The 107,356-nt window shown below is 42.5% G+C and overlaps 3 protein-coding genes across 10 annotated transcripts; 1 reads left to right on the top strand and 2 right to left on the bottom strand.

The window, feature by feature from the left end:
* Positions 1 to 5,524: 5,524 nt before the first annotated feature.
* Positions 5,525 to 43,448, bottom strand: ATPAF1 (ATP synthase mitochondrial F1 complex assembly factor 1). 4 transcript variants are annotated; one of them, XM_033416502.2, is made up of 10 exons: positions 42,998 to 43,448; positions 38,105 to 38,213; positions 34,954 to 35,004; positions 34,141 to 34,203; positions 31,142 to 31,192; positions 29,901 to 29,948; positions 26,038 to 26,133; positions 24,240 to 24,347; positions 18,217 to 18,290; positions 5,525 to 10,225 (listed from the first exon to the last, which is right to left on the bottom strand). In XM_033416502.2, exons 1-10 carry the CDS (start codon positions 43,327 to 43,329, stop codon positions 10,012 to 10,014), a joined length of 1,146 nt encoding a protein of 381 aa, XP_033272393.1. In that variant the 5' UTR covers positions 43,330 to 43,448; the 3' UTR covers positions 5,525 to 10,011. The 4 variants fall into 4 exon arrangements, with proteins under 4 accessions (XP_033272393.1, XP_049558442.1, XP_033272396.1 ...); XM_049702485.1 differs by lacking the exon at positions 5,525 to 10,225 and adding an exon at positions 11,754 to 13,181 and having other exon boundaries at positions 42,998 to 43,443; XM_033416505.2 differs by lacking the exon at positions 5,525 to 10,225 and adding an exon at positions 16,047 to 17,184 and having other exon boundaries at positions 42,998 to 43,443.
* Positions 43,449 to 47,006: 3,558 nt separating this feature from the next.
* TEX38 (testis expressed 38) lies at positions 47,007 to 48,532 on the top strand. Of its 3 annotated transcripts, none has more exons than XM_049702489.1 (2): positions 47,007 to 47,116; positions 47,833 to 48,528. In XM_049702489.1, exon 2 carries the CDS (start codon positions 47,870 to 47,872, stop codon positions 48,359 to 48,361), a length of 492 nt encoding a protein of 163 aa, XP_049558446.1. In that variant the 5' UTR covers positions 47,007 to 47,116; positions 47,833 to 47,869; the 3' UTR covers positions 48,362 to 48,528. The 3 variants fall into 3 exon arrangements, with proteins under 3 accessions (XP_049558446.1, XP_049558447.1, XP_004285824.1); XM_049702490.1 differs by having other exon boundaries at positions 47,034 to 47,116; positions 47,905 to 48,532; XM_004285776.2 differs by having other exon boundaries at positions 47,065 to 47,116; positions 47,754 to 48,530.
* A 1,633-nt stretch (positions 48,533 to 50,165) lies between these two features.
* EFCAB14 (EF-hand calcium binding domain 14) lies at positions 50,166 to 87,752 on the bottom strand. 3 transcript variants are annotated; one of them, XM_004285777.3, is made up of 11 exons: positions 86,556 to 87,752; positions 84,839 to 84,987; positions 78,741 to 78,886; positions 68,575 to 68,673; positions 65,216 to 65,326; positions 62,781 to 62,885; positions 61,549 to 61,740; positions 59,800 to 59,886; positions 57,265 to 57,376; positions 56,088 to 56,213; positions 50,166 to 53,625 (listed from the first exon to the last, which is right to left on the bottom strand). In XM_004285777.3, exons 1-11 carry the CDS (start codon positions 86,735 to 86,737, stop codon positions 53,450 to 53,452), a joined length of 1,485 nt encoding a protein of 494 aa, XP_004285825.1. In that variant the 5' UTR covers positions 86,738 to 87,752; the 3' UTR covers positions 50,166 to 53,449. The 3 variants fall into 3 exon arrangements, with proteins under 3 accessions (XP_004285825.1, XP_033272392.1, XP_004285826.1); XM_033416501.2 differs by lacking the exon at positions 65,216 to 65,326; XM_004285778.3 differs by lacking the exon at positions 61,549 to 61,740 and having other exon boundaries at positions 86,556 to 87,749.
* Positions 87,753 to 107,356: the final 19,604 nt, after the last annotated feature.

The raw sequence follows: 107,356 nt of genomic DNA, 5'->3' as shown, positions 1-107,356 counted from the left end.
CCCCTGAGGGCAGACAAATATTCTGCAGCAGCACAAAATGCACACGGTGCGCCCCAGGCCCAGGGACCAGTTGGCTGGCTCTGCCCTAGGGTGGTAGGGAAGGTTCGAGGCCTTCTAGGGTGGGAGAGCCAAGGCAGACAGATGGGCTACAGAAGTCACCTTGGAGGGGTATGAGAGGTGAGCAGGCAGGGATAAGGGAGAGCTCGAGGCAGGAGATGGGCATTTACATGGCACAGAAGCCCCTCTGGGCTCCCCTTGTGTCTGGATCTTCTGCTTGCTGGATGGCATGAGAACACACTGGATCCTTAAAAATCTTAGCTCATAGAACTGAAGATTCTTTCTTTTGTTGAATACCTATTTTTATCCCAGTCTAAAGCTCTCTTTTTTTTTTGGTGTCTGAGTCTTAACTCAGCCCCAGATCCTCTATAGGCCAACATTTGCATGCTCTAGTGTATGCAGAAGGAATTCAAACCTAGTCCTTCATTTATTTGATATCGTAATTAATACCCTTTATTGAGCATGGCTGTGCACTGAGAGCAGGGGATCAGGTGACGGAGCTGACCCAGTTGCTGGCCTCAGGTGCTGACAGGTCAGCTGGGGGGTCAACACCCAGAGATAACACAAGGTCCGAGCTTAGTCATCCAGTTGTGAGAACACGGTTATGGACTGACAGCGAGCACTTGGTAAGTGTGGAGTTATCGGCGTGAAACACATGGAATACCCAAAGTGGGTGCTTTGAGGAGAGTTTAAAGAAAGCAGTGTTTAGAAGTATAGTCAGGGTGTAAGGAAACCACAGGGATAGCATATCACCAAAGGACTAGTAGCCCTTTGCTGTCTATCCTGAGCTGGAGGGAGGGGTAAAAGTGGGAGCCATGAGGATGGCATTACTGACCAGAGCTGTGGCCCGAGCTTGAGGGATATACCCAGCCCACAGCAATCATACTGCAAAAGACTGGGGGTAAAAGGGGCCCCACTTCCCTCCCTCTGATTTCTGGCAAGATTTCCCCATTGGCCAAATCCTACCAGAAGCCAAGGGCAAGGGAACCAGTTGATGCAGCCCATAGAGGTCAGCCTCCTGGGACCTAGAGCTTGGAGGAGGAGGTTGGAGTGCATCTGGAGGGGCAGCGGAAGATACTCAGCACGTGGGCCCAGGGACTTTGACTTCACAAAGGAAGTAGAAACTGCTTGTGCTTTCCTTATCATTCAGTTCTAAATATTTCATAATTTCATTGTCATTTCCTCTTTAACCCATGGATGATCTAGAAGTGTGTTTTTTAGTTTCTCAACCTATGGGAGGTTTATATTTCTTGTTGACTTCTAATTGTATTTCATTGTGGTCAGAGATCATGGACTGTAAGATTCTTTGGAATGTGATGTGACTCCCTCTGTGGCTTTGTACATGGTCATTTGCTGTACCTCTGAGCTGGGTTTTATAAGATAGGCAGGAGTTTGCTTGCTGAAGAGTGAAAAGCATGGAATCTTACACTGTGGGAAATTTAGATGATCCATTTTGAAGAAACTTCAGAAGTTCCCAGCTTATCAACAGAGCCCCTGGGTGTCTGCCTCAATACAAGCTGACAGGCTGGCATGTGGGATGGGAGGCAGGTGGAAGGGTTGGGAGAAGCCAGAGATAGCCCAGATCCCACAAACATCCTGTACCCCCTTCCTGTGACTCTCAGTCTGGGCTAGAGAGACTGTGTTCTTCCAGGAGGCTCTGTTGGGGCTGAGAAGACCCAGACCTTGGAGAACAAGGTCCAGGCTTTACCATGTATTAGCTGTGTGTCCTTGGGTTACTCCTACCCTCTCTGATGGCATGCTGTAATACCACAGCACTGCCTACCTACACAGGACAGGCACTGTTCCCTGACACTGCGTCCTGAGTATGATAAGTGCTCACATAAGGCCATCTCTGAAGCTTGGCAGGAGTCGTCAAGGACCTAGTTGAAGATGTACCCTCTCCCACTGCACAGCCCAGGCTCCTTGATGGGAGAGCCAAGTGGCAGTGGAGTGGTGTCCAGACCTGGGCTCCTGCCCTGCTCTGTGTCTCTGGGAAAGCCTCTGCCCCTCTCTGGGCCTCACTTTCCCCCATCTGTACCACAAAAGCATCTTCCAGCCATACCATTCCAAGTGCCTTATCAAGACCAGCTTCCTGCTCCTGCCTCTGTGGGCCTGTACCCAGTGACTCCACTGATACAGAGTGACCTCTCCCTGCGAACTCCCTAGCCCCTCCCATGCCAGGAAAGGCCCCCCAATCCCAAACTTCTCCCAGAATGAGCAACAGTAGTCCCAGCTCACCCCACCAGACTACAGGCTTCTCCTGTAGTCTGATGGGGCCCACCTTCTCCTCACTCTCCTAAGAAAAGGTTTCTATTTCAGTTTCTGCCCCTCCCTGCCCAGAAGGTAGGATCTCCTATCCTGGGTCTTCCATCCTGGCACACTGAGGAAAAGCAAAGGACACCCTCATGGCAGTAAGAGGAATTAAGGTTGGACTTCCTTTAGCTTGAAGAAGACAGGTTTCAAGAGAATGTGACAGGGGAAGACAAGGTTGAGAAGTATGTACATCAAAATTCTGTGGGACCTCTCTGAGCCTATTTCCGCTTCTGTAATACAGAAACAACAACAACTGGGACTTCCCTGGGGGTCTATTGGTTAAGACTCCATGTGTCCACTGCAGGGGGCATGGGTTCGATCCCTGGTCGGGGAACTAAGATCCCACATGCCGAGTGGCATGGCAAAACAAAACAAAGAAACAACAACAACAATAGTAATAATAAGCCTCCCATGGAAGAGCTGTGAGGGTCAGATGTGCTAGTCCTCATAAGCAGCAGAAGTCTGCAGCCAGTCTTTCTAGGGGTACTGCCTTCAAGCACCCTGCAGGCTTTTGTGTAGAAGAGGGACTGCACTTATTTCTCTGGTCCTGGAGGGCACAGGGCAGAGACCAGGATAACACGAGGAGACACTTGGCACATCGGAGCTCTCCAACCATGCAGCCTGGATGGCTACACTCACTTCTCCGGAGGGAAGTGTGCAAGCGAAAATGGCACAGCCCCCCTGTGACATGGACTTCAGAGGGTTTCAGTCCCTCTGAAGAGCAGGAGTGCCCTCTTGACCTTGAGAACCTTGCCCATGCTCCAAGGTCCTCCTCCCTCTCAGCTCCCCATCCACCTCTCGAGTTGGAGGCAAGGAGACCTCTAGAGGCTGTGGTGGAAGCCTGGGGTGCATAAGGGCCTTAGGACAATTTCACAGCCCCCCGACCTGACCCCCAACATGGCCCTGCTAGGCACTGCCCCCTCCCCCAGGTGCACGCCCTCCAATCACTTGGGTTTGTTCTCAGCTCAGAAGTGTCCCAGGAGTGGAGGTGATAGTCGGGTGGGGGGAGGTTCACCAGTGTCCCAGGCTCAGACTTCCATAGAACCCACCATGAAGCCTGCACAGGATGTTCTGTCCAACCCTAACCCCTCCTCTGCCACAGTGGTGCCTCACATTCAGCCTCTGAAGCTGCCTGCCTGGAGCAGCACCCCAGTTCATAGCCCTTCTCCTACAGGCAAGCCTCTTCAGACTGCTCCAGTCCCTATGGCATTTTCTTCCTTCCTCCGCAGTATCCTTTCTCCAAGTGTGTTCAGTAACATGTGCCTCAGAGTTGCCAGTGGGGATGGAGGTTCCTTACAGAGAACCATCTGATTCTGACTAGGCCTGGAAATCTAACTATCAGTTATATGAAGGACTGGGAATAGAGGAACAAGTGAAATGACACTGGGGATGAAATCAGCAAAATCCAGAATGAGGAAAATTCTGTAGGTTAGATTCTCAATAAATAAATAGCAAGAAAACAAAAGAGATGAGGGGACACCTATTAGTTAAAAGTGACCATATGGAATATTACTCAGCAATAAAAACAAATCAACTATTGATATTTGTAACAACTTGGATGGTTTCTAGGGCATTATGCTGAGTGAAAAAATTCAACCTTAAAAGGTAATATACTATATGATTTCATTTATATAAATTCTCAAAATAACAAAATGATAGTGATGGAGAGCAGATCAGTGGTTGCCAGAAGGTAGAGTTGGCAAGGTGCATGCAACTATAAAGACATAGCACATAAACCATAATGGAAAAGACTATGAAAAAGAACATATATACATATATATATATGTGTGTATATATATATGTGGATCACTTTGCTGTACAGTAGAAATTAACACAACATTGTAAATCAACTATACTTCAATAAAATAAATTTTAAAAAAAAGATCGCACAGAGGACTTTGTGGGTGACAGTTCTGTATCCTGACAGTTCTGTATCCTGACAAACCTATGCATGTGATAAAATTTCATAGACTTATATACAAAAGGAGAAAAATGAAAAATGAGTACATACAAAAACTGGTAAAATCCAAATAAAGTCTGTAGTTTTAATAGTATTGTACTGGGCTTCCCTGGTGGCGCAGTGGTTGAGAATCCACCTGCCAATGCAGGGGACATGGGTTCGAGCCCTGGTCCGAGAGGATCCCACATGCCGCGGAGCAACTGGGCCCGTGAGCCACAACTACTAAGCCTGTGCGTCTAGAGCCTGTGCTCTAGAGAGGCCGCGACAGTGAGAGGCCCGTGCACTGCGATGAAGAGCGGCCCCCCCTCGCCGCAACTAGAGAAAGCCCTCGCACAGAAATGAAGACCCAACACAGCCAAAAATAAAGAAAGAAAGAAAGAAATAAAAAGAGTGCCTCGTGAATAAGGCAAGTCAGAGAAGCCTAAGGAAATTGAGCAGAGGTCACTCACTAGTGAGGCGATAAATTCAAAAAAAAAAATAGTATTGTACTGATGCCAATTTCCTGGTTTTGATAATTCCACTATGGTTATGTAAGGCTACCATTGGAGGAGGCTGGGTAAAGGGTACACAGGAATTCTGTATCATTTTTGCAACTTTTATGTGAGTCTAAAATTGTTAAAAAATGAATTTTAAAAAACTGACTTAAAAGACTATCCAGTTGCAAGGTATGGATCTTATTTGGATCCTGATTTGAACAAACCAACTGTAAAAAGAAAAGTTATAGGACTAACAGATACACACTACTATATGTAAAATAGATAAACAGCAAGGACCTACTGTATAGCACAGGGAACTATATTCAATATCTTCTAATAACCTCTAATGGAAAAGAAACTGAAAAAAATACATACATATATATATATATATATATATATATATATATCTCAATCATTTTGCTGTACATCAGAAACTAGCACAGCATGGTAAATCAACTATACTTAAATTTTTTTTAAAAACCACCAAAAATTAGGAACACTATTAATAAAATTCATCATTAATAGATCTAGGGTGAAAATCAAATTATCATCTCCATATGTACTGGAAAAACATTTGACAAAATCAACACTTGATTTTTAAAAGTAACTCTATAAGATAGAAATCAAGGGCATTTTTCCTAATGTGATAAAATATATGTTTTTCAGAGCCAAATGGAGTAGTTATGGTACTACTGGTAGTTAATATGGTAGTTAATATTTATTTTTTTAAGAACTGCTAATTGTTAAGCGGTAATTCAAGAATCATTTCTACTAAAGTCACAAACAAGATGAGGATGCCCACGTCTATTATTTAACATTATATTGGAGGTAATAGCCAATGCAATTAGGTAAGAGAAAGACATCAGAAGTGTAAAAATGGAAAAGAAGGAAAATGCTATTATTTGCAGACAGTACGGTTGTCTCCCTAGAAAACACAGGAAGTCAACTAAAAATTTACTATAAACAATAAGAGAACTCAGTAAGGTAGCAGAGTACAAAAATATACATAAATTAATAGCTTTCATATATTCAAACTACAGCTAGCTAGAAAATATAATGGAAAAAGAAAGTCCCACTTACAATGGCAACAAAAAATGATAAAATAACTAATAATAAATCTAACAAGAGATGCACACCTATGAAAAAACTTTAACACTGATGGATACAAAATAAGCTGAGCAAATGGAAAGATACGCATTCTCAGATAGAAACACTGTCCTTATTAAAGATGTTGGGACTTCCCTTGTGGCGCAGTAAAGAGGCCGCCTGCCAATTCAGGGGGCACTGGTTCGAGCCCTGGTCCAGGAAGATCCCACATGCTGCGAGCAACTCAGCCTGTGCGCCACAACTATGGAGCCTGCACTCTAGAGCCCAAGCTCCACAACTACTGAAGTCCACGTGCCTAGAGCCTGTGCTCTGCAACAAGAGAAGCCACCGCAATGAGAAACCCGCGCACTGCAAGGAAGAGTAGCTCCCGCTCGCAACTAGAGAAAGCCCGCTCACAGCAACGAAGACCCAACACGGCCAAAAAAATTAATTAATTAAAAAAAAGATGTTGATTTTCCCCTAAATTAATGAATAAATTTAATCTGATTTCAATAAAAATTCCTATCATGTTAAAAAAAAGTTATGAGACAATTGGGGAAATTTGAATATGACTGCACTTTTGATAGTATTAAGGAATTATTGTTATTTATTTTAGGAATTTTAAAAAAGTACTTGTCTTTTAGAAATATAAATGGAAGTATATATGGATGAAACAATATGATATCCAGGATTTGGAGGAAAAGTGGGTGGGGATATAAATGAAACCAGATTGTCATGTGTTGAAATTTTTAAATGTTGGATCGTAGGGACCTGGTTTCATGCTATTATTGGCTCAATGTTTGAACATTTCAACAATAAAATGTTTAAAAAAGGAACTACACTAAGGGCAGATTTCTGGGCCTCTTCTCATAAAGATTTTGTTTCAGTGTCTCTGGGGTGAGCCCATGAATCTGCCATTTAGCAAGCTCCCCAGTGGTGTTTATATAGAAGACTAAGGTTTGAGAACCTCTATTATGGACTGAATGCTTGTGTCCCCCCAGATTCATATGTTGAAACCTAACCCCCACTGTGATGGTATTTGGAGATGAAGCCTTTGGGAGGTGATCAGGCTATGAGGGTAGGGCCCTCAGGAATGGGATTAGTGCCCATATAAAAGAGACTGGGAATTCCCTTCCCCCTTCCACCATGTGAGGACACAGTGAGATGACAGCTGTTTATGAACCAGGAGGGAGGTCCTCACCAGACACTGAATCTGTGGATGCCTTCATCTTGGACTCCCCAGCCTCCAGAACTATGAAAAATAAATTTCTGTTGTTTATAAGCCACCACATCTATGGTATTCTGTTATAGCAGCCTGATGGACTAAGATAACCTCTTCCCGTTCCCCATATACTATTGGTACTTGTGGGGTGGGGTAAAAATGGGAGACTTCCAAGAGGGCTAGGGTGATGTCTTCTAATAATAAAAGTGGTAAGTTAGTATAGTTTTAACATCTTACAGAGGCAGCATGGTGGGGTGGAAACAGTATATCTATTTCATTCATTTGTTCATTCATTCATTTATTCCATAAGTATTTACTGAGGGCTCATTAGATGGCAGGCACTGTTCTGGGGCCAGGTGCAGATATTGCCCTTGCTTTGTAGGTGATGACAAAGCCTCAGTCTTCTGAGGAACTTTCTCTAGGCCCAGGTGTCCCACTTCATAGCTCATAAGACTGAGGCTGCAGAAGATGCTAAGTAAGCAGCAGGTCAGAGAGGGGGTGGTTCTTAAAGGGGAAGGGTCCTTGGCTATCACTCAGTCTAATCTCAACAGAGTATATGAGAAAACTGAGGAGCAGGGAGCAAAAGGGATCAGCCCACAGATAAATACTGATGATGACAGACATTCTCTGAACCGTCTCTACACATGTGCTGGAGATGCATTTTGTCTTTTCTTCCTCTCATCAACTCTGGGAAGGAGGGAGATTTGTCTTTCTGTAGCTGTTAAGTTGTCCTTCCCTCCAGAGGGAGGGATGGAGGGGCATGAAAGAGAGAAAGACAATCCCCTTAAGGGGGAAGAACTCCTTGGACATGTTAGGATGACACCCCAAACTCTGCCCTGCAGTTCTCTTTGGGAGAACCCCTAGGTGCCATTGTGGCTTCATTTCCTGGAAATGGGAAAACTGTGTCCCCCACATCCAGGAAGCAGCAATTCAGGCAGTGGGCAGGAACTACTTCTTGGTGGAGACCCACACTGCACTCCATGGAGTCTGGATTCCATGGCAAGTACAGCCTGTGACTTCCTGAAGTTGTTATCCAGCTGGTCATGGGCTGCATTTGGGCCTTTTTCAAGAAGCATCTGTAGGAGCACAGCATTGCCCGAGGCTAAGAGAACTAAGGGCGTGTGCTTTTCTCTTCCAGGAAGTCTTCCTGCCTTATGCCAGCTGCCTGGAACCAACCCTCCTCAGGGGGGAGCCCTTGGCACAGAAAGTTCTTAGTGCTTTGCAGAAATGCTCCTTGCTTAAGCCCATGAGATTATTGTCTTCCCTTTGGATTGTAAACCCTTAAAAGTGGGTTCTTATTTCTTTTACCTTCTCCCCTGGAACACTGTAGCAATAACTAACTGTTGTATGGGATTTTCTCGTTCACAAAGTGCTTTCATCACTCCAGACGTTTTTCGAGTCCTGCAACAACCACGGGAGGTGAGTATTGGCAGCAAAAGGTGAAATGACTTGGCCAAGGGGTACAGCCTGAAAGTGGCAGAGCTGGGACTCAAACCCACGCCTCCCAACTCCATTCATGGTCCACCCCCTTGCCCAACATTGCCTGAGCGCTTAGCAGATGTAGTCACATGACCCACCCTGTAGGTTAGGGAAAGGAGAACAAATTTGAAAGGGGGTAGGCACTTTTCTAAAAGTGTTCTGGGAAAGTAGATGAATGCAGACATTTGTACCTGGATCCGTGTTAATGCAATTAACAGCATTAGGATCATCAACTATCCTCAGTAACCTTGACACCACCTTAGATTTCTTGTTTACTCTTTGATACCCTGGCGAAATCTGCTGGGACAGGTCATACTCCATACAGGTAGCACCCAAGAAAGTACGTCACTTAGTGTGAGCCGAGGGTAGAAAAGGAGAAGGAGATAGGGAGGAGACCAAGTACAGAGAGAACGGGTTCAGGAAACAGAAGGCTACTGGAGGGTCACTTGGCTTCTAGGGTGGAGGGTCACCTGCCTCTGGGAATAAGGCACGTGGTAGATCACCTCTGAGATACCCAGAGCTTCCCTGACCGTGAGAGCAATTCCTTCTCCACCGGGGCACCCAGAGGACACAGTGCAGGCTGCTGTCTCTGAGAAAAAGTGAGAAGGGCGAGAAAGTTCCAGCCAATCAATCCCAGCTCCAGTGGGGTGTGAGTCTCCCAGCTGAGCTTTGTAGCTGAGTTTCCATCCATTCTCCATCACTGCTGCCTGCCCAGCTCTCCGTACATCATCCGCCTCTGCTCCCTCACCACAGGCGAGAGCAAATGCACATACGACGGATGGAGAGCTTCAGCCTACACAGGCAACACGCAATTCTCCATGCAGCTACAGGGGCCAGGCACAGTAACCCAGTGCAACAGATAATCCAGCATTGGGCTCCAGGGGTCATGGGCCTGGGGAATTCTCAGCTCTCACAACTGAACGAGGAAGCTATCTGGACTTCAAGGGTCAGAAGGCCTCTGCTTTCCTCTGTCGTCCCTCAAGGTCCTCACCCAAGACATGCTAGGAACAACTAGCATCTCCCCAGAAATTGTCCCTAGAAGCAGACAATAATCAAATCCTTATTTTTCAGATATCTTCACTTGTGTTGCCTGGGATGAAAGTGCAGAGAAAATTTGCAACAAAAGGATGGAAGGAATGTTGCTACCAATACCCTGTGTGATGTAGGGGAAGTCATTTCACCTGGTTTGGGGTCTTTTTCCTCAGCTATAAAATCACTAATTTTTGCAGGGGTTCCAAAACCAGGCTGAGCCTCAGAATTACCTAGAGATTTTTTAAAAAATTGTTTTCCAGACCAAAAGAATCCATATTTCAGTGGTGGGGCCCAAGAATCAACATCTTTGGCAAGTTCTTCAGGTGTTTCTGATGCCCAACCAGGTGGGTAAATTACAGGCTTTGGTCTCTTTAAGCTGTAAACTGTTATGTGCGGTGAGTCGACAAGGAATTAAGTAAGTAGCGGTCTGTAATCAGGGGTAACTTGGTCTGATAAGCCAAATAATCTGGCAGGCCCTGCACCTTGGCCTGGAACTTCAAGTGCCACCTGGCTCCTGACCCAGATGTCAGCTCCTGGGCTCTGAGTCCTGCATCCACGCCTCCCTTTCTTTGTCCAGGTATGGGCACTGGGTCCAGCCAGCTGGTGGTTAAGGAGAGAGAAATAGTGGTCACTCCAACCTGTATGCTCTGGTCTGGGCTTAACCCAGCCTTCCCCTCCTTGCTCCTGCCCGCCAGCTTGTGAATCCCGCCTTGAGATTCCCCAATTCCTAATGTCATGCTCTCTGGCATGATTACTATTGCTCAAGCCTCTTTAAATTCTTGGAAGAGAATTTCTGAAAATGGCAAATACAGTGCAGGAAAAATAGCACAACAGAAACTTGTGTTCTAGAAGTAGAAGATCTATGTTCCAGAAGCAGAAGTTCCCACCTCGTCTATATAGGAGACGTGTGCCTTGAAAAGGTAAAGAACTTAATCTAACAGCTACTACTCTGTACTTGTATTATGTGTGAAGTATAGAGCTAAGTACTCTACATGTATCATTTAATTATTTTCTTAACTTTTGAGATAGGAACATTAATTTTTAAATTTACAGGTGAGAATACAAAGGCTCAGAGAAGACTTCCCTGGTGGCGCAGTGGTTAAGAATCCGCCTGCCAATGCAGGGGACATGGGTTTGAGCCCTGGTCCGGGAAGATCCCACATGCCTCAGAGCAACTAAGCCCGTGCGCCACAACTGCTGAGCCTGCACTCTAGAGCCCGTGTGCCACAACTACTGAAGCCCATGCGCCTAGAGCCCATGCTCTGCAACAAGAGAAGCCACCGCAATGAGAAGCCCCTGCATTGCAACAAAGAGTAGTCCCCGCTCTCCACAACTAGAGAAAGCCCGCATGCAGCAATGAAGACCAAACACAGACAATTAATTAATTAATTAATTTAAAAAAAAAAGGCTCAGAGAGATTGAGTAATTTGTCCAAAGGCAGAGCTGAGATTCTAATTTAGTCCTTACTCTTAACATCTACGATGCTGTCTCCCCAGTGTCCTCATTTGTAAGATGGGAGTAATGTTATCCTCATAGTATTGTTGAAAAACATCAAATGGAAGAAACTTAGGTGGTGGAAGCAAATATCTCAGTCTGTTGGAAATCATACACCAAGTGAGACTCAGGAAAACACCTCTGTGCTTCCTCTTTTCCCCTGCGAAATCAGTGTCAAAATATAAGATCTGTCAGCTTCTTCCCACCTGACCAGAGGCAGAGCCAAAATGCGAAAATAAATGTAGATTGAAGAAATAAGAATGCAAGGTGAGGATTCATGCCAAATCATGAATGTCGGAACAATAACAACAAAAGTGATCTGGGGGGCTTCCCTGGTGGCGCAGTGGTTGAGAGTCTGCCTGCCGGTGCAGGGGACACGGGTTCGTGCCCAGGTCCGGGAAGATCCCACATGCCACGGAGCGGCTGGGCCCGTGAGCCACGGCCGCTGAGCCTGCGCGTCCGGAGCCTGTGCTCCGCAACGGGAGAGGCCACAACAGTGAGAGGCCCGTGTACCGCCAAAAAAAAAAAAAAAAAAAAAGTGATCTGGGGATCACAATGGACCAAAAGTCAAACATGACCCAGTAGTGATGCTTCAAACCAAGGCAAGGATTTTTGTGTGTGTGTGTGTGTGTGTGGGAGGGGGTGGAGTAAGTGAAACACTTGAGGGGACACCTCTGATTACCTCTGATTACTGCCATGGCAGGTGTAGAAGAGCACCAAGGAAAAGCGAGTATCACATCTGTAGGGAGGGACACGGGTTCCCGGCAACAGGCAAGGTTCAAGTCAAGATGTGATGGGAATGCTGGGCTGAAACCAGTCAGATGAAATGATATAGGGATAAGTGTAGAGACCCAAAAGTCAAGAGTTCCAGGTAGGAAAAGCCATGTTTGACAGCAGATCCTGGGAAGACAGCTCAGGGTGGAAGTGGGGACGAGGTTGAGGGGAGGGCACGGTGGAGAGGCAAAGTGGAGAGGTGACTTCAGAGTGGGCCAGGCCAACTTCCAAAGGACTTCCATCCTAAATCCACTCTGGTCACCCCACAAGATTATCTTTGGCTTAACTCCAGGCCCCAACGGTGAAGCAGACTCTGGTGAGTTTGTCCAGAAGCATGGGCTGGGGTTCTGGGTCATATAAGGAAAGACAGAAGGTTGCTCCATTTGCTGAAAAGACTCCAAGGCAACTTGAGAGCTATCTTCACACATCAGCAGGAGGCGCTGTGGGGTAGAAAAGCCAACAGACTTTTCTGGGAGGCTCCAGTTATGTGGGGCAGAACAAAGCCCAGTGAGGGGAGGGAGAGATGGTTAGATTTCAGTGCATGGTGGGGACAAACTCGCAATCACTCAGAGCTATCTCTGCAGGGCCCAGGTCAGCTAGCAGGGTAGAGAGCTTGCAGTCCCTGGAAGTTTTCGAACAGTTGCCCAATGGCTTGGAGATGCTGTAGGCAGGGCTGCTGTGGTGGGTGGGAGGTTAAACTTGACCAGGTTTTCTTCGGTCTTTCTTGGAAACGGTTTCTTCAAATGACAGCTTATGGGAAGCCCAGTAAAAAAACAAAAACAAAAACAAAAACAAAAACCTTGCTTCTCTCTGGTTGAGTTGGGGATAAGGACCAGGCTACCAGGATCCCCACCTCTAGGAACTGTTGGGATGTTCTTGAAGTACAGTTGAAAACTAGTTACTAGATAGCGTATGAGATCTTTTTAATGCTAAGCCCTGGTAAGCCAAGACAGGAGCTTGAACGTGCCAGGCTGGTAAAAATAATTGTTTTGCTCCCCAAGTTTGCTCGCTGTCTCAGTTCCTTTTGCTTACAAACCCTGGACCAGCTGCCTCCTCTGATGGCTCCTTGGCTTTGTTTTCACATGCAGCCTCTGCAGTAAGAACAAGCGAAATGGCCACTGCCTGGGGCTGGCCTGGGGCATAATCGCGATGGGTTTGCCAAGGCTGGGTCTCATTGTACGAGGGATGTTTGCGGACACAGGTGGTCTGAGCTGAGCAGTCATCCAAGAGGAATTTATTCAACAGTCACTGGTATCTTCTCTCTCTGTGCTGGGCTTCATGCTGGACCCTGGGAATACAATGTCCAGTAAGATATGATCTGTGTCTCTGAGGAGTGTCCAGTCTCTGGGAGAGACAGCCTTGTAAAGGCAGAGCACAAAATGCTGGGGAAGCTCAGGGGAGTACCCACCAGGTGGGGACAGCGTAGAGGGGGTTAAGTGCCAGGGAAGGCTCTGGTAGAGATGTTTCAGTGGAGCTTTGAAAGACAAATAAGAATTAACTTGATGAAGGGGGAAAAGCTGGCAAAGTCTATGCTAAGATCAGAGCAGAGGGAAGAACAGCACAGTGTATTTGGGGAACTGCCGGTCATCCGGACTGGCTGGAGCTAAGGGAGTCAGAGAGGCCTAGCAATAGATGCGCCTGGAGAAGTCACCAGAGACCAGTTCTTAAAGCTCTTGTGAGCTGATCCAAAGGGACTTTGTTCTGAAAGCTCTAGGCAGCTTGGGAGGATTCGTAAGTTGTATGAACTGACTTTTGTTGTGGCTCTTCCAGTTCCCGAGGCCCAGAGGGCTCAGCAGTAGCCCTGTGAATCTGAGGGATGAGCCTGCTCAGTGGGCGTTACCAATGATACCATTAAGTCTGGAGCACGGCCTTCTATTCCTGGCTTGGTTCCTGATGCAGCGACCTTCAAGTCATCTCTTGCCTTTTCGTGCACCAAGTCCCTCCTTTAGCAGAATAGGGATAAAAACGCTGCCACCACCCTGCCACATTAAGAGAATTGCCAAGACCAAAATGTTCCACGTGGTATGAAACAGAGCACAAAAAGGTCCTCCTTTAGGTAGAACATGATGGCTCTTGAAAGAAAGTTTGGATGAATCACAAATGTATAATGAGTGCATTCTGTTCTTAAGTTGTTGGCAGGATAACTGGCACACCTGTTTCTCAGGGCGAGGGCTTGTTCAAGAGACACCCATGACTTCTTAAGGCCTGAGCTGGCTATTGGAACGGGTTTGGGGTGATTGGGAAGCTGCCCTCTTTTCTGAGCTGGAGGTGGGGGAAGGCAGGGGGTGCAAGGAGAGCAGCAGCACATCCCACCAACCAGCAGGTTTCTGCTGATCTCATTGGGTTGTTAGAAGGACTGAGACGATCCGAGTAAAGGGCTCAGCGCCATGCCTGGCTCATGGTAAGCCCCCAGTAATAGATGTTAGTGGTATTGTTAACGTGTATATATTTTGAGACCAACTCTGAACTCAGAGCGCCTCCTGTCTCTTGGATGGAATATATATTCTTTGAGATTTTAATATCATCTACCCTTTATTCCCTGTTAAGCCATGGGTGCTTCAGGGCAGGTACCATGGTCTAGCAAGACGTGCATTCCCCACAGCACCCAGTAGTGTTCTCTAACCCTCCTTGCCCCTCTTCTGAGATGGCACTGGTCAGTTTGCCTTGTATTGTAGTTAGTATTCATGTCAGTGTCTTGCCTCACTGAACTCTGAGCTCATCAACGCTGGACTGAACCTTTAAATCTGTGCCCAGAGACAAGCATGCTTAGCTTGGCCCTGCTTCAAGGCCTCAGCACTTGCTGATCTCCTTACCTGGTACTTTCCCCAGCTCCAGCATCAGCTGTCACCTCTGCAGAGATGGTGCTCCTGACCATTAAGTTATTGCCTTCACTCCACGTTCTATCGTATTTTAAAATTTTCAGTATTTGAAATAATCTTGTTGGTTTATTCATTTGTCTTCTCCACAAGAATATAAGCTCCATGAGAACAGGGGCCTTAGTTGTCCCTTCATTGCTGTATTCCCCAGTTTCCTATAATTGTGCTTGGCATATAATAAGTGCTCCATAAATATTAATGAATGCTGAATTGATTCTAAATTAAATGGCTGGGGGAGTGGGCCTTTGTACCTCTTCTCCAAGACTGAACAACAGGTCAGTATTGCAGAGATTGCAAAAACCAGAGCATGTGGCTCCTGCTTCCCAACTGCTTGGGGAAGAAAGAAACAGCAGTATAAACATCATCAGAACAAGACAAGGCAAACTCTTACCAGGCGCTAGATGTGAGGCACAGAATCAGAGGCAAGAGACACAGGTGGTGGCTGGAACACAGCTTGAGTGCAGGGACCATCGTACTCACTCCACTATGTCAGCACCTAACTCAGAGGTTGTAGAGGAAGTGCTCTGTGAGCGACTATTGAATTGCACTGAGCAGACAGCCCACCAAAGAAGTGCAGGAGGTTAGCTGAGATACAGAGAATCTGTGTTTAACTTGCTATCTTCCTACTCAGTTAAGTTTTCGACCTGTGTGTGTCAAGAGAGCCTCTTAATTTCAAACTATTTAAATATAAGCATATACAGAACAAGATAATGTTTTGGCTAAAATCTATGTCATTTATTTATTTAACAAAAACCTGAGTATCTTCTCTGTTCCAGACCATGTCCTTGGTGCTGAGAATGGAGATAAACCCTGGCCCTCAAGGAGCTCACATCTGGGGGAAAGATACGTACATGAGTAAATATAATGTAGCGTATGCCGAGGGGGCCCCTACAGGAGGCAAAGAGCAGAGGGACCGGATTCTACGGTTCATGTCCACAGGAACGAGAGACCTGGCTAACGGGTATTTTTTGTGAAGAACAGATAAGGTAGTGGTCCTCAGAGTGTGGCTGGCTAATTATCGACATCAGAATCATCTGGAGCACATATTAAAATGCAGATTCCCAGCACTTCAGCAGGTTGGGCTTTGGGACCTGGGAGTCTGCATTCTAAAGTGCTCTAGGTAATTCCACTGCAAATTAAAGTTTGAGAACCCGTTTGCTTATAAAACTGGAATGAAGAATGATCTGCACATCTGAAATGCTCATTTGTGTTGGCCTTTGGTGAGAGGCAGGGCAAGAAGGGAGGAAGAGGGGAGATGACATTTATTAAGCTCTATATAGTCTCTATATAAGTTAATTTAATTCTCACAATAATCCTGTGAGGTAGATATTATTACTCTCATTTTACAGATAAAGAAACAGAATTAGAGAGCTTAAATAATTTGTTCAACATTTGGAGCTAATGAATCCCAACACTGAACCTAGATTCACTTAACTGTAAAGTCTGTCCACTTTCTGTAACACCATGCTGTACCAGGGGACTGATTAATGTAACAATTTTCTTTTAGTTCTTTGCCAGATCTTGCTAGGTAAATATAAAGAACAGCCAGATGGTACTCTGATCATGTCCGAAGTAACTGGCCATGGATACATACTTCTCTGGCGAGTGGGGGACTCAGGGCAAAGCTGGGAGGAACAATAAAATGAGCAGCCAGTTCTGGCTTCTTTCCCCATCATTTTCTCACCTTCTGGTGGAGGTGTTATGAAAGGTACTATGGCTAAAGCCTGGGTCCATCTGGAGGGAAAAGGAAACATATCCATGAAAGTAACTCCACCTGATATCAGAGATTCCTGGGACTCCAAACATCCAGACTCAAGCTTCTCAAAAAAGTTAACTGTCAGGAACAGAGGCCTGAACTTGCATTAGGAAACAGCTCAACCTTAAGAGAAACTGTGAAAGACCAGCAACTTTTCCAGGTTAAACAAACACTATCTCTTTCTACACACAGACTCAGAAGTACAGCAAAATAAACACAGCTCAGAAAATAATGGGAAGTCCAACCCCATTTAAAGGACTTGGGGACAAGCCCAACTTATAAAAAGTCTCCTGTAATAGAGAAAACACACACACAAACTGCAAATCCTGGTTACATTCCCCCTCACTCTATTGTGTCATTCGCCAGACCACAGGCAGGAGCAGCGAAGTGGAGCATGTTAGATGAAGAAAAGGAAAGGTGTTATAATAGAGGCAGCTGACAACAGTACTGGGGGCGGGGACACGCTCCGGGGCCTCGAGTTCAGAAGGCAGGTGTGTAACCGCCACCGGCTTCTACCGCTGAGCGTGGAGCCACAACAGTGGCACTACTAACCAAACCTGAGTTTCCTGTGCTGGAGAGCTTCTTTCTTATTTCTGGCATTTCAAGCAACTGCTGAGTCCAAAGATGAGTTTTGATGAAATCAGCCCACAGTACTGACGCTATGGATAGAACACAGCTTAGATTTCACTATTTAGTGTAACAAAGATTATAAGCCAGACTTTATTTTATTGCTACATTTTCTCCACACCCATTATGGGTACATTTGCTTCCACCTACCTTTTCTATAATACTGGCATGGTTTAGAGTTGTTAAAAAAAAAAAAGAAAAGCCAGTCTGGATTCATCCTCTCTTTACAAAAGTGTTGATTTATTTATACTGCACTTGATTCAGCCCCTCCAAATACACAGCTTCCAACAGGCAGAGTTAGAGAAGCAGGCACCACAAACCATAGTTTAAAAATATGCAGGCAGCAGGCACTGTACCCGTTTAACTATAACGGGTAATCTGCTGATACTTCAAACCAGCTACACTAAAGCCATCTCTGGGGGCATCTAGACGGAGTCTTAATCCTGATGGCAATATCTGGTTGTTCTAGAGTCTAACAGGATACCTGGGTTATGCCTTTGGCCAGCCAAGTGGGAAGAGTATGTAGAGCCCACATCTAACTACAGCAGGTCTTCAAGCTTGTTATCCTGTCACAGTTTATAAAGATGAGGAACTAATCATTTGGGAGCTGTGCAGTCAAAATGTCCAGAAAACAAATATACTATTACAGTGTGTAAAATCAAGTCAACCATCGTGTGGATCCTTGGCTGTCTCTGGTTATGACCTCAAACACTTAAAAAGGAAACCTCAAGTATGCTGGGAGATAATGATCAGAATGCTTGGGTACCTTGGTTCCTGACTATCAAGTAACAGGGCTCACCGCCATGTTACTTCTTGCAACAAGCATACAGGGCAACTCCTTAGAGACTGCTCATTATCGAGGCTAAGCTCCTGAGAGGTCAGGGGGTGGGCAGGCTCAGGACCATCCAGGGCTGAGCAAACTCTGTAAACCAGCCTTACAGCTCTAAGTCTTATCCTGGTTCTGAGAACATTTCAGTTCTGCTCCAAGTCCGCTTTGTTCCAATTCAGCGATGACAGACATATATTTGAACTCATTTGGTCTGAAGTTAAAGGTCTCCACTAACCCGTAGGTCTCTTTTCGATCAGTGGCATAGAAGAGCTGAACTTGGTTGGCAATGCACTGTGCCTCAGCAACATTCTGAAAGGTAAAAAGAACAGTCAGGTCCTTTCCAGCACAGGGCATGAAGCTCTGTGTCCAAGTCCTATGGCAGTTGGCGGCCCTCATCCAGGAGTCACTGCTTGCAGAAAGCTTCCCTGACATCCCAAGTCTTGGTGAGCTGCCCCTTTTCTGTGTATTCAAATTACCCCACAGGTCCCTCTAACATAGTATGCATCATACTGTATTGTATGTCCTTTTTTCCCTCTTTTTCTTTTTTGTCTGTCTTCCTTTGTGTGAATTTCTCAAAGTATGTGCTTCTTTTACATCCTGTACCCAGTGAAATCTGGTGAATGTTTGCTAATAAATTAATGCATATGTTAAAAATTTCCCTCTTCATTCAGTTCTTTAGTAACTGTTAAGTTTATCTCAAGGGGGAAAAAAATAGCAATAGTTACCCAGCTCCAAGAACCAGTTTGTGAGTTACTACTAAGTTCTTGACTAACCGGACATACTTTGAATAAAACCTGTTCCTCATACCACCTCAGTCAAAAAAGTAGTGCCAAGGCCAGCTGTAGTTTTACAATTCGTCCATAAAGTCTATGACACAATGTTTTTTTCTTTTTTCTTTTTGACTGTGCTGCGTGGCTTGTGGGATCTTAGTTCCCTGACCAGGGACTGAACCCAGGCCCTCGGCAGTGGAAGTGCGGAGTCCTAACAACTGGACTGCCAGGGGATTCTCTATGACACTCTTTCTTCCCTGTGATGGAGCCTCGTTTCTCTTTCCTTGAGTGTTGGCTATACGTAGTGACTTGCTTCTAACGAATGGACTAAAGTGGAATGATGAAAAATGACTTCTGCTATTCAGTCACAGAAGACATTGCAGGTTCTGTCTTGCTATCTCTCTTGAATCACTTGCTTTGGGGAAAGTCAGTTGCCATATCATGAGGACATTCAAGTAGCCTATGGAGAAGCCAGTGTGGCAAGGAAATGAGGCCTCCTGCCAACAGCCATGCAAGTGGGGTCAGAGGTGGGTCGTCAAGCCCAATCAGCCTTCAAATGACTGTCGTCCTTGCCAACATCTTGACAGCAACTTCATGAGAGACTCTGAGCCAGAGCCACCCAGACATGCTGCTCCTGAACTCCTGACACACAGAAACTGTGAGGCGATAGATATTTGTTGTTTTAAGCCACTAAGTTTTGGAGTAGTAATTTGTTATGCAGTCATTTCTAACTAATCCACCCGCAAAGCCCCAGGGAAAAGAAGGGGCCACCTTCTCTAAAGCTCAGTAGCAGGGAAATGGTGACCAGACCACTCTGTGTAACAGAAGTGGGATCAGGACACAGGCTACACTCTTGAAACCTTACAAGAGAGTTACTTCAAAAACTCTTACTTTTGTTTCCTATACATTCTCTGGTGCCAGCTGATCAGAGGCACTTATTCATGATTACAATGTTCACACAGCCAAAACCCAACCCCAAGTGATAATGGAAAATTCCTACTAAAACTGTCAAAAGTGTGCTATGCGTAGCTACAGTGATGAAAAGAGGTTTATAAATACCACAGCCTGCTCCACCTCCATTCCCTCCTATGGGCCTTGCAGGTCATTTCTCATAAGCAGGCACTGATCTCTGAGACTGGATCTTCAATCAAAAGCCATTTTCCAAAATGCTGGCTATTTCAAATTAATAGAATTTTAGAGCTGGAAGGGGCCTTAGAGATCACCCAGTCCTCATTTAATGGACCAGGAAACCAAAGCAGATGAGGGTCAGGGATAGACCCAAGGTCATATGGCTAACAAGTGGCAGGCCAAGGACCAGACCTCTGAACTCCCAGGCTGGTACTCCCTCCACTTCACCCTGATAGTATTTCTGGTGGGGCAAATAATTAAGACTGATCAAGGTCAATAACTCTACTTCATCATTTTTACCTTTCTTATATTCAAACATGCCTCAAGAACAAACCATCTCTAAAGCAAGTGCATAATCTGAGGCAGATACCACCACTCTCTGAGGCCCTAAACTGTAGGGCCTGTGAGTCAACTTTTATTTGAGGCTTAGGATGGTGGAGGTAAGGGTGATTTCAGTTGTGTACATTCTAGAACACTGCTGCTCAAACTGCAGAGTCCTAGGTGGAGGTGCCTCTGGCCCCTTCACCTCTCTTTCAGCTGTTATATCCTGGAGTTTTACATAATAAGATTCTGTGTGGATAAAGGGCTCTGACCACTAGTTTGAAGACCATTAGAATGGTGGGTAGAGAGTTAAGATATGGCGATATGTGCAAATGTCTCTCATGGAGGATTATGGAAAGCTCTCCTGCACCCCAACCCCTGCCCACTTATTCACCCCCTGCCTTTTATTCTCTCAACATGAAACAGTAGTCTCTTCCCTTTCCAAGACCCAAGAAGATAAACATATTAATTCCCTATGTTGCTCAACAAGGAGGTTTATTAACAAACCTGATTCCTCCCTCTCTTTCAATCTTAATAGCTACAATCAAATTACCAAGTCTTGCCCATTTTATTCCCTATATATTTCTGGAGACATTCTCTCTCCTCCATCCCTACTACCACTGCTCTAGTTTAGGTCTTTACTACTTCTTGCCCAGACTATTGCAACTGCATTTTAAATGATCACACTGACCAGGCTAGAACTAAAAAATATTTAGGAAGCAAATACTTAAGGTTAATGGTCTTAAAATCCAACTCTTTATGGGTCAACCTCCATTCAAAACCCTTTAATGATCTTTTTGTGCCCACAGGATAAAGCTGATCCTTTAAACACAACCCACCAAACCTCCTTTTTTAATATACCAGTGACAGCAAACTGTTTGTAATACCCCAAGTCATTTTATGCCTCCTAGCATTTATGTATTCTATTTCCACCACCTGGAACATTCCCCTCCCCCTCCCCACTTTACCCTGCTAAACTCCTGCTAATCTTTGAGGTTCAGCTCAGGTGTCATCTCTAGGAAGGCTTCTTCCTCCTTCTGGGCCAGGAACGCTCCCCCTGCCCCCTCCCCCAATGCTGTGCATGTCTCTCTCCTAGCACTTACTACGTTCCAATGAAATCATCTGTTGACACACATGTGGACACAAATAAGGCTTTCTAATACTATACTAAATTTTCATCATTAAAGTTAATCAGTTCAGAAGAAACCTCTAGTTTCCAGGTATTTCTATTCATTCGCTTTACTGTATTTGGAAACACTATGCCTAAACTGCAAACTCATGCATGAGTGTGCAGGGGATCATATATTTGTATTACATTTCTAGGTTTCCCATCTCTGAATCGTGTATCTCTACACTAAATTCTAACATGTCTAATTCTGTACTACATTAGAAACTCACAGTCAAGTTGACTTATACAAGGCAAAGGTATGTTGTCTGGTATGATGTTAAATGTTATAAGGCTAGGAAGCAAATTTTAATAATTATGGGTCTGAGACCACTAGGGTGAGGTGGTATAAATGCTAAAACAGAAAGGGTCTCCTCTGACCTCTAGAGTCCGCTTCTAATACAGTTAGATATTATGCTTTGCTGAAGATCAGAAAATGCAGTATAATCTCTATGTCACTCACTCCTGTGGTCAAATTTTAAACTTTATCATTATTGATAACTATATCCCCTCCAAATCTCAATTTGAAACATCCGTACTTTGTCTACTATTTCCTATATTTAACACTCACTCCCAAATTAAAAAATCCTTTAACTCAAGTAGGACTCGCAGTTCTGTCTCTAACCTTTCTCATGTTTCCACTTCCCTCTTTATCCAACTTGCACTCCATTGTCAATAATTACAATCATTCCTTTGCATTCACTTTTAAATTCCTGGTCCCTATCTTGCTTCATTACATCACTTGGCTAAACCATAACCCTAGTTAAATCCAACTCTCGGTCCTCCCTCTCTGTGCTTGTACCCGCACACCCATTCTCTCTTCCATTTTCCTAGATCACACGTCAACAAACACTCTCTGGAAAGGGAGACACTGTTAATATTTTAGGCTCTACGGCCCTACAGTCTCTGTTGCAGCTACTCAACTCTGTTGTAGAGGTAAAGCAGCCATAGATAACATGTAAATGATAAACATGGCTGTGTTCCAATAAAATTTTATCTACAGACACTGAAATTTGAATTTCATATACTTTTCACAGGCCAATGAAATATTATTCTTTTTTAGTTGTTTGTTTCCTCAACTACTTAAAGATGTAGAACACATTCTCAACTCATGGGCCTGTCCTAGACAACAATTTCACACTTTCTCTTTTCCACCCAAAAGTCCAACACCTATTCTTCCATCCTCACTCTCAGCTGACGATCTTTCTTTTCACTAAGCAATGTGAAGAGAACTTCTTACAAGCTACCACCACCTCTATTCATTTAACTGTATTTGTGTCATTATATCCTGGCTTCTCTCCTGTTGTTACGTTTCTGGCAAAGATCAACCCCTCATTCCCAAGACTCACCCCACTCAAAAACACCACTTCAACAACTCTCCAGCCTCCTTCTTGTCCATTATCAATATTTCCCTCTCTACTGGATCTTTCCATTAGCCTATACATATAATGTTATTACTCTCATTTAAAACAAAACCAAAAAAACACTCTCATCCCCACTTCTTACACCCCATTCTCTCGTTCCCTTCTCAAAAACATCCTTTGAAAGACGTGTTTATGCTTACTCTTTCTCTTCCCATTCTTTCTTAAATGTACTCCAATCATGCTTCTGTCCTACCACTCCTTTGAAACTGCCCTTATAAAGGTCCCCAATGACTTCCATGTCGTGAAATCTAGTAAATTCTCAGTCCTCATCTCATTTGCCCTACCAGCAAGTGAGATTTGGCTAGTTGAGCACCCTTTTTCCTTGAAACATTTTATCTTAGCTTCCAGGGGCTTCTACCATCTTAGTTTTCCTCCTGTCTCACTGACTCTTCCTTTTTAATCTTCTTTGCTGATGCTTCCTCATCACTCCAGGGCTCAGTTCTTAGACCTCTTCTCTTTTCTACCTTAATTAACTTCCTTGGTGATTTCATTCAGTCTCATGGCTTTAAATAACAACCTGTATGCTGACTACTCTCATTTGTCTCTCTCTAGCTTGGACCTCTCCCCTGAACTCCAAGCTCGTGTATCTAACTGCCTGCTACCTGGATATCTAACAGGTGTCTCAGATTTAACGTGTTGAAAACTGAGCTCCTGATCTTCCTCCCAAACCTCTTCCGCCTGCAGTCTTGTCTGTCTCAGTTAATGGCAACTCCATTCTTCTGGGTAGGATTTTGGGTGACTTCCAGTTGAGTGTGATGGGTAGAAGGAAGAATGGGAGAAATGGGACTGAACAGTTACAGGAATAACAGACAAGGAAGGAGAGTCTCAATTATGTCCTAGACTTGGGGCTTACTGCTACTATGAGATACTAGCTGCGTAGCATAACTTTTCCCTTTCTTGTATGCAGCTGATTAAGAGACAGAGGAAAAATAAGTGGGTGTTGTAATAAAGAACCTCAGGAGGAAGAGGCACTAACGTGCCCACTATCTTGAGGACATCCTGAACTTAAGCCCTGCCAGATAAATGAGACTGAAATGAGCAAGGACTAGACGAACAGGCTGAACAGTAATCATAAAACTGCTCCTGGCCCTGGATATGTAAAGAACACACACAACAGACATCATTACCTACGGGCATATGGTCAATGCTCTATCCCAGGAAATGGGAAAAGGAGGAAGGAAATTCACTATGTATGATGAATGCTGTACATGTGAACAGTGTGGAGGAAGATAAAAGATTAAGAACTATTCTAGACTTTGAACTCTTCCCTACATTTAAGAAGCCAATTTACTTGTCCATAGTCTCTTGCCTGAAACCCCTAGGGCCAGATGTGTCTTGGAGGCAGAATTACTGGATTTTAGAAAGGTAACAAGTGCAGATACCATATAACTGTATCTGAATACCTTCAGGATCGCCAGGTAAATCCAAAAAGGTAAAAGTTGATTCTTACCAGAAACGTGGAATCCATTTCTGCTGTCATCAGCACTATGCCCTTTTCTTCCTTAAGTTCAGGGTAGTGATACAAAATCAGCTGGCTGGCTGCAGCTTCCCCTCGGGTCTGTAAGGAGGAACACTTAATCAAGGCTCAGTAAGGTGCCACCACAACAAAACTGCGACTTCACAGCAACAGAGAGTCTGGAGGGAATTCTGGCTCTTAACAGCCCCTTGGGTGGCTGGTGAGTCAGAGGACTAGCACGTGGCGGTGGCCAGGTCTGCCAAGGCACATCGAAACTGACAGCTTGCACAGTGTTATTTGTGTCTTCAATTGAAAAAGGTTTGGCTTTTCTCCCGGAAAATGTTTACAGTAGGCAGTGAATCCTTCATCACGGCCATATATTTAAAAACAAAACGGCACAAGCAGCTACCAGATCAAGTCCTAAATAAAGCAATATGCCTGTGTAATTGCCGCCTTTATGGACTAGTGCATTTCACAGTTGAAATCTACTCCCCTTGGCTGGCTCTGAGGACTAAGCTCTTTTAAGCTGTAGCAAACAGCTGGAGAGTTTGCACATGGGCCAGATTTGTAATGTGCAGTTTTAAAATATAATCTGGGTGGGAGGAAGGGGGGAAAGAAGAATGGGAACATCATAATTTCATGAAGAAGGGACAGGGCAGTGGTGACTAGACCTCACTCCAGACTAGGAAGAGAGGCTAGGTTCAAAGCCTAAGCCCTCACATAGTATAGAAGGAAACAACTATACATTCAAAAGATCTCTGGGTTTCATCTTTAAAATTTCAGCAAAAGTCCTTTTAATTATCAATACCTAATTATTGCTAGGGTACTCTTAATAATAGTTCAGCCTCAGTTCTCTCGAACGTACTTCAAATACACATCATTTTGGTCATAATTATGTTTCTGGATCTTTTTCCTATACTTGTATATGAGCTTCACGAAGGCAGTCCTAGCGTAGTTTCCAACACAACAGCATAATGGTTAAGTTCATAGACTTTGGAGTCCATAACCTGGAGTCAAGCAACCCCAGCTCTACCACTTACCAGCACTGTGAACTACCTTCTCTGAGCCCACTATTTTTTTTTTTTCTTTTCTTTCTACTTTTTTTTTTTTAAAAAAACAAACACAATATAATTTTTGGATACAATCACAAGGGCTACAGTCATGAGCAAATTCTCATTCTGTTTTGTGCTCCCTTTACCCCAACTTCAAAGCGATTATAATACATTCTTGTTTTTGCCAGATTCAGCCTCCAAATATAGAATGTCAATCCTAGTGATGATCTTATTTAAAATACTTTTATTTTAAAAGCTTCAAATGCTTTGGATCAAACTTCTTCATCTAATACTTGGGAGTAAAACAAAGAAAAAGGAAGGAGGGAAGCAAACAAAACGACATCTGTGAAATGAAAACTAAGCATCTAGCACCTTAGAAAGTGCTGACCTGGTTAATAAAACACATGTAAGACAAAGAGCCTACCTTAAGGTTATGAAGATAACCATCACCACTCACCCATGTTTGTTAAGTGAGGTACATGCAGTAAATGTTATAGACGTATGGGGAAGAGAGCAGAGAGCCAGAAATAGTCAGAGAACGTGTTTTGGGATCTTTTCAATTTCTAGGTAGTGAGCGGGGCCTAAAAAGCTAGCCCAACAAAGTATGACAATTCATCAGTGCTACAGCAAATCCTGCTGGTAGTTAGTACATATTATGTGTCCTCAAGCCTCAGCAAGGGCTCATAATAACACAGAGGGGTAGGCCTCCTTCATCTAGGGGCTGAGCACAGGCCACCTACCTGAATATTTATAAGTGCAGTGAAATGGAGTTCAGTACCTGTCCACAGCCCGACAAAAAACTCATAACCTTCCCTTCTTGGCAGTGCACAAAGAAACTGTGGGAAACAAATACATGAGGAGACAGATGAATAACTAAAATCATTTGCTCTATGTCCAACCACCTGTGTCATTCACTCCATTTCTTCAAAGTTTGGGTTTTAAAACTTTTTTTAAATTATGAAATTCATATGTATGTGATAATGTAACAAACACTCATACACTACCCAACCCACCTAAGAAAGAAAGCATTAGAGATCCAATTGAAGCTCTCTCTGTAAACCCATTCTAATTCCATTCCAGTATAACAGGTAAACTGCATTTGGTGTCTGTCATTCCCTTTCAGGTTTTTATACTTTTAATGTACAGGTATACATCCATAAACAAGAAATAGTACTGTTTGCATGTTTAAAAATTTAAATCGTATCAAATTATATGTATACTTTTTTTTAACATCTTTATTGGAGCATAATTGCTTTACAATGGTTATATATACTTTTGCAACTCGCTTTTTTTTACTTCACATCATACTTCTAAGATTTACTCATGTTGATAAGTATAACTTCTAATTCATTATTTTCACTGTTATATGGAATTTGACTACAGAAATTTACCACAATTTTATCTATCCTTCTTTTGATGAACTTTTGGGTCTTTTTCAATTTCTAAACTTTCTAATGCTGCTGCATTAATTTTTGTCACAATTATTGTAATCACTTCATATTCTACTATCTGAGGCTGATACTGAAGTATGTCTCTAAACACCAAGAAATAATTAGTTTTATGCTCAAGATGAATTGGGGACGAGTGGTGAAGAGAATGGTGCCAGAACAAAACAAAGTATAATCGGTCCAATATGCATTAGTCATGGAATTGTCTCCTTACTGCTAACCACCAAGGCTCTGTTTTATTATTATTACATGAGATAACCTCAGTGCCTAATGGGTAAACGTTTTTTTTAAAGCTTTATTAAGGTATACTTGAACTATAAGTTGCATATATTTAAAGCGTACAATTAGAATCGTTGTGACATATGTATACAGTGAAACCATTACCACAACCAAAGCAATGAACATATCTATCATCTCTAAAAATTCCTTTGTAATTCATATCTCCCTCTCTCCCACTGCTCTTAAGCAGCTGCTGACTTGGTTTCTGTCACTACTGGTCAGTCTTCATTTTCTAGAATTTCGTATAAATGAAACCACAGACTCTATACTTCTTTTTGGTCTGGCTTCCTTCACTCAGCACAACTGTTTTGTGATCTATCCATGTTGGTGCATATATCAATAGTTCATTCCTTCTTATTGCTGAATCTTACTCCATTATATATGTATTGTATATGATGTATATGTACACACACACAATTTCTTTATTCTTTCACCTGTGATAGAGTTGGGTATCTTCAGTATTTGGTTATTACAAATAAAGTTGCTATGAACACTTGTATACACGTCATTGAACGGACATATGCTTTCAGTTCCCTTGGGAAAATATCTAGGAGTAGAATGGCTGGGTCTTATGGCAGGTATATGCTTAACTTTTAAAGAAACTGCCAAACTCTTTTCTAAAGTGGTTGTACCATTTTACATTATTACCACCAATGTATTAGAGTTCCAGCTGTCCCATATCCTCACCAACACTTGGGATGGTCAATCTTTTTAATTTTAGTCATCTTAGTGGTATCTCACTGTGGTTTTAATTTGCATTCCCATTATGACAAATGATGTTGAACATCTTATAACTTCCATTGCACTTCATTGGTGAATTGTCTCTTTTGCTCATTTTTAAATTGGGTTGCTTGTCCTCTTATAAAGTTGTAAGAGTTTTTAGTATATTCTATATACAAGTCACTTGTCAATATATGTTTGCAACTATTTTCTCCCAGTCCGTGGCTTACCTTTTCATTTTCACAACAATGTCTTTTGAAAAGTAGAAATTTTAAATTTTTTTTATTGTGGTAAAATAGACATAACAGTTACCATTTTAACCATTTAAAGTGCACAATTCAGTGGCATTAAGTACATTCACAATGCTGTGAAACCTTCACCACCATCCATCTCCAGAACTTTTTTCATCTTCCCAAACTGAAACCCCATACCCGTTAAACAGTAACTCCCCACCCTGCTTTCCGCTCATCCCCTGGCAACCACTGTCCTTCTTTCTGTATATGAATCTATTCTAGGTACCTCATATAAGTGGAATCATACAGTGTTTGTCCTTTTGTGACTGGCTTATTTCACTTAGCGTAATGTCTTTAAGGTTCATGAATGTTGCAGCATGTGTCAGAATTTCCTTCCTTTATAAGGCTGAATAATGTTCTACTGCATGTATGCATCACATTTTATTTAACCATTCATCTATCAGTGGACACTTGTGTTGCTTCTACCCTTTGGCTACTGTGACTAATGCTGTTATGAACATGGGTATACAAAGAGAAAATTTTAATTTTGATGAAATCTCATTTATTGATTTTTTCTTTTATGGTTTTGTGCTTTTTGTGACGTATCGATACTTAAATCTCTGCCAAGCCCAGGTCACTAAGATTCAATCTAAGATTTTTTTTTCTAGATCATTTTTTTTTTTTGGCAGTACGTGGGCCTCTCACTGTTGTGGCCTCTCCTGTTGCAGAGCACAGGCTCCGGACGCGCAGGCCCAGCGGCCATGGCTCACGGGCCCAGCCTCTCTGCGGCATGTGAGATCTTCCCGGACCGGGGCATGAACCCGTGTCCCCTACATCAGCAGGCGGACTCTCAACCACTGCGCCACAAGGGAAGCCCTTTTTCTAGATCTTGAGTTAATTTTTGGATACTGTGTGAGGTAAGAGTAGAGGTTCATTTTTTTGCGTATGGATACTCAAATTGTTTTGCACAATTTGTTGGACATGTGTTGAAAAGATTATCCTTTCTCTATTTAATTACCTTGGCACCTTTGCTGAAAAACAACTGACCATGCATACGCTGGTTTACTTCTGAATTCTCTATTTTGTTCCATTGATCTATTTGTCTGTCTTTATGCTGGTACCACACTGTCTTCACTACTGTAGCTTTATGAAAACATAGTCTTGAAATCAGGTAATGTAAGTTCTCTAAATTTGTTCTTCTTTTTCAAAATTGTTTTGTTATTCTAGGTCCTTTGGATATCCAAATAAGTTTTTAAAATTGGCTTGTCAATTAAAAAAAAAGAAAAAAAAAGCCTATTAGGATTTTGATTGGTATTATATTTTATCTAGAGATCACTTTGGAGAGAAATGACAACAATATTGAGTCATCCAACACAGTATATCTCTCCATTTACTTAGATGTTTTTTATTTTCTCTCAGCAATGTTTAGAAGCATTTTTTGAGAATCTTAGAAATTAGTATAGACATCAAGTCAGCTGATCCATCTCATCTATTCCCTTTCTCTTAGGTCTTCTGGCAGCTCAATACCCCAGCAACAATTTCATAATTCCTTTTAGGTATGTATAATCAAAATAGCATGGCCAATGCTGAAAAGAAACCGCCAATAAAAGAGAAACTTAAAGGAGGCTGAAAAGATTAAGGTCTCAGGTATTGCTTCCAACATTCACTTATATTAACAAATAAAGATCCACATCAGAAAGGGCTGAGACGTTTCAGAGAGCTAAACAGCCACAGGCTTATGGGGCCAAACCCACATGATTTCATAAGGCTAAAAATCTTACTTATCAGTACAATCAATATGTGAGCATCTTTGTTAAATAACTACAACATGTGAGATGGTATGGAGCATGAAGAGATTGGTTAGGAAACATCCTTGTCTGGCAGCACTGATAAGCAATCCTCATATGGTCACTGGACACTTACTGTTGGACAGGACTGAGCTCGGTTCCAGATCAAATCAAACTTCTCTTTCTGTAGGTTAGAAAAGAATAAAATTCAAAAACAAGAAAACATAAAAGGCCACGATCACATTTAAATTCACCAAGACTGAACTCTAGAACTAAAATACAACTAAAACAACCCCAAGTTCCATCATCTACAAATCCCTCTTACAACAAAGAGGAAAAAGTAGAGGTACGCTTTCCTGTTCAATATCAGAATTCTGTGTGAAGAGTGGATACTGCAAATGCTCTAACTCTTCAGGGGACTCTGCCCAGTGTCAGAGACAACAGGTCACTGAGTTTGTCCAGGGAGAGCTAAGAAGGCCTGTTCAAACAATGAGTCAGCATTGGAGACCTAAAATATCATGAAAAGCGCCGAGCCTTCTGAATGTTGCACTCATGAAAGGAAAGGGTATATATGTAAAAGATCTTTTTATTTTCTTAAAAGAAAATAAAAGATAGCAATACTCTCACAACAACCAAAAGGCCTGGCTTTATTTTTCCATCTGTAAGTTTTCCTCCTTAAACTTACACGTGTAAGCTCAGTATATATTTGGGTGTTTGATATAATCTTAACCTAAAGCTACTTCCTCTTCAGAGAAGAACAATTAAAGAACTAGCTGATAACCCAGTACATTAAATGCTTTCTTCTGGTAGAAGGCAGCAGGACATAAACCAGAAGAAGTCGGCAGCCTTCCTTCCCAGTCACAGATCTTAATGGTCAAGCAGTGGCCCGTTACTATCTCCAAGAAAGCAATTTTGAGAAAGGAAAAAAAAAAAGCCACTTGCTAAGGGGAAATGCCAGAAAAAGACTAGGAGGAAGCTCCAAGTCAGCTCAGGTACAGGTCACTCATACACAGGAAGGGAAGAAAGCTAGGCCAGAGGCCCTGTCCTAAATTCCAACAGCTTGGCTGGAAAACACCAAAAAGAAATAAAAGACACTTGGAAATTGCTCAGCAACATAAACTTACACCATGCTCCCTTGTCAGAGACTTGACTCAAAGAGACATTTCTAAACCAGAAAGATGAAAAACAAAAGCCATAAATATACCATATGGAGCTCCCAATCTTTGGTGCTCAGGGTATAATAAAAACCCTCAGAGCTATAAATGTAAGTTCTCAAGAGGCAATAAACATAGGAAAAGTAAAAGCAACTGGCCTGCTAAGGTTAGAGCCCTGACCTTCATGTTATAACACTCTCATTTTCCCCTCCAAACTACTTACAGGAATAACTGCGTAGACTGTATCTTTTGCTGCAAAATACTGCTGCCAAATCTGTACAAAAAAGAGAGTGTCTGTGACCATCAGTAACCTTTTCAACCTGTACCAAGAAGTGGTGACAGCTTTCATTGCTCAGAGTAATATGCTATTTGATAACAGGGAGGAAAACCCAACGTAATACTTTTATTACTAGTACATGATTACAAAAAAGATTTAATACAACCTACCCTTCTAGATGATTAAACTGTAACTCTTAATAACAAATTCCTATCAGAGAAACGGATTCTGAGACCTTGTTAATCACTTCTCCCAAGGTGTGCCTTGTGTGTAATAGACAAGCTTTTTTTTTATCATATGTTCTCTCTTCTCTCCCAAAACCCGCACTGTCCGGCCAACTGTGGGCCCTCTCAGAGAGCCAGGATCAGTCATTCGGAACCCAGGGTCTGAAGTCAGGCAGATCTGGATGCAAATCCCAGCTCTTATCATTTGCTGGCTCTGCTACTTTGGGAAAACTACTGGAAATCACTAAATTATATCAATATACTCATCAATAAAATAGTAATATTAACCTTAGAGGATTACTGTGAAGACTACTGAAATAATGTTTGTGCTTAGCACAACAGAATTACAATGCAAACCAAAGCCAAGGTGCTCCGAGGGCAAAAAAGAGGCACTTAATCCAAGTTAGGGAACAAGTGGCAGAGGAAGGGACACTTGAGCTGTATCCTGAAGAATGATCAGGAGTTAGCCAGGTGAACAGGGAGTCTGGGAAGAAAAACAGGTAGGAGAGAAGATAAGAGACACATTCTAAGCAGAGAATGACAAGCAGTAGCAAAGGCATAGAGGTGGGGGAAGGCATCATAGCTAAGGTGACACCTGAGGGAGCTGGTGTTGAAGACTGGGTCACCTTCCTTTAGAGCTGCTCTGCTTTGTCAACATTCCCATGAAAATGGGGGGGGAGGGGGGCAACTAAAGATACTAATCAAAGTGTGATCTCACCAACACAAAGCACAGAAGGACTATTACCTCCTAGGACCTTACTCTATCAATGCAGTAAGGTTGCTTTTCTTTTTTTCCTTTTTTTTTTTTTTTTTGCATGTCAAAACACTGTCTCATTTTTTTTTTTTTTTTTTTTTTTTGCGGTACACAGGCCTCTCACTGTTGTGGCCTCTCCCATTGTGGAGCACAGACTCCAGACGCGCAGGCTCAGCGGCCATGGCTCACGGGCCCAGCCGCTCTGCGGCATGTGGGATCTTCCCGGACCGGGGCACAAACCCATGTCCGCTGCATCGGCAGGCGGACTCTCAACCACTGCGCCACCAGGGAAGCCCTGTCTCCTCATTTTAAGGACAGCATATCCAGCTTATTTTTATTTAATTTGTATTAGAAGATATTTTATGAATCCACACTGAGTTTATGAGACTGACAGACGTTCCCTAACATAGTTGACCTTGGTTACTCAAAATTATATTAATGAACACAAATTCGTATCTAAAAATATAGGTCTAAGTGATACTTGTCATATGATTATCAGGCCTCCTGGGCCTGGCTTCTCTCCCCCCTAAAGGACATGCCTGGTGTCCACTTTCTATTGGCACTTCTTCCCAAAGGCAGTTTGAGGTCTCCTGGAGACTTTGCATTAAGCCTCTATTAACAGAAGTTAGAACTCTGCTCTGTTTTCTTTTTGTTTTTCTGTCTTTCCGCTAAGCTGAAACCCCTTGAGAGCTGGGGATTCTCTCATTTATTTCTATGCCTGGCACAGAGGCTGACATTTAATAACTGTCTGCTGAAATCAATGACACAGCGTTCAAGGACACCCACAGCAATTGGCACAGCTTCCCGTAAGGGAATATGATGTAGAGTCAAACAGACAAGGGTTTGAGTCCTAGCTCTGCCACTAAGTTGCTTCATGTCTTTAAGTTACAGTTTCCTCAGCTGTAAATTGGGAATAATAGCACCTACTTTATAAGGGGGTTATGACAATACAATGAAATAGTGTATATAAAGCACTAAGTACAGTACCTGACACGTAGTATACTGCTTTTACTATTATTTTGATTCTCTCAATATACCTAAAATATAATTCATGGAACTATAAGGAATGCCAATAAATAGCTTATTATATTCTAATTAAAGAGAAAAGAATCAGATGTGAAAATGTAAATAGCATTTACAAATGCTAATTCAAGTAATATGGAATGCCTAGTATATGGAATGACCAAACAAGCGGAATAGATCACACGTGGTTTGAAGGTGTCCAGGAAGCTTCCTGCAGAAGTTCCTAAAATAATGGAGGACTCTGAATGTCAAGCAAAGGAATATGGGAAGTCACTGAATATTTGAGAGCAGGTTACTAACATAATATTTATTTTTATTTATTTATTTAAAAACACAAATATAGCACTTATTCTGTGCCAGGCACTGTTCCAAGTACTTTATAAATATTAACTCATTTAATTCCCCAAATAACTCCATGAGGTAAGTACTATTATTATGTCCACTTTACAGATAGGGAATCTGAGGCCCCCAAAAGTTAACTAACTTATCAAAGTCATTCCGCTAGTAAGTGGCAGAGCTAGGACTTAAAACTGGCAGCTTGGTCCTAGAGTCTGTGTTTTAACCAATACACTATGCGAAGTAGAACTTTAGGAGGATTGAACTGGTGAGGATATGATAGGGGGAGAGGGGGTGGGAGAAATAAGAGCAGGGAAACCTATTTAGAAAGGTAGTCATCCAGGCATAGAGTAGTGATGATTTTAAATAAGATGTGGACAACAGGAATGAAAAAGAAAGGGGAAATGTCAGTTGATTAGATATATAGGAGTGAGACCAAGTTTTTGTATGCCCTATTTTTCATGTAATTCATCACTTTTGTTTTCAATGATTGCCTTTCATTTTGGCTAGAAAGAGGTGTCAGGAAATGTATGCTCCTTTCTACTTTCAGATTTGGTTCACAGAGCACACATTTTCATAAAGTATGACAATTCATTTTCATTCATTACCTGTTTTATTTCTTCTGCAGTTTTGTCTTTCACCATCTCAACGTTAAAGATTGAACTGAGGGTCTGAAAGAGAAAATAAAAGGCAATTAACACCCACAATTAAAAAAATAAAACAGTTTAACTCTATCTGTAAGCCTTGTGGGAAGCAACATGGGAGGACAGTACAGCAGATCTTCAATAAGTGGAGAATGAGTATAAGAAAACCCACATGCTCAGAAAAGGGAGCCCCCAGGGCAGGTTTCACAGTTCTATTTTCAGGGGATATCTACTGGTACTTCCCAAATGTTTCACGCTCACTAATAAGTGTTGCAGCACTTTGCAGCTCCTAAGAGGAGAAAGTTCGGTTGTTACCTTTAACTGCTATTCTGCCAGAAGTGGCTCCTTATTTGCAAGTTAAATGACAGAGTAAACATGTTTTTATTTGATTTTTTAAAACTACTTCCTAGGACTTCCCTGGCGGTCCAGTAGTTATGACTCCACATTTCCACCGCAGGGGGCACAGGTTCAATCCCTGGTTGGAGAACTAAGATCCCGCATGCTGCGCAGCGTGGCCAAAAAAAAAAAAATCTACTCCCTACAGAAAGTAGTAAGTAGTACACTACATTTCCTTCACATTTCCTCTAGCACCCCCAGGACCCACACTATACTAGGAGTCATATCAAGGTCATAACAAAAATTCGTAGAAATATCTCTCATCTCCACAGTTAGAAAATCACAAAATCACTGAACCACCGTAAATATGTTCAAACTTGCAGCCTCTTGTTATAGATGTTCCATATGAATTTATGCTTGGATATTTAATTAAAAACCTACCTTGTCCTTGGTGAATCCTCTGCTCATACGCTGTTTCCCCAATGTGTCTGTCTGAAATATACAGTGGGACAGGATATTAATCTATACTTTTAAGAAGAAGACCACCCTCCCTAGGTGAGGTGCCCAATAACTCATTTAGTAATGTTGCACCTCAGAACTCACTTCTCTCCACCCTATACAGTAACTGTACATACTGTTCTAAGAGTTACTCTTTGTGAGACAACTTTTCTTTGACTGATTCTGAGATACAGAGATGAGAAAGGAGTTCTTTGTTAGTAAACACCATCTACTGGTACTGAGAGTCCATTATATCCCTGCCACCATGGATGAGGGAATCCTTCCCAGAACAAGCCTACTCGGGTTTCCTGTGCTCTCTTTCCCCGTGAGCCACAGAGGAGGTAAGAATGGAATGATGTATTTTCCAAGCTGCTTCTTATCTGTGACAGCATTTCTGAAGTCAGGCAACCTCAGCAGACTATTGAGTCTTTTCTAGTACTCCATCTTAGTATTCCCTCCCTCAAATTAGACTCCCCCTCAAAAAAGGCCAGGAACAACTGAAAGTGATTATTTTCTCTCCTAGCCCACTCTCAGATAAAGGTCATGGCCAGGAAATACAATTTTGAGTTGTTTCTGACAGTAGGGATGTGTTGTTCTGAGTTTTCCATTCAATTTCTGTGCCTTTCAGAGAGGAGTGCAATCCACACCTGGGATTCTGAAGCTGAAACATACTTTCTGCATTAAACCCTGTTTTTCATTACTCTGTGCTTTAATGAATCCAAACCTTTCATAAATGATGTCGGTAGAACCAGTACCCACAAATTAGACAAAAGCGTGCTGTAGAAAAACCTGCTGGATACACCCTATGTGCCCAAAGTCTCAAGAGCAATTAATGAAACATTTAAAGCATGTCTACTACAGATGCTTTGGAAACCTATGGGGACCTGTTTTTTTGTTATCACAATAATTGACTGGATGGTTTCACCTGCATTTATGGGAGAGGCAGTGGCGCTAAATGAGCTGCAATTTTGCAGATGAGTTCTACATAATGAATTTTCCCTCATCCCACACAACTTTCCAATTCTAGCCAGACCTTCCCTCCTTCCTCCCTCCCTCCTTCCTCCCTCCCTCCTTCCTCCCTCCTTCCTTCCTCCCTCCCTCCTTCCTTTCCTTTCTCTTTCTTTCTCCTTTTTTATTCAATACTGAATTTTTCAGAAATGCAACTACTATGTAACTTAAGAGAAGACTGTACATTGTGGAAACTCATGAGGGTCACTGATAACAACACTGCTTATGGTTTGGGAGTTTTTATAATTACCAACATCCCGTACCAGTTTGCATTTGTTGCTTACGTATTCATGGTGATTCCATACAGAGGTGAAAGAACCTGATGACCGTACTAGGTCTCACAGCATAGTTGTGCCCAAGAACTTACATGCTGAAATCTGTATTTTATTTAAAAAATACTTCCCTTTATTACAGTTAAGGCATTATATTTATTTTTCCCCCTGAAATTATGTGAGTAGGTGGGTTATATTGTTTACATTTCATTTCAGGGTAGAATTAGAGAGAATTAAATACAATTTATTATAAAAAGGGGATGTTGGGTATCACGTGGTAGGGAACCAATGACTCAAAGTAAAGAAAAGGCTTTAGAAATGTAGTCATTAGCTATTAGCCTTCCTCTAGCTAGATAAGACAGTAAGTGAATATTTACCTAAGAGTTGCCATAATTTAAATTAAATCTTTACTTATTCTGCTCTTGTCATCGTAAAGCTGAATTTCTAAGTCTTGTTTCAAAAAGCCTTCCCAGATAATATTGAAAGTTTATAATACAGTAATATTTCCCATTGCTATTTATTTGTAATCTTGACACTATGTTTGCTAAAGGAAATTACATTTGATAAAATATTTGTAGTAGAAAGTTATTTGTTCATATAAAATTGTAAACTACGTTTATCACAGGTTGAATTTCTCCCCAACCTTGTAATGATTAACCCATTAACTATTCTTATTCTAATTAACTCAACCAGTTATTAAAAGACTGAGTGGATTCTCTTAAAATTTAGGATACCCAAGGCAAAAAAAGTTATTTTCCAAGTAAAATAAACATCTCTCCTTTTACAATGTAGAACCCCAATTTTCCACTGTAACTACCTTATTTCAGGCCCCTGCAGCCCACACCTGGATATATTCTCCCTGGCTTTGCCTCTCCCCCCTCCAATTTGTTCTGTACACCACCTTAGATTAGTATTTTTCAAATCATAGGTTGTGAAATCAATTTAGTGGACTGTGGCCAAAGTTTTTTAAAAGATGAAAATAATAATAAGAGTGCATTGCATGTATCAATAGTAAAAGTAAGCATTTGTTTCAGTTATAATTATATACATATATGTGTAATGAATTGCAATGTAAAATCTATTTCTTACCGTGGGTTATGGTCAAAAAGTTTGAGAAGCACTGCATTAATCTTCCTATACAATTGTCCCCTGGTATCAGTCAGGGATTGGTTCCAGGACACCTGAAGACACCAGAATCTGTAGGTGCTCAAGTCTCTTATATAAAATGGTGTAGTATTTGCATATAACCTACGCACATCTTCCCATACACTTTAAATCATCATACTTATAATACCTAATACAATGTAAATTCTATGTAAATAGTTGTAAATACAATAAATGCTATGTAAATAGCTACCTGTAAGTGGTAAACTCAAGTGTTGCTTTTTGGAACTTTCTACAGTTTTTTTTTCCCCTGAATACTTTCTATCAGCTGTTGGCTGGATCCACAGATGCAAAATCTGTGGATGCAGAACCTGCAGATAGGGAGGGCTGACTATACACAGCTTTCAACATGCTTTTCCCCAGCTCTGATTCTTGTTTAAGGGTAATAAGAGCTAACATGTATTAAGCACTTTTTCCCTCCCTGATCCCTACATGTGTGCCTTGACCACTCGACTATACCCCCTGGGAGCAGAGATTACCCTTTTCATCCCCTTATATCTCCACCATGACTACAGTACCTTGCCAGAAGGAGCAGTATACCATTTATGGATGGAGCTGATCCCCTCAATGAGCCCACTCCCAGGATAAGGGTCAGGGGTGGGGATGTAGAGCACTGGTGAGCCAACAACACCCAAAGGGGTAGGTCTTACCTTCTGTTCCACACATTTGATAAAGTCACCTTGCTTGGAGTGCCCCACTGGCTGCTTCCGAAACTCACTGCACTTCTCCAGTCGGGACTCAAAAGCAGTTGGGTCAGACCTGATCAAAGGTAAACCAAAGGATAAACAACCTGGGCCTTTCTTTCTTAAATAAATTTATTTATTTAATTTATTTTTGGCTGCGTTGGGTCTTCGTTGCTGCACACGGGTTTGTCTCTAGTTGTGGAGAGCAGGGGCTACTCTTCGTTGTGGTGCGCGGGCTTCTCATTGCAGTGGCTTCTCTTGTGCAGAGCACGGGCTCTAGGTGCGCGGGCTTCAGTAGTTTTGGCATGCAGGCTCAGTAGTTGCGGCTCATGGGCTCTAGAGTGCAGGCTCAGTAGTTGTGGCGCACGGGCTTAGCTGCTTTGCAGCATGTGGGATCTTCCTGGACCAGGGCTTGAACCCGTGTCCCCTGCACTGGCAGCCGGATTCTTAACCACTGCGCCACCAGGGAAGCCCGCCTTTCTGGATTTTGAAATAACAAAGCACCATGTTCCACTTTCACAGAGAGAGGACACAGTCAGAGGCTGAAGGATTTGTCTTCATTTAGTTAGGCCTGAGCACAGGCCTACAAATCAAGAAAGTGGAAAGAGAAATCCACTTATTCAACTGTTATTACTCCTCAAGGGGCCTGTGTAACATTTTTCTCCTGCAGGATATTCCCTAGGGTGACACAGGGCTTGCTCCCTCAGGTACTTACACTCTGGGTATTTGGAATTTAAATCCTTAAGATAGGAAAGGTACTTTGTGGTCATCTTGCTGGGTTAGATGCAAGAATCCTCAGGCAGGAATCCCAGGTGTCCAGCTCTTACTGGAACGCATCTAATTCTCAGACATGTCCCTTCCCTCCCCGACTAGGGCAAATCTCTATTTATTCAGATCCCAGCAACTCAGAGGCTTCAGGCAGCCTATTTTGCAGATTTAGCACCTGAGTTCTCCCTGACCCTCTCTCCAAAGAACCTGCTCCAGTTGATGGATCATCAGAATTTGTCCTTATGTCACAATGGGGCTGGTCTTCAGGCGTCAAGTCCGGGTTGGGGCTGCCATCTGTTAAGAATGCTTCAGGCTGTGTAGCTGACAATATCTGGCTGTGTACACTTTGGTGAAGATGTCATCCAGGGGCTCCAGCTCCCAGGCCATGAGACCTGTAGTGTCATGGGTGACGTCTGCAGGCTCCAAGGGCATCCTGGTTACCCCTCTGGTCCTTCTTGGTCAAGGCAATGGAGGGCGCTCGTCCTCCATGTAACTCTTTCTGGAGGTGATGTCGAACACCACTCCCTTCACTGCCATGTACTTGGATAGATCGTCCTTCCTTCCGGAGAAGGCCAGCTCCTCCTCGATGAAGAGCTGCACCAAGGGCCTCACCTGGTAGGGTGTGGCACCTGCCTGGCCAGGGCTGCAAGTACCAGGGCCTAGGTTAGTGTTGCCAGTGAGCAGATGGAGATGGTGAGGGGTGGCCCAGGCAGTGGAGCCCTGTGTACTCTCACCCTGGACATCTTTCATTACTAAAACATTTTGAGTCTAAGTCTACCTCTCTGTATCTTTCACTCCCCCAGGAACAAGAGAAAATGTCTAGTTCTTTTTATGAGTACCTGAAAATTGCTCTTATGTCACCTCCTAAGTTTCTCTAGGTTGAATTTCTTCAGTTTTTTCAGCCTCTCTTCATATACATGATTTGTAAATCATTCCTTACTGTGGACCTTCTCTCTGGGCATGTTCGTTTATGCACACTCTAGATACAGTGGGCCTAAAGCTCTCACCAGTGTAGAGTGTGACGCAAAAACCCAGGTACTGGACTGGAGTGGGGTCAGCAGGGCACACAGCCTTGTCTTGCTGTTGGCTCACACTGAACTGGGGTTATAAGTGCTCCAAGAGCCCAGGTTTTAGTGAGTATGCTACAGCACTAACCAATCAGGACTATAATTCCTTTTAAAATATCTCACGATAGCCCACCTGTTGGTCTTGGGCCTCACGGTGAAGCTCTGTCTTGCCTCTTTCCTCGATGACTTGGCCCAGGTTCTACTGATCCTTTCTTGGCCCTGCTTTCACTGCATACCTCCCTTTTCCTCTACCTCATGTTCTTTTCCCTTTTGTAGCCGCAGTTTTCCCTCCCATCTCACTCAACTTCTTCTAGAACTTATTCCTTCCTCTCTCCCTTTCACTCATTCAACAAACTTGACTTGTTGTCTCTCGCCTGTTGGTTGACTTGCTGGGCTTCAGAGATACAGAAATAAATAAGAAAGAGTCCCTACCTCAAGGAGCTTACTATCTAGTAGGACAGAAGGACATGTAAATAAGTACATGAGAGTGCTACAGGTATTAAGATGAAAATTTGCTCAGATATTCCCAAATGGCTAAGGTCGTTTCAGGCTCTGTTGCTCCCCATACCTGGAACACCTGCCCCCAACGTCAGTCCTTTATTCCTTTGCGCTGGGCCATAGAGCTAAAAGGAAGTTTTGGTATTAGATAAAGCTAGGGAGACTGGCAGGTACTAGAGCACAAGGGCCTTGCATGGAACACTAAGGATATGGAGTGGCCTTGGAAAGCCACTCTTTAGGAGACAGCAGTAGTATGTGTAAACACTGACACAGGAATGATCTAGTGGGGAAGGAAAGTAAAACCAGTCATTCATTTGTTCATGAATAGGAATGAACAGGAGCTGTGAAGTATTCAGAATATTAGTAGACCACTCTTCTGAGATGCCTGTCTGTGAAAGGGATCAGTGAGGAAAGGCTGAAGGGGAATGTAGGTCAAGAAAAGGTTTTTAAGATGACAAATACTTGAGTATATCTGAATGCTGTTGAAGGAGAGCAAAAATCCTCATTCATTTATTCTGTCATTCTTTCAAAGAAAGATCATTATAGTAGCAGTGACATGGACTGGGGGTAGATGGGTCTAAGACCAGAAGTGAGGAAGACTAGTTAGAGCAGGGGTCCCCAAGCCCCGGGCCACGGACCGGTACCATTCCGTGGCCTGTTAGGAACTGGGCCACACAGCAGGAGGCAAGCAGAGGGCAAGCGAGCGAAGTTTCATTCTGTATTTACAGCCACTCTCCATCCCTCGCATTACTGCCTGAGCTCCGCCTCCTGTCAGATCAGCGGCAGCATCAGTCTCATAGGAGCGCAAACCCTACTGTGAACTGCGCACGTGAGGGATCTAGGTTGTGCGTTCCTTATGAGAATCTAATGCCTGATAATCTGAGGTGGAGGTGAGGCGCTGATGCTAGCGCTGGGGAGTGGCTGCAAATACAGAGTATCATTAGCAGAGAGGTTTGACTGCACAGAGACCATAATAAATCAATTGCTTGCAGACTCCTGTCAAAACCCTATCAGTAGGGACTTCCCTGGCGGTCCAGTGGCTAAGACTCCACGCTCCCAATGCAGGGGGCACAGGTTCAATCCCTGGTTGGGGAACTAAGGTCCCACATGCTGCACAGTGTGACCAAATAAATAAATAAATAAATGTCTTGGGGCTTCCCTGGTGGCGCAGTGGTTGAGAGTCCGCCTGCCGATGCAGGGGACACGGGTTCGTGCCCTGGTCCGGGAAGATCCCACATGCCGCGGAGCGGCTGGGCCCGTGAGCCATGGCCGCTGAGCCTGCGCGTCCGGAGCCTGTGCTCCGCAACGGGAGAGGCCACAACAGTGAGAGGCCCGCGTATTGCAAAAAAAACCAAACCAAAACAAAACAAAACAAAACAACCCTATCAGTGAGTGGCAAGTGAAAACAAGCTCAGGGCTCCCACTGGTTCTGCATTATGGTGAGTTGTATAATTATTTCACTATATATTACAATGTAACAATAACAGAAATAAAGTGCACATAAAATGTATGTACTTGAACCATCCCGAAACCGTAACCCGCCCCCCACCACGGCAGTCTGTGGAAAAATTGTCTTCCACAAAACCGGCCCCTGGTGCCAAAATGGTTGGGGACCGCTGAGTTAGAGGATGACTGCAATATTCTGGGTGAAGATGATAGAGTAAATTAAGGCTGTGGAAGTAAAGATGAGCTAGAACTCAAAGAAGTTACAGCATCAGTCTTAGGTTTCCTTTCCTAAGACAACTGTGCCCACCCTGCCAGATTCTCTCCCAAGTCCCTTCGATTTTCACTTTTGATCTCTTTCAGCTCTTCCCAGTTCAACTCTTTGGACCCTCCAAGGCCCCCTTATACCCACCTCAACCTCCTCTAATCTCCAGGTCCTTCTCTCTGGAAGGTGAAGGGTAGTGTTAGGAACCCCGGATTCCAAGTCAGAGAAATCCCAACCAGCTGTGTGACCTTTGGCAGGCCTCTTAACTCTCTCTGATCCTCAGTTTTCTCATCTTAATGAGAGAGTTCAACTGAGAGCCAACTGTAACACTATTAATCTTTGATGCCCTGCCCCCACCCAATCTCCTTTCCTTACAGTCAGGGTCCTCAGCTAGAAGCCTGGGAACCCGAGTCCTAGGACAAGGCTCAGCTGCCTCAATAGGTGACCTTGAGCAAGTCAAGTCCCTTCTCTGGAAGGCTCCATTTTTCCCATTTCGATAATGAGTACAGGTCTCTCGGAGTTGCCTGCCTCTTAAGGGCTGTCGTAAGAGTCGACCTCAGCGTTTTGAGAACTAAAGCAGACAGAAAGACAACTGGGGCTTCGCAGAGACTCCCGGCTCTCACACTAGCTGTGTGATCTTAGGCAAGTGACCAAGCCTCTCTGAGCCTAGATAACCATCTGTAGAGTGGGGGCAGTGCCAGTGATCCTCTAGCAGGGCTGCTGGAAGGGCTGAGAGCGCCAGATACAGATACACCAGGAGCGCGGGCCGAGCGCCGCCCCTCCTCCCTGCCCGCCGCCCGCCGCCGGCCGGGCCCGCACCTGCGCAGCTGCTGGATCTTGTCGCGGTAGCGGTCGTAGAAGGGGTTAGCCTCGATCTCTTTCCCGACCCCGCTGCCTTCGACGCCCCCCGCGGGCCGGCCCGAGCCGCGGCGCACCGGGAACACGCGCAGCTGCGCGGGTGACACGAGCCCCAGGCCCAGGGCGCGGCTGCGCACCGCGCACAGGCCGCGGTAGAGGCCGGCCACCTGCAGGACGGCCGGGCCCGCGCCACCCGCTGCCGCCACCACGGCAGCCATGGCTGCCCCCGCCTCCTCCTCCTCCTCCTCCCCGGGCACGTCGGCTTCGGCCCGCGGCCCGCGCGCCCGCTCCATTGCCCTCCGGGTCCGCCGCGCCCGCGCTCCAGCAGCGAGGTTCCGCGCACGCAAGGTTCCGGGAGCCGGTGAAGGGCGTAGTGGGAGGCAGGGGGTTCGCCGCTCCTGCCCCGGGCCCCGCCCGCGCCCCGCGTGCTCTGCAGCTTTAGCGCCCCCGCCCAGCCTTCTCGCCGAGCCTGCGACCAGCAGCCCTTGCGGGTTAAGTCTCCTCTTGAAAGCTGCTCGGACCTACTGGTCCTCACCGAGCTTGCTCCCTTTTAAATTCTTTAGGCACGTACTGGAGTAGTCATCCTTCAGCATCGAAGGCCCTTTCATCAGCTGTAATCACAGTAGCAGCTTCTCTTTATTGAGCGTTTCTATGTGCAGGACACTATTTGCTTCATACTGTGTGAGGCAGGTTTTATCCCCATTTTATAGACGAGGAAACTGAAGCTGAGAATCATTAAGAGACTTGTCCAAGACTTGTCCAAGGGCTGAATTCTTTTAAAGATGCCAGCTGCCTCCGAAGCCTTTTCTTCCTCTGCTTCCTGACACCCACCTTGAACTCCAGCCAAACTGAACTACGCTTCTCCCCAAAGACACCTGGATTTGTCCTTGACAAGTCTTTATACCTGGAATGCTGTCTCTCCACCCAATGCCACCATCTTCTTCACCCCCTGAACCAGGTGTGAGTGAACTCCTGGGGTCAAGAACAGTGACATCAACACCTGGTCTCACCTGCGCCGAGCACAGGGCCAGGCCTGGAGCAGGCCCCCTGTGATGGCATTGATCAGTCTGCCCTCATGAAAGTCCTCCTGTCGGGTCTTACCTGATAAAAACCCCTCTTGAATGATGGACCTCTTAGGGTCAGGGACAGTGCCTTCAACTCTGCTCAGTCCAGCCTGCACTTTCGGAGATGGGCCTTGGGCCCTGGCCTGTGCTGGTAGTGTGGTAAACCCTGAGATTAGCAAGTCCTTTAAGTGCGCCAGCCTGTACCTGCCTTAGCATCCTTGCACTGGCTGCTCCCTTTGCACGTGGCTATCTCCTCATCATCTAGGGCTCAGTCCACAAGTCAGCACCTCAAAGGGACTTTTCTTGATGCACCCCCATCACTTTATATTCTTTATCCCACTACCTTATTTTCTTCAGAGCAGTTAAGGCTACCTGAAATTCTTACGTATTTATTTCCTTGTTTACATTAATTCATGGAGCTTACATTCTAGTGGGGTGAGACACAATATGTATACATACCTACATACGTACATAAATAATGTTAGGTGATAATACACGTTATGAAGAAACAAAGCAGGCTAGGAGAGACAGAGCTAAGGGGCCAGCTGAGCAGAGACCTGAAGGCATGGTCTGTGTGGATACCTGGGGGAAGAGCCTTCCAGATGGAATAGCAAGTGCAAAGGCCTTGATGCAGGAGCACGCTTGCCCTGCTTGTGGAACAGCAAGAAGGTTATTGTGCGAAGGAGGCATGGGGAGGGGTAGTTTGATCGTTCAGGGCTTTGTAGGCTTTGGTTAAGGACTTTGGTTTTAAATCTGAGTGAGGGTCCTCCTTGGTAGTGCAGTGGTTAAGAATCTGCCTGCCAATGCAGGGGACACGGGTTCGATCCCTGGTCCGGGAAGATCCCACATGTCGTGGAGTGACTAAGCCTGTGTGCCACAACTACTGAGCCTGTGTCTAGAGCCCATGAGCCACAGCTACTGAAGACCGCGCCTAAAGCCCGTGCTCCGCAACAAGAGAAGCCACTTCAATGAGAAGCCCACGCACTGCAACGAAGAGTAGCCCCCACTTGCAGCAACTAGAGAAAGCCTGCACATAGCAACGAAGACCCAACACAGCCAAAAATAAATAAAGAAATAAAAATAATTTATAATAAAAAAAATTAAAAAGGCTCATTCTGACTGCTGGTGGAATATAGGGCGTGGGGGACAAGGATGCAAGCTCTCCCAAGGGTGATTAGTTTGTCCTAGTTTACCTGGGATTTTCCTGATTTTAGCATCAAAAGTCCTATGTCCTGGAAACTCCCTCAGTCCCAGGCAAACAGGGATGGTTGATCACCCTAAAGGGAGACCAGGTGAGAGAGGGTGGTACTTGTATTAAAGTGATGATGATGGAAAAATGGTCAGATTCTGGGTATGTTTTGAAGGCAAAGCCTAAAGATTTTGCTACTGGAGTGAATGTGGGTGTGAGAGAATGAAGGGCGTCAAGGGTGACTGTCAGGTTTTTGGCCTGAACAACTGGAGGGAGAGAGTTGCCACTTACAGAGAGGAGAAGGCTGGAGTAGGTTTTGGAGATGGACCATCAGGAGTTTGGTTTTGGACATGGTAGTTTGAGATAACAGACTGGCAAGGAGGGATGTCAGCCAGGCTTTTGGGAGTATGAGTCTAAAGTCCTGAGGAATGGTCTGGGCTGGAGGTACAACGTTGAGAGTTGACAGTGTATATATGGTAGATATGCTATTTAAAGCCATGAGTCTGGGTGAGATCACTGAGGGAATGAATGTGGACAGAGGGCTGAGGACTGAGCCCTTGGGCACCTGACATTTAGAGATCAGGGAAAAGAGGAGAAACTAGCAAAGGAGACTGAAAAGCAGAAGCCAGTGAGGTAGAGCCCAGAGTAAGTGGAACCTGGAGAGAAATCTGTGCTCATTAGTGCCCCAAGTCCCACGCTGGGGGCTTAAAGAGGGAAGTACTTAGATGGTGCCCAGAAGCTGAGCTAGACCTAGTGGTGCAACCTTCAGGCAGGCTGACGTGGGTTTAGTTAGGGGAGGGCTTTCTAACTGAGCTGCCCATAAATGGATCAAGCTGCTTCAGGAGGTGTGGGCAAGTCCCTGACCCAAGCAATTCCCCACGTATTAGTGCTGGGTAGGGGAGATCTGCCTCTAGGGCTCAATCATGTGCTGGGAGTTGGACTACACAACTCTCAAAGTGCCTTCAAACTGGAGACGGTGTGATTCTGGGAAGCCAACTGAAAGAACTTTGTCACAGGGTAGGGGGTGTTGAGCTGAGCCTTGAAGGATAAGCAGGTGTTCAGTGGTGGGGAGAGTGGGGAGGGGCACTCCTAGGTGGAGGAGCAGTGTGAGCAATGCTCCAGAGATGTGAATAAGCAGGGTCTGTTAAGCAGGGTCTGGTCAGAAGGGAAAGGTGTGTGAAGGATGGGGAGGAAGGTGAAGCTGAAAAGAGATGTAGGGCAGATGGTGGGGAGCTCCCATACGGCCTGATGCCCCAGAAGCACTTGCCAATACTCATTGAAGGAAGGTAATGAAACAAAAGAGAAATTGTAAGAGCCAAGGAAGGAGGTGTTGACCACATAGCTCCCTTGAGTGGGTTGTCTCCTGACAAGTCAGTCATAGCAGACTTGACGGCAGGGCTGCCCACTGCTCTGGGTGCTCCCTGCCCAGGGATCCATCAACTGTTCCTTAAAGCCTAGGGACAAAATAAGCCCCCGAGGAATCTAGGGCCCTTTCCTGGGGGCTGCTCTGTAGGTCAGAGGTAGGGGGCCGACAATTCAGAGGGTGGGTCAGTCCCTGGTAGAAGCAGTAGAGACCCACTATGCCTAGGAAACACCACTGGTGGAGTCTGTTCCTTCCATTAGACTTCACAAGCATCGCCCTTGGATGCTCAGTGTTCAGAACTCTGTGAACCACCTTTAGGGAACAATGGGGTCTGGGAATTCTGGGGACTCCTATTGGCTAGACAGATGGGTAGGTGAACTCCCTCTCCCCAGAGCCATCGGCCAGCTAGGTACCAAGGTTTGACATTATGGATTCCCAAAGGGAGGACCTCAGCCTCCCTGGTGGTAAATGTGCTCCCTCCCCAAATCCCTGCCCCCTGCTTTATGCCCTAGGCTTGGGGGCACTCAGGGAAGACCTTTTGCATGGATGGGGGTGATGGCTGCCTGTGTGGAAGCATACTAAGAGTTAGGACAGGGTTTCCTCTAGAAAACTGTGGATTTCTTGAGGGCATAGACCATGTCTCTCTGACAGCCCAGAGGGGGTACCACAAATACCCCAGGACATCACAGCTGAATGGTTAGCGGTATGGTGGAATGGGATGGGACATTGGTGTCCCGTCGACTGGTAAACTTTTACTTTCTTGATGGGCTTTGCCTTTAGTGAGGCTTCTCATTCTGATGGATCAGACGGGGCCAGGGTTGGGAACCAGAGGCTTGAGTAAGCCTGGGCAGGTCGTGCCCCTCTAGACCTAGCTTTTCTTATCTGTGAAGAGCGAAAGGTGGCCTCTTAAACTCCCTGGAAATCCTGCTTTGACTGAATAAAAGAATGATGAGGCCAGTCAATGAGAAAAGGAAAGAATGGAGAGAGTGGTTAAGTGGAGGGAACGATTGGTGAAAGGGCTAAGCAGAGGAATGAGAAACAGCTGATACCCCAAGCTACAGCTATCAGCCAGCTTGCTTTTTTTCTTATTGCCTTCCTTAGTGTGGGTGCCACTGTACTTTGGATTCCTGGGGCTGTGTTCTGTGATAACCGGTGGCTGCATTCTCTTTCTGCACTGGAGGAAGAACCTGCGGCGGGAAAGGCGTGCCCGGGAGTGGATGGAGGTGATTCGAGCAGCCGCATTTACCTACAGCCCGCTGTTGTACTGGATTAACAAGCGACGGCGCTATGGCATGAACGCGGCCATCAACATGGGCCCTCCCCCTGATGCCACCAAGACCGAGACTGACACCCAGAATTCAGATCACCCGTGGGAGTTGGACATCCCCGAGAGCAGGAGCTATGCTACTCAAGACAGCAGCCCCAAGGTGGAGGCCCCCAGCCCCCTGCAACCTGCAGTGCAGCTGATCCCACAGCAGCCCCTACCTTCCCTGGTGCTGCGGCCCCAGGCCAGCTCCCGACCCCCGATTCCCATTTTTCAGGAGGTGCCCTTTGCCCTCTCGCTGTGTAACCTACCCCCGATGCTGAACCACTCAGTCTCCTACCCTTTGGCCACCTGTCCTGAAAGGAACATCCACTTCCATTCCCTCCCCACACTGGCCCAGGGGGACCACTGCTTAAATGCCAAGCTGTCTGCTTCAGAAGTGTAGCCTCCTCTCACTGAGGATGGGAGCTGGAGGTATCGGGGCAGTGCAGGAAATGGAGCTGACCTCAGGGAGGTGGTACTGACACAGAGGCCAGGGCCCATCTAGATGTCACATAATGAAAGATTTAAAAAAGTCCAAGACTCCCTTGTGTCTCATTTGCTGTTAGGAGGGAAAATGTCTGAGGGGGGCACTTCACAAACCAAGCTGAAGGTCAGAGTCCCACCAATACCAATGGGAACTGAGGGCTGGCTGCGGGGAGACACGCTGAACCAGTAGTTGTGATGGGCTCAACATCCCTCTAGACAGTATTTAAGAACAAAACCATATGTCAGACCCTGGGCTAGGTACCCAAAGGGAATGACATTCTGTGGGACATTAAGCACAGTTGCGACAAGAGTGGCAGCCACTGAGGATGCATGAACGATGGTGATTGGTAGTGGCCAAAACAAGTCAGTATGAAACCCATGAGCCACACTGCACTGCTGCTGGAATTGCATTCTTTGTTAACATCTAAGATGTATTGCGTTCTTGTGTGGTTGTCTACATTATTTCTAATACAAGAACACTGCCAAACAGATATCACAATCCTCTTCTTACAGATGAAGTTTCCAAGGGCATTTGCCGTATCATTTTTTTTTTTTTTTTTGTGGTACGCGGGCCTCTCACTGTTGTGGCCTCTCCTGTTGCGGAGCACAGGCTCCGGACGCGCAGGCTCAGCGGCCATGGCTCACGGGCCCAGCCGCTCCGCGGCATGTGGGATCCTCCCGGACCGGGCCACAAACCCGTGTCCCCTGCATTGGCAGGCGGACTCTCAACCACTGCGCCACCAGGGAAGCCCTGAAGTATCATTTTTATGTTACAGAGCAAGGTCTCAAATTTATGTCTGTCTAGCATCAAATTTCCTGATCTTCCCACCATATGCCGTGGTGTCCATTCCCTAATGAAGTCTTGTTTGAAGCCACTTGGAAAATGATTTATTGTGTGTGTAATTAACTTGGTTCAAGGATTGGCTTGGGGGAAGGGCTGGCCAATGAACCTCCTAAAAAATGTATTTTTTTTTAAATCTTTCTCAAGGGGATTCATGGCCGCTCCCAAAGTTAAGATCCACTGTGTACAAATATTAATTTTTGTACCTTCTGGAAACTATTCTAAAAGGAGAGACAAAGATAATACTGGCTATTTGGTCCCAGTTCAAAGATAAGAAGACCCAGCTCTGCTCCAGGATATAAAATTTTCCCTTTCACTTTGGGAATGAGAAAATCATCTTACCATATTTGTAAATGAGCTAAGCTTTTTTCCTCCTGAGAGGAAAGGCCACCAAGATTGTGTGTGTGTGCAATCCCAGAATCTAGCAGTCATGTAGAGAGCTATCAAAAATTTTTTTTTCCTGTGTGTGAAAAAAGCTCAGCTCCTCCCTATATGACCCCTTATCTTGAAATGGATTTCAAGCCTTTTTCCTTCTTTTTTTCCCAAAGACATTGGAATATTTCTTGTAAACATGCTCTTATATTGAATCTCAAAATAGAAAACAGGCGTTAAGTGGAACTTCTCTGGTTGATACAGAGGCAGGGGCTCACTCTTCCCTCATCCTGCTCCCTTCCCACCCTGCACATGCCAAAACAGCCTTCATTTCTTCAGGCCAAATTGGGCGGATCTTCAGGCAGGTTCTTCAACGTTACTTTCTGTCCACCATCTGTTAGGCTTTGCATTCAAAAGGAGGAAGGAGTCCAAAAAAATAGGGATCAAAGCAGATTTTTTTCTTAGTAATTGTGAGGATGGAGGGGCAAGCCTTTAATCACAGACACAGTGAGAGAAAAAAGAAATGTTTTATTTAAATTAAAATTGTTTTATTACTGATATTAAATTAGCAAAGCCCAAATCAAGTGATGGAAATCTTGAATTCCCTCCCTAAACAGAACCAAAATTGCTTAAACATTACCAAAATAGCTCCACTTAAGCAAAGTAGATTTACATTTCTTAATATGAGAAAACAACAAGGTAGGTTAGGTTCGTATAACAAACAGTACACGCTCTATAAAGTCTCAGGAATACCCAAATGTTTTCTGGTTTGGATATGAAAGAGGGGACCATATCAAACTGGCGTTGGTAAGCAAGCCAATGAGGTGTAGCAAACAAAAGCTGATACTAAAAACAACTCAACAGCAGGCCATATGAGTATGAGCCCATCACAGTCAAAATCTTCAACTGTGACCGGCAGGACCAACATGGGGGGCGTGGGGGCGTGCAGATGTGGTTACGGCCAGAGATATAACGTGAGGGGGAACGCCAAAGGAAGGGAAAGAAACCAGCAGCAGGTGAAGGGTGTCCACTCTTCAGCTGTGCTGTATCAGACACAATCCTAAGAGCCAGGCCCTTCTCGGCCTTTAAGACGACACTACAGTCATCCCTAAGCCAGGTTCTCTCTTCTTTTGGTTCTTCTCTTCCTATAATACATTGCCTCTCTGATTTATGGGGGAGGCTCTCTAGGTAAACATTATACCAGATAAAAGGCGAAAGAAAAACAGGACCAAGAAGACATGCTTTGGGTAACTCAGGAAAGCAGCAGGAGGAGCTGCCGGAGTGCAAAGGTAAAAGCATTTGAAACGAAAACCAAAACCAAACTCACTACTACTACCTAGCCTTCCTCTCAGGGCTGAGGTGTGGTAGGTGAGGCTTGATTAGAGATCGACACGAATCATAGGCTGGATAAGTTAAGACAACTTTCAAATAAAAATCCCAAATTAATAATGATAAAGGCTTATGAGAATTCTTTTTTTAAGCCAATGAATATGCTCAACTTAGAACAAAGGAGTTCAAGATGTCCTAGTTCTGCCTGGGAGATATGGCACCTTCCCAGGCGGTGTGGCAAGGGTACTCGCAGGTCTGAGGGTGCAGCAGGAACACTTCTGCCAAATCTGGTGGGGAGAGGATGGAACCATCCAGCTGGCTCAGGGATGATGGTAGGTGGCGGACAAGCTTCAGGTGGGAAGAATGGAGGCTAAACTAAAAAGCACAGCTGATGCAAAAGAAAAGTATATACGAAGAGTTAAGGTGTCCTCCAAGTATTTGCCTATGAATAAGAATTTGAAACTAAAAAGGACAAGCTACATTACCCTCAAGTATACTTCATATAAATCTGTTCTCAAAAAAATACCTTCCAGGTACAGACATACTATTTATGGTACAGTACATATAAATATAGCAGTATAATTCAATTTATTGCTAGAATTTTATTTGGTTGTTACAAAATCTGCAAGGGTATATATATTAAAAAGGGGGGGGCATGAAAGGCAGCCAGAAGAGTAAGTTATCTTCAAGTTACCTAAAGTGCCAGGCTAATTTTATACTATATTTAAACCTTTCCAAGAAAGTAAAATAGCATAGGTAGGCAAAGGAATTGTTTGAGAGAAATAGAGCGAGAAGCGTAAGCCATAATGAGGTAAGCAGACACATTCATGGGAAAAGACTTCATCCTACTTTAACTAAATTTTAATATTTCTAGAAAAAAAACCCAAGGTTAGCCAACACCGACCTGAACATCATATAAAGAAAAAAAACAGCCCTTAAATATTTAAGGGTGCTCCACCGCATCCGTGGCTAACGGGGCAACTTGGACAAAGTTAAAATGGAAACAAGCTTTACTAGAGAAGTCTGAAAGCTTCTCCAGTTTCTCCCTGACTTGGCCTACAGCAGAGTTAAGTTTTGCAGGTTTCCTTTTGTGTTGCCTGAAGATTGCTTCTAAGATCAACACAGCACACACAGAGGTGACATGGAGGAATAATTCCTTCCAGTTCAGGGACCTTTAGTAGCAGGGCTACAGAAGCATTTAATGGGAGAAGTACTGCACTTGCTTGTATTAGATTTGCTGCCATAACGTGAAGCCCCCCGCCCTAGGCCTGCCTGCCATGTTTGGCATCCTCTGGACAGAAAGCCTCTAGCTATTTCTGAGCTGTAATTGTCAGGAAACCTAATATGATTTCAGGTGTTTCATTTCACAACCTTTTTGGCCTTAGCCCACAGAAGAACATAGTAGGTTCTTGGTTAGGCCCCAGGTAAAATCTCAAGAAGTTTCCTGGATCAAAATTAGAGGCAGAGCTTTCCTCTATAGTTCCTGAGTAGCCAGGCTGAGACAGTGGCCGAAGGACTGCAGCCCTGCCATTCAGAATGGAGACAGTATCAGAAGTGAAAGTCAGCTACGGCTTAAAGGTAGACTTGAGTGGGTGCGTGGGGGAAGATAATCTAGTTCACTCAGGGAGGAAATGTAGCTCCCACTGGATAACTTTTTATGCTCATAAATCCTGAAACAGGATTAAAAGAGAGAAAATCCCCAACAAGACTTCTCTGGTTCACAGGTTGGGAGGAGCTGAGAGGATAGACCAAAGAGCCAGAATCCTGAGCCTGGAGGCAGCACCGTCCCCAGTGTCCACTCCCTAAATCTACTCCCCCAGCACCAGGCCAAACCCCATGGCAGCACCCAAAGAGGATGTCTTAAGGAGATGGGGACACAGCTTCAAGCTGCTACCAGATCAGATTAGCAATTTTTAACAGCAAGTCATTTGTTCACGTCCTGTTTCAAACCATTCTTCCTACTTCCCACAAAATATGCACAACTCTTTCTTTCATTTTAAATATTTACAAACAGAAAAGGTCTGTCTGTTAAAGCAAAGACATTTTCTGAGTCTGTATAAAGTGCAGCTAATTTAAGGCAAATTTATGCGAAATATAAAAGGTGGCTTATTCTCTCTATATACACATTTTCCAGTTTTAAAAGATAAGGTCTCCTCCCCTCAAAAAAAAAGGAAAGAGAAAAAAAGAGGGCTTGACTTTTCTTCTGGCAATTTTAAAATTAAGATCCTACTGGTTTAAGGAAATCATAGATTTCTGAAGATCATATTATAAGTAAAATGGTCTTTTTTAAAAAAATAACTTTTACATAGCTTTTTCAAACAAGTTAAAAGGTGGCAATGTGTCTGCTACTGTAGTTTGGAGGACTGGAGGATTGATGGGTAGGTAGAAGGGTTGTTTTTGTTAGCTGAGTAGATATTAGGTAGTCCAGGGCATACATCCATTTTTAAAATAAGCCTGATGAGGCTAGACACCTAAAGCTGCTCTTAGCTCCAGGAATGAGTATCTTCCGTCTCCATCAGAATCAAACTCCCTCAAACGCGCTGGTTCTGGCACAGCAGAATGTAAGGAGTCCCAGATTTCCTGGTAGGTCAGCTTCCCATCCACATCCTGCCCAGTCTTATGGAATAAATCCTGAAGATCTGTTAAAAAGGAATTACAAAAAAATGTATATGTCTATACATATAACTAAATTTAGTTAACAGTTTAAAAAGTAGTCTCAACAGAATTTTAAGCACTGAAAGAAAAGCTACTTTGCAGACTTTGTTCCCAAAAGGTAAAGTTTAAGATCTCACTAAATCTGAAAGACTAATTCTTGATCCTTTAAGAATGAGAGGAACACTGTAGGGTACTATCGTCCCAAAATAGAATCAGTGACAGATAATCACAGGAGAAGTGAATGGACTGGCTTTCTCTCTGTTCAGGGCCTTTCTTTTAGATTTTCCAGATTTTATTCTTACGTTGAAGGGGTGGAAAGGACTGTAGAAGCCTTAAGAGCTAACTGATAGGAGCTCTGATAGCCTATAAAACAGACTACATATGGCATATTGTCAGTTCAACAGTTACTATATAACCCAGCAATTCCATTCCTAGGGTATATACTCAAGAGAAATGAAAACATGTTGTCTACACAAAAAGTTGTATATGTATGTTCATAGCTTCATTGTTCCTAATAGTCAAAAAGTGGAAACAACCCAAATAAATGTCCATCAACTAATGAAAGGCTTAACAAAATGCAGTATATCCGTAGGATAGAATATTATTCAGTCATAAAAAGGAATGAAATATTGCTGCATGCCAACCTTGAAAACATTATGCTAAGTGAAAGGAGCATATTGAAAGAAAGAAGCATACATAAGACCACGTATTATGATTCCACTTATATGAAACACCCAGAACAGGCAAATCCAAAGAGACAGTGGTTGAGAGATTAGTGGTTGCCAGGAGTGGGGGCAGGGGGTTAACAGGGTGTAACTGTTCTCTCTTGGAGACTGACCCCCTCCCCGACCCAAGAGAGGGCCCTATAATAAATACCTAGGAGGGCTGCTTGTTTACACGTCTAAAAAGGGCTTGGATGTGTCCCCACTGAATGACTTAGTGGATTCAGTCTCTAATACCAGAGGACAGTACTGTCAAGCAATTTTGTAGACAAGCTTTTGGGTAAGTCCCTACTTTTAGTCCTAAGACAGCTCCAACAAAGCAGCTGAAGTCTCAAAAGCTCTCCGAAAAGCCAGAAAAGCAGTGAGACACTTGTTCCCAATGCCTGCCACCAAGTGGCTAGCTGGAAAATGTTTGTGTGTGTGTACATGGGGCATGAGTTTTAGAGCATGCTATGTACTCTATAGCAGTATTCAAATAAAAATCTCATTGGTGCCTCAGGTCATTTATAAAATGTAGTCATTCAAAAGTGTGTAAGGTCTCCGTTAGGGATTAAAGTATAAATATTAAATTGGCTATTTCTTAATCTGCTCTAACAGTCTTTCCTCTTTTTATTCTCATCAATTCTTGATGTAATAATGAAGAGTAGGAGGAGGCAACTTATGTTGCCAATAAACACAACTTAACACTCTCTTGTCTCTCCAGAAAACAGAAAAGAAAAATTGGGGACAGGGAAAAAAGTAATTGCATTTAAATGACAATATAAATTTAAGCCTCTATGCTTTAAAAGCATTAATTGTAGCCTGTAGACAACTCATTCACTTAACAAATATTCACATGTACCAGGCACTAGGCTAGGGGCTGGGACTGAAGTTAAATGTTATAGGTCCCCAGGAAATTACAATGGAGTGACACGTGCAAATGTAAGATATTATGAGTGCATACACAGGAGAAGCCTAATCCAGTCCTGGGAGGTAAGAAAATGTTTCCTGGTGGAAAGGTATCTAAACTGAGGTGAAGAGCCAGGCAGAGATAGGGTGACAGGAATGGGTGATTTTTCAGGCAGTTAGCAAGTGCAAAAACAGGAGACCAAACACCACGAAGAGGGATGGAACACACACTGTTGGAAGCAAGGCAAGCACATTTCTCTGTGAATCATATCCTTCCTACTAAAGTTTTTCTTGCTGATTTTCAGCCAAAGGACCCCTCATTTTTGGAGGGCTCTGACAAATAAGGTCAACTTTTACTTTATTTTGCTAATCTCACAGTATTGTGTTTGCTTGCTTGTCTTCTCCACTAGACTGTTATATCCATGAAGAAAGTGAGAATGATTCTTACACTGTATTCTTACTGCTTACACTGGGTCTAACCAGGCACTCATCGAATGAATGAAGAAGACTCTAAAAAACATTCATAGAGAGATAATATAGTGCAATGTGGTTAAGAGTGCAAACTTCAGCGTCAAACTGCCTTGGTGTGAATTTTGCCTCAATCGTTTGCTATGTGGACTTAGGTAGTTTCCCTATCAGTAAAATGGGTATAATACATGAATATTGATGGTCTCAGGATTGTTATCAGGATTATATGATATAATGCATATCAAGTATCTGGCCTATAGGAAGTGCTCAATCAATGTTAGCTATCATTCTTTATCTTACAAGTTTAAAAAGTCAGAAAGTTATAACTTTGAGCATTTTCTCTATCACTCCATAATATAAAAATTTACCTTCGATGCTAGAAATTCCTGGTAGGGAGACAGGCCTTAGCTGGGCAGCTTTCTCAGTCTGGCCTCCAAGAGACCGTGGCAATTTTGGCAATGCTGATGGCTTTGATGTGAAACTCTGAACTTGCTCTGGAACAAACAATACAGTTTTAGATTACTAATGTGACACCAAATTAAACCAGTATTGAAGGTCCTAACCTTTTAGGGCAAATTCATATTACTTAATTTAAGAGAAACAGCTGAGAATTAAGTAGCATAGTGACTACATGGAGTTAAAGATACAAATTGAGACGTTTTGTGGATAAGTGAAGATCAATCAATATTATGTAACATTAAGGTTTGAAGCCGTGGTCCCACTGGTTGCTCTTATAGTACAAGTTAGCATTCCACATGTTTAGAGGTTGAGAGTTCAAGCTGCAAGTGAGAAAAGCATTGGGTATTTGACATCCTAGGAGCTGTGCTATGAGCCCGATCTGGGGGTATCTGCCACCAGACCAGCTGGTGCTGAAAGAGTGCTATAACATACGATTATGTAGCACAGTGTTAGGGCAAGGCCTCCCACTGTACTTTGTCTCTCACTTAAAAGAGAATAAGAGAAGTTGTATTGCTTTCCCCAAAATGAAAAATACTTGTGGGAGGGTAGGGGTCAAAACCAACATAATATAATGCCGTGGTTACATCTTCATAGAGCAGTACCAGCAGAGGTTGACGCACCTGCTAATACTGATTAGGTTATGTCCCTGACTAAAGCCAAAGGCCCTTCCAACCCAATGATCCCATTGTTATTTGTTAATGGTTTTTTACAAGGACTAATATTTACTTTTAAGTAAATTTTTATGCATTTACAGAAATGAAGACTCCCGTAAACAACATTTAGGGCTGGTTTAATACATGCTACGGCAGTAATGTTTTTGCCTATAATTGGATGCAGACAGCATGGAGAAGTCTATTTCCAGCTAAACACTACCCATTTTTCCCTTAATAGACTGGAGTACAAATCATGTGCAAAATGGGCTTTTTCTAAATGAAAGCAAAGTGTAGCAGCTTCATCTCAGTGCGCTCAGGCATCATTCACTCAGTGCCATCAGTCCTGCTGGAACACCTTTCCCCACTCTCTGTGTGGGAGGCGAGCTGCCCAAGCCTGCGTGAAATATTCAGAAGCCAACCCTGAATATCTCACCTTCATCGGCAGTCTCTGGAGGCCTGCTGCTCTCAGGTTTGTTTGTGAGAGCACTGATCAGCTGCAGTTTCTCTCTGAGCTTGGATACCTGAGAATCTGAACTATCTTCTTTCTGTCCAAAACAAAGATCACAGAAGGTTTAAGGCGGAAGGAAGACCTCAACTGATTCTTCATGATATACCCAAAGCCTATTTAGCCTGTAGTGCTTGACCCCAAGTAGGCTTCCTCTGAAGGCAATGAAGGAATGAATCAACAATTACTAGAGATACCTTCAGTACTCAGTGTTGATTAGGGCCTGGCTGGATTTGAGCCTAGACCATCAAGGGAACATTATGCCACAGATGATCTGATTCACTGTGTGCATTTGGCAGACGGGGAAGGCAAGCATGTGTCAGCAGTAAAGGAAACATATACTTGCTCAGGTGCTGTTGTGATACCCATTTCCTAAATGGGTAGGATATTGTTTTCTAGGTACTATTTCACACTAACTAAATAATTTTCCTGAATAGCTTACTTCACCTTGTGACTAGATCAGTTTAGGCAGTTTTATGCTCTTATCATCTTAAAAAAAAAAAAAAAAGCAACCAAACCACAAGTATTCCCCCTGATCTTCCTTCTCTGCCACCATGGTAATGATTCAACTGGTGGCAGGAATTGTTAGGAACATAAGGGAGTTACAATATTTTTTTCCCTGTTCTTCATTCATTTATTTGTTTATTTTTTAACATCTTTATTGGAGTATAAGTGCTTTACAATGGTGTGTTAGTTTCTGCTTTATAACAAAGTGAATCCGTTATACATATACATATATCCCCATATCTTTTCCCTCTTGTGTCTCCCTCCTTCCCACCCTCCCTATCCCACCCCTCTAGGTGGTCACAAAGCACCAAGCTGATCAGGGAGCTATAATATTTCTAATTCGAGGCCTTACTTGTATCTTTAAAAAAATTTTTTTCCCCTACCCTGCCTCATTCCCAGATGATATAGTAGCATATAAAAAATACAATTAATTATAAAAAGAGAGAAGTCTGGTTTCTGTGAGGTCAGTTTCTAACTGCGTAGGCTAGTGTGAAAGGTCCTGAGCCCATGTTTAGTTAGAATATCGACCATTACACATTTCTTTTATTCAATATTTATTTACTTATTTCTCTCCTATCCTTATTCTACCCTAACAGTTACTGTACAGTAGATCACACTTAGTTTATTTAGGGAGCTAAAATATGGATGTATATAGCTAAAACTAGGTACTAAATGCTTGAATAATTTATGGCAAGGAGAAATTACATTTCTTTTGGACACTTAGATGAGGTAGGACAAAGGGACTAATACATTGGGGTAAGAGTTAAAAACACAAAGTGTCAGAAAGTAAAGCCAAAAAATTCAGGCAAAAATGTGTACTAGCTCTATTTTATTCTGATATTTACTGTCAAAATCTGAACTGTTCCTGAAATCACTATTATTTTCCAATAGTAACCACCCATTACTTCTTTTGTGCTTGAACATTTTTATCTGGATCTTAAATTTTTCTTGTCATTCTCTAGGTGAAGATAAAATTTTTTTTGGGTAGCAGCAGTTAGAAAACTCAACAAAAGCCTAGCTTATAAAGCACTAAAATCTTAATATATGTGATTTTTATCCAGACAATACAAAACTGTTAAGGAAGAACAAGTCTAGATGCAAAGCATTACATTGAAAACTGCCTGACATATGTGGTTCATTTCCAAGTTCATTTCCTGTGAACCCCATCCTTGAGCTCATTGAATGCAATGTGCATCTGAAATGATATTTTAGTCACTCCGTCACAATCTTTCTGGCTTTTCCTTTATTTTAGCCAAGATCTTATAATATTAAACAGTACTCTAATCACAGAGAATGCTGAAAACAAACTTTCTTTCCTGGGATAACAAAGCAACATCACAGACTACTTGTCTTATCTTGACAATATGTCTGGGAAGAACAAAAAAAGGGAAGGTACAAGGTGAAGGGAACAGGCTGAAGCTTAAAGGGACTATGTATGTACTGAGACCGCAATCTTTCTTTTCCCCCTTCCACCCCCCAAGAGTCTGTAATTTTAAAAATAAGAAATAATTTTTAGTTTAGACACCATTTTTAGATTATCTATGCCTCTCATCATTAGTACAGATAACTTACTGTCTTAGCTTAAAAGTCACTTCCTTAGGGAAGCCTTCCTGTTCTCTGTTAGCACTGTTATACCCTATACCTTTCCTTTGTAGCACTTATCATACTCGTGATTATCTGCTCAATTATGTGTTAATGGTCTTCTGGCTGATGGACTTCGAGCTCCACCAGAACAGGTGTCACGTGTCTACACTGCTCACTGTGGTCACACCAGCTCGTAGCAAAGAGCTGGGCAAGGGGCAGGTTCCTGATAAAGTACTTGCTTATTTACCAATATACTAATTTACTAATTACTTTGTCTTGAAGTTTCAAAAAAAGACCAAAGTGCTCCCTTTGAGAAAGAAGCAGGTGCTCATGCATTTATTCTTACTTCAGAGAAAGCCTCCTATTATTTACCTTTATGCTCTGGGATTTTACTGACTCTGTTCTGTTGGTCACTTGATGCAAAGACTCTCTCTTCAGAGTGGCAGCTCTATCATTCATCTTAAAGGGTAAAAGGAACAAAACAAGAGAAGATTAAAGGAAAACATTAAAACTTAAACAACATCCAGCATTTTAAAAACAAACTGGCCAAACTTATTTAAAGGGTCTCAATATACAACTGATTCACTATGCTGTACACCTGAAACTAACACAACGTTGTAAATCAACTATATTCCAATAAAAATTTTAAAACAATAAATAAATGAAGGGTCTCAGAACACTTTCAACAGAAAACCAGCAGGAGAATGAGAGGAGAGAGGGAGAAAGGCCTCAGAGAGACAAAGCTGAAACTGGTGCTTCTAGTTTCTGTCACAAACTTTAAAACTTTGAAGTATAAAAGGCAAGAGGACTTCTACCCAAAACCATGCTGGGTATGATGCTGCTGGAAGAAACAGTAGGACAGATGGCACTATTAGCAATTTCCTCTTCTGGGAAAAAAATAGGGTGAGGAGGGGAGGGACAGTATGGAGAGTTTTGGGGCTGGTGAGTTTTCACTATAAGCCTTGAAAACCAACCTTCAAGACCTAATACTCATCAAATCATCCAAAATTCCTAGCCTCTACTGTACTCAGTTTAGCTAAGTTCAAAAAGGCTTTTAAAAATGAGGCTCCTTTGATCTTCACAGCTTTGTAGTAAATCACACACCCCTGTAAAGGAGGAAGAGGAGCAGGTCCTCCTACTCTACCCTCAAAGCCAAGGCCGGGCCACTTGCCAGGGCTCCACTGTAGCAGAGCCAGTTCAAAGGCTGCTTCCTATGTGCCAGGGCTTGACTTTACTTGTAGGCTTGCTTGCTTCTAGCTTTGGCAGTTACTTGATTTATACAATTTATACAGTTACTTGACTTATACAATTTATACAATCTCCTGTATTTGGTTTCCATTTCTATATGCCTATGTCTTTGCTGTGGGAAATCTTTAAGAGTGGGGCTCGCAGCTATTAAAAAATGACCCACGTGGATTCTAGAACAATGCATATGTGAAAGGTGATTAAAAGAAACAACCACCACATCTTATTTGCAATAACATGAAAACCAGTAAACCATACGGTCTGTCAGCATCAGTGACTTAGTACGTCATTCAGGTTCCTCTTATGTAAAATGAGAGGGCAGACTCAATGATCTCTTAAGGGGAGGAACTGGTCTGACTGATTTGTCTTAAATAGCTTTCCTGACATTATCTGCAAGGGGATCCCCCTCATATGCCCATGAAACAAGACAAGTCTGAAAGCCGAGTCTGGGCTTAAGGAAATGACAAAAGATTCTCTAGTTATTGTCACTGTCATTGTTCCCATCCTTAATAAATTAAAAAAGTAAAGATCAAGAAGACCTCCCTTGGAAATATGTGCCAGAGCTTCCCTACCAGATGAGTCACTGGTAACATAAAAGGAAGCTTGTCGTCTCTGCCAACTACTTGTGGTGAGGCCTTGGCAAGCAACTGAACCTCTCTACATCTCCCTTCCAAATCAGGACTGACATTGTCTGTGCCATTCACATCACACAGCTAGTGTAAGGATTAAAGGAGACAAGGATTAAGCATAACACAAACGTGGAGCCTCTCAAGTATCCTAGAAGTCGTGGTCTGAAAAGGTTGTGGAATGTCATCCATGTACAGACAAAACACACTGCAACACAGAACATGTCACAAAAGACGTGAAGAGGCTTACCATGCTGAAGGACAGGTTCGCTCGCTTTTCTACCTTGCTCATAGCAATCAGATCTCTTTCTATCAAGTTGACTCTCTGGGTAAGATTACTGACTGTCTCATTCATCCCCTTGAGTTTAAGATCATTCTCTCTCTGGTACCCCACTAGGGCACTGTTTACCTCCTCTAAAAAGTTGTGGAGGTACAGGATATCCTGGAGTGGAAATAAATCAAGTTGTGGAATCCAGCTAAAGACATGTACTAGACAAGCAGGCCAGCAGCACTGAACAACCATTATTATGTCAACTTATTGAAGTAAACTCCTTTTCCTGCTCTTGACCATTGATTGTCAGTCTCTGTTTTGTCCCTCCACTCTGAACTGCTCCCAGTTTACTCCCTCTGGAATTGTCTGACCTCAGTTAGACAGGAGGGGGAAAGAGGGAACCAACATGATTCACTCTCTGGTCCCAGAAAGCTGAGAGCTTGAGAATTGATTTCCCAATGTTTACCTCACCTGCTGGCGAGAAAGCCTGCTGGGTTATTGACTGAAACGCTCAGTAACCTAATTTGTCAGAACAAAACTACCGTACCGTAGAAACAATACCAATTACTGAATTGGCTCATGTAGCAAAACCATAACAGGTAGCGCATTATTTAGTACAAGATTCAATTATTTTTGGCATTCTCCAGTACTGATTGTTATTTAGAAAGGAATGATGATTATAGGCTTTAAAGGGCATTAAATTCAGGACAGGAATTCTTCGCAGTGAAGATTTCTTTTATTCTTTTTAATGTGATTCTGAACTCATCCTTTTCCCTCCTCTGGTCTTTAGAAAATCTTGATTTTCCAGGATATGCTTTCTAATGTCCTTAGTATTTACTGTGACCCCAAACAGCCATCACTTTGAATTAATCTGCTATCCACCCATCTTTAACTTGCCCAGATTGCTATTCAAAAACTGTTCAAAAACAGTTTCAGGATAATCTGGTCACTTTATGACTTTCAAGATGTGAAAAGGAATTTACTCCACTGATCGACATGCAGCGAGAAAAAGCAGACTGCCAAGGAAGACACAGGCAGCAGCACGCTGGCTCCCTGACAGAGCCACCCCCCCCCCCCAACTCTGCTCAGCTCTCAGGCAGGCAAACGTGTGCACGGGATGCCTGCTCAGGGATCTCAACATGGAGCCTACACTCCTCAGGCCGCCTCCAGAGTTCAATGGTCATAGGGAGTTAAGCCAGAGACAAAAGTACCTGTTTCAAATTCTCACTGTGGGTTTTACTGTCAAGTTCAGATGTAGCTGACGGTGATGGAATGATCTGGTTGCTTCCACTGGTTTCCTTTAAGGCGTGCTGATTCTGTGAACAGGAATGAAGGTTGGTACAGGCAATAAGTAATAACTAAGTTTGCTTATCCATCAGGGACGGTCCTGGAACATTCCAGCTTCTCACAGGTGGCATCCACAGATTAATCAACAACTATTTCCCAGGAGCCTTGGTATGACCAATCCTGTGCCTGGCCTGAGGGCACCAGGTACTTCTGGGGATCCCCAGCCTAAAGCCTGGACTGGATCAGCAGCACCCAGACTGCGTCAGGGAACTGAGGTCCTCTGTTTCTCAGTCTCTGAATGGAATGAACTCCCTAGAAACCAGGCCTCCTCTCCCTGTCACCTGTACTCCCAGAGAAACTATACAACCACTGTATCGCCCAGGACCAACTCAGTCTGAACCTGGTTAGTGTCATTGTTTCCCCAGGACTAAAGAGCTTTATACATTCAAAGAACAGCCAGTCAAGGAACCACTGGCTTTGGGCACTGAGCACAGTAACCAACCGTGCACATTATTAGCTTCTCAGTTTGTACAGCACATGCCAAGAGTTATGAGGGCTACCCTTCCTTTCTCATCCCCTTCCCACTGCTCAAGTCTCTCCTGGCAGCGACTGAAGTATAACATGCTTATATACACTTTTCCCTCTAATGGAAAAACTTTGTATGGCTTATTCAGTAGGAGGATTACCACTGGAAACCATGGAAGTTTAAAAGATACACATTTAATGATAACAGGATGCAACTGGTAAAAATAAACTGTTTTACTTGAAATCTGAAATCCTAGACATTTGTCAACTCTGCTTTTATAGGAGACAAATGGTAACAACAAAGAGAAAAGGAGGAGAGGATGAGGAAAAAAAAAGAAAAAACCCCATGGTTCTATAAAGTATGAATTTTCGAGTTAGTAAAAAGTATTTTAGAAAATAATTACTTTGAGAAAATGCTCAAGCTATTAAAATAATAATAATAATAAAAGAACGGTTGAGTTAGAGAAGTCTTTATTATTATGGATCACACAGTGACTCAGTGGCAGAGTTGGAATTAGAATCCAGGGTGTCTGGATACCTAGATCAAGGCTTTTTCCTCTGGGTCAGCCCCACTAAATAAAAGTGAGGAGTATTTGTTCTGAAGAAAATGAAAAACCCTCCTTTCTAGAGCTCTAATACAGCCCAGGTCTCCTTGGCACAAACTGCCCAGTTTAAACTTGAAACTCCAAAGCTTGAAAAGAGCATGTAGGGCAGATCTAGAAATTGGGGGAGAAGCTAGGGAACTTTTGTGTGCCTTGAACTGTCCTGATTTCATACATGTATAACTCATCTCTCCAGCAGGACAGCGAGGGCTGTGCCATCCTTTTTCACCCTTCATAAATCTTTCATGGAGCTGAGTATCCGTTAGGAGATTAATTAAGGCCTCTGAATGACTGCAGACAGCTTACATCTGCACAGCATTAAGCAATGTTTGAAAACAATTCCCGAGCACTGCAGGGGTTTGCTTCTGTCTCAGTTATCTGTTGCTGTATAATAAATCATCCCCAGGGACTTCCCTGGCAGTCCAGTGGTTAAGACTTCGCCTTCCAGTGTAGGGGGTGAGGGTTTGATCCCTGGTTGGGGAGCTAGGATCCCACATGCCTTGCCGTCCAAAAACCATGGCATAAAACAGAAGCAATACTGTAACAAATTCAATAAAGACTTTTAAAACAGTCCACATCAAAAAAAAAAAATCTTAAAAAAAAAAAAGAATCATCCCCAAACTTTGTGGCTTAAAACAAGTTTATTATTTCTCATGATTCTGTGGGTTGACTGGGCTCAGTGGGGGTGGGGTGGCTTCCTGTTCCCCGTGGTATAGGATGAGGTCACACATGTGGCTGTATTCGACTGCGAGACAGGCTGAAGCTGGAACACCCAAGATGGCCTTTCATCCTCTGGAGCTCCTCTTTGCTTTGCCTCTAATCATTCCCAGTCTAACAGCCCTGCCCAAACTCCTGATCCACAGAACAGTGAGAAATAATAAACTGTTGTTTTAAGCCACTAAGTCTTAGGGTGATTTGTTATGTAGCAATAAATAAGACACTTCCCCACTCCCCTTTCCTTCTTTTCCGTTTTCCTTCCTACCCATTCAACTCTAAGGACAGTGTCTTAGTGGTGTAACTCCTCTACCACGTTTGCAAAAGACTCAGCTTTTAATCCTATCTACCTCAATTTATAGATTGTAGTAAAATCAATCAACACTGCTTATTTTTATCTTTTAAAAAGGTGCCTGTGGGGCCTGTTTATGTAAATGGAAAGTTGGTATCACAAGATTACACAGAAAAGGGTAGGCAGGAGTATGCTAACTTTCTGTAGCATTTGTAGATTTCCGTACCATATCACTCTGCAGTGACTCCATGGTTTTCTTGTGTTCGTCCACAGTCTTCTGTATTGCCTCCACAGCAAGATGGACGCTGTTTAAAGTATTGCCAATGGAAGCAACACTCTGAACAGAAACATGTAGTAGGGTCAGTGTTTTTTCCTTTTTAAAATTTTTTAATAACTTTATTAAGATATAACTGAGAAACAATAAACTGCACGTATTTAAAATGTATAACTTGATAAGTTTTTACATATATATACATACATATATATATATATACACACACCTGTGAAACCATTACCACAATCAAGATAATAAACATCCATCACCCCCAAGTTCCCTCATGCCTCCTTGTAATTCTTCCCTCCCTGTTCCCAGGCAACCACTGATCCACTTTCTATCACTATATATATATGTGTCACTATCTATCTATCTATCCATACACTTATATATCTCAGTTTGCATTTCCTAGAATTTTACATGAATAGAACAGTGAGTGAGCATGTACTTTTTTTTGGTACGGCTTCTTTCATGCAGCATAATTATTCTGAGATTTATGCGTGTTGTAGCTACTCAGCATGTTGTGGAGTAGCATTCCATTCTACAGATACATCATCTTGACCTGCTGATGGTGTTTTAGATTTTAGGTTGTTTTCAACATTTGACTATTACAAATAAAGCTGCTATGAACATTAACGTACAAGCCCTCATGTGGGCATATGCTTTCATTTCTCTTCATCATAAGCTTTCTTGTTATCACAATTCCTAGGAGGTGAGTGGCTGATCACATGGTAGACGTAGGCTTAACTTTTGTACTCCATCTCCTCATCAATACTGGTATCCTCAATCTGTTCCATGTTAGCCATTCTAGTGGGAGTGTAGTGGTATAGCATTGTGATTTTACTTAACCACTGACCTAATGGAGGATTATTTCAAATACCTTTGAACTATGAACTCCATGTAGTTTATACTGACACAATTAACCAGAAAGTACACATACACACACACATAATTTTCATAGACGAAAGCCAGATCTTTCCTTAAAAACAAAACAAAACAAACAGAACAAAAAACCCCCAAAAAACTAGCTTATAAATCTGGGATCTGTAGGTAAAGTTCTCCCACAAACTGCCTCTATGAAGCCCTGCAGGCAGATGGTCAGAGCTATCATTGTAGACTGCCACTCTCAGGAGCAAATGATGACTTTTGAGTGAAAATGGGTGGAACCATTTTTGGCCTTGGAAAACCCAGCATTGCAGAGATGAAGGGAAAATTCCATTTGGCAGCATGTGTTCTGCTTTAGAATCCCATCAGTAACTACTGAGTAGAGTTAGATACGGCTAGTAGCTTACTTGCTTTCATTAGGTCCAAGGAGCCCAAGTGGATTGCGGACTTAGGAATATAATTCAGAAATGATCTTTTAAAACAGCCTTGTCCTACAGGAACATCTAAAAGAGCGTTACTAATTTGATAGGTTTTGGTCTTTCATTAAGATATACTGATAATTTTATAGTGTCCCATTAGTATTTTTAACCAAGTGTGTTTATTATACTGATAGCCAAGAATCCAAGAGAAAAAGAACTGACATTTTCAACATTAAAAAAAAAAAATTACATGAGATACACTGGAGTTAGGTTTTTTGAGATGACCTACCACTTCAAAACCGAGCCACCTGTAATAAAAGTAGTGCCTGACATGATAAATGCACAGATTTGCAAAGAGACAACATACTGGGTAGAAGTCTCTAAGCTGGGATTTTGTCTATGTAAGGTCTGTTGTTACAGCAGCTACAAGCATTCAAAGACATCCACTGTTAGAGAATCTTCACTGGCTGGATGCATGAGCCCATCAGGACGCAAGAAGATAGTAAGCTCTTGTTTAAGATTTTTTTTTTAAGGAAGCAGCTGACAGAGCCATGTGAACTCTAGAGCAAAACCCTGAAACTAGTATTCTCACCAACTGCAAAGTGCCTGGCACATACTGGAGGAAGCCCCACAAATGTTTGTTGAATTAACGAATGCAAGAATAAACCAATTTCCTTTTTGAATGCAAGACTGCCAGAGTTGCTTCTGTATTAAAGGCTACAGAGGCCTACCTTTTTCCCCACTTGACCCTTGGGAATAATGGCAAAAACAGTCTGGTCTCATCAAAGTTGTCCCTACTTTTTTTTTTTAAGTTGTAAGCAGATGACCATATTGGACAAACAGCAGACTACAGAGACTGAGCACACACAGGTGGTGTGGCTATAAAATAACAAGTTTTGTTTCTGGCTTAGGAATTTCTCACTCCTTTGAGGAAACAATTTGTCTGTTTATAGAGCCTGGTATATAATCAAATCAAACTCAGCACACACTGACTTTTAAAAGCCAAAGATTCTAGATTTGATACCCATTGTTTGGGGTTCCCTGATCCAGAATCCTTCTTCCACTTACTGCTACAGGAATATATATTAAGATATAACTGAGAAACAATAAACTGCACGTATTTAAAATGTATAACTTGGTAAGTTTTTACATATATATACATACATCCTGCTTCCACTCCTGGCAGCTACAAGATGCCTAACCCTCATGTTGCTTGTGTGCCCATTAAGCACACTCTTTTCCTTCCATTCCCTACCCACTCTCCCCACCCAGCTCTAAAGATCCCAACATATTCTTCAACTGGTTGGTTACTGCCTCCTGCTCTAGGCTGAATCCTAGGGATCAAGTAAATAGAAATTCTAAAGTAATGTTTGCCTAGGCCCTAGAGTCTAGGGCATATACCTAAGAGTGATTTGCTTAGAGGGTGTGTCTCTCTACCTTTATAAAATAATATATATTGTTTTCCAAAATGCTTCTTACCAATTTATACTCCCAGCAGGAGTGTTTGGAAGTTTCCCTCTATCCACATCCTTGCCAGTATTTATCACATCCTGAATTTTTATTTTGCACTTCCCCAAATTATCTTTAAAAAACAAAACCAATGAAAACAAACAAAAAAAAATCCCCTCTCTTTCTCAATCATGGAAAATAACAGCAACTTAGAGCAACTCTCATGTACAATTGCTCTGCTTTCATAAAGACATTGTGGATGATGAACTGAAACAGGCAAGTAATGAAAAGCAAACCCACACATGTTAACACAAGAGTCCCAGCAAAGCAATCCTGGGACTTGGAAAGCCAAATAAAAAGGTGTGAATCTATATAAACCATAGCTAAAACCACCTGCTGCAAATTAAAGGCCCAACCAACCAGACCAAAGCAGAGATGTCTTGAACTCTATTACTGTCCCCTTGGAGTAGCTGATTTCAAATGCCAGCCTTTCAAAGAGAATTTGTAAGAAGACAGAATTACAGTAGGTTAATTTCAGTGCCCATACACAGCACTTACCTTCTGAAGTCCCTCTACAGTGGCAGGCAGGCTAATTAAGTCTGCAGCTGACTTGACATTGGCTTTGAGGTGGTTTACTGCAGAAGTCAGCAGAGAAATCTGAAAGGAAATGAGTAATAAACAATGAAAACAGAACTTGTAGAACAATGCTCCCTTCACACACTCTACAGCTGATGGTGATGTCAAGCACCTTTGGGCATCATGCGATTCTGTGATCCAGACGTTCTGCCTGGTCAGGCCACAGGAGTAGAAGAACTCTGCAGAGTACCTTGGATAGACTTGAGATGTGGGAGGAAGCAATAACACCCCTCCTCTCCCTGCCCAGTTTAAATACCAGTGCCAAGGAGGGAAAGGCAGGCATTATTCTTTACCCCACTCCTGGCAGCTACAAGATGCAAAAATCTTAAATTACCCAAAAGATGCAGTAATTACAACACAATCCTTCAACAACTGGACAGGAAGAAAGCTAATGATCAAGGACCTCTGAAAGATTTTATTTTGGTAAAAAATACCACCTCAGTTATTTGCTGAACTTTTGTTTCTGCCCAAGTGGGAACATATATTATAAAGTAAAAGCCCAACATCACAATATACAGTTGACAGCAACTGAACCCTGACAACTTGAATGGCACTTTCAACTGCTTGGGGATTTAGTTTTGGTTTAACAATGTGATTAATATTTCAAACTCAATAGCTCAACCAAAGCACTACTTTGTACCCTGAAGGGGCTCAATAAATACCCACTGACCTACTGGCTGACTGAATGTATTAAAATAGGAATTGAATCAAAATAAAAAGTATCTTCCCTTCTGCTATTTATGGGTAAAATTCTAAATAGCTGGACTTCTCTCTAGAATGAGGACTGGTGGAACCTGTGTAATACTCAGTTTCAGGTTGCAGAGATCATATTCTAAAAACCTTGCAATGTGGCTCAAAACTTGGTTCCACACTGCTTTCCTGTCCCAAGTTCTAGGATGAGGACACAGATCTACCAATAGCAATTATATTCAGAATGGCCTCACAGAGTAACCATGAAAGTTTCTGGGCACTTGTGACATGCCTAACCCTGTGGTAGGCATCAGATGGATACAAGACAAAGTAAACCTGACCCCTTATTCTTTTCTTCAACAAATGTCTGGCACCTTCTCTGTGCCCAGAACTGTGGCGAAAGTGGCAAATAAGACCGTGAGGTTTTGCTTTCATGGAGCTTACATCCTGGTAGGAGGTGACAGAAGAACAAAGAAGCAAAGTATTAGATAGTAATAAGTACTGTGTACAGTATTTAAGGAGAGCTCCTGGAGTGAGCCCCAGCGTGTTCTGAACAACGGAGTGCAGTGAGGAGCCTTGGAACTCTTCTCCCTCTTTCCTTTTAGGAGGGATGTGTTCAGGGGCGTCAGACCATTTTCCTTTCATTCACCCACTCATTCATTCATTCCTGCAACAAGTATCTATTAAGCCCTATTTTATTCCAGTGGTGAACAACACAGATGTCAGTGATCTTTGGTGTTTACATTTTAGTACAAAGAGACAGACAATTTGATATAAGAAAAATTAGATAGCGGGATACATTAGAGGAAAATGAAAATAAGATGACTTCTGTTTACAACAGCCAGGACATGGAAGCAACCTAAATGTCCATCAACAGATGAAAGGATAAAGAAGATGTGGCACATATATACAATGGAATATTACTCAGCCATAAAAAGGAACGAAACTGAGTTATTTGTAGTGAGGTGGATGTACCTAGAATCTGTCATACAGAGTGAAGTAAGTCAGAAAGAGAAAAACAAATACTGTATGCTAACACATATATAAGGAATTTTAAAAAGCGGGTACCGATGAACCTAGTGGCAGGGCAGGAATAAAGACGCAGAGGTAGAAAATGGACTTGAGGGCATGGGGAGGAAGGGGAAACTGGTATGAAGTGAGAGAGTAGCATTGACATACATACCCTACCAAATGTAAAATGGATGGTTAGTGGGAAGCTGCTGCACAGCACAGGGAGATCAGCTCGCTGCTTTGTGACGACCCAGAGGGATGGGATAGGGAGGGTGGGAGGGAGGCTCAAGAAGGAGGGGATATGGGGATATAAGTATACATACAGCTGATTCACTTTGTTGTACAGTAGAAACTAACACAACATTGTAAAGCATTTATACGCCAATAAAGATGTGAAAAAAAAATAAGGTGACGATGAGTGACTGGGTAGCTACTTTAGATTGGACTGCCAGAGAGGGCCTCTATTAGAAGATGAAATTTAAACTGAGATCTAAATAATAGGAATTAACCAGAGAGAGAGATAAAAAGAAGTACATTTCAGGGCAGAGGGAATTGCTAGGGCAAAGGTCCCAGTGTGGGGAAGAGCTTGGCATATTTGAAGAATAGAAAGAAGGCCTGGGGGGCAGGAGCAAAATATGAGTGAGAAAAGGAGAGGGGGAGGGGGAGGGGAAGAGAGAGGAGGAGGGAGAGGCAGAGGGAGGGAGGGAGGGAGGGGGGAGGGGAAGAGAGAGGAGGAGGGAGAGGGAGAGGGAGGGAGGGAGAGGGAGAGGTAGAAGTAGATAGGTAACATTAAAGAAACAAGTACTAAATGTGATACTGAATACAGTCTAAGAAAATATTAGTGCAGGTTGAAAGGGACAGGCTTCACTGAAGCAGGACTCAAATCAGACTCTGAGAGAGAAGTAAGAGTTTTATATATAGAAATAAATCAGCTATCCTTTCTAGGTTAGAAGGGTGAGTGTGGCATCAGGGAAGAGGTAGGGAGCAATAGCAAGAATAGGCCCAGGAATACTTTTCCTTCATAGCATTTCTCAGAGCGACAATGATTTATTTATGTGTGTGATTTTAAATTAAGGTTTCTCTCCTCCACTACTAGACTGTAAGCTCCATGTCATCAAGGACCATGTCTGTTTTATTTTCCATAATACGCCTGACACAAAGACAGGCATTCAATAAGCATCTACCAAATGAATGAATGGCTAAGAATGAACACTCTGTGTCTGGGATGGACGCTGAGAAGGGTAGACCAAGCAGAGTAGAGGGTAGAGTCTAGGAAGTAGGAGATAAGGCTACATAAGTGTGAACTCATTTTCCTCACTGGTAGCATGGTATAACAACAACCATCTCATAGGGACGTGTGATGGTTTTAAAATATGTCCACAAAATCTTTGATAGTCCTCCCTTCAAGAGGTAGACACAAATTCCCTTTCCTTTGAGCGTGGCCTGCACTGAGTGTCTCACTTTTGGCCCACAGAATAAAGTGCAAGTGACAATGGGCAACTTTGAAAACTAGGTCATAAAAAAGCACTGTCTTCCTTTTTGCTCTCTTTTGGATCACTCACTCTGGATAAGCCGGCTGCCATGTTGTGATAACACTCAAGCAGCCCCATGGAGAAGCCATGGTGGGACAAACTGAGACCTCCTGCCAACAGCCATATGAGTGAGGATGCTTCAGTCCCAGTCAAGCCTTCAGATATGCAGCCCTGGCCGTATATCTTAGCTGCAACCTTAGAGAGATCCTAGCCAGAACAACTCAACTAAGCTGCTTCCAAATTTCTGACCCAGAAAACCTGTGAGATAATACATGTTTGTTGTTTTAAGTCATTAAGCTTTGGGACAAAAGTAACACAGCAACAGATGACTAATACAGGCTATGAGGCTTAAATGAGATACATATCTAGAGCTCTCAGCACAGTACCTGATACAAACAAAATACCAAGAGTGTTAGCTCTTTAATAATGAAATTTAATAAGCACTTAAACATGCAATTCTCCATAAGTGCTCCAAAATACTCAGACTAATCTTCAACATTCCAACTCTATCCATTTAAAAATAAAATGGGTGAGAAACTTCAGCTCCAGAGAGATACTCTCAGCAAACTATAAACCTCTTAAGAGCAGCAGTTACATCAAGGAGGTTTTAACACATGCCCTTAAAAAGATATGAATAACACTGAGGTCTGAAAAGCACATACGGAAATAGGTATTCTCATGCACTGTTAATGGAAATGTAAATTGGAGAAGACTTGTTAGATGGTTATCTAGGATTATCTGTCACAATTTGAAACATTTACACCCTTTAATTCAGCAATTTCATTTCTAGAAATCTATCCTAAAGGTTACTTGTTAAATCAAAAAGAATAAAATACTTAGGAATAAATCTAACTAAGGAGGTAAAAGACCTGTACTTGGAAAACTGTAAGACCCTGATGAAAGAAACTGAAGACGACACAAACAGATGGAAAGGTAGATCGTGTTCATGGATTGGAAAAATTATTCTTAAAATGAGACCATACTGCCCAAGGTAATCTACAGATTCAATGCAATCCATATCAAAATACCAATGGCATTTTTCACAGAACTAGAACAAATAATTCTAAAATTTGTATGGAAACACAGAAGACTCTAAATGGCTAAAACAATCTTGAGAAAGAACAAAACTACAGGTATCATGCTCCCTGATTTCAAACTATACTATAAAGCTACAGTAATCAAAACAGTATGGGACTGGCACAAAAACAGACACATAGATCAATGGAACAGAATAGAGAGCCCAGAAATGAACCCACACTTATCTGGGCAATTAATCTACAACAAATAAGGCAAGACCATACAATGGGGAAAAGACAGCCTCTTTGATAAATGGAGCTGGGAAAACTGGACAGTTACGTGAAAAAGAACTGAACTGGACTACTCTCTCATACCATGAACAAAAATAAATTCAAAATGGATTAAAGACTCAAATGTAAAGACCTGAAACCATAAGACTTCTACAAGAAAACACAGGTAGTAAGCTCTTTGACACTGGTCTTATTAATACTTTTTTGAATATGTCTCCTTAGGCAAGAGAAACAAAAGCAAAAATAAACATGGGATTTCATCAAACTAAAGTGCTTTTACACAGTGAAGGAAACTGTCAACCAAACAAAAAGGGATCCCACTGAATGGGAGAAGATATTTGCAAATGATATATCTGACGAGGGGTAAATACTCAAAAATATACAAAGAGCTCATACAACAACATCTAAAAAACAAACAACCCAATTAAAAAATGGGCAGAGGATCCGAACAGACTTTTTTCCAAAGAAGACAGGCACATAAAAAGATGTTCAACATCACTAATCATCAGGGAAATGCAAATGAAAACCACAATGAGATATTGCCGCATACCTGTCAGAATGGCTACTATCAAAAAGACAACAAATAACAAGTATTGGCAAGGATGTGGAGAAAAGGGAACCCTCTTGCACTGGGAATGTAAATTGGTGCAGCTGCTATGGAAAACAGTAGGGAGATTTCTCAAAAAAATAAAGAACAGAACTACCATATGATTCAGCAGTTCCATTCCTGGGTATTTATCCAAAGAAAATGAAAACACTAATTAGAAAAGATATATACACCTTTATGTTCATTGTAGCATTATTTACTATAGAAAAGATATGGAAGCAACCTGAGTGCCCATCAATGGATAAATGGATAAAGAAGTTGTGGTGTGTATGATACACACACACACACACACACACACACACACACACACACACACACAAAATGGAATATTACTCAGCCATAAAAAAGAATAAAATCTTGCCATCTGTGACAACATGGATGGACATGGAAGGCATTATGCTAAGTGAAGTAAGTCAGACAGAGAAAGACAAATACTGTGTGATCTCACGTATATGTGGAACCTAAGAAACAAATGAACAAACATAACAAATTGGAAACAGTTACAGATACAAAGAACAAACAGGTGTTTGCCAGAGGGGAGGAGGCGTGGGGGAAGGAAAGAACTAAGTGAGGGAGATTATGAGGTACAAACTTCCAGGTGAAAAGTAAATGAGTCACAGGCATGAAATGCACAGTGTTGGGAATGCAGTTAATAACTATGTATTATCTTTATATGGTGGCATAAGTAACTAGACTTATTGTGGTGATCATTTTGAAATGTATATAAATATCAAATCACTATGTTGTATAACAGAAACTAACAGTATTATAGGTCAATTATAGTTCAAAAACAAACAGACTCATAAAAACAGACCAAATTTGTCGTTGGTTACCAGAGGTGGGGTGGGGGGGAATTGTGAGGGGAGGGGGAGTGGGAGGAAGGTGGTCAAAAGGTACAAACTTCTTGTTATAAGATAAATAAGTACTAGGGATGTGATGTACAACATTATAAACTTAATTAACACTGCTGTACGTTATATATGAAAGTTAAGAGAGTAAATCCTAAGAGCTCTCATCACAAGGACAAATATATATATTTTTTCTACTTCTTTAATTCTGTATCTATATGAGATGATGGATGTTCAGTAAATGTACTGTGATAATCATTTTATGATGTATGTAAATCAAATCATTATGCTGTACACCTGAAACTTATACAGTGCTGTATATCAATTATATCTCAATAAAACTGAAAGAAAACAAATTAAAAAAAAGATTACTTTATGCTCACCAGCATAGAGATGTACGCTCAAGACTATTCACTGCTTTCTTATTTGTAACAGCAAAACTCTAGAAACATCTAAATGTCTAACACTAAGGGTGTAGATATATTGAGTAAACAGAGAACGCCGTAGAATATATACCTAATGACTCCATTTAGTTACACACACGCGTGTGCATGTGCACACGCTAACCTAAAAGCTAATTCATATTAAAAGCTATTACAATTCTGTAAATGCATATAAAGGGGACTGTAAGAATGTAGCCCAGACTATTGACAGCGAAGAACTATGGGGACAGGGAATGTGTGTTACGTGCGTGTATCTGTGTGTGATGGGGGTACATACAGAGATGGGGTTGAAGGGGAGTTTTCGTAAGAGTTCTATGTGTATTTTACTATTAAATCTTATATAAGAATACATTCACATATTACTCATGAAATTTTAAAGACAAAAGGTGGGAAAGAAATATACACATAGGAAAACACATCACAAAGCTTTGGAAGGGGTGTGACAGATTTCCTTGGCTGGCCCTTTCCCCATGCCCTCCACTGGGCCTTCGAAGAGTATCTTAACATGCTCAATCATAAAGTACTTGGAAGGGGTCTCCCCCATGTGTGTTTTACTCAGCCCCAAATCATGTACACAACTGGCTCTACACCAACTTGATGGGCAAGGATATGATTATTCCAAATGACCTATCAATTGTGTGGTTCCCTTTTTTTCACCTGAGGGAACAACTCCTTCCACTGACAACTGGCCAGAGCTTAAAGGGACAACAAGCTGTGTTCTTAGGTGGAACAATCTGGGTAGAAACTACTCTCCCAGGTACGGCTCTATCCTGAGGCTGTGGCAGAGCCAGATGCTAGTCACAGGTACCTCAAGAATGGTAATGGCTTCACGAATGGCCAGTGTGGCTGGCAGCCTGAAAGCCGAGGCAATGTAAGGTGAGGTGCTGTTCCACTTCTCCCCATGCCCCAAACGCTCTAGGCCTAGGGTATCAGCTGCCTCACAGAAAGAGTATGCTCTGGAGGGCTGACCACTAGTGCTCCAATTACCAGGCAACACTTAGGACTTCTTACTCACTTATAAGACCTGGACCACACACTGTCAGTAGGACCCAGCTACAGTCCCAGAAACTGCAAAGCTGGATTCCATTTTTCAGCATTCCTCTCTTGGGTGGAATAATGCCCAAATCTGTGGAAAACTACAGCAAAGCTACATGTTTAACTAGAATAGAGAGACAAGGGGCACTCTCCCATTATTGATATCTGGGACTGCTTTGGTCTCTGATAGACACATTCTAGCATAGCATGTCAGAATGGATTCAAGTGTTATAGAACTTATCTCTAAAGTCACACATTGCAATTCAAAGAGTCCAAAAAGTTGAATTAGGTACAAACCATTAAGGAAAAATCCCCCACATTCCAGCCAAAAGATGAGTCATGACTTTCATGCATATTACATGACTTTTCATTAGTGAAATTAAAAATAGCTACTGTAGACCATTTTATTAGACCATTTTACACTATAAAGCCTGAAATGCTGCTTTGGGGTTAAAATTAAGTGCTCTTTAAATAGTAAGTAAAAAAGTTACTAAAACAGACAATCATCAATGATGAATTATTATGAGCCCTGACAGGGACTCGACTTCACATCCTTTCAGCTTTATCTACTAAGCACCTACTGTGTCCTTTAGAGGTTATAAAGATGGAAGGCAGAGTAGAAAACTGGAAAGAAAACAGGTTCCTACAACTTGAATATTTTGTTACAACTGCTACACAGCTGTTGACCTTGGGCAAACTACTTAACCTCATTGAGCCTTAGTTTTTTAATCTATAAAATGGAGATAGCACCTCCTACTTCACAGAGTTATAGAAGCGAAAAAGGAGAAAGGAGATCTCATACGTAGTACATCTAATAGGGGCCTGCATAAAGAAGGCATTTAATGAGTGGCAGTTACCATCATCATCAGTACTGTGCTCAAAGCTCAGAACACAATATACAACCTTCTGGTGTAATGAGATGCCTCAGAACGGTAAACTCCATGACTGGCTACTATAAAGAGCCCACAGTTTGCCCCAGAGAGAGACGCTAATTGTCTCTCAGTGCTTCATGATGGTTTACTTTCACCTGAGCTACTCTCTGGACAAACTGCTCATTTGCTCTGTGAATACAAGCAAGACCACAGTTTATCCTATTTTTCTTGTAAAAACGGAGTGAATACCTGCTTTTCCCTTATAACTCAGAGTCCAAGGCTAAATGATAACTAGTAAATACTAGGTGCTGCAACCCATCAATTATTTCACGAATACTTTTTAAAAATGAAAGAGAACTGAATAAAAAATAATAAAATATCATAAGGCAGCATAATATTAAGGACAAGTGACTGTTTTCAGAAACTTTTATTTCAGTTACATACATGTATGCATGTGTTTACCGGGTAATGATGGAAAATATTTCTTACTGTGGGTTCCAGGAAAAAGTTTGAAAGCTTCTGCCCCGGGCCACTGATCTCTGGTCGCAAGTGCTGAACCGCCCCACTCCCAAACTACTGCTGAAAGGAGGGGGTAGCTTCAAAAACAATGGCAAGCACTTTATTCTAGCACGGTGCTCTCTGCCCTGGCTGATTCTGAACTTTGTGACTCCACTCTGAGAACAGAATATCCTCTTAGCCACGACAGGGATGACAAAACTATTTTTAAGCACTTTGTGGGTGTACCATTCACTTGGCACTTGAGTTTTCTTCTCGACGCACACGTCTTTCTTAACTAAGCCACAGAAACTGAGAACAGGGGCTATAGTTACCAAGTGGCAACTGCAGCACCTTATTCATATAAGCACCAGGTTTGACTGTTGAATCCTGACAACGCTGCATCAACATCTCCTGAATATGCTCTTTTCCTCTGGCAGAGTCTCTCTTTCGGAATGAATGTGAGATCTGGCCAATTTAGGGACTGGAAAAGTTTTGGCTCTAGTCCTTCTTGCCTGGTCAAGGTATTTAACCAACTCTGCCATTTCCTCCAATGCTATTCTAGAATAATACTTACCATTAGCTGCTGATAAGTTTTTAGTACAGCATATAGCACTACACCCCAAGGCTGTAAGTTTGTAAACTATATTAAACAAAATAAGCTCTCATTATCTAATAAAAACAATTTTCTTGGGCGTTAGACAACACTGTTTTTTTTTTTCTTTTTTTTTTTTTTTTTGCGGTACGCGGGCCTCTCACTGTTGTGGCCTCTCCCGTTGCGGAGCACAGGCTCCGGACATGCAGGCTCAGCAGCCATGGCTCACGGGCCCAGCCGCTCCGCAGCATGTGGGATCCTCCCGGACCGGGGCACGAACCCGTGTCCCCTGCATCGGCAGGTGGACTCTCAAGCACTGCGCCACCAGGGAAGCCCAACGACACTGTTCCTAAATTAAATACCTACACTGTTCCTTAGGAAAAGTTGAGTCAAGAATTTCTAACTTCCTCTAAACTGTTCTACTTGGTAAAACTCTGTTCCTCTGCAGAAAGGGTTAACATTTTAAATATTGGGTAAATGCATAACTATTACCTATTTTACCTGACTTTAATGTGTTGGGATCACAGTATGCAAAGCACCATTTCAAAAAGTAAAACAATCTGAAGTGAGTCCCCTATAGTTACAGATACATACTGAACAGACAAAATGAAATATTCATAGCTTACACAGAAATAGAATCACACTTTTGCTACCTGCTTATTCATTTCTGTGATGTTTATCCAGACTTTGTTCAATCCCAGCTCTCCAGATTCAATCTTCTCAAGTTGTTTTTGTTTGCTGAGTAGTTCTTCGTTAAGTTTGGGAATTTCTTGGAATGAGCTTTTCTGATTAGATTCCACTGAAAGCAAAAATAAGAACAATAATAAATAGCCATAAAGTTCCCTCATGGCTCCAAGATGAAAAAATTATCCTACAGCAGGAAAGAAGACAGATTAATGAAAGTTAATTCTGGGAGGATAATGACAATTCATATCTATCAACTCCACTATTCTTTTATTTACGTAAATGTATATCTTTAACACTAAAGCTCCATTTAACTGGGGCTATTTCACTACTGGCAATACAACTTTTTAAAGTCAGGTGGCTAAAAATGATAACCAATAACGTCAGCAGAGAGTTAGATTTGAATTTCAACTCTGTAACTTACTGGGATTTTGAGCAAACTACTCAAAGTTTTTGAGCTTAGTTTCTTCACCTGTAATACAGTGATAATTCTAACTATCCTGTGAAGTATATTTTAAGTGAAAGAATGGCTGTAAAGCACTACACACAGCTGGCCAGGCATACAATACGTGATAAATAAATGTTAAGTACTGACCTGCTCAATTAAGAAGCTTTCTGACTGGTCAATGAAGATTTAATAAACCTTACTCCATTAATGCTCAAGGTGACATCCTAAGTTATATCTCTAAATGTTTAAATCTATTTTTTTTCTATCTCAAATTGGTCAAACGCAAGATAGATTCTTGCCACCTTTCAAGTACTGTTACAAGAGCGAAGATTTTAAATCTTTTTCATAAACAGCAAATAGTGTTTTCTTAAATCAACCCAAAAGCTCAAAGTGAAACAGAAGATAAAGGAAAATGTTAGGTGAAGTATAGGGTATTATCTGGCCTTTCTTTTGGGAAACAACATCTCATGGATGGTTTAGAGATTTGCCAGCCTGCAGGTAGAGGCCTGAAAGAGTGCTTTCTCTTCTTTCTTTAGAGTATCCTTTCCTTTTCATGGAAAATAAAATACTGATTGATAGTGGTTGGTCCTCTAGGATAAAACCTATGTCTTTCTTTTAAAGCCACAGACTGCCTGATTAGTTGTCATATGCTTTCTTTAAAACCAAAAGGTGGCATAATGGACAGATAAAAAATAATTTACTAAAATGTAAGTTCCCAGACTTTTTTTGTTCATTTCTGTATAGTTGGCATTTAGAATATACCTGGCACACTTCAGGCACTCAGTAAGTATTAGAGACTAAATAAATCTGGCCTTTGCTTACCTCCCAACCATATTTCTCATCACTTTAGCTACCACTTCAATCTACTTTCTAGCCAAGCTGATTTTCCTGACACACCAACCTCTTTAAGCCTCAGTGACTGCACACACTATTCTCTCTGCCTAGATGCCCTTGGCTTGCCCCTTCTTCATTTCTGCCACCTTAGCCTAGTTAATTCCTTTCAAGATTCAGCACAAAGAGCTGGCCCCCACCTTGGACCACCGTTACCTCTTTACCACTCCAAACTCTACTGAGCACTGAACACACTGTGCTATACTTAATTTACTTGTCTGTCCCCTCCATCAGACTGACAGAGAGCTGCCTGAGGACAGGTCTTATTGGGTCCTGTATTCCCAGGGCCCAGCACAGTCCCACGTACACAGAAGCATGCAAATGCCTATCCAGTGAAATGACTGTATGGTATGAAATGGAGTTAATGTTATCCTATTAAGTTAAACAAAGAAAACTCAACAAATAAATAAATTCGACAACAAAAAAATCCCCCCAAAAATCAGGGGGTGGCGGTGGTATCCTCACTGTAAGCAAACCCACTACCTGAAAATTCAGAACTATTAAAAGAAATTAGATATTTTTATTCACTTTTCAAAAATATGTGAAGGATTTCTTTAAAAGTAGTAGACTTGGCTAAGTGCTTTTAATGTAACATTTGATTTACACACAGTTTGCAGGACTACATTCATCTCATATGGTAGGAATATTTTACCAGTCGAAATTAATGTAGCACTTACAGCACCCAACTGAATTTCGTATACATATCCAGTTAGGTTATAAAGAAAAACTTATCCCACACACGTCTGCCATTCTCTGGTGGTAAAACATTCTAAGGCTGGGGGAGAGTCTCTTTTTTTCCTGCAGTCTATATGAATTAAGTAGAGGAGGAAGTAGGACAAACACATAAATAACTTGGATTAAAATTATTAACTAATAAACATGTGAGTCTGACAAGCCCTGAAAACACTCTGGATCCTGAGGATTGTATGAGCTAAGAGGGGATTATATTCATGATCTGATTTGGGGTTTTTTAGGAGAGATAAGACAAGTAAAGGCACTCTGATTACATAAATGGAATGAAGTATAGTAAACAAACAACTTATGATTACTAAATTCATGTTCTTTCAACATGGAAAGCAACTTATTTAAAATTTAGGATAGTCATACTCAAAAGAACTTACTTAGCTCTTTTCCTGATCAGGAAATGGAGATTTTTGCCTACACCCTTTAGATACAACATATAATGCCAACAACAATACTTTATAATTATACATCTTTATAACTTGCAATAAACTTTTATGTAATTACTCATCTTGTGATCAAGCCCCTACTATGTGCCCGGCCCTGTACTTGGCACTAGTGCATACAAAAGACCCTGAAGCTCTCAGTCTAGTGGGGAGCAAGGCGTCGCCCCAGAATTACTATACAGTGTGACAGATGTTATGACAGAGGAATGCCCAAAGTGCTTTCGTAAAACAAGTACATCTTTACATATTATGGATGGGAAAATGAGGCTCAGAAAGAATAAGTGACTTGCCTATGTTTCATAGCTAGTGATGAGCAAGTCAGGATTCGACAGTCAAACCTTGTGCTTCTAAGACCAATACTCTTTCTAGTATACTTCAGCTGTCACAGATGCTTATAGCCTAACAAGACCATTTGTAAGTTCTGCACTGAATGACCAAACTGCTACTCTCCCTGTATGACCAGCAATGAAGATGTCTGATTTATCAATACTGTCCTTTTCTTCCAAATTCTTTCCCCTCACTTTAGCCTTGAGCGATAGGGAAGATTGCTTGGGAATAGAATCTTCTTTAGAATAACTGTGGAGGTCTTCTGGAGTACCTGCTTCTAGAAGAAGAATACTAAGCTGAGAGTTTCAGGCCAGCCAGCACTTCAAGCTTAAGGATCAAGTTACTCCTTGGCCTCAAGGGAAAAATACCAAGCCTATCTGCTTTGCTTTCTGTTCCAGATATTTCAGCAATCCTGCCTCCTTTCCTCACAAGTGTCTTTGGAAGATAATGAGATAAAGGACAAGGGGCTCTGAATTTTTCAAAAAGGTATTTAAACCAGGTCAGCAGGTGGTCTTATTTCCACTGCCCTCTTGAAAAACAAGAAGTAAAAATAAACTTATTGAAATATATTGAAAGTAGAAGCATAATTCAAAGGAAGACTATTTAAGTTTAACAAGATTAACCTCATTTAGCCAAGAAAATGGTTTTCACAAAAAAAACTCTTGCCGAGTAGTCCACAATGGTTCAGCCTGCAGACTGATTTATGCCCCAGGCCCTACCCCATCCTCCTTCAGGAAGTCCTGCTTTAGACTGTATAGGTGCTGGTGTATCTATTGCAGCAAACCAAAGCCCACAGAGCAGCTGGACTGACAATTCCAAATCTGCTTCATTCAACTGGCTGACAAATGCAGTCAGGGTCCCAGGGGAAGGCTGCTCAGTGATAGAAAGTAGGTCTCACAGTCCAGGGTACAACTCCTGGCATCTCCTGAATAGAGTATTTCCAGGTATTAACATGTGCTCAATAAATATTTGTATTAACATGTGCTCAATAAATATCTGTTGTCTGATCGATTGTCAGGTCTATTACATGTATACATTTCAAATATGCTTTTTTTTTTTTTTTCGGTACGCGGGCCTCTCACCGCCGCGGCCTCTCCCGTTGCGGAGCACACGCTCCGGACGCGCAGGCCCAGCGGCCATGGCCCACGGGCCCAGCTGCTCCGCGGCACGTGGGATCCTCCTGGACCGGGGCACGAACCCGTGTCCCCTGCATCGGCAGGCGGACTCTCAACCACTGCGCCACCAGGGAAGCCCAAATATGCATTTCTAAACAAAGAAATTTCCTGAAAATGAAAAGCTCAGCTAAGGTACAAATTACACTGGTGTTCTAAAAACACAGGCACAGAGCAATCAGAGAAATGAATCCCTGGAAGGCAGAACTGAGCAATGTTTTGAAATGTATAAATAAACAATTGCTATATGTAACCAAAACAAGCTGTAGTACAAACGGAGGAGGCCCAACTAGTTATGGAGAGATGATGGCACAGACAGGTGTCGTCAGTGGTTATTTATAGTTAAAACACTGCTTCTCAGAACCTCATTTCCAAGTTATGATTACTACTTACCAAGAAAACACTGGCCTTAAAAACACCTTGTAAATACTGCTAAGGACAACATTCAGGAGAATACAAATACAAATCTCATTCTTACACTGTACTCTGATCCCACCAATTGATAAAACATATAGGTCAGGATGATCCTGGTAGAGAACTGTGGCCTACCCAATCCCATTCCCTGAATCAGAAGCTCAGAAGAAAACCAAAGTTAGTATTTCAATATATTTTTTTCAAGCAACATCACTAGGAACGTCATTAACATACTCACTAAGGATTAGCTGTCCCTAGGTCAGGTTTGGAACTTAACTAACTGCAGGCAGCAAAGAGAAGCTGGGGTGAAGGAAAGCTAGGATGTTGTGATCTCCTATGGCTTAAGAGAGGAAGTGAGGAAACAACTCTAATTCTAGTTCTGGGGCCAGATTTCTTTATGGCTTTGAGAAAGCCTGGTGGTCAGTTTCCTGGTGTGTTAAAGCTGCTAAAGTTAGGGTATTTTTGATTAACCTGAAACTGCTTCCTTAGCTTAGAAACTTTTTTTAAAAATTAATTTTATTATTTATAATAAAATTCAGATTGTAATTGTAGCTATGCACTGTTAGTTAAAACAAAGACTGAGTAAAGCATCTTTTGGGCATAACTTTACTTTCTTTTTTTTTGTACATTGTTTTTATTGTTGTTTTTAAAAAATTTTTACTAGTTTTAGACAATTAACCCTTGAAACCTAGAACTAAACATCTCAGTGTTGCTAAAGGAAGATCTTTAGGTTAAAACAGGTTGAAGCTACCATGCAAACACACCTTTCAGAAAAAGTACTTTGGATGTGCAAAATACAACTTGACAATTTTGCATACATAAAACTCTTCAACTTCAAGTTTCTTAAACTTTAAAACACTCAAGAGACAAATATTTATTTCTGAGTTGGCATACAGTAAGCACTCCACACATGCTGGCTACCATTATTACTGCTCAGTCCTATGTTTCTATAGGTTTTTATTAAGGAGGAAACTGTCTGACAGACACTCCCACATGCTTTCTCAAATGTCCCTGTGAGGAGGAAGGAAACAGCCTAGTGTTGCTATTGCCACTTTATAGTTGGGGAATATGAAGTGGCAACAGGTGGAGATTAACCAAGATTCTAGACTTCTGGATCTTAGCCCTTGCCTTCTGCACTGTAAGTGTTGACTGCAATACCATTATTTCAGATGCTATTTGTCCTAGTGGTGCATAAGCACTGTTTTTTGTTTGTGGATTTAGAAATGAGTAACTGTTACTGCCTTCAAGCTGACAGCTAAGAAAGAGTTTAAAAATGCTGACAGGGGCTTCCCTGGCGGCGCAGTGGTTGAGAGTCTGCCTGCTGATGCACGGGACACCGGTTCGTGCCCCTGGTCCGGGAAGATCCCACATGCCGCGGAGCGGCTGGGCCCGTGAGCCATGGCCGCTGAGCCTGTGCGTCTGGAGCTTGTGCTCCGCAACAAGAGAGGCCGCGACAGTGAGAGGCCCGCGTACCGCAAAAAAAAAAAAAAAAAAAAAAAAAAAATGCTGACAGGAACATATAATTGCTTCATCAGAGTGAGCAAAAATCTTAATTCAGTGTGGTTCACTTTGTCCTAGAACCTGGAAAAAGAGTCCAAAATTATACTCTGAAAAGGGTGACCACTTACTTGTTCTAAATTTTTCCTTGAGGGCATCCAGATCCTCCTTCAGAGCAACTTGCATCCACACCAAGCCAACACAGGCCACGACGCAGGCGGCAAGGATGACGAAAGCACAGAGGGGGTAACAGATCCTGCAGCATCGCAAATAGTCTCCCCTGATCGTAAGAACAAATTCAACCAGGAGTACAGAAGAGATTGGAATACAGCCTTACTCAAAATAGCACGTTTCGCCATGCAATTATCATCTCTAATGAATACCAGTTAATTTACCAGGGAACACGGGGGTAACACACTTAAATCTGAACAGCAGGTTGAATATGTCTAAATAATATGACCTATAAAGAGTTCATCTATAGGGGACAAAGGTTTCAAACGTCACATGAAACAGAGGGAGTTCCTGTGAGCTACAGGAAGCACCTGTGGGCACTGCAGCTCACTGCCATCTTCAATTCATCATCAGTTTCTTTGGAAACTGGCTCGGGTTAGGGAAGTGTAAAGACCAGAGCTTCTCTGCCATTCCATCACTGTACTGTAATTCACTTATCTATTTCTCTCTCTTAAATACATACTCCAGAGGACCTCGTTTCAGTTTACTGAAACTTTATAAACTTTTGAGTGAGTTTTACTCCAAATGGAATGAAAAAAAGTAGACAGTAGGTTTAAGTGGACACCTGGTACACTCCAGCTTATTGGTTCAGAAAGAAGGGAAACATAGAAAGGGGTCAGATTTCACACCAAACTTCAACCAGCACTCAAGGTCTAAACTAACCCAACAGGATAACTATTCCCGTTAACTATTCCACTTCATCAGATCTTCACAGCCCAAACCCAGGATTACCCTGAACTACCTCACCTGGCAAAGAAACCAATCTCTTCCTTTAACATAAAAGGACACAGACATTCTAAACAAACCTCAAAGGATTCAATCTCTTTTCTTTTAGCATCCCAACCTTCTGCCTAGCTCTTGCTTCCACAACCTCAGCAGCATACTCTTCTTTTAACGTGCTCCTTAAGAGAGTCCAAGGGCACCTTCAAGGTTCCCTTCAGCCCTTTCCTACCGTAACCCCCAATTCGCAATGTCTTTGTGCTCACTACTGGATTTGTCTAGTGACTGCACCATCTAAAAGTGGTTTGAGAAAACCTGCTTCTTCTTTTTGTTTCCCACCCGTCATTTCTCTCAAGACTCATGCTTTTTACAGAATGTCCCTCACCATATTCCCCCATCACCAAGATTCAGACCCATCAAGAGTGCAAAAAAAAAACAGAAACAAAAACACCCTCAACAACAACCCCCCCTCCGAAAACAACAACCAAAAAAATCCAACCAACCTAACAAAAAAACCTGCAGTCCTAAGGTCCGGGTCTCTCCTATACTTAACAAAAGGTCTAGTCCCCCAAATCTCTCTGTTCTTTGTTCCCTATTCTTAGCTTCTTTGCTACTCCCGCCTTGGTCTCTCTGGGCTCTTAGCACATTCCCCAAGTCCACCCTTCCACCCTAGATTCAGAGCTCTTCTTTGTATACTCAGAGATAGATCTCTAATTTATCCTTCATTCAGAAACTGAACTCATCTTCTCCCTAACATTCTTCCTCCCTCTGTGCCTTCCAAGGTCTACACACTTTTTTCTTCCTAAGAACTCCCTTCTCCTTCCCTTTAATTTGCCTCCTTGGTAGTGCAAGGAGATGCCTTTTCCCCATCCCACCCCTGAGTACTGCATTACTCACTTGACAAAGCGAGAGCGATTTCCAGCTACACCAAATTCCTCTTCCTCCTCTGAGCTGGACTCAGAGTCTGAGTCAGGAGGCTCGGTGCGAAGCAGGCGGTGGCCTGAGCCTTTCTTGGGCTTCTTTCTCCGGCTGTCCCCAGCCAAGCCGATCAGTGCATTGAGCTCTTTGCGCTTTTTCATCTTCTTGTGTGGGGTAAGTGGAGCACCCACTCCTGAGCTGCCAGGTTCGTACCCGACGCCCAGTTCTCTCGAGGCCTTGGAGCCGCCTTCCAGGGTGAGGAATCCTGGGCCAGAGCCCCTCTGGTCAGTCCCACCCAGGAGTGGGACTGACCAGATCCGCTGGGGGCTGGAGATTGGAGCCCAGAGGAAACCGTAACTCAGATGGGTAGGGGAAGTCACATAAAGATGGCCAGGGAGCTGGTGATCCAAATGGATAAAGCCCTAGGCATGCACTGTCAGTTACCGAAGGGGGTGTTGGACGTGGACGAGGGGGGAACCTTTGTCTCCCAAAGAGAATAAAAAGTCAAGTCAAGAGACTCTCAGACCTGGTCAGTATATAGTATTTCTAAGGGTGCTCCAGGAGCTGGGGAAGGACACAGATGGGTGTTTTGGACTTCCGGGGTAGAATTTCCAATGCAGAGAAAAAAAGAAACTTGTTCTTCAATGGGAGGAGAGGGGGAGATGCAGAGCGAGACGCTGGGAAGGCGCTGTTCCCTCCCTAGCTGGCAGCAGGAGGGGGCTCCCAGCCGCTACAACCCCGACAGAGAAAATGCCTGAGTCTGAGATGATCACCGTCCTCCGGCCTCCGGCCTGAGTTTCAAGGAAGCCAGAGGCCGAGGAAGACCCAGAGCCCGGCCTGGAGGGCTTGGCCTGAGAGGAGCCAGTCCCGCGCCTCGGGAGACCCCAGCCCTGCTGTCTGGGCCTGGGGGCGCGGTGAGGAGGGGCGACGGCGGCTCAGCCCACCTGAAGCGCTCCCACCCAGAGTTCGAGGTGTTCCGGCACGGGCGACTCTCGGCAACTCACACGCGCCGCCTCCACTGCAGCCGCGACTCCGGCCCCCGCTCCGGCTGCGGCCGCCCCTGCTCCCGACTCGCTGGTGGCGGCGGCGGCGGCGGCGGCGGCGGCGTCCGCGGGCTCCAGACCCGGGCCATCGCTCCAGCCCCAACTCACTTCCCTTTGGCAGCGACCGCCGACACCGCCTGCCAGTAAGGCGCGCTCCCATTGGCCGCCCGTCTGGTAACGTCATGCGAGGGGGCGATGGGGAGGCGGGGTGTTAAAGGATGCAGGCTCAAGCGAGGGCAGGTCCCACCTGCCAGTCGAGGAGGCCCCGCCCCCAGGAGGGTCTGGGACCTGTAGCTCACCTGACAAGGGCGAGTTTCGTTTCTTGAGGAGCAGGGTTGGGCCAGGCAAAGCATCCAGCTGCTCGACCTGCTTGGGAAGTTCATCAGCCGCCCGGGCCCCCCCAGTTGTGACTAACCCAGCCTAGAGGCTCCAACCCTCTGACTCTCATGCTGTTTATTAAAGGTTTAGGCCTGTTACAGATTAATGACCCGGTTGAACAGTTCATTCATTCATTCCGTAAATATTTACTGAGAAATTACCATATGCCAGGAGCAGTTCTACCGCTGAGGATTGAGCAATAAACAAGATAACCACTATCCCTGCCTTCCTGCATAGGGTTGCCCAATTTAGCAAATAAAAATACAGGACACTCAGTAACGTTTGAATTTCAGGTAAACAACGAATATCTTTTTGGTATAAGTATATCCCATGCAACGTCTGGGACATCTTCATACTTTTAAAAGTTAATTCTATTTTACCTGAAATTACTTTTAACTGGGTGTCCTGTGTTTTATCTGCCAACTGTTTTCCTGCAGCTTATACTCGAGTGGGAGGACAACAATAACATATAAAATGTCAGGAGATGATAAATATTATGAGGAAAACTGAAACATGATAAGGGGACAGGGAGTGCCTCTGTGATAAGGGGACCTTTGGTTAGAGATTGGGAGGCAGTGAGGGAGTGAGCTGTGCAAGTGGCCAAGTGGAAGGAGTGACCTGGAAGACCTGCTGTGGCTGGACCTGAAGAGCAAGAGGAGAGCGGTAGAAAATGAGGTCAGACAAGCATCAGGGGCAGATCTTTTTTTTTTTTTTTTTTAATTTTATTTATTTATGGTTGTGTTGGGCCTTCCTTTCTGTGCGAGGGCTTTCTCTAGTTGTGGCAAGTGGGGGCCACTCTTCATCGCTGTGCACGGACCTCTCACTATTGTGGCCTCTCTTGTTGCGGAGCACAGGCTCCAGATGCGCAGGCTCAGTAATTGTGGCTCACGGGCCCAGTTGCTCCGCGGCATGTGGGATTTTCCCAGACCGGGGCTCGAACCCATGTCCCCTGCATTGGTAGGCAGATTCTCAACCACTGCGCCACCAGGGAAGCCCCAGGGGCAGATCTTGTAGGGCCTTATGGACCACTGTGAGGACTTTGGAAAACCCTTGGTGCTTTAAGCTCTGGCTTAGATTTTTAAAAGATCTAAGCCACTGTGTGGAAAAGAGAATCAGGGACAAGTGAGGGACAAATAAAGATGATGGCAGTTGTGGAGATGGTGAGCATTCTGGATGCTTCTTGACCACAGAGCTAACAGTATTTGCTGATGGTTTACAAAGAAGGTGAGCAAAAAAAGAGGAGTAATAGATGACTCCAGGGTCTTAGGGTGGAACAGCTGGAAGAAAGGAATTGCTGTTTACTGAGATGGGAAAGAACAGATTTGGGGCAAACTTGAGAAGTCAATTCAGTATTCAGATGGACTATTTGGTATATCTATTTGGAGTTCTGGGCAGAGGTTGGGGCCTGAAATGTAAATCTGAAAGTCATCAAATGTAGATGGTATTTAAAGCAAAGTGCTTTGAACTACTTGGAAAAAAGTCACTTAAAGTGATTTTTATACCCACATTCTTATTGTGGCAATCACACTGTCTTTGTCTAGGGATACCCACCCAAAGTTAGGGATACCCACCCAAAGTCTGGGTCTGTCTCTTATTTATTTTTATGTGTCTAGACCAGAGGTAGATGATCCAATATATATGTGATGCCTACATGAGTGGGCAGAGTTATACAGAGGTATGAGTGGAGTTTTGGAATCAAGAGATCTGCAGTGAAATCATGCTTTGAATATTTGCTAACTCTGTCAGCATGGAAGCCATATAAATTCTGAGCTTCAGTTTTCCTCTCTGCAAAATGAGGATTAATATCTATTTCACAGGACAGACCAATGAGAAGATGCTTGTGAAAGTGCTTTTGAAGCCCCCAAACATGGACAGTTACTTTGGGTTTTTTTTTTTGTCTCACTTTGTTTCTAGAGCTGCACTGCCCAATATAGTAAGTAGTCATTAGCCACATATGGCAATTTAAATTTACATTTAGCTTAATTAAAATTAAATTAAAAGTTTAAATTAGTTCCCCAGTCTCACTGGCCACTGTGCTCCACAACCATATGCGGCTAGTGGCTATTGGGCAGCACAGAACAGTACATTTCCATCATTATAGAAAGTTTTATTGGACAACTCTGCAGTAGCACTTCCCTGAAGGTCTGGGGATGGACAAGAAAAGGTCTTGACTTCAAGAACCATTTCACAAACAAACCCTATGTTCATAAGAAGACACAGGCAAAAGGGGTGACTGGCCCAGGATGGCCCTTCCCATGGCCTTCCTGTGCTGTAGATCTTGCATGTTCACCAAGGGAACCAGGGGCTGAGGAACCCAAGGGAGTAAGGCGGAGCCAAGGATGTATCGCCTAGTTACAGTGACATCTGGTCAGCCAGGCCCTGACCTTTCATGCAATGGACTGGTCATGGGTGGGGAGGCTGGAGGAGGGTATTTGAGAGCTAATGGGATGCTTCTGCTGGATCTACCATTCAGTCCCTCTGTCTGACTGTTCGTCTATTGGTCTATAGATAACACACCCTTCTGTGTTGGGTAAACATCCCATGAGATGCTGAGTTATCCTTTGAAAACTGATGGCCAGATGTTTTTTTTATCTCAGGAGCTCTTGGTACCTCCCTAGCCTCTTCCCTCATACCTGGGACCTTCAAGGCCAACGATTAGATTAATCCAACCGTCTCAGAGTGAGGGCTCCAGCACTGCCCTCCTACACCAGGACTCCTCAAGGTTGTAACCCATCTTTTCATTTGGGGAGGTTCATATTATGATCTTGTGTCTAGGGAGGCTTGTTACCCATTCAAAACTTGCCTGAAACACAATGTGATCTTGGGTAAGTCACTTTGCAGCTCTGGTACTCCAATTTTCCTGTCTGTAAAATGAGAATAAGAATATTCCCTGCCCAGCCTTCTGCTCTGTGCTCTTTGGGGGAGGGAGCAGCATGAAAGTGTTTATATGCTGTGAAGTGTCCTGTAGGGTGGGTGATGCCTGCTGAATCCTCCTAACAGCTCTGTGGGGAGAGTGAGGAAGGATGACTTCCCTGTGCTCAAAATTCCATGCTGTGTGAGTGGCAAAGCCTCTTGAGATGCTGTGCTATCTTAGAAGACTCCACAGAGCACTTTCACTTGGGAAAACTGAGGCAGAGAGTGGGGGCAAACTTGCCTATGGCCATGATCAGAAATGGGATCCAGGACTTCTGATTCCTGGGCTGAAGCTCTTTAAGATCTCAGAATCCTCTCTTCTCTGGGGTCGAAGTCCACATCTGAACTCTGCCACTTGGCAGCTGTGTGACCTTGGGCAAATGGCTGAGCCTCTCTGAGCCTCCACTTTTGAGAAATGGTGGTAATAAGAGTAACCAGGACCAGCCATATAATTTGTGGGGCCCAGTGCAAAGGAAAATGCAAGGCCCCTTGTTCAAAAATCAGGAAAAAAGCTTTTTACCGTTCTCTCATGATTTCTTGCTCAGCACATCATGCTGTTTATTGCTCACTAGTTAACGTCGTGTTCCCTTGGGTATGGGGACCCTCACGGGGCGGGGTGGGGGCCCTTCCTTATGACTTGGCATGCACCGCCAACCCAGCCCACTTTGCGCCTGCACCCAGGCCCCTGTCTAGGATGAGGCGGGGCAGGGGGACAGGCAGCTTAGAACCCATCCTGGGGAGGGGGAGAGGGAGGTTAGGAGAGGCAGGACTATGTATGAGTGAAGCTTCCAAGTCCCCAGTGTATGCTCCATGTTCCATCAGACTTCACTTTCAAAACAAATTCAAAGATAAAATGATTAAGAATTTCAAGATGGCGACCACAGAGCATTAAACCCCAATTGTGGGGCAAACTTCTGAGTTCCGGGTTCTGTGCAACTGCACTGGTCACATACCCATGAAGCTGGCCCTGACAATACCTAACTCACAGAATAGCTGTGCAGAAGTAATGTGCCTGACTCATAGTAAATGCTCAATAAATGTACCTCTTCCATTAATGTGATTATTAATTATTAAATGTGATTTATTACAGATTTATTAAGTGTGATTTTGATGATGACCCAGTTGTGGTAATACATCTTCATTTACGTAATAGAAAACGCTGCTTCCATCTGCTACAAGAACCCTCTTTGCCATCATCTTTCTTGGTGTTTTTCTATGGTCAAAGTGGGGGGAAGGAACAGAAATGAACATTTAAAAATACTCAGGTATTAGGCATTTTCGTGTTGTGACTGCAATAAGCTAATCCTCACTAGACAAGCATCTTATCCTTGCTCTAACTGAGAAGAAAATAGATGCTCAGAGATTGTAAGAGGCTTGCTCAGGGACACACAGCACATCAGTGGCAGATAGTGGGGCTTGAATCTGGATCTGAGCCTCTGAAGCCTGAGTCCTGCACCTGGTGCCCAGCTCCATACTGGCGGAGTCCGCTGCCTGGGCCTTTGCCTGCAGCTCATCTAGGAAGGGACAACCAGCTGAAGCGTCTTACCTCTCCTGGGATGGCCTCATCTGCTCCCCCCAGCCCCTTCCCCATTCTTTTTGCTGCTGTGTCGGCAGCTGCTTCCTGTACCCTGATGAGAGGGCTAAAGACAATGGGCAGGGGAAGGATTGGGTGGTAGGAAAGGGGCCAAGCTCCAAGCTAAACAATGGTTTTTCTCCCAGTGGGTCCCAGGCAGCAGGAAGCAGCACTGGTTCCCAGTATTATTGTGGGCAGGGGTGAGGGCTGCCCCCGCCGGGTTTCTTCTTCTATTCCAGGCACAGTCTCCTTCGAGTTGCTGCAAGCTTTTTTTGCTGCAAGCCTCAGTTTCCCCATATACTGACTGTGCCTTAGCACCCAGAACAGGGTCCAGTGTTGGAGGGACCTCAGGGACTGTTTGCTGAATTAAATTATTGGAAGAGCAGAGGAGACTCTAAAGAGATTCCAGGCATTGTCCTTCATCTTGGTGACTCCATCCATCCATCCATCCGACAATCCTGCCTTAAGGAAGGCCCTACCATGTGCGAAGCCCTGTGTGTGGCCCTGGAATACACCAGTAATATCCAGGCTCTGTTCTGTAAGAGTTCCCAGGAAGCAGGCAGTGGTCCCCAGGGTTTATATTGGGAGGAAAAAAAAGAAAGTCTGGGGTGACTGGGTTTATTTTAGGAGAGAACAATAATCCTGGGAGGAAAGTATGTACACTGTGGCCTCCAGACCACCTGCTCCTGCCCTCTTCCCTGGGGGCTTGGGCTGGAGAGGGGGTTGCAGCTGGACCAGAAGGAGCCCTGGACCAGTACAGTCTGGTGTTGAGTCTCAGCCTCTTCACCCACTAAACTGTGTGATCTTAGGTGAGTTCCTTTTCCTCTCTGAGTCTGTTTTCTCATCTGTAAATTGGAACTAACAATGCGCACCTCCTGGCAGTGCCTGTGGTAGGATTATATTTAAATGGTGGGCATTAAAGGACTTCAAGGGAATTGCTAAGTGCATGGAGTGGACAGGGAGGCCAGGAAACAGACCTCTGAGAAATCCTATTTGGAGCAGGGAACTTAAACAGCACAGGCTGGGAGAGAAGGTGGTGGGATTGTGAAGGGAAGGCTCTTCTAATTGAGGAAGGGCTGTGTGTGTGTGTGTGTGTGTGTGTGTGTGTGTTTGTGTGTGTGTGTGTGCGCTCCCTCCATCAATGCTGGGTGTGGATGAAGGAGTAAATGGCAGGAGATGCTGAATCAGCAAGGGGTGGGGGTAACCAGGAGAGGCTACCTGGGCCCTCCTGAGTCCTTTACTGAGGGAATAGCACTGGCTCTGCGTGTCTAAGTCAGCCTGAGACTACAGTCCAGCTCCATCTGAGACCAGTCCCTACTTACCTGAGAAGACTGGCGCTAGAAGACAATAGACATGCATGACCTTGTGCTGCCCTCTGCTGGTTTCCTGCACAACTGCACCTCTTGGATGGGGACAATTTCCATTTAACACAAATGATAACTCTCCTGTGTAGGGAGATGGGGACACACAGGTAGACATGATCACACTCCTGTTGTGTAAGAACTTCTGGGGTGTGTGTGTGCGTGTGTGTGTGAGAGAGAGAGAGAGACAGAGACAGAGACAGAAACAGAGAGAAACAGACACATGAACAATAAAGATGTGATCAGCACCATGATACAAGATGCAGAATGGGTAGAGATGGCATTAGGGAAAGATTTTGAAAGGAGGTAAGCTTTCATCCATCCATCCATCTATCCATCATATATTTATTGAGCACTTAATGTATTCTAAGCCCTAATCTTTGTGCTAGAGCTATAACAGGTAACAAAATATACAGATATCCTTGCCTGCATGGAACCTACATTCTAATGAAAGGAAAGAATTCATAAATAAGATGGTAAATATATACAGTGTTGGATGATGAGTACTAAGGAGAAAAATGAAGCAAGAAAGGAGGACAGAGAGTATTGTTGGAGTGATTACAACTTTTGAAGTGAAATTTGAATAAAAAGACCCAAGGGAGAGGGATTTTAGCTTCTGAACGTGATTAAGTTGTACTGGACTTTCTGTCCTGCATAAATAACTAGAAAACTGGACAAATATATGAAAAAACTTTTCAGTCATTGGACACCTGTTAGCACAGAACTATGATCCTTGAGAGAAGGAAAACAAATAAGATGATTCTGATGATCACCCTAGCTTTATGCCTGAGGCACTTTCTGGCAGAGCAGGGAGAGAAAACCCAAGTAGACCACAGGGGTATTTTTGTGTTGATGAGAGGGATATTCGAGTTTGGAAAGGCTGACACATTAGAACTTGCAGGGTAAGAGTACCAGAGAGGAAGCAGCTACTCAGAAATGAGCTCAAGAAATATATATAGGGGGTCTCACTTGAGTTTTTGTCTAAATGCTAAGTTGTGCATGCACAGGATGAAACTCCATAAGTGTGGGTAAAAAACTACTGGGGAGTTATACTTTCCAGAATTCAGACTGGGCATACTTTCCAGAATTCAGACTGGGCTGGGAGACATTCATGTTCCATCTATATAGAGTGGAGAGAACTTGTTGAACCAGGGACATTCAGTAGAGACTTCAAAAGAATCATAATAGTAGGGCTAAAGTAGCCTTAAAGACTACTCTAGAGATACCTTAATAAAGCTTGAAAAAGGATGGAACTGATCCACAAGTAACTTAATTGCCTGCCCAAACAAAACACACTTCAACATTCTTTAAAGAAAGGAAACAAAATTCAGACTCTCAACAATGAAACATTTACAATGTCCAACATCCAATAAAATGATTAGACATGAACAGAAGCAGGAAAATATGATCCATAACTAGAAGAAATCTTAATTCATAGAAATAGATCCAGAAATGACAGAGATGATGGGATTAGCAGACATAGACTTTGAAGCAACAATTCTAAATATACATTAAGAGATTTGAATGGAAACATGAACATAATGAGTAAAGAAGTTGAAGTTACCAAATGGAACCTCAAGAGTTTAAAAGTACGATATCTGAACTAAAGAATACATTGTATGTCTTTATAGCAGATTAGATACTAAAGAAGAAAATATCAGTGAATTTGAAAACACAGCAATAGAAAATATCCAAACTGTAGCACAGAAAGAAAAAAGACTTAAGAAAATGAATAGAGCCTCAGTACCTATGAGCACTACAAGTAATCTAACATATTTGTAACTGGGGTCCCAGGAAGGGTAGGGGTGAAAAACATTTGAAGAAATAATAGCCCCATTTTCCCAAACTTGAAGACTATAAACAACAGACCCAAGAAACTCAACAAACCCTAAAAGGATAAACACATTAAAAAAAACATACCAGGCTTCCCTGGTGGCGCAGTAGTTGAGAGCCCTCCTGCTGATGCAGGGGACACAGGTTCGTGCCCTGGTCCAGGAAGATCCCACATGCCACGGAGCGGCTGGGCCCGTGAGCCATGGCCGCTGAGCCTGCACGTCCAGAGCCTGTGCTCCGCAACGGGAGAGGCCACAACAGTGAGAGGCCCGCGTACCGCAAAAAAAAGAAAAAAACCAAAGCACATCATAACCAATTTACTAAAAAACTAGTGATAAATAGGAAATATTAGAGGCAGACTGAAAAGAAGATATGTATTATATACAGGGAAATAAAAAAAGAAGCATCACTGATTTCTCACTAGGAACAATGCAAGGCAAAACACAATGGAATAACCTCTTTAAAGAGATGAGAGAGAGAGAGAGGGAGAGAGAAGAGAGAGAGATCAAACTAGAATTATACACCGGTTAAAATGCTCTTCAAAATCAAGTGAAAATAAAGACATTTTTAGACAAACAAAAGCTGAGAGAATTTACAGAAACTACTCTGCACTAAAAGAAATGCTAAAGGAAATTCTACAAGCTGAAGTAAGGTGATACCAGATGAAAATTTGGATCTATACAAAGAAATGACAAGCACAGGGAATGTTAAATACAGAGTCCTTTCATCTCGGTTTTAAAAAATTTAAATTAACTATTTAATGCAAAATAATAACAAGGTACTGTGGTGTTTTTCACATATGTAAAAGTAAAATGTATGACAAAAAAGGATAGGAAGGAGAAATGGAAGCATATTATTATTTCCTTCAATGTGTGTGAAGTGGTATAATATTGTTTGAAGGTAGAGTGTGATAAGTTACAGATGCATATTTTAAACCTTAGAGAAAATAAAAGATGCATGACTGATAAGCCAATGGTGTAAACAAAATAGTAAAACAAACAAATAAACAAACAAAAACCCCTCTATCCAAAAGAAGGCAGGAAAATAAAAAAGGACATCAAAATTTGAGGGTAGTGACTAAAATTACTTAAAATGAAATCTGTAATTTTAAATTCTTGCATTAGAAAGAAACAAAGCTTGAAAAGTAATTATATAAAAGTTTACCTTAACATAATAAGAGGGACTTCCCTGATGGTGCAGTGGCTAAGAATCTGCCTGCCAATGCAGGGGACATGGGTTCGAGCCCTGGTCCAGGAAGATCTCACATACTGTGGAGCAACTAAGCCCCTGCACCACAACTACTGAGCCTGCGCTCTGGAGTCCGCTAGCCACAACTACTGAGCCCACGTGCCACAACTACTGAAGTCCCTGTGCCTAGAGCCTGTGCTCCGCAACAAGAGAAGCCACCACAATGAGAAGCCCGCGCACAACAAAGAGCAGTCCCCGCTCTCCGCAACTAGAGAAAGCTTGAGCATAGCAATGAAGATCCAACACAGCCAAAAATAAATAAATAAATAAATAAAAGCCTTTCTTTAAAAAAAAAAAAAAGCATAAGAAATAATTTTTAAAAACGTAATAGGAAAAAGAAGGAGCAAATTAAGTTAAAAACAAATATGGTTGACCCTTGAACAATGTGAGGGTTAATCTGTGTATAACTTAGAGTGGTCCTCTGGACCCATGGTTTCTCTGCATCCACAGATTCAATCAACGATGTAGATCTGTGGTATTTATTATTAAAAAATATCCGCTTGTAAGTGGGTCCATGCAGTTCAAACTAACGTTGTTCAAGGGCCAACTGCAGAAGGAAGGAAATAATGAAGATATGAGTGGAAATCAATTAAGTAGAAAACAAACAATAGAAAAAAATTAAACCAAAGCTGGGTTCTTTGAAAATATCAATAAAACTGATATATCTCTAGTCAGACTGATTAAGAGAAAAGAGAGAAGCTGTGAATTATCAATAACAGAAATAGAAGAGAGAACATCACTACATATCCTTTAGATGTGAAAAGGATGATAAGGTAATATTTTGAAAAACTTTATGCCAATAAATCTGACAACTTAGATGAAATGGACAAATCCCTTGAAAAGTACAAACTGCCAAAACTTACCAGAGAAAAAAAAATTCTGTATTGAATAGCCCTATATCTATTAAAGACATTAAATTTGTAATTAAAATCTCTCCCCACTTCCCCCCAAAAATAATAAAGGAGAAGAAAATCCAGGACTAAATAGCTTCTCTGATAAGTTTTATTAAACAGTTGAGGAAGAAATAATATTAATTCAACACAAACTCATTAAAAAACATGGGAAGAGGGAAATTTCTCCAATTTATTTTTTGAGATGAATATTATCCTGATATTAAAACCAAACAAAGATATTACAAAGAAAATTACTAATTTTCTCTTATGAAAATAGGTACAAAAACACTTAACAATTGTTACCAAACTGTAACCAACTACAAATAAAAAGCATATATCATGACTAAGTTGGGTTCATCTTAGAAATGCAGGATTAGTTTAACATTTGAAAATCACCATGTTATAAAATAAAGGCGAAAAACAAAATTTATCACAATACATGCAAAAAAAAAAAAAGAGCATTGATAACATTCACCAACTATTTATAAGAAAAGCTCTAAGAAAATTAAGAGTAGAATGCGATAAAAAGCATCTATGAAAATCCTACAGCTAATATCATATGTAATGCTGAAAGAGAATACTTTTACTCTTAGATTAGGAACAAAACAAGGATGTCTGCTCTCACTATTTCTGTTCAACATTGTACTGAGGTCCTATTCATTGCCGTAGCCAAAAAAACCCCAAAAAACAAAAAAACACATAGTTAGATATGAAGAAGTAAACTGTCTTTATTTACAGATCAGATGATATGATCATATACTGTAAATAAAAAATCCTAAGGAATCTACAAAAGAGCTATTAGAACTAATATATTAGTTTAGCAAAGTCACAAGATAAAAGGTCAATGTACAAAAGTTAATTGTGTTTTTACATACTAGAAATGAACAACTGGAAAATAAAAATTTTAAAGTACCATTTACAATGACTTAAAAACATGAAATATTTATGGATAAGTTTAGCAAATTATGTGTAAAATCGGTACACTAAAACTACAAAATATTGCTGAGAGACTAAAGCAAGACCTAAATAAATGAAGACATGTACCATGTTCATGGATTGGAAGACAATATTGTTATGATGTCAGTTATTCCTAAATTGATCTATAGATTCAATGCAGCCTTAAGCAAAACACCAGCAGGTTTTTTTTTTTTTGGATAAAAATTGACACGCTGATACTAAAATATATATAAAAACGCCCAAAACCTATAATAGTAAAAAAAATTTGAGAAAGAAGAACAAAGTTGGAAGATTTACAATATTTGATTCTAAGACTAGCCCCAAGATGGGAGCATGTTTGCACGTTTGAGGAACAGTGAGGATACCGGTATGGCTGTAGCAGAATGATTGATGCAAAGAGATAATGGATTTCATTCTAAGTGAGTTAGGGAGCTATTAGAGAATTTTGATAAGAGGGATTATATGATCTCACTTAATGTTTTAATAGGATCACTTTGGCTGTCATGTTCAGAACAGAATGAAAGGCAAAAGAGCAGAAGCAGAAAACCAGTTTAGAGGCTACTGCAATAATACAGAGGTGATGGTGATTTAGACCAAGTGGTAAGAAGTGGTTGGTTTATGGACACATTTTCGAAGGCAGAGCTGACTGAATTTCCTGATGAAATGGATATAGGATATGAAAGAAAGAAAAAGAGAAGTTAAGGCCTGGGCAACTGGACAACAGAACTGCTGATTACTGAGATGGGGAAGCTGGTAGGAGGATGAGACCAAGGGTTTTGTGTGGCTGAACCACACTGACTCCATCTTGTCAGCTTCATCTTACACCTGAAGTCCTACCCCCTCCCCTTTCTGCATGACTGAGCTTTAATCTACTCACAAGGAATGCGCCCAAGCCAGATAAGTTCTCTATCAACTTTTACCCTTGCCTCATTTCATACGAAAACTGGAAGAATGCTTTTTGCTGAAACAGATGGTTAATGGTCATGAGACCCCTGGGGGAGAGGAAAAACGCCCAGTTCCTTATGGTGCTGATGTGCTTCTCACTTGGTAGTCGGGTTCTACATTTAGCTTTGGCCTCTTTAAATCCTCCTGTACCCCTTCCACAGTCCAGTGTGCAGCACCACTACAAATGCCTCTGGATCATAGTCTGCCCAGTCCTGCCTGTATGTAAGTTACCCACAGTAAACTTCATTATTGCACTTTATGGAGTTGCCTGCTGTGTTTTTCAATCTTAAAGTTCCTTCTCAATTCAGAGGATATTATTCCATATCCCTCCTCCCAACAATTTTATTAGAGACGTAAATCTGAGATATCTATTGGTTACCCAAGTGGGGCTATCAAGTAGATAGATATATGAATCTGAAGTCTAGGGTAGAAGTTTAGGTTAGAGATGGATTTAAAGGCATGGGATTGGATAGGATGACTAATGGGATGAGTGGAAATAGAAGAAAAGTTCCAAAGACTGAGACTTGTGGATCCTCAAATATTTAGCACTTGGGGGGTTAGAGGGGTTCATCAGAGAAGTAGGAGGGAAAGCTTTACTAGGAGCAAAGGTGTTAGGAAGAGAAGAGACTGATAATAGACATATGGGCAGCGGAAGTCATGAAGGGCCTTGAATGCCAGGATAGGGATATCATTGAAGGGTTTCTAAAAAGACAGAGTCATGATCAGATTCAAGACATAGGAAGATTGTTCTGGTAGCACTGTGGGGCTGGAATGGAGGTTAGGAAGGTGTGAGGCTGTAGGCAGGAAGACCAGGGAAGAGGCAAAAGCAATCATGAGGTCATCCAATCAGGCCAAATCAGGATTGATGATGTCCTGATCTGGGATTTCCCTGTTCTTGAGCTCCTGGAGCCCAGGGATTTGTCTGCCAAAGATTCCAGCTGGGTGTTCCTGGCTTGACCTGAACCCTGAGAAGAAATGAATAGTCGGGGCCTCTGTCCGTGGTGTCCGTGGTGCTGATTTGTAAGGTCCTCTCTCCACCTCTTGAAGACACTTCTGTGTTCCTATCTCAGCTTTCAGGACTGGCACAGAATCAACCAGCCCAGCATCACTCTGCATATAGCCAGAGGCTCAGATCCTTGGGATGTGATAAAAGATGTTTTTGTGTGTCTGGCTCCACCTCTTTTCAGATCTCCCAGGGCATTGTTGCTTTGATAGAGTCTTGCTGGCCAGACAGATTGAGAAAGGCCTCATACCTAGGGAATGGAGGGCACTGACCCAGTCACTTTTCTAGACCCTGCCCCATCCCTGTGTTTGAGGTTGTTGGACCTGCATAGTTCCTTAGACTTTTTTCTTATAGGGACAGTTCCTTAGCCTATTTCCCATTCTGCTCAGCAATTATCCTTAACAATCCAAGCCCAAACTTTCTGGCCTTTTATATTTGCATGTTGACTTTTCCTGAAAAGCCTTTTTATGCCTTCTTCATCGGAATCAATCCTAGGTGCTCTTCAATGCTCAGATTAGGGGTACCTTATTCCAGAAAGCCTTCTCTGATATCCAGGTTGCTTAGGTGTCTCTTTCTTCTCCTACTCCTCCTCTTCTTCTTAATTGACACCAGTTGCACAAAATTGGCTTATCTGTAATCTTGGCTCATGACACTGCCATTATTAGTCTTTGCATAGACCTATTTTCCTCCCTCCTTCCCTCCTCTTCCCTCCTTCCTTCCTTTCTCCCTTTCTCCCTCTTTCCTTTCTTTCTCCCTCTCCCTCCTCCTTCCATTCCTCCCTCTCTCTCTCTCTCTCTCTCCCACACACACACAAACACACACACACACACACACACACACACACACATATACAGAAGCTCACAACCCAACCCAACAAGTAACATCAACAATAATTATAGAGATTGGTTCAAGATGGCAGAGTAGAAGGGTGGGTGACACAAACCGGAGAACAATTATACCACAGAAGTCCACCAACTGGAGTGAATGTTCTGAGCCCAACGTCAGGCTTCCCAACCTGGGGGTCCGGCAATGGGAGGAGGAATTCCCAGAGAATCAGACTTTTAAGGCTACTGGGATTTGATTGCAGGACTTTGACAGGACAGGGGGAAACAGAGACTCCACACTTGGAGGGCACATACAAAGTAGTGTGAGCATTAGGACCCAGGAGGAAGGAGCAGTGACCCCATAGGAGACTGAACCAGACCTACCTGCTAGTGTTGGAAGGTCTCCTGTAGGAGCAGAGAAGTGGCCATGGCTCACCAAGGGGACAAGGACACTGGCAGCAGGAGTTCTGGGAAGTACTCCTTGGTGTGAGCCCTCCTGGAGTCCACCATTAGCTCCACCACAGAGCCTCTAGGCTCCAGTGCTGGGTCACCTCAGGCCAAACAACCAACAGGGAGGGAACTCAGCCCCACCCATCAGCAGACAAGCGGATTAAAGTTACTGAGCCCTGCCCACCAGAGCAACACCCAGATCTACCTACCACCAGTCCCTCCCATCAGGAAGCTTGCACAAGTCTCTTAGATAGCCTCATCCACCAGAGAGCAGACAGCAGAAGAGAGAAGAACTACAGTCTTGCAGCTTGTGGAATGAAAACTACATTCACAGAAAGACAGGCAAAATGAAAAGGCAGAGGACTATGTACCAGAAGAAGGAACAAGATAAAACCCCAGAGAAACAACTAAATGAAGTGGAGATGGGCAACTTTCCAGAAAAAGAATTCAGAATAATGATAGTGAAGATGATCCAGGACCTCGGAAAAAGAATGGAGGCAAAGATCGAGAAGATGCAAGAAATGTTTAACAAAGACCTAGAAGAATTAAGCAACAAACACCTAGAAGAATTAAAGAGCAAACAAACAGAGATGAACAATACAATAACTGAAATGAAAAATACACTAGAAGGAATCAATAGCAGAATAACTGAGGCAGAAGAACGGATAAGTGACCTGGAAGACAGAATGGTGGAATTCACGGCTGTGGAAAAGAAAAAAGAAAAAAGAATGAAAAGAAATGAAAACAGCCTAAGAGACCTCTGGGACAACATTAAACACACCAACATTCACATTATAGGGGTTCCAGAAGGAGTAGGGAGAGTGAAAGGACCTGAGAAAATATTTGAAGAGATAATTGTTGAAAACTTCCCTAACATGGGAAAGGAAATAGCCACCCAAGTCCAGGAAGTGCAACGAGTCCCAGGCAAGATAAACCCAAGGAGAAACACACTGAGTAATTGTGTTACACACAGAGTAATTACACATAGAGTAATCAAACTGACAAAAATTTAAGACAAAGAAAAATTATTAAAAGCAACGAGGAAAAACGACCAATAACATACAAGTGAACGTCCATAAGGTTAACAGGAGATTTCTCAGCAGAAACTCTACAAGCCAGAAGGGAGTGGCACAATATATTTAAAGTGATGAAAGGGAAGAACCTACAACCAAGATTACCCTAGCCAGCAAGGATCTCATTTAGATTCAGCAGAGAAATCAAAAGTGTTACAGACAAGCAAAAGCTAAGAGAATTCAGCACCACCAAACCAGCTCTACAACAAATGTTAAAGGAACTTCTCTAAGTGGGAAACACAAGGGAAAAGGACCTACAAAAACAAACCCAAAACAATTAAGAAAATGGTAATAGGAACATACATATCGATAATTAACTTAAATGTGAATGGATTAAATGCTCCAACCAAAAGACACAGGCTCGCTGAATGGAAAAACAAGACCCACATATATGTTGTCTACAAGAGACCCACTTCAGACCTAGGGACACATACAGACTGAAACTGCAGGTATGGAAAAAGATATTCCATGCAAATGGAAATCAAAAGAAAGCTGGAGTAGCAATACTCATATCAGATAAAATAGACTTTAAAATAAGGAAATAAGGAATGTTACAAGAAACAAGGAAGGACACTACATAATGATAAAGGGATCAATCCAAGAAGAAGATATAACAATTATAAATGTATATACACCCAACATAGGAGCACCTCAATATGTAAGGCAAATGCTAACAGCTCTAAAAGAGGAAATCGACAGTAACACAATAATAATGCGGGACTTTAACACCTCACTTACACCAATGGACAGATCGTCCAGACAGAAAATTAATAAGGAAACACAAGCTTTAAATGACACAATAGACCAGACAGACTTAATTGATATTTATAGGACATTCTATCTGTAAACAGCAGATTACACTTTCTTGCAAGTGCACATGGAATATTCTCCAGGATAGATCACATCTTGGGTCACAAATTGAGCCTCAGTAAATTTAAGAAAATTGAAATCATATCAAGTATCTTTTCTGACCACAACACTATGAGATTAGAAATGAATTACAGAGAAAAAAACATAAAAAACACAAACACATGGAGGCTAAACAATACATTACTAAATAACCAAGATATCACTGAAGAAATCAAAGAGGAAATCAAAAAATACCTAGAGACAAGTGACAATGAAAACATGACAATCCAAAACCTGTGGGATGCAGCAAAAGCAGTTCTAAGAGGGAAGTTTATAGCAGCAGAATCCTACCTCAAGAAACAAGAAAAATCTCAAATAAACAATCTAACCTTACACCTAAAACAACTAGAGAAAGAACAAACAAAACCCAAAGTTAGTAGAAGGAAAGAAATCATAAAGATCAGAGCAGAAATAAATGAAATAGAAACAAAGAAAACAATAGCAAAGGTCAATAAAACTAAAAGCTGATTCTTTGAGAAGATAAACAAAATTGAAAAACCTTTAGCCAGACTCATCAAGAAAAAGAGGGTGAGGACTCAAATCAATAAAATTAGAAATGAAAAAGGAGAAGTTACAATGGACCCTGTAGAAATACAAAGCATCATAAGAGACTACTACAAGCAATTCTATGCCAATAAAATGGACAACCTGGAAGAAATGGACAAATTCTTAGAAAGGTATAACCTTCCAAGACTGAACCAGGAAGAAATAGAAAATATGAACAGACCAATCACAAGTAATGAAATTGAAACTGTGATTAAAAATCTTCCAACGAACAAAAGTCCAGGACCAGATGGCTTCACAGGTGAATTCTATCAAGCATTTAGAGAAGAGCTAACACCCATCCTCCTCAAACTCTCCCAAAAATTGCAGAAGAAGGAACACCCCCAAATTCATTCTACGAGGCCACCATCACCCTGATACCAAAACCAGATAAAGATACTACAAAAAAAGAAAATTACAGACCAATATCACTGATGAATATAGATGCAAAAAACCTCAACACAATACTAGCAAACAGAATCCAACAACACATTAAAAGGATCATACACCATGATCAAGTGGGATTTATCAGGGATGCAAGGATTCTTCAGTATACACAAATCAATCAATGTGATACACCATATTAACAAATTGAAGAGTAAAAACCATATGAGCCTCTTAATAGATGCAGAAAAAGCTTTTGACAAAATGCAACACCCATTTATGATAAAAATTCTCCAGAAAGTGGGCATAGAGGAAAACTACCTCAACATAATAAAGGCCATATATGACAAACCCACAGCAAACATCATTCTCAGTGGTAAAAAACTGAAAGCATTTCCTCTAAGATCAGAAACAAGACAAGGATGTCCACTCTTGTCACTATTTTTCAACATAATTCTGGAAGTCTCAACCATGGCAATCAGAGAAGAAAAAGAAATAAAATGAATACAAATTGGAAAAGAAGAAATAAAATTGTCACTGTTTGCAGATTACATGATACTATACATAGATAATCCTAAAGATGCCAGCAGAAAACTACTAGAGCTAATCAGTGAATTTGGTAAAGTAGCAGGATACAAAATTAATGAACAGAAATCTCTTGCATTCCTATACACTAACAGTGAAAGATCAGAAGGAGAAATTAAGGAAATAATCTCAGTCACCATTGCAACCAAAAGAATAAAATACCTAGGAATAAACCTACCTAAGGAGGCAAAAGACCTGTACTAAGAAAACCATAAGACACTGAAGAAAGAAATCAAAGATGACACAAACAGATGGAGAGATATACCATGTTCTTGGATTGGAAGAATCAATATTGTGAAAATGACTATACTACCCAAAGCAATCTACAGATTCAATGCAATTCCTATCAAATTACCAATGGCATTTTTTACAGAACTAGAACAAAATTTAAAATTTGTATGGAGACACAAAAGACCCCGAATAGCAAAAACAATCTTGAGGGAAAAAAACGGAGCTGGAGGCATCAGGCTCCCTGACTTCAGACTATACTACAAAGCTACAGTAATCAAGAGAATATGGTACTAACGCAAAAACAGAAATATAGATCAATGGAACAGGATAAAAAGCCCAGAGACAAACACATGTACCTATGGTCACCTAATCTATGACAAAGGAGGCAAGGATATAAAATGGAGAAAAGACAGCCCCTTCAATAAGTTGTGCTGGGAAAACTGGACAGCTCCATGTAAAAGAATGAAATTAGAACACTCCCTAACACCATACACGAACATAAACTCAAAATGGATTAAGGACTTAAATGTAAGACTGGACACTCTAAAACTCTTAGAGGAAAACATAGGAAGAACATTCTTTGACATAAATCACAGCAAGATTTTTTGACTCACCTCCTAGAGTAATAGAAATAAAAATAAACAAATGGGACCTAATGAAACTTAAAAGCTTTTGCACAGCCAAGCAAACTATAAAGAAGATAAAAGAGAACCCTCAGAATGGGAGAAAATATTTGCAAACGAATCAATGGACAAAGGATTAATCTCCCAAATATATAAACAGCTCATGTAGCTCAATATTAAAAAAACAAAAAACCCAATCCAAAAATGGGCAGAAGACCTAAATAGGCATTTCTCCAAAGAAGATATACAGATGGCCAAGAAGCACATGAAAAGCTGCTCAACATCACTAATTATTAGAGAAATGTAAATCAAAACTACAACTCACACTGGTCAGAATGGGCATCATCAGAAAATCGATAAACAACAAATGCTGGAGAGGGTGTGGAGAAAAGGGAACCCTCTTGCACTGTTGGTGGGAATGTAAATTGATACAGCCACTATGGAGAACAGTATGGAGGTTCCTTAAAAAACTAAGAATGGAATTACCATATGACCCAGCAATCCCACGACTGGGCATATACTCAGAGAAAAACATAATTCAAAAAGACACATGTACCCCAATGTTCATTGCAGCACTGTTTACAATAGCCAGGTCATGGAATCAACCTAAATGCCCAATGATAGACCAATGGATAAAGAAGATGTGGTACATATATAAAATGGAATATTACTCAGCCATAAAAAAGAATGAAATTGGATCATTTGTAGAGACGTGGATGGACCTAGAGACTGTCATACAGAATGAAGTAAGTCAGAAAGAGAAAAATAAATATCGTATTTTAACACATATATGTGGAATCTAGAAAATGGTACAGATGAACCAGTTTGCAAGGCAGAACTAGAGGCACAGATATAGATAACAAACGTATGGACACCAAGTGGGGAAAGCAGGGGTGGGGGTGGGGGTGGTGGGATAAATTGGGTGATTGGGATTGACACGTATACACTAATATGTATAAAATGGATAACTGATAAGAACATGCTGTATAAAAAATAATAAAATAAAATTCA

The sequence above is a fragment of the Orcinus orca genome, chromosome 1, assembly GCF_937001465.1.
Source record: "Orcinus orca chromosome 1, mOrcOrc1.1, whole genome shotgun sequence".
NCBI lineage: Eukaryota > Metazoa > Chordata > Mammalia > Artiodactyla > Delphinidae > Orcinus > Orcinus orca.
Note: the sequence above shows the minus strand (reverse complement) of the source record. Positions and strands in the feature narration are given on the sequence as shown.

What these genes read in the sequence shown, in the direction of transcription:
- ATPAF1 (XM_033416502.2), bottom strand. Translation starts at nt 43,329, where the DNA reads ATGGAGCGGGCGCGCGGGCCGCGGGCCGAAGCCGACGTGCCCGGGGAG. An exon ending in AAGATCCAGCAGCTGCGCAG is followed by an intron (nt 38,214 to 42,997) that starts GTGCGGGCCCGG and finishes ACCTTTGATCAG; the next exon opens with GTCTGACCCAACTGCTTTTG. An exon ending in CAGTCTACGCAGTTATTCCT is followed by an intron (nt 29,949 to 31,141) that starts GTAAGTAGTTTG and finishes TCTAACCTACAG; the next exon opens with AAAGAGAAGTTTGATTTGAT.
- TEX38 (XM_004285776.2), top strand. Translation starts at nt 47,080, where the DNA reads ATGGATTCCCAAAGGGAGGACCTCAGCCTCCCTGGTG. An exon ending in GGACCTCAGCCTCCCTGGTG is followed by an intron (nt 47,117 to 47,753) that starts GTAAATGTGCTC and finishes TGCCTTCCTTAG; the next exon opens with TGTGGGTGCCACTGTACTTT.
- EFCAB14 (XM_004285777.3), bottom strand. Translation starts at nt 86,737, where the DNA reads ATGAAAAAGCGCAAAGAGCTCAATGCACTGATCGGCTTGGCTGGGGAC. An exon ending in AGTCACTGCAGAGTGATATG is followed by an intron (nt 62,886 to 65,215) that starts GTACGGAAATCT and finishes TCCTGTTCACAG; the next exon opens with AATCAGCACGCCTTAAAGGA. An exon ending in TAAAATCCCAGAGCATAAAG is followed by an intron (nt 57,377 to 59,799) that starts GTAAATAATAGG and finishes TGTTTTGGACAG; the next exon opens with AAAGAAGATAGTTCAGATTC.